The sequence below is a fragment of the Coregonus clupeaformis genome, chromosome 5 (genome assembly GCF_020615455.1).
Source record: "Coregonus clupeaformis isolate EN_2021a chromosome 5, ASM2061545v1, whole genome shotgun sequence".
NCBI lineage: Eukaryota > Metazoa > Chordata > Actinopteri > Salmoniformes > Salmonidae > Coregonus > Coregonus clupeaformis.
This window is the reverse complement of record NC_059196.1, coordinates 14,919,419-15,028,164: the sequence shown is the minus strand read 5'-3', so window position 1 is coordinate 15,028,164 and position 108,746 is coordinate 14,919,419. Positions and strand designations below refer to the sequence as shown.

Below are 108,746 nucleotides of genomic sequence, written 5' to 3'. Positions count from 1 at the left end.
AAAACTTGAAACTTAAAACTTGATAATGCTTTTTAGTCCATGATTAGGCTTAGTCTGTGTCCGGGAAACTGTCCCTAAAACCTTTAGGTAGAGATACCTGATAACTGTTTGGCCTTATTACTCCTATGCTGTAAACATGTCTTAGTGTAGGAGATGAGTTGACAGTCCCTGGGCACCTCAGAACCATCCTATATAATGGTATCTGTCTGGAATAGAGCATATCATGTGAATGCATAATCAAAATCTCATTTGGAGCATAACACTGGTGTGGTGAGAAGGTAAATGTGTATGCAAAATGGAGGTCTTGATTGATGTCTTTTAGCCTTCCTGTTCCGCTTCCCTTTCTCTTCACACAGGCTGTAGCCAGACGGGGTGTAGCCAAAATAGGCGGCGAGAGGAAGAGGGGTCAGACAAGTAATGATGTAGTGATGGCAGGTGTGTCTTTCATCTGTGTGTGTTCTTTACTCTTCCTAGCTCCTTGTTCCTCCTTCCCTCTCAATGCACTATTCCATGTTTCTCATTTCCCTCTCGCTCCCTCCTGTCCTGCCTCTGCTCCTTACCAACCAAAATGTCAAATGTTCTGATATCATCCACTCAAACAAGACGTTGCACAAAACATTGTATTTCGAAAAAACATGTTCAAGCTGACGAGATAGGATACTGTTCCTTTGTGCAAATCTACAGTGGTAAAATTAGTATACTCTATAACAACTACTGTATATGACAGTGTATGCTCTATTACATTGTAACCCTCTGGATATGAGTGGGCAGTGATGATCCAGAGTGCTGAACTCCTGGCCCTTGTCATAGTTTGCACGACAGTGTTACGGCATGTTGTAAAGCAGTATGGAAGGCAGTACGGGAGTTATCTTCGGGCATTCTTGTGAGACGTACATTAAAACAACATACCTAGAAAGTTACCCCACTGACTAGACATTCACTTTATATTACATGGTGTCAGAAGTGGGTGAAAAGCTCATATCCTACTAAGAAAGTAGACAATGGAAACGTTTGACCCACAAAACTTTAGCTTTGAGAAACTGACGGAATGGACGGATTGGAAACAACGTTTTATGAGATTCAGAACCACGACCAAATTGGGTCAGGAAGATGGCTATGTGCAGGTCAGTTCCCTCATATATGCCATGGGCAGCGAGCAGAGAACGTTTTCAAATCGTTCACTTTTGCATCAGAGGATGAGAAAGCGGACTTTGATATTGTCATGTAGAAATATATATATTTTTTTTTTCTCAAACGGAATGTTATTCACGAACGTGCCTGTTTTTATCAAAGTGTATTGGGATCCGTTAGCAATGCTGATAGGAGTGATGACGAGCAATTTCCCAATGGCACAACACCTGTGAAATTTAAAATGGACACTGCAGCAGACGCTAGTGTAATGTGTGAAGAGACAGAAAGAACATTGCAGCCATCTACCATTACTCTGTGCCATCCCTGGGGCCAGTTGAATTGTTTAGGGCAATTTCAAGCGAGCACCACATACAAAGAAAAGCACCCCTTCTTCCCAGTATATGTCGTTCAGGGACAGAGTGTGAACAACTTACTCAGCAGGTCAACAGCTGCTGAGATGGGCCTGGTGAAACGCAGCGAAGAGGTTCATGAAGCAGAGAGCATGGCTTGCTCAACACAGAACCAGTGAAAACACAACTGAAAGAGAACGCAGCCATATGCAGAGCACACAGCGTCTAGAGTCCCAACACGACTGATGCAGAAGGTGAAAGAGGATGGAGGAGAATGGCATCGTGGAGAAGGTGACGCAGACAAAAGATGTGCACCCATGGTGCCTGTCCTGAAGAAACATAGAAGAAAGTGTGTATATGAGCGGGTTTGAAAAAGCTGGTGAAAAGAGAACGGTTCATCCTACCCACCTTGGAAGAGATACTTGCAAAGCTGAGCAGAGCCAAAGTATTCTCATCATTGGATGCGGCAGATGGGTTCTGGCAAATACTCTACACAGTGACAGCAGAAAGTTGACAACCTTCATTACACCTTTGGCAGGTACTGTTTCTGCCGCCTGCCTTTTGGGATCTCGAGCGCTCCCAAAATCTTCAAGAGGAAAATGATGGAGACATTGCAAGGCCTAGAGGGAGTCGCCATTTTTATGGATGACATTTTGGTATATGCAAATACCATAGAGGAGCACGAGGAGCAACTAAAGAGAAGCCTGCAGAAGATAGAGCCAAACGGACTAAAGTTAAACAGAGAAAAGTGTGTCCTCAGGCAAACACAGCTACGCTTCCTGGGACACCTCATCGACCCATCAGGAGTCAGGCCTGATCCAGAGAAAGTGGAGACCATCAGGCAGCTTTCCCCACCGGAGGACGTACAAGAGCTGAAGAGAGTTCTTGGGATGGTTAACTACCTAGGGAAGTATATCCCCAACCTTTCCACAGTGGGCCAACCACTGCATGAGCTCCTGAAGTCAAAGACGGCGTGAACATGGGATCACAGACAGCAGGCGGCGTTCCAGCGCCTCAAAGAGCTTCTGACAACTTCCCCAGTCCTGAGATTCTACGACAGCAACAGACCCACCACAGTCTCAGCAGACGCAAGCAGCTATGGGCTTGGCGGTGTACTACTACATCTCCATGAAGAGGAGTTGAAGCCAGTGGCGTACTGCTCTAGGTGGCTCACAGAGGCAGAAACCAGATACGTTCCAATCGAAAAGTAGTGTCTGGCGAGTGTTTTGGCCTGTGAGAAGTTCAAGAAATACCTGTACGGCCTGGAGGACTTCAAGTTAATGACAGACCACAAGCCCTTGGTCCCACTAATGAACAGCAAAGACTTGGATAATGTGCCTTTACGGTGCCAGAAACGACTCATGCGGCTTATGAGGTTCAAACCCACAGCGGAGTTTGCACCAGGAAAAACCTTGGTCGTGGCGGACACTGTCAAGGAGTCCGTTGACACGCACAGAAAAGGACACACACACACACGTGGAGTGTCACATCGCAGCCGTCATCAACAACATACCTGCTACACAGACAGGAATGGAGAGCACCAGAGTTGCCACCGCAGCAGATGATCAAGTACATCAGGTCAAGCTGGCCTGAACATGTGAGTAAAACCCCAGTCACAGTCAGAGAGTTTTTCCCAGTGAAAAGGGAAGTGTCAGAGTACTATGTTAAAGTCACAAGGGGGAACCGCCACAGGAGGCTGCTGAACGGATTGCCGGAATGGAGCAAATGGAATGGCATCAAACACAATCCATATTTCTCAGGCAAAAAGTAAATCCACCTTCAAGAATAAAATTAAATAACATCTAATGCGATAGACCATATGACTGGACAGGAAATAGAAAGCATCAACTGAATGTTAAATGTGTTACCTGTCAGGTATTTTAATTGTCTGTATTGTCTACTTGTTAAATGTTTGTAAAGTCTTAATTTGTAATTGTTTGTAATGTCTTATTAATTGGTGTTGGACCCCAGGAAGATTAGCTAACATTACAGCGTTAGCTAATGGAGATCCTAATTTCTTTTAAATCACAAATTCACATGGAAACCATGTGTTTGCTGTATTTGATACCATTCCACAAATTCCGCTCCAGCCATTACCACGAGCCTGATCTCCACAATGAAGGTGCCACCAACCTCCTGTAGGAACCACAGACACAGAGGGCAAACATTGTTCATAGAATACACAATGGACATCAAGGTTTGACCAGTGGTGGAAAAATTACCCAATAGTCATACTTGAGTAAAAGTAAAGATACCTTAATAGAAAAGTGAAATGTGAAAGTCACCCAGTAAAATACTACTTGAGTAAAAGGCTAAATGAATTTGGTTTTCAATATACTTAAATATCAAAAGTAAAAGTAAAAGTATAAATAATTTCTAATTCCTTATATTAAGCAAACCAGAAGGCAAAATATTCATGTTTTTTTAATTTACGGATAGCCAGGGGCACACTCCAACACTCAGACATAATTTACAAATGAAGCATTTAGTGAGTCCGCCAGATCAGAGGCAGTAGGGATGACCAGGGACGTTCTCTTAATATGTGCGTAAATTGGATCATTCTCCTGTTCTGCTAAGCATTCAAGATGTAACGAGTACTTTTGGGTTTCAGGGAAAATGTATGGAGTAGAAAGTACATTATTTTCTTTAGGAATGTAGTGAAGTAAAAGTAAAAGTTGTCAAACATATAAATAGTAAAGTAAAGTACAGATACCACCAAAAACTACTTAAGTAGCCCTTTAAAGTATTTTTAATGAAGTACTTTACACCACTGGGTCTGACTAAATGCAGAGAGAGGGCCAACGCCTCAGTATGGTGGCCGGGGATCTCATCAGTGGTAAAGAAAAAGGTCCTGTCATGTCAATCTTGTTGTGAGCTTAGAAAGGCACAGGAAAAGGAGCCACTAATCTCTATGCCACTCCGTGACAGGCCATGGAAAGGAATTTCTCTGGATCTATGTGAGCATGACAAATAAAACTATCTGATCATATCAGACTACTACTCAAGGTTAATCGAGATACTACACATGCCTACAACCACAAGCACACAGAGCTGAAACGAACCTTCACAAGGTATGATATTGCAAATGAGGCGTTACTGACAATGGGCCCAAATTCTCGAATTCCGAGTTCCAAGAAATGGCAAAGCAGCTTGACTTTAAGCACATTACTTCCAGCCCGCACAACCCTCAGAGTAACGGCCATGCAGAAAGGGCAGTGCAGACCGTGAAGAGGATTTTAAAGCAGAAAGACCTGCTGGTTACTCTCCTGTGCTACAGGTCAATCCCATGCACAACAATAGAACGACACTCCCAACCTTGGAGAGGAACTGGCAACCTAAGAGGCCCAACAAAAAAACACATCAAGCTAAAGAGGAAACAAGCCTTCTACTACAACCAACGTCACGGGGCGAGACCTTTACAGTTGCTACTGCCGGGAGAAACCGTGGTAAAAAAATAAAAAAATATTGCGTTGCGTTATTGTTCTTTCAAAACTTTCACAGTAACATTGTTTTCTGTTAATCGCTATTGTGAAGTACGGTTGTTTTCATTATGGTTACACTCATTTGTAGGAAGTGTTCAAAGGAAATGTGTTAAAGTTAAAGGAGGAGATGTCATAGTTTGCACGACAGTGTTACGGCATGTTGTAATGCAGTATGTAAGGCAATACGGGAGTTATCTTCGGGCATTCCTGTGAGACGTAAAACAACATACCTAGAAAGGTATTCCTCTGACTGGACATTCACTTTATGTTACAGCCCTGACCACTCCGTGCCTTAGCCTGCTGAGCTAAAGGCCACTCCACACCATGGCAGTAATACAACAGGAACCAATGATGGGGTGTAGCTCCCTCTTCCTCATCCTCATCCTCCTCCTCTGACTTGGATACAGGGAAAAGACAACAGAGGCAACAATAGAGTTCCTGCCCTGGTGCCTGGTGTCACCCAAAGACAGGAGCACAGAGAGATGGCTGGAGTTTTCACCAGTGTTTAGCTGACTCACCCCCCCCAGCTATTGACCAAGAGGAAAGGGGAAGCAGAAAATAAACCCTCACTCACTGATGAGTTTTATTTATCATTTGCATTGAACTGAGACCTCCCTGAAAACCATTTCCCCAACCAGATCTCAACCACATTCTGAGGAAATGACTAGCGAGTGGTCTTTCTTTTGAAATCAAGCTGTTCTGTTGTGACTAAACATTTGAAATAACATTGAACAAATATAAACAATAAATAAACAGATGGCTAAAGACCACAGAGTGAAAGTGAAAGACCTTTTAGTATGTTGATAGGAATCACTGATTAACTTAGTACCTGCATGGACAACTTCTCCATTTCATTGATAGGAATGAGCATGAGTAGCCCATTGGCAACATTCGCCCCTGTCCCAAGATGAACAGTAGGGAATCACGCGCAGAGGGTTTTCTGAGGAGATTGCTTTTGACAAGTAGCGCCACAATCAGTTGGCACAGGGCACAATCAGCCACAGGAAACTAGGGAAGGCCACTTTTGAGGGGTGCAGGCAGGCCTCTCTGCAGCCTCTGCTCGGTGGGGTAAACAGGACGCAGAATTACTCTGTGACTCCTGCTGCGCGTCTCAGCCACTTCCAGACCTGTGTATACAACCACATCCTGTTTTGACCCAGCACTCTGGCCAATCCAGAGCAGCCATCTTGAGACGACCACCACTCATTCAAACCCTCACTCTTCCGCTCCAGGGGCAGGCAGTGTCAATGGGAAGGAGTGTAGCTCTGTCCCATGTAGCTCAGTTGGTAGAGCATGGCGCTTGCAACGCCAGGGTTGTGGGTTCGATTCCCATGGGGGACCAGTATGAAAAAATTTATGCACTCTGGATAAGAGCGTCTGCTAAATGACTAAAATGTAAAATGAGTTGGTTAGTCCTCCTCGCACTCCAGGTGACATGACAAATGTTCAAAGTTCAAACTTTTGTGCAAGTTTTTTTGAGACAAAGCTAGGTGAACAGCAGGTAGACCTGAGGTCTGAATTCTCTCCACTCCCCTGCTGTCTGCTAACAGGGTCTGAACACATGGCACTTGGAACTGATTAATTATAATGACGTTCGGGTGCCCCTGTTTGATATGCGGGAAAACCCTCAGATGGACAGGGAACAAGAGGAGTGTAACTCAGAGCCCCTTGACAGTTAGCTTTGTGCACGCTCGCAGCCTATCTGCTCTGTGCATGCATGTCCCCTTTCACTATAAATGAAAGTCATTTACAGTACTATGACATCTTGGGGGTGCTTTCTTCTCTACAGCAGTTTAGTGGCATGACTGAGACTCCCTATCTTTTTGATACACAGTCAGCTTGGTTTCTGTTTTGGTGCGATGAAAGGAGCCACACGCCCCTCTGCAATACCCCCTCACCCATGACACACACGCACACACACACACACACACACACACACACTTCAGATTGTAGTCAACAACACCATATCCAACGAGCTTAGCAGCTTGCTCATCTTAACCCCCACTTTTAGCACCAATGGACAAGAGGATTTGTTAAGATTTTACTCAGGCTGGACAGCTGCAGGAAGAGGGAGAAAAGGAGGGGAGGGGGGTTGTGATAAAAAGAGAGAGGAAGAGAGTATCAGGCTTGAGATAATAGTTAATTGGCCCATGTTTGTATTTATATTTCATTATTTCCCACTGGGCATACCACGCATTTCGACGTGGAAATTTGGGTAATATTTGGTTGAGACATTGATCAATGAGATTTCAACCTTTATTCACCCACTCAAAAAGACAGTCTGAAGTTTGTTGACTCAGTCCGGCTTCCTCTTACTCTTGAAAGTTGTAATAGTAGAATCCACACAGTGCAATTTCGAAATTGGGTGGTGCATCATCAGTGTTCCTCGTCATGTCAGTCATTGGATACCTTAGAGCACTATTTATAACTTGTCAGAAATGTCCAGATCAACTAGCCCATGTCAGCTAACGTTTTTTAGCTAGGTTAGTTAGCCCATAGAGTCACTCAAATATCACATGAATACACATTAGACATGACAAAATGTGTAGAATTGCAGGAAATAAGCTTTAGACCTGCTAAATGTTCTCTCCACCAACAAGAGGGGTGTGAACAGTTTGTGTCATGAATAGTGCTTGTGCCCATAGAGATAGACGTGGCGAGCGTGCATGTTCCCCAATGCCGGAAGAGGGGCCTGAGTGAAAAAGTTTGGGAACCAGTGTGCTAAATGACTAAAATGTAAGATTCTGCGCAGATTATTATAGCAATTGTGAAGATCTCCGCTGACCTGCAACCTTTGCATGCTATCTTGAACATGCAAGCTCTCTATGATTACATAAGAAGACATTTAAATAAAATCGAATTGTATTCGTAAACAACAGGTGTAGACTAACAGTGAAATGTTTACAGTCTGTCCCAACAATGCAGAGAGAGAAAGGAGAAATAATAGAAAAATAATAACACGAGGAATAAATACACAATGAGTAACGATAACTTGGATATATACACAGGGTACCAGTACCGAGTCGATGTGCAGGGGTACGAGGTAATTGAGGTAGATATGTACAGTACATATTGATAGGGATAAAGTGACTAGGCAACAGGGTAGATAATAAACAGTAACAGCAGCGTATGTGATGAGTCAAAAGAGTTAGTGCAAAAAGTGGTCAATGCAGATAATTAAATAGTCAACCAATAGCTACCTGGACTAACTATTTAGCAGTCTTTTGACTTGGGGGTAGAAGCTATTCAGGGTTCTGTTGGTTCCAGACTTGGTGCATCGGTACATATTGACCAAGATGGCGTAGCAGTGCGGTCGCTTTTATTCATTGTCCTTGTGTAAATATCCCGTTTCTTGTTTTTCTTTGTCTATTTTGTATATATTTCTCAATTTTTACTTTTCATTCTTTAACTAAATATACTTTCCTGCAACCCGCCTCACCCAACGTGGAAAGGATTCTATTATTTCTTTATAACTTTCATCAAGAACCTTAAGCTGAAACTAGTGTAGCTGCAACTGAATGGCTACTTGCTATTAGTCACCGTTAGCGTCTTCACCATTGTCCGTGGCCTACACTATCCACCAGCCAGCTGTAGCTCTAGCCTGGACAATTCGTCGGCCAGTCTGCACAGCGTGCTATCGACCCAGAGCTTATTGGACTTTCTGCCGGAATCACTGGACCCTAGCGCCGGATCATCGCAACCAGCTAGCTAGCTGCAACCTGTTGTTGGCTAATTACCATTGCCCTATAGCAAGCACCAGTTAGCCTTGAGCTAGCCTCAGGCCCATCTCCCGGCTATCTACCTCTCTGTCAACCGGACGGGACCTCCTAGTGTTGACACTGAGCCCCGCCGATCCAACACGACTGGTTTGCCGACGAAATCGTCTGACGTGGTTTCAACAGGCTTCCCGTTGCGACGACCACGAAGATCCATCTGCCAGCCCCGGCCCGCTAGCACACGCAAACTACAACTGTGCTCCCTGCTAGCTGTGCTGAAGCACCAATTTGAACTGCTCTCGGACTCACATATTGCTGTTCACTGGACCTTATGATCACTCAGCTGCACAGCTGATGCCTGCTGGACTGTTCCTTTACACGGTACCCTGTCCTGTTTATTCTGTTTAGCCTTAGCCCAAACGTTATCGCTATTACCAGTTGTTGTCTTAGCTCTCTCTAATAACACCTGTGACTGCTTTATGCCTCTCTCCCATGTCAATTATGCCTTGCCTATTGCTGTTTGAGTTAGTTCTTATTATACAATTTCACTGTAGAACCCCTAGTCCCTCTCAAACTGCCTCAAATAGTTCCTTTCTTCCACCCCCCATACACGCCGAGACCGGCTCAATCGGTGCCTCCAGTGATGCTATCTCTTTCATTGTTACCCAACGCTTAGGGTTACCTGAACTGTACTCATATCCTTCCATATCCTTTTCTGTACATAATGCCCTGAATCTTTTCTACAACGCCCGGAGAACTGCCCCCCTTTATTCTATGTACCCAACGCACTAGAAGACCAGTTCTTAAAGCCTTTAGTCGTATCCTTATTCTAGTCCTCCTCTGTTCCTCTGGTGATGTAGAGGCTAACCCAGGCCCTGCAGCCCCCAGTATCACTCCTACTCCCCAGGAGCTATCATTTGTTGACTTCTGTAACCGTAAAAGTCTTGGTTTTCTGCACGTAAATATCAGAAGCCTCCTTCCTAAATTTGAGTTATTCACTGCGTTAGCACACTCCGCCAACCCTGATGTTCTAGCAGTGTCTGAATCCTGGCTTAGGAAGGCCACCAAAAATTCTGAAATTTCCATCCCCAACTATAACATTTTCCGTCTAGATAGAACTGCCAAAGGGGGTGGAGTTGCAATCAACTGTAGAGATAGCCTGCAGAGCTCTATCACACTATCCAGGTCTGTGCCCAAACAGTTTGAGCTTCTATTTCTAAAAATCCACCTTTCCAGAAATAAATCTCTCACTGTTGCCGCTTGCTACAGACCCCCCTCAGCCCCCAGCTGTGCCCTGGACACCATATGTGAATTGATTGCCCCCCATCTATCCTCAGAGTTCGTACTGCTTGGTGACCTAAATTGTGATATGCTTAACACCCCGGCCATCCTACAATCTAAACTAGATGCCCTCAATCTCACACAAATTATCAACGAACCTACCAGGTACAACCCTAAATCCGTAAACATGGGTACCCTCATAGATATCATCCTGACTAACTTACCCTCTAAATACACCTCCGCTGTCTTCAACCAGGATCTCAGCGATCACTGCCTTATTGCCTGCGTCCGTAACGGGTCCGCGGTCAAACGACCACCCCTCATCACTGTCAAACGCTCCCAAAAACACTTCAGCGAGCAGGCTTTCTTAATTGACCTGGCCCAGGTATCCTGGATGGATATAGATCTCATTCCGTCAGTAGAGGATGCCTGGTTGTTCTTTAAAAGTAATTTCCTCTCAATCTTAAATAAACATGCCCCATTCAAAAAATACAGAACTAAGAACAGATATAGCCCCTGGTTCTCCTCAGACTTGACTGCCCTTGACCAGCACAAAAACATCCTGTGGCGTACTGCATTAGCATCAAATAGCCCCCGCGATATGCAACTTTTCAGGGAAGTTAGGAACCAATACACACAAGCAGTTAGGAAAGCAAAGGCTAACTTTTTCAAACAGAAATTTGCATCCTGTAGCACTAACTCCAAAAAGTTTTGGGACACTGTAAAGTCCATGGAAAATAAGAGCACTTCCTCCCAGCTGCCCACTGCACTGAGGCTAGGAAACACTATCACCACCGATAAATCTACAATAATCGAGAATTTCAACAAGCATTTTGCTACGGCTGGCCATGCTTTCCACCTGGCTACCACTACCCCGGCCACCAGCTCTGCACCCTCCGCTGCAACTTGCCCATGCCCCCCCGCTTCTCCTTCACACAAATCCAGACAGCTGATGTTCTGAAAGAGCTGCAAAATCTGGAACCCTACAAATCATCTGGGCTAGACAATCTGGACCCTTTCTTTCTAAAACTAGCCGCCGAAATTGTCGCAACCCCTATTACTAGCCTGTTCAACCTCTCTTTCGTAACGTCTGAGATCCCCAGAGATTGGAAAGCTGCCGCGGTCATCCCCCCTCTTCAAAGGGGGTGACACTCTAGATCCAAACTGTTACAGACCCATATCCATCCTGCCCTGCCTTTCAAAAGTTTTTGAAAGCCAAGTCAACAAACAGATCACCGACCATTTCGAATCCCACCGTACCTTCTCCGCTATGCAATCCGGTTTCCGAGCTGGTCATGGGTGCACTTCAGCCACGCTCAAGGTCCTAAACGATATTATAACCGCGATCGATAATAGACAGTACTGTGCAGCCGTTTTCATTGACCTGGCCAAGGCTTTCGACTCTGTCAACCACCGCATTCTTATTGGCAGACTAAATAGCCTTGGTTTCTCAAATGACTGCCTCGCCTGGTTCACCAACTACTTCTCAGATAGAGTTCAATGTGTCAAATCGGAGGGCCTGTTGTCTGGACCTATGGCAGTCTCTATGGGGTTCCACAGGGTTCAATTCTTGGGCCGACTCTTTTCTCTGTGTATATCAATGACGTCGCTCTTGCTGCTGGTGACTCTCAGATCCACCTCTACGCAGACGACACCATTTTGTATACATCTGGCCCTTCATTGGACACTGTGTTAACAAACCTCCAAACGAGCTTCAATGCCATACAACACTCCTTCAGTAGCCTCCAACTGCTCTTAAACACTAGTAAAACTAAATGCATGCTCTTCAACCGAACGCTGCTTGCACCCGCCCACCCGACTAGAATCAATACTCTGACGGGTCTGACCTAGAGTATGTGGACAACTACAAATATCTAGGTGTCTGGTTAGACTGTAAACTCTCCTTCCAGACTCACATTAAGAATCTCCAATCCAAAGTTAAATCTAGAATCGGTTTCCTATTTCGCAACAAAGCCTCCTTCACTCATGCTGCCAAACATGCCCTCGTAAAACGGACTATCCTACCGATCCTTGACTTGGCGATGTCATTTACAAAATAGCCTCCAACACTCTACTCAGCAAATTGGATGTAGTCTATCACAGTGCCATCCGTTTTGTCTCCAAAGCCCCATATACTACCCACCACTGTGACCTGTACGCTCTTGTTGGCTGGTCCTCACTACATATTCGTCGCCAAACCCACTGGCTCCAGGCCATCTATAAATCACTGCTAGGCAAATCCCCGCCTTATCTTAGCTCATTGGTCACCATAGCAACACCCACCCGTAGTCTGCGCTCCAGCAGGTATATCTCACTGGTCATCCCCAAAGCCAACACCTCCTTTGGCCGCCATTCCTTCCAGTTCTCTGCTGCTAATGACTGGAACAAATTGCAAAAATCTCTGAAGCTGGAGACACTTATCTCCCTCACTAACTTTAAGCATCAGTTGTCAGAGTACCTTACCGATCACTGCACCTGTACACAGCCCATCTGAAATTAGCCCGCCCAACTACCTCATCCCTATATTGTTATTTATTTTGCACATTTGTACCCCAGTATCTCTATTTGCACATCATCTCTTGCACATCTATCATTCCAGTGTTAATACTAATTGTAATTATTTTGCACTATAGCCTATTTATTGCCTTACCTCCATAACTTGCTACATTTGCACACACTGTACATATATTTATTTCTGTTGTATTTTTGACTTTGTTTTATTTTACCCCATATGTAACTCTGTGTTGTTGTTTTTATCACACTGCTTTGCTTTATCTTGGCCAGGTCGCAGTTGTAAATGAGAACTTGTTCTCAACTGGTTTACCTGGTTAAATAAAGGTGAAATAAAAAAATAAAAAATCGGTACCGCTTGCCGTGTGTTAGCAGAGAGAACAGTCTATGACTTGAGTGGCTGCAGTCTTTGGCAATTTGTAGGGCCTTCCTCTGACACCGCCTGGTATAAAGGTCCTGGATGGCAGGGAGCTCGGCCCCAGTGACGTAATGGGCCGTATGCACTACCCTCTGTAGCCCCTTGCGGTCGGATGCCAAGCAGTTGCCATACCAAGCGGTGATGCTCTCAATGGTGCAGGTTTAGAACCTTTTGAGGATCTGAGGGCCCATGCCGACTCTTTTCAGCCTCCTGAGGGGGAAGAGGCGTTGTCATGCCCTCTTCACAACTGTGTTGGGGTGTGTGAACCATGATAATTGCTTAGGATCATGTCACCTCAGCCCCCTCCTGTATACCATGTTCACCCATGACTGCATGGCCAAGCACGCCTCCAACTCAATCATCAAGTTTGCAGATGACACAACAGTAGTAGGCTTGATTACCAACAATGACGAGACCGCCTACAGGGAGGAGGTGAGGGCTCTGGGAGTGTGGTGCCAGGAAAATAACCTCTCACTCAACGTCAACGAAACAAAGGAGATGATCGTGGACTTCAAGAAACAGCAGAGGGTGCACCCCACTATCCACATCGACGGGACCGCAGTGGAGAAGGTGTAAAGCTTAAAAGTTCCTTGGCGTACACATCACTGACCGACTGAAATGGTCCACCCACGCAGACAGTGTGGTGAAGAAGGCGCAACAGAGCCTCTTCAACCTCAGGAGGCACCTAAAACCCTCACAAACTTTTACAGATGCACAATTGAGAGCATCCTGTCGTGCTGTATCACCGCCTGGTACGGCAACTGCACTGCCCGCAACCGCAGGGCTCTCCAGTGGGTGATACGGTCTGCCGAACGCATTACCGAGGGCAAACTACCCGCCCTCCAAGACACCTACAGCACCCGATGTCACAGGAAGGCCAAAAAGATAATCAAGGACAACCACCCGAGGCACTGCCTGTTCACCCCGCTATCATCCAGAAGGCGAGGTCAGTACAGGTGCATCAAAGCTGGGACCGAGAGAATGAAAAACAGCGTCTATCTCAAGGCCATCAGACTGTTAAATAGCCGTCACTAGCACATTAGAGGCTGCTGCTGCCTATTGAAATCACTGGACACTTTAAGAAATGAAACACTAGTCACTTTAATAATGTTTACATATCTTGCACTACTCATCTCATATGTATATACTGTATTCTATTCTGTGTGTATTGGGTATATGTTGTGAAATTATTAGATGTTACTTGTTGGATATTACTGCACTGTCGGAGTTAGAAGCACAAGCATTTCTCTACACCAGCAATAACATCTGCTAAACACGTGTATGTGACAAATAAAATTTGATTTGATTTGATGTGGACACCAAGGATCTTGAGGCTCTCGACCTGCTCCACTACAGCCCTTTTGATGTGAATGGGAGAGCGCTCGGCCCTCCGTTCCCTATAGCCCACGATCAGCTCCTTTGTCTTGTTGACGTTGAGGAAGAGGTTGTTGTCCTGGAAACACACTGCCAGGTCTCTGACCTTGTCTCATCGTCATCAGTGATCAGGCCTACCACCACCGTGTCGTCGGCAAACTTAATGATGGTGTTGGGAGTTGTGCATGGCCAAGCAGTCGTGGGTGAACAGGGAGTACAGGAAGGGACTAATCACACACCCCTGAGCGGCCCCCGTGTTGAGGGTCAACGTGGCGGATGTGTTGTTGCCTACCCTCAACTTCTGGGGGTGGCCCGTCAGGAAACCCAGGATACAGTTGAAGAGGGAGGTGTTTAATCCCAGGATCTTTAGCTAATCTAATCAAACTTTAACTGCACTTGAAATAAAGTCTGATTTGATTTAGTCCTAGGTGCTTCCCAGCCTATTGTTTTTCTCTGATAGTGGATATAACATTGAAGATCTGACATTGTTTCACAGGTACAAATTCAACATATTTTATACAAGGTTTGTCCATATTGAAAATTGGTTACACTGACATAATCCTGAGGTTGAAATTTCACCCTCAAAACAATCCACGTTGATTACCTTTTTCAAATTCAATGTATTTTCCAAGTAGATTCCACATCACAATAGGTTGACAAATTACGATGAAACAATGTTGATTCAACCAGTTTGTGCCCAGTGGGTTGAGATCATTCACATTTGATAAACAGCATGGACAATGGGGATGTATCCCCCAAGTATAAGGTTCAGTGCGGTGGACTAGCATGAACTACCGTAGCTCAGCATCCTGGTTTGTATGTTTGGGCTGGCACATGGAGGCTAGCAGAGCCAGGCAGAGTAGGGGTAGGATAGGGGCACACAGGGTCAGGTGCTGATAGGAGCCCTGCCCACATGTCCATGCTCCCCAGCTCTCAGCATGAGCGCTCCCCTCCCCCAATGTATATAGTTTCTTCTCCCTCCTCATCACTTTTTTTCTGAAAGAGGGGGGAGGGGGTCCTTGAGAGGCACGTTATTCTCAACGGAGGAACACTCAATTTCAGCTTCTCATGATGCTTATTGCTTGAGTAAAATACAGAAAATAATAGATTTCAGAACTGATGTTAGAAATCTGATTCCATGAGCGGTCAGCAGATGTGTGCACATGACGCTAGGAGCAGTGGATGCTGATTTGGTAACATACGCTTCTCCTTTAATCTATTTTGCACAATACAGGGTCTTGTCGAGGGGGGTGGAGAAAGTGATAGACAATTAGCATATATATACAGGCATCAGGGAGATGGATTAGAGCTGGTCTTTAGAGACAGATAATGTATGCTGTGGGAACTACGCCCCAGGCTTTAGAGAAATCGGCCTGTAGGATCTCTCTCTCTCCCTTTTCTAGCCTGGCACATTAATCCCTGGATGACGCATCTCCAAACAGCACCGCAGCCGCCTCCTAGGCAACAATCTGCTAGCTAGTGCCATCCACGTGATTCCCTTTCTGTGAGAGGCCAGCATCCCTGCTATCTAGGAGGGTTCAGGGGCCTCATCGACTTGAGCCCCATGTCCCATCTACTTACCATAAACATCAAGCGAGCAGCCCAAAGCCCCCAACCCCCAGTGGAAGACAACACATGAATGTTTTTTTCTGATTTATTATGAAAAAATATATATTTTTGACTTTGTGACAATAGGCACATAACATAGACATATATACAATTCTCTTCATAAATACAAATGATGTACAAAAAAATTAAATATAAAGAATATTTCATGGTTATGTACACATTGCATTGTTAAATTAAAGAGGACAATAATACAAATATTAAAAAATATATCTATTTGGTTTCAAATGAAAAAGAACATAAGGACAACCTATCTTTGGAGTCCTTCACTCTGTAAAAATGCTTTTTTTTTTCTCAAGATCCAGCACTGTCGGTTAAAAGAAATATGATATTTTGTCATCGGGAAGCAGTCTTTATGAACAATACACTTCATTCAAGTCAAGGGAATGTAATAAAAGCACTGTAACTCAGTTGGTAGAGCATGGCGCTTACAACGCCAGGGTTGTGGGTTCGATTCCCACGGGGGGCCAGTATGCTTTTTTTTTTTACAAAAATGTATGCACTCACTAACTGTAAGTCGCTCTGGATAAGAGCGTCTACTAAATGACTAAAATGTAAATGTAAAATGTGTTTGACAAGATGGAAGTTGTACATTGAAAGGCATTGAAAATGTCAAACTGTACAAATTACATGTACTATGACTTTCAACTGGTTCAAATAAGACTTTCTGGTGTGTTTGTAAAAAAATATACTCAGAAAGAGACTGTGAAAAAACGTGTACAGTATCAAACAAACACATTAAAAAACACATGAAAAAATGTCAATGTGTAAGATCAGTACCATTTTTCCTTAAGTCGTAGCATATTTTAAAGATTAGGCACTTGATAAGATTGAGTTTCCTAAGTATACATGTAGTCCTCCGAAAGATAGGGCACATTGGTGATTTATTTCCATAGGGAAAGGGAGGCCAGTTTAGGGTCCAGAAGGCCTAGATATGACATCCAGCTACTTCAAACTCAGATATCTATAGACAACTGTCCATCTAAGCTTTCAGTAAACCTTCATCTTGAGTTCTTTGATAGCGTCAACATTGTTTCCCGCTTCCGCTTTGATTAAAAAAAACAAAAAAAAACAAAGAGGCCACGAAAATGTCCTTACTGTTATTTTTGATTCTCAAGTGGATTGTAGTGACATCTTATTCATGGATGGTAAAAAGGCCCCTCTAGATTATTTGAGATATCGTTTTCTTTTCGATAAGGCATCAGGAGGAGAAAGTCCTGCTTCTCTATGATTGGTGAATCATTGGCCCTCTTCAGAGGAAAGTTGTATTTTTGTTCATTTTTTAACGCAAAGCAAATTATATTAGATTTTAAAATGTAGTGCAAATAAAGTCCCCACTTTTCGCATGTTGTATCCAAACATTGTCAATGTTGTCATTTTTAATGAGCAGCATGAATAAATATTAAATAATACCTGTTGATTTAATATATCCTCTTCAATTCTTTGAATTGTCTTTGAAAGACTGTAAACATGTTCAGGCAAAGCCCTTGTTGGTGAAGGTACTCCTGGTGACGGAATACTGTTGTTAAACCTAAGGTGGGAAAATGATAGAGAGGGAGAGTGTTACCAATCAAATCTTGAAAAAGTGATTTGACAATAACTTCCATAAACTCTTAATAATAACCTGTTTGAATGGGTGGAGCTGCTTACCTCAGTAGCAAAGACACACTGTTCAGTTTGCTGTTCGGTCTGGATGATGAAGACTGGGTGGTACAAGCCTTCTTTAGGGAAGCTCATTGGTGGAACGATTATGCTGCCTTCTGTTTTTTTCCTGTTGAAAAGAGATAGAGGGAGGGAAAGGAGGTCAGGTTTGGTTCCACAGGCGCAATGGAATCATACAACAACAACAAAAACAGTGGATCCCATGGTCTCCAACACAAAGTTGAGGGTTAAAAAAATCAGATAAAGCCTTGGCATTACATAGTGAGAGATCAAGTTGTAACATGTCTGCTAGAAGAAAGGCCTGGTGCTAGGTTCCACTGGGAAATACAAGCACTCCATCCAACTCTAAGGCAATGGTGATCACGCACTCTCTGATTCATTGGCACAATACCGTTTGAGTTTGGCGAGGCATTCTTACCAGTCAAATTTGTTTTTGGCATGATGGTCCTCCTCCTTGGCCAAGTTGTAGTCAACCATCTTCTGCTTGTAGGCCGCCTTGTCTCCGTGTTTGTCTGCGGGGGCCGAGGTCAGTGCTGCGTCCTTATTGGACACTTTGTAATGGCCGCCGGGGATGAGGAAGGCTTCCTTCTCTCTGAGGCTGGACGGGGGGTTGGAACCACCTATGGGCCGGTTTTTGACTGTCTCCAGGTTGTTACGAACAGAAGGCGCCATGGCCTTCCGCCCACGCCTCATCTGGCTTAGGACCACAATGGCAGCACACACCACCAGGGTGAGGGTGACCAGGCCCAGGGCGAAGGAGACAACCAGGGCTGCAGGCAAGCCGTCTGCCTTGGGCTTGGCGGTGGGTTTGAGGCTGAACTCGCATCGGGAGCCCATGAAGCCGGCCGGGCACTGGCACACGGGTCCGGTGAAGTGGGTGTAGCAGGTACCTCCATTCTGGCAGGGGAAGACGGAGCAGGCATCGGCACGGACGCTGCAGTCCTTGCTGGTGAAGCCCAGGGTGCAGGTGCAGGTAAAGTCTTTGATGCCATCCACGCAGGTACCGGCGTTGCGGCAGGGGTTTCGGGCGCAGTCATCGATGTTGATCTTGCAGCGCGGCCCAGTGAAGCCAGGGCGACAACGGCACATCAGGCTGTGGCCCAGATCCAGGCACTGGCCACCTATCAGAGAGATAGACAGACGAGGAGGGGTTCAAATCACTGCACACTCAACATGTTTATCAAAACTTGAAGCACAGGTATGAGTGTCAAAGCTTCTTATGGAAGGCAAATATACAGTGCCAGTCAAAAGTTTGGACACACTTACTAAGGGTTTTTCTTTATTTTTACTATTTTTTACATTGTAGAATAGCATCAAAATTATGAAATAAAACATATGGAATCATGTAGTAACCAAAAAAGTGTTAAACATTCCAGGTGACTACCTCATTAAGCTGGTTGAGAGAATGCAAAGAGTGTGCAAAGCTGTAATCAAGGCAAAGGGTGACTACTTTGAAGAATCTCAAATATAAATATATTTTGATTTGTTTAACACTTTTTTGGTTAATACATGAATCCATATGTGTTATTTCATAGTTTTTATATTTTCACTATTATTCTACAATGTAGGAAATTGTAAAAATAAAGAAAAACCCTTGAATTAACAGGTGCGTGCAAACTTTTGACTGGTACTGTATAATGTTTACATTTGCTTCCCACACCAACAGGAATTTAGCAGATGACAGATAAGCTAGTGCTCATTCCCACATGAAGTACATCTCCAGTGTAGCAAAACAGCCCACAACATTCTAAGACCAGTTTTTTTCCACCTCATAATGACAGCTTTATCTTACCCCTTACATCAGTTTGAGCCAAGCGTCTTTTGTACCGTGCCTGTGCTGCATTTTTTACATTTTAGGTGTGGACTGGATGCATGTCAAAACAAAACAGAGTTTATGGGCAAAGAGAAAAACGTTTACAAAAACCCATGATGGTAACTGCCAAAGAATGTGTCTGCAGCACAGTCGGTTGAGTTTTGTTGTCAGACGGAGAGATAAGAGTTGGAGAGCGGCTCCATCATAACAATCAGAAGACCTGGTAGGTTTCCCTCACTCAGACAGCGGTTGTGCTGTTGGGGGGGATGCTTACCGTTAGCACAGGGGTCGTTGCTGCAGCGGTCAATCTTCTTCTCACAGTTGGAACCCATGTAGCCGGCAGGACAGCGGCAGGAGTAACCACCGGTCACCTGCTCCATGCAGGTGCCACCGTTGAAGCAGGGCCCGTCGGCACAGGTCATCGCACTGATCTCACAGTTCTTCCCGTAGAAGCCTTGGGGACAGGTGCAGGTGTAGTCATTCTCCAGATCCTGGAAATATGAAATAGATAGGTTAGCGTTACATAGAGGACAATTAAAGACTTGGATTGTGAGTAGTAGCTTTTAATCCTGAGAGATAAATAGAACACAGCAGTTATATCAGAACTTACATTGCAGCTGCCTCCGTTTTTGCAGGGGTTGCTGTCACACTCGTTGGTTTCGATCTCACAATTGTTGCCACTGAAGCCCGGCCTGCAGGTACAGGTGTAGCTGCCCTGGCCTGTGTTGGTGCAGGGAGCTTCGTTCATGCAAGGCTTGTGGTTGGTGCAGTAGTTGAGGTCCTGGTTGCAGAACAGTCCTCCCCAGCCCTCTTTACAGTTGCACTGCCACGGCTGCCCGCAGGTGCCATGCAAGCAGCCAGGGTAGCGGACACACTCGTCACAGAGGGGCCCCTGCCACCCGAGGCGGCACTTGCACTCGCCAGGGGCCTCACAATAACCGTGCTTCTCACTACAGCCAGACGAGCAGATGGCTTTAGAGATAGGGGGAAAATTAGAATGAGTGTGCCCCTTTCGCATCACAAAACAACCCCCCTTCACTGGGCTCAGACACATAAAGTATTTGTTAAGTACTAAACTAAGCAGCTGGTACACACACAAAAGGAACACATGCCATATTTTTTTCACGCAAGGGAGCGCACATTAAGTTCCAACGCGTGTCCCTGTTAAATCATACACTCAGCTCCCATTGTTGGCCCAAACAAAAGATATAGACAAACTCTATATTTGAATCAACAGAAGCTTTTTTTTCACCAGAAGATGTGTTTGAAATGTCTTAAATAACCATTTCAAGAATTGAAATCAGGCGCGCTGTGCACATACACCAAAAATCAGTGGCGCAAAACAATTGTTTCTGAGATTAAAAAACAAGCATTTTGTGGCTATATTACTATATTATTTTGTGGCTATATTACTCTGAATAACAGGCTTTAAAAAAATATATAATAAGAATTGGCCTTATCATTCAAAAAATGTGTAGTCCTTCTGGACACTTACGTTCTGAGCAGTATTCTCCTTTCCAACCAGACAGGCACATTCTGGTGCCCGCGGCATCACAGGTATAGTGTCCGAATGGGTCGTCACGGGGACGGCAGTAGTCTGAGCAGCTGTCGCCATGGTAGTTTTCATCACAGACAACGTGGTAAGAATAACGAAGTTCACTTTGCTCTTCAAAGTGTACATCCTGCGACCAATCCTCGCCAATGTCTAGTCTTCTACGGGTGGCCAAGCGGCTGATCAAGTTATTCTGGTTTTCTATTAAAGAGAGAGACATTAAGCAGATTAAAAATCATATATTGTGAGGTAATAGCTTTGTATATAAACACTACCGTTCAAAGGTTTGGGGTCACTTAGAAATGTCCTTGTTTTCAAAAGAAAAGCAAATTTTTTGTCCATTAAAATAACATAAAATTGATCAGAAATACAGTGTAGACATTGTTAATGTTGTAAATGGCTATTGTAGCTGGAAACGGCTGATTTTTAATGGAATATCTACATAGGCGTACCGAGGCCCATTATCAGCAACCATCAGTCCTGTGTTCCAATGGCACGTTGTGTTTGCTAATCCAAGTTTATTATTTTAAAAGGCTAATTGATCATTAGAAAACCCTTTTGTAATTATGTTAGCACAGCTGAAAACTGTTGTGCTGATTAAAGAATCAATAAAACTGGCCTTCTTGAGACTAGTTGAGTATCTGGAGCATAAGCAATTGTGGGTTCGATTACAGGCTCAAAATGGCCAGAAACAAATAACTTTCTTCTGAAACTTGTCAGTCTACTCTAGTTCTGAGAAATGAAGGCTATTCCACGCGAGAAATTGTGAAGAAACTGAAGATCTCGTACAACGCTGTGTACTACTCCCTTCACAGAACAGCGCAAACTGGCTCTAACCAGAATAGAAAGAGGAGTGGGAGGCCCCGGTGCACAACTGAGCAAGAGGACAAATACATTAGTGTCTAGTTTGAGAAACAGACGGCTCACAGGTCCTCAACTGGCAGCTTCATGAAATAGTACCCACAAAACATCAGTCTCAACGTCAACAGTGAAGAGGCGACTCCGGGATGCTGACCTTCTAGGCAGAGTTGCGAAGAAAAAGCCATATCTCAGACTGGCCAATAAAAATAAAAGATTAAGATGGGCAAAAGAACACAGACACTGGATAGAGGAACATTTAAAAAAGTGTTACGGACAGACAAATCGAAGTTTGAGGTGTTCGGATCACAAAGAATAACATTTGTGAGACGCAGACCAAATGAAAAGATGCTGGAGGAGTGCTTGATGCCATCTGTCAAGCATGGTGGAGGCAATGTGATGGTCTGGGGGTGCTTTGGTGCTGGTAAAGTGGGAGATTTGTACAGGGTAAAAGGGATCTTGAAGAAGGAAGGCTATCACTCCATTTTGCAACGCCATGCCATACCCTGTGGACGGCACTTGATTGGAGCCAATTTCCTCCTACAACAGGACAATGACCCAAAGCACAGCTCCAAACTATGCAATAACTATTTAGGGAAGAAGCAGTCAGCTGGTATTCTGTCTATAATAGAGTGGCCAGCACAGTCACCGGATCTCAACCCTATTGAGCTGTTGTGGGAGCAGCTTGACCGTATGGTACGTAAGAAGTGCCCATCAAGCCAATCCAACTTGTGGGAGGTGCTTCAGGAAGCATGGGGTGAAATTTCTTCAGATAACCTCAACAAATTGACAACTAGAATGCCAAAGGTCTGCAAGGATGTAATTGCTGCAAATGGAGGATTCTTTGACGAAAGCAAAGTTTGAAGGACACAATTATTATTTCTATAAAAAATCATTATTTCTAACCTGGTCAATGACTACATTTCCTATGCATTTTGCTATATTTCCTATTCAAACTCATTTCATGTATGTTTTCATGAAAAAAAAAGAAATTTCTAAGTGACCCCAAACTTTTGAACGGTAGTATATATATATATATATGTGTGTGTAATCAAATATTACCGCATTTTTGCAAATACGTAAAACGACTTTTATACTCAAACGCTTGTGCTGGGAATGACTATTAGAGGAATATTAAAGCCACTTTCCGTCCCCTAGAGGGAGTGTGCACTGAAGTCTACCTACCTGTGGACTGGCCGTCGGACTCTGCGTTCCAGGCTTCAACAATGAGCGAGAATGTACCCTACAATCCACACAGGAAAAAAATATATTTTGTCAAAAAGCTGTAAGAGGCGAGATTATTTAAAGTGAAAACGCTTCATGAAAAGCTTCATGACATTACCCAATCTATGAAATGTACCACCAGTCATTAACCGTTAAAGGCCCATTTATTTGAAAACAATCACAGTAAGGAACTTAATTGTTACCAGGAAATGATTTGATATTGAGATAAAAACGGCTGCATTGGACCTTTGACTTACCATCAGCTCTATAGTATATTGAGTATGTGTACAGTAGGCTACTCACCGGCCACTTGAAATGGAAAGGCACTCTGATGGGTGCACTACTGGAGATGGAGCTCTGGTCGGCATTGAAGATTTCGGTCAGTCCCATGCCATAGGTGCAGGGGGGCTCAGGTGAGATGACATTTTGGGAATGTTTAAGGCAGACTCGGAAGAATATCTGGCAATCCCTAGACGGTTTACAGACACTACGGGTACTACTGAAGGAGTGCACTTTCAACTCAAACACACCGGACGACTCGACCTACAGGAAAGAATACGTACATATCAGTGTGTAAAAGGCGCAATTACACAGGTTACCAACACGTAACATAACTATGAATATTGCATGTGTACTCACCAGTTGCGTTGATATCAACGCCAAAAAACACGTTAATAACAAATGAGCCATTGTGGGAAGTGTTTCTTCGTCTGCTATGAAAGTATAGCAGACAGCGCCAGATATCCAATATAGAGGAAAAATGTACTGTATCCCAAAACAAGAAGAAAAAGATAACGTGCGAAATGTAAAAATAGAGCGCACTTCTTGTCAGATGTCTTTTGTCTTCAGGCAATAAGTAATAGAAATTGAGCTGACAACGAAAATAAAATCATTTCGCTCCGCGGAGAAGTTGCACTCTGGACTTATTTCTACCTTTAGTTACGTGTAGTGGAGCGTGCGACAGGGATTTTATACCCCAGCATCAGAGTGGGGAGGGTGTGGGCGCGCAGGAGGAGGGGTAGTGTGTCAAAGGCTGTGCAGACTTCGCTGCAATTTGGGGACTGTTTACGATGTGCTTTGATTCGATGTCACCAAATTGGATAGGGTAATATAACGAAATGGAAACCCATTTAAGTGTAAGGCTCTATGGATACTTTAGCCACATAGCTAAACGAAAATGTGAAGAAATAGGCTATAGGCCTATACATTTTGAAAGAACTGCGCACCTTGATTGCGAAGAGACCGAACCTAAACATATTTTGATCTATTACGATGATTAGTCATTAATTTCAATACGTAATAAATTAAAGGACTGGATACATGCAACGTTGAATACACTTTATCGATGGGGAAATGTAGGTTTGCTGTGTAAGCATGATAGGGTCATAACGTGATTGGCGATGAAAAATCCACCGTCACTTTACTTCTATTAAGCAGTGGTTAGTTTTCTCCTCTTTTTATTTTCTTCGGCGTGTTGCGTGCCACCCTATTCTTCAGGGTTGTTTTCATCCTTTTCTCCTGGGAGGGAGGACAACGGCCGTGTACGGTGGAGGGGATGAGTGGGCTTCGCGCACATCCCTTTAATTCAGCCTCAGAATTGTAATTGTTCTGACACGCGTAAGTTCTCAAACCGGCAGACTTTGGAGGGAGATCTTTTATTGTGCCATCGAAAGATTCGGAGGGGTAGCACTGAAAGGGGGGACTACAGCTGTATGATAATCAACAGCACCTGGCTATGCAACCCACCTTCTCCTTCCATAGGCTGGCTACACAACGTCCTCGCTGCGTAATAAGCACCCAATGTCAGAGAAGGGCAAAGTTAATCATTTCCATAGGTAGGCACTTTAACTGTCTAAATACCATTGTTCTTAACTGGACAGATTATGGGGTAGCCTATCCTACACCACAGCACAGCTAATGAAAGGACCCATGCAATTCAGCCATAACTCATGCTGTTCGGGTCCAGGCAGAGTAAGTAGCCTACAATCATGTATGGTGGACCAATCCATTCCACTTTTGTATAATTCAAAATGTAGGCCCATAAAAAATGCTACAATTAGGCCTACGCGCGTGCGTGCAGGCAGGAGATGAGCATGATATCAGCAAATATGAATGAACCCTGTCCCTCATTAGGTCAGTACAGGTGCATCAAAGCTGGACGGTCAGACGGTTAAATAGTCAACACTAGCCGGCCCCTTCCCAGTACCCTGTCCTGAAATGTAGTTACTGTCACTAGACGGCTACCACCTGGTTACTCTACCATGCACCTTAGAGGCTGCTGCCCTATGTACATAGTCATGGAACACTGGTCACTTTAATAATGGAACACTGGTCAGTTTAAATAATATTTACATACGGTTTTACCCACTTCATATGTATATACTGTATTCTAGTCAAGGACTATCATATTTAACTATTGCTGTACTTATGCTATTCTTCAGATATACTACATATTCTATCCATATAATGTACATATTGTCTATACATCCCATCCCACACACACACACACACACACATATATATATATATATACACACATACACATACATACATCACACATACACACACACTGAACAAAAATATAAACAGAACATGTAAAGTGTTGGTCCCATGTTTCATTAGCTGAAATAAAATATCCCAGAAATGTTCCATAGGTACAAAAAGCTTATTTCTCTCACATTTTGTGCACAAATTTGTTTACATCCCTGTTAGTGAGCATTTCTCCTTTACGTAGATAATCCATCACCTGACAGGTGTGGCATATCAAGAAGCTGATTAAAGAGCATGATCATTACACAGGTGCACCTTGTGCTGGGGACAATAAAAGGACACTCTAAAATATGCAGTTTTGTGACACAATACAATGCCACAGATGTCTCAAGTTTTGAGGGAGCGCGCAATTGGCATGCTGACTGCAGGAATGTCCACCAGAGCTGTTGCCAGAGAATTGAATGTTCGTTACTCTACCATAAGCCGCCTCCAACCTTTAGAGAATTTGGCAGTGCGTCCAAACCGGCCTCACAACCGCAGACCACGTGTATGGCGTTGTGTGGGTGAGCGGTTTGCTGATGAACAGAGTGCCCCATGGTGATGGTTGGGTTATGGTATGGGCAGGCATAAGCTACATACAACGAACACAATTGCATTTTATTGATGGCAATTTGAATGTACAGAGAAATCGTGACGAGATCCTGAGGCCCATTTTTTAAGGTATCTGTGACCAACAGATGCATATCTGTATTCCTAGTCATGTGAAATCCATAAATTAGGGCCTAATGAATTTTTTTCAATTGACTGATTTCCTTATATGAACTGCAACTCAGTCAAATCTTAAAAATTGTTGCGATTATATTTTTGTTCAGTGTATACACAGTATATGGATATATATATATATACATATATATATATACATATACATACATATACATATACACACACACACACACACACACACACACACACATATACATACATACATACATACATACAGTGCATTCGGAAAGTATTCAGACCCCTTGACTTTTTCCACATTTTGTTACGTTACAGCCTTATTCTAAAATTGACTTTAAAAAACTGTTCCCTCAATCTACACACAATACCCCACAGTGACAAAGCAAAAACAGGTTTGAGGAAATGTTAGCAAAAAAAAAACCCACTGAAATATAACAGTCATAATTATTCCGACCCTTTCCTCAGTACTTTGTTGAAGCACCTTTGGCAGCAATTACAGCCTCGAGTCTTCTTGGGTATGACGCTACAAGCTTGGCACACCTGTATTTGGGGAGTTTCTCCCATTCGTCTCTGCAGATCCTCTCAAGCTCTGTCAGGTTGGATGGGGAGCGTCGCTGCACAGCTATTTTCAGGTCTCTCCAGAGATGTTCGATCAGGTTCAAATCCAGGCTCTGGCTGGGCCACTCAAGAACATTGAGACTTGTCCCGAAGCCACTCCTGTGTTGTCTTGGCTGTGTGCTTAGGGTCATTGTCCTGTTGGAAGGTGAACCTTCACCCCAGTCTGAGGTCCTGAGCACTCTGGAGTAGGTTTTCATCAAGGATCTCTCTGTACTTTGCTCCATTCATCTTTCCCTCGATCTTGACTAGTCTTCCAGTCCCTGCCGCTGAAAAACATCCCCATAGAATGATGCTGCCACCACCATGCTTCACCGTAGGGATGGTGCCAGGTCTCCTCCAGACGTGACTCGTGGCATTCAGGCCAAATAGTTCAATCTTGGTTTCATCAAACCAGAGAATCTTGTTTCTCATGGTGTGAGAGTCCTTTAGGTGCCTTTTGGCAAACTCCAAGCGGGCTGTTATGTATATTTTACTGAGGAGTGGCTTCCGTCTGGCCACTACCATAAAGGCCTGATTGGTAGAGTGCTGCAGAGATGGTTGTCCTTCTGGAAGGTTCTCCCATCTCCACAGAGGAACTCTGGAGCTCTGTTAGAGTGACCATCGGGTTCTTGGTCGCCTCCCTGACCAAGGCCCTTCTCCCCCGATTACTCAGTTTGGCTGGGCGGCCAGTTCTAGGAAGAGTCTTGGTGGTTCTAAACTTCTTCCATTTAAGAATGATGGAGGCCACTGTTCTTGGGGACCTTCAATGCTGCAGAAATGGTTTGGTACCTTCTTCAGATCTGTGCCTCGACACAATCCTGTCTCTGAGCTCTACGGACAATTCTTTCGACCTCATGACTTGGTTTTTGCTCTGACATGCACTGTCAACTGCGGGACCTTATATAGACAGGTGTGTGCCTTTCCAAATCATGTCCAATCAATTTAATTTACCACAGGTGGACTCCAATCAAGTTGTAGAAACATCTCAAGGATGATCAATGGAAACAGGACGCACCTGAGCTCAATTTCGATTCTCATAGCAAAGGGTCTGAAAATGTATGTAAATAAGGTATTTCGTTTTTTATTTTTTATAAATGTGCCAATTTCTAAAAACCTGTTTTTGCTTTGTCATTATGGGGTAGTGTGTAGATTGATGAGGTAAAAAATTATATAATCAATTTTAGAATATGGCTATAACTTAACAAAATGTGGAAAAAGTAAAGGTGTCTGAATGCTTTCCGAATGCACTGTGTGTGTATATACAGTTGTAATCAAATCACATTTTATTGGTCGCATACAATAAATGATTTGATATATATATATATATATATATCAAATCATTTATTGTATGCGACCAATAAAATGTGATTTGATTACAACTGTTCGTGCTCCATTTCAACTCCACATAGCAGATAGGCCTATAGAATCTGTGTTATACCGTTTTTGGTAGACCTATCTGTTTAAGTCCCAGCGTCGTCCGGGTTTGGCCGGTGTAGGCCGTCATTGGAAATAAGAATTTGTTCTTAACTGACTTGCCTAGTTAAATAAAGGTAAAATAAAATAAATAAAAATGTATCTCTGTAATAGTGCCGATGGCCCTCGAGTGGCTTCCAGTCAAGTGGAGTGTGTCCGCCATATGCTCTCTGTGATAACATGAACAGTTGCCCAGTCGTTCGTTCTACCCAAACCTCTGAATGCATGCTATTGCAATGTAATAACTAACTAAATAATCAGATGAAGGGAGTGTAATCTAATGGCATTAGCCTTGAACATTTTCTTATTAATACAGTATTACAATGATCATTTAAATGCGTAATTAAAAACGTAAAAGGAATAACAAAATATCTAAATTCCATACAACAGCGACATTATCTGTAGCCTATAATCTAATGTTTTAATGGGGCGCGTGTCAGTAGACTGCGTGTGCTTGCTATTGCGGGGGTCTAGCGGGACAATGGGCAGCTTTGCAAACTGTTGCTCATCTTTGGCGCTCGTCTATTGTAATTCTAATGAGGGCAGCGCGTGCCTCAGCTGGCCCTGACTACCCCAGGCACGCTTTGGCTGAAGCGCGTTACAAAAAAAGAGGGTACAGATGAACCTCTATTGTCATTATTTTGTTGGATAATTATCCAAACCGGGTGCTTTCGCGGCTTGAGTTCCAAATCGGGACAAAAGACTGGATAAATAAATATGAACTGTTCTCTTTAAACAATAAAAGTTGCCATCATGCGTATCCACAACCCGACGGATCGCATCATTTGTATGAGATTGCTTTAACCAAAACAACAATGCAAGTTGTGCTTTTAATACGACAGCATGTTGTGTTATGACACGTTTGATAGTATATGAATGGCAACAATGCCCTTTTTACTAGGTCCATGGCACTAAGCCTTCTATCCAATACCACATTTAAGTCAGTCAAAGCAGATAATTGCCTGAAACAAGGACAAAATATCTAACATCCAATGCACTTTTTTTTGCGTATTTACGCTCTCATGGGACCTATAGCCAAATGCGTAAAAATAAAAATACATAACACTAAAATCGGAAAAATTGTTTTTGTTGCAGAGAATGCCATGTGTGCGTGGAAGCATGGTATTATGCAGTGCTTGACTTGGGCTGGAGCTGTCCGGAACAACGTACCGGCACTTCTAATTTGGGGGGAATTACGTACTGGCTCTTCTAGAAAAACAAAGTAGCCTATTGCTGACCCAGATTCACACATCGTGGCAAAAAGGTTGATCAAAGCGGAATGAAGGCGGGATCTTCATTGAATAGCAATGGAGGGTGGACATTAATTTCCTGATTCCGCAGATTGAACATGTGCCAGTCTGAATGGCATGATGCGTTGTTCCAAGTTGTTAAATTAATGGTTTGTTAGGTCGTGAAAAGTCATGGAAATTAGTTTCATAATTGTTGTTAAGGTAATTCATAAAACCACACTTAAATATGATCAATCAATTAAAAAACGACATATCAGCCATCATCGGAATGACCCTTCAGTGCATGTCTGTGGTGCTGCGTGTGTGCCAGTGCAAGTGGGCCTTTGCCCGAGGAGAGAGCGCGCAACATTTCAGCAGCAGGTATAAAATAATGACAGCCAGACTAACTAGATCACCAATTCAAAACATAACTGCTACAAGCTCTCGCTAGTTAACTATAGCTAATTAAGCATTGATTGTTGCCTTTCCACCAGCACTGTAGAGCCTAAATACATTTGCACCGTTGGAAAGCTGGGAATCCCCATGTTAAACAGTAGCCATGTAACTGCGACAACGTTAAACGTATAATAACACCCTAATTGACAAATAACTTGCTGTGCATAGATCTTCCCCGAAACATGAGTATTTGAGCCTTATATATAAACATGTCTAGTTAGATACCTTGCTTTGAAGTAGCCTACCTTCTCCATTTGATCCCTGATTTATTGAATGAGGGAATCATTTTATAAAGACAAAAGTTGGTTGTAATGTTGAAAAAGCCACGCCTGCACACCCAGGAGCTCTCCAGATGAGGGTTGACCACATATTGCCAACATGTGACTATAACAGTGCAGTTCTATGTGGGGGGGCTAAGTGCCTTGATCAAGGGCACAACGGCAGGTGGTGGTATGTCTACATGGGATCAGACACAGCAGCTTTCCAGTGTCAATAATGCTTACTTTCTCATGTAGGCTATAATAATAGCATTGGAAATTTGGTTAAAAGCCATGTTGAAGTCATGTGTATAAACCGTTAACAGTGAATAATCAGAGGTCTCTATAGCATAATGTCATTGGTGATGTTCGGTGAACAATTGGACCGACTTGGAAAAAGACAGATACTGCACTTTTCCCATCCCAAATCAAGCACATATTATGCAAATACTTATCAGATACAATCGTTAGGGATAGGCTTACACAGGTGTCGCGCGCGTGGCTTGTCATGAGAGGTATTCGACCGAGGGGAAAGAATGATAAAACAAGTCGATGTCCAGATGGCACGATCGAATATGTGCATAATTGTAATATGCCTGTGTTTACAGAGGCAGATATTCGACAGGACATGACACAGCACGCGTTTAACAAGTATTTAGCATGCGTAATGTCCATGGCATTAGCTTGTCAGAAATGTGAATATTTTGAAATGAAAGATATTTGGTCGATTTGCATCTAAAGGTTGTGCTATTTCTTCAACCATATTGGAACAGCTTTGGGCAAATGTTCTAGCACATGCCACTCATCTCCCCACACGTGCCCAATGTCCAAATGGTGTAGGACTCGTCGCTTTTGCCATGGTGTGGCGTGTGTCTGACCAGTGGTGCTAAAACTGGGAGGAGAAAAATAGGTAACAACCTGGAGGAGCGGAAAGACGCACTGCGAGAACATTTGGAGAGGTGTTGCTCAGTGGCAGAAGGCATAGGGCGCCTATAAATGTGAATTTGCGCCTTCTGTAGAGGTGTCAAGTGCAACACCACGAGCCTGAGACAGGCCGATTCCCAGGCTTTCTGCCGCGTGCATGTTCATTTATAGCAGTTTAAGGTGACACTTTATGACCGTAGAGTTTGGTCGCACCTTTCAACGAGCAGATTTTGTTTGGTCCAAATGAAATGGCACATTGCCCGTTGCAGGCCACATGGGTAGGCCTACTCATTTCTGACCCCAACTTGTCCAAGCCTACTCAAACGAAGTCAAACTACGTTGGTAATGAAAATTACCTCACCAAACAGACAGAAAAAAAGACTTTTGTCCAGATCTCTGTAAAATTACCAAGACCAGTGCATTACGGAATTGTCACATCAAATTAAAATTGTATTTGTCACATGCTTCGTAAACAACAGAAACGTATGTCACTATAGTCACTTGAGTGGTAGTTCTAGTTCGTTGTCTTCCAACCCAGTAGGCCTACTGCTGATAATTGCACTAATTATTAACATTTTATGCTATTAAAATACGCAGATTAAATCAATAATTCGTTAAATATCTAACTAAATAACTATGGTATTAAAAGAAATTAACTCCCACACTCATTTTCCCAAGAAAGCCTGTGGCCATTTGTATTTTGGCACGTGTGCGTCTGGGAGCGGCAGGTAGTTTAGTGGTAAAGAGCGTTGTGCCAGTAACCGAAAGGTCGCTGGTTCTAATCCCCGAGCCAACTAGGTGAAAAATCTGTCGGTGTGCCCTTGAGCAAGGCTCCTGTAAGTCGCTCTGTATAAGAGCGTCTGCTAAATAACAAAATGTAAATTAAAACCCAACATAAATATTCCTCAGAGAATGATACGCATTGATCGACCCTAATCTGGCATTGCAAATATGTGCCAAGATCAGCTGCGGTTAAACTGCAAATTCTCTAGTGCCAAGTACTGAAGAGGCTCATAGTGTTTGTCAGGAGTTAATCGTCACAATACTTAATTACGACCTTAATTGTCATTTACTAAAGTCATACTTGAGATGGTCTGGTATATGGCCATTGACTACCTCCAGCCCATTGTCTGACCCAAAACAGTAAATAGGAGTTGGTGGAGGCACACTCACTCAGTCAGGCCTATGGCTGAAAAACAGTCGATGTTGTGGATGAGTATCCTACCAATTTACCAGAGCCATATAGAAATGTGCTGTAAACATTTCCATTATGACCTCTTCCACAAACATGAGTCAGATTAGAAATGTCTTCTACCAGTTGTTAATGCATTAAATATCTCAGATTTTTATTTAAGATTACAGTGGGGGAAAAAAAGTATTTAGTCAGCCACCAATTGTGCATGTTCTCCCACTTAAAAAGATGAGAGGCCTGTAATTTTCATCATAGGTACACGTCAACTATGACAGACAAATTGAGAAAAAAAATCCAGAAAATCACATTGTAGGATTTTTTATGAATTTATTTGCAAATTATGGTGGAAAATAAGTATTTGGTCACCTACAAACAAGCAGGATTTCTGGCTCTCACAGACCTGTAACTTCTTCTTTAAGAGGCTCCTCTGTCCTCCACTCGTTACCTGTATTAATGGCACCTGTTTGAACTTGTTATCAGTATAAAAGACACCTGTCCACAACCTCAAACAGTCACACTCCAAACTCCACTATGGCCAAGACCAAAGAGCTGTCAAAGGACACCAGAAACAAAATTGTAGACCTGCACCAGGCTGGGAAGGCTGAATCTGCAATAGGTAAGCAGCTTGGTTTGAAGAAATCAACTGTGGGAGCAATTATTAGGAAATGGAAGACATACAAGACCACTGATAATCTCCCCTCGATCTGGGGCTCCACGCAAGATCTCACCCCGTGGGGTCAAAATGATCACAAGAACGGTGAGCAAAAATCCCAGAACCACACGGGGGGACCTAGTGAATGACCTGCAAAGAGCTGGGACCAAAGTAACAAAGCCTACCATCAGTAACACACTACGCCGCCAGGGACTCAAATCCTGCAGTGCCAGACGTGTCCCCCTGCTTAAGCCAGTACATGTTCAGGCCCGTCTGAAGTTTGCTAGAGTGCATTTGGATGATCCAGAAGAGGATTGGGAGAATGTCATATGGTCAGATGAAACCAAAATATAACTTTTTGGTAAAAACTCAACTTGTCGTGTTTGGAGGACAAAGAATGCTGAGTTGCATCCAAATAACACCATACCTACTGTGAAGCATGGGGGTGGAAACATCATGCTTTGGTGCTGTTTTTCTGCAAAGGGACCAGGACGACTGATCCGTGTAAAGGAAAGAATGAATGGGGCCATGTATCGTGAGATTTTGAGTGAAAACCTCCTTCCATCAGCAAGGGCATTGAAGATGAAACGTGGCTGGGTCTTTCAGCATGACAATGATCCCAAACACACCACCCGGGCAACGAAGGAGTGGCTTCGTAAGAAGCATTTCAAGGTCCTGGAGTGGCCTAGCCAGTCTCCAGATTTCAACCCCATAGAAAATCTTTGGAGGGAGTTGAAAGTCCGTGTTGCCCAGCGACAGCCCCAAAACATCATTGCTCTAGAGGAATGGGCCAAAATACCAGCAACAGTGTGTGAAAACCTTGTGAAGACTTACAGAAAACGTTTGACCTGTGTCATTGCCAACAAAGGGTATATAACAAAGTATTGAGAAACTTTTGTTATTGACCAAATACTTATTTTCCACCATAATTTGCAAATAAATTCATAAAAAATCCTACAATGTGATTTTCTGGATTTTTTCCCCTCATTTTGTCTGTCATAGTTGACGTGTACCTATGATGAAAATTACAGGCCTCTCTTATCTTTTTAAGTGGGAGAACTTGCACAATTGGTGGCTGACTAAATACTTTTTTCCCCCCACTGTATGTCTGCCAATGTAACAGGCATCATTGGCAGACATCTCCGCTGTCCAACTGCCCCATACTGGGCTCGAAACAGTGATCCTCTGGTTCGAAACACACATGCCTGCCCTCCTTGACATGTAAACCGACTAAGCCATTCAAAAAGGTACCTCTTGGATGGCTCCATCAGCGACCTTTTATTTCAGCCCATGAAACATGAGACCAACACTTTACATGTTGCGTTTATATTTCTGTTCAGTATAGATGCCAGGGTTTTTAGAGGATATTCAACATGTTGCCATGAAAACACCTGATTGATGCTAGTTCACATTACATGTTCGGTTGTGCCAAATCACACAAGATGCTAGATTAGTTTTTTTCTTTATTTGGGACTTTGTGAATGGTTCACATAAACTGAATCTCACAGAACATTCAACAAGCACATATTAAGACACGAGGATCCATTTTCACTTGGTATGCGTGGCTCCAGCCCAATTTCACATGGCTTGCCTTGGCTTGATTTGCTGAAAATGTCTCTCCCACTCATTCCTACAGCGCAAGCTCCAGCCTCTGTTGCACACAGTCCCGTTGGCATCAACAGCGCCTGTCCAAGCAATGACTTCTCATTGGTGGAGATAAGAAGCTTAGAGAGTCTCAGAGTGCAACAGGTTTAATAATAATATTCATATCCTAAACCCTGACCAGCTCAGTCTTAGATATACATTTTTAAAAATGGAAACTGTTGCACAAAGCTGATCGAACTCCATCATTCCGGAGCACCAGATCCAAGTGCATGGAGTTGCAGATAAGAGCACTGTTCTCTGGTCAGTTCCCCGTATGACCGGCCGGTGGGTAGAAGTGGATTAACTAATGTGGTGGACTGAAACGGTTCAATCAATAATGTCTGTAACCACTCAGCACCATTTTGTAAATGTCAGTGCCAACAGAGGACCAATGGAAGCAGATGGGGGCATGCGCCACCTACACCCGAGCATCTGAGATCCAGGAAGTGACTTCGCTGGCGACAGAGGTACCAGAATGTTATTTTGGATTCTTGCTCCTTTCCAGCTCATCCCCCCAAGACATGCCTGTGACAGTCAAAAGTCCAGCTGATTGGATGGTCTCTCCTTGTCTCCTCCCCCACGCTGCCAGTGACTGATTGGTGGGTGCGAGTGAGAGGCCCACTCACTGTTGTTTGGAGCGCCAGAACCGTCCGGCGATGGAGCCCAAGGAGATGCCCTGCTTCTTCTGCTGGGCCAGCTCTGCCAACCTCTGCTCCTCCTCCTGTCCACACACCCATCAATATCTACAGTTACATCAGGATCTAATGGACTATTGCTCTAAAGCTCTCACAAAACAGTTGGAGAAAGGGCAACAAGCTATCAACAGTGAAAAGGTTTTTCCTACTGAAAATGTAATGTTTGAGGATAAGGACACTTCTGTTGGTTGGTAACGTTAGTGTATTTGTTAGTTGTCATCCATTGCTCCTAAACATTGGGTTTGTTTGGACAGTACCTGTGCTAGCTGCGCTTGTCTGCGTTTGAAGGCCTCTATTGGGTCGTCTTCCAGTGCGTAGTTCTCCAGGACAGAACGCACGTCATCCACTCCACTGAGAGCAATGGCTGCCAGAGAGAAACACGAGTGAATAGTGTCTGGGAAGGAACAGATTAGTCGACACACATGCCATTGCGCACACACACACTTACTCTTGAGGAAATGAGCTAGGTCGTAGAGTGTTCGGTCCTCTGAGTTGCCGTCCCACTTCGTCAGTGCCATGCCGTTGAAAGGCTGCAGGCTGAAGGCTTCCCTCTTACAGTCCACCACGATCACCTTGGAGGTGTCCCGGTTCAGACACGACACGTCCTACAGGGGAGGGGAGGGTGGAAGAGAGAGCGTTGAGTTACAAGACACTCTCTGAAGAGTAATTTATCTTAAGAAAGTTGATGTAAAAATTAAATCTATCCCTTTCATTGTTTAATAGTAATTGTGACAATTGGAAGAAATACACAAATGGCTTGCAATCATCTTAGTTCATCAATAAATGTAATGTTTGCATATACACACACATTTATAGAGGGGAGAACACACACACACTTTCCCCTGGCCTGCCCTGTGCATTGAGTCTCAGTAGTGGGCCTGGGGAGCAGATGGAGAGGGACGCCGAGTTCTCCCTATCGCTGAGGTCATCTGGATCCCCCTGAGGTGCTGCTGACTAGCCTGTCAGAGCAGGGGGAGGGGCCTGCAGTGAGTGTGTGTGTGTGTGTGTGTGTGTGTGTGTATATATATAGGATAGAACAGGCACGCTCTCCTCACTCCCAATAAATAATCAGCGTCTGCCTTCCTTCTGAGACGGGGCCCAATCCCCAAGAGAACGTGGGAGTATGTATATTGACGAGTGTGCGTTTCTACATTAGCCTAGTGTGAGGTGCAGTAATGAGTTTATGAGTGATGTATTGATGTCTGTGCTTACAGAGTTGGTCAGCCTCCATGATAACTTATTATTTCAGTCAGATAAATACAGTATGTGTGTTTGGCACATGTGTAGTTGAGAGTTGGGCCATGTGATGCATACAGTGCTTCAGAAAGTATTCATACCCCTTGACTTATACCACATTGTGTTACACCCTAAATTCAAAATTGATTAAATTGATTTTTTTCTCTCACCCATCTAGACACAATACCCCATAATGACAAAGTGAAAAATATGTTTAGACATTTTTGCAAATTAAGTGAAAATCAAAATACAGAAATCTAATTTCCATAAGTATTCACACCCCTTTGCTATGACACTCCAAATTGAGCTCAGGTGCATCCAATTTCCTTTGTTCATCCTTGAGATGTCGTTAAAACTTGGAGTCCACCTGTGGCCAATTCAATTGTTTGGACATGATTTAGAATGAAACACACCTGTCTATATAAGATCCCACAGTTGACAGTGCATGTCAGAGAAGAAACTATACCATGAAGCCCAAGGAACTGTCTGGAGATCTCAGAGATATAATTATGATGAGGCATATATTTGTGGAAGGGTATAAAACAACTTCTAGAGTGTTGAACGTTTCCAAGAGCACAGTGTGCTCCATCATTGGGAAATAAAACAATGATGGAACTACCCAGACTCTGCCTAGAGCTGGCCTTCCGACCAAACGGCGCAACAGGGCAAGAAGGACCTTGGTCAGGGAGGTGACGAAGAACCCAATGACCACTCTGACAGAACTACAGAGTTAATTGGCTAAGATGGAGAGAAGTCTCTACAGCACTTCACCAATCTGGGAGAGTGACCAGACGGAAGCCACTCCTGAGAAAAAGGCACGACAACACACCTGAAGTTTGCAAAAAGGAACGTAAAAGACAGATCATAAGGCAAAAGATTGTGGTCTGATAAGACAAAAATGGCCTGAATGAAAAGCACTATGTCTGGCGAAAACCAGGGAGAGCTCATCACCCAACTAACACCATACCTACCGTGAAGCATGGTGGTGGCAGCATCATGCTATGGGGATGCTTTTCAGCGGCAGGTACTGGGAGACTGGTAAGGATAGAGGGAACAATGAATGGAGCCAAATACAGGCAAATCCCTGATGAGGACCTGCTTCAGTGCAAACGACAGACTGGGGCAAAGATTTGTTCCACCAGGACAATGACCCCAAGCATACAGCCAAAGTAACGCTGGAATGGCTTCAGAACAAGAATGTGAAAGTACTTGAGCGGCCTAGCCCCAAAGCCCAGACTTGAATCCCATTGAAAATCTGTGGAAAGACTTGAAGATTGATGTTCACCACCGCTCCACATTTAATTTAAGAGCTTGAGAAAATCCCCAAATCCAGATGTGCAAAACGGATAGACATACCCAAGACAACTGAAAGCTGAAATCGCCGTCAAACGTGCTTCTTCAAAGTATTGACTCAGGGGGTGTGAATACTTGGTAACACTTGACACCTAGCGTCATAACCGGTCCTAATATGGTCATAACACTGTCATGCCAGTTGTGAAATATTGCTTTACTTTATAGCTGGTTATGAAACCTACATAAGTGTCAAAACCCACATAACCTACCACACAAGGCAAAACATTCCATTACACCATAGCCTATTTGTCTACAGTATTTTTAGGTTATAACATTGTTTGAAATGCACACACATTGATGTCAGACTTGCACCTACACAAATGCTCTGTTGCTGATGACTGGGATGAATGCAGGAGCAGATTTCAGGAGCAGGACAAGACCCTCTTTTTGACTGATGACTGACATAACGGCATGTACATGATAGGCCTTTCTGTCTTATATGATTCTGATGGCCTTAATGCTTCTTGACAGTGTCAGTGTATTTACTAAGTTATTTGAAATGTGATGAAAAAGACGACTAAAGAAATCATTACAACAAAGGATTTAAGAAACAAACTTTCAAAACGAAAGGAAACTTCCTGGCAGGGAAAAAACACATTCAAATAAAATGTGGGTTTTGACACTTATGTAGGTGTCATAACCAGCCATTAATTAACGCAATATGTCACAACAGGTGTAAATATATGGGTCATGACAGTGTTATGACCATATTATGTCAGCTGTTAAGACATGGTTATGACATGTTATGATGCTAGGTGTCAAGTATTCATTAACACTTTACTTATGTAAATTAGATATTTCTGTATTACATTTTCAATAAATTTGCTAAAACTTCTATAAACATGTTTCACTTTGTCATTATTGGGTATTGTGTGTAGATTAGTGAGATTTTTTTTGTAATTTAATTAATTTTAAATTCAGGCTGTAAAACAACATTTGGTATAAGTCAAGGGGTATGAATACTTTCTAAAGGCACTGTAGGGATCCGGTTTCACAGGCAGCCGTGCTCTGTGATCCCCTAACAAAGAAACAGGCAGCAAGCCAGAGTAGGTATGTGTCCAACCCACACACACACACACCCTCTCATAGGGTTATATACACACACCTACCCACAAGTTTGGTGCGCAGGTAAACAAATACGCTGTACTAGTATGACTACTTAAATCTGACACTCCCATGGAGAATGAAATGACAATTTGAACTGAAAATAAACTAAATGAAAACTGATCTCTGAAACGCAAATTTGGTGGGGCAGTCGAGCACTCAACAGTGTTGTTCAACTCCATCCAGTCGGTCCACCTGTGACAGAAGGTTGTGCCCTCCACTAACTGCCCTCTGTCTTCAGGGGGGTTCTAAACTAGTCCACATCTCACCCCTCAAAGTTGGACTTGTCATCAACATCAATGGCTGATTCTACCACAGTTAATTAGACTGACCGGCTGATATTGTGAGTCGTCAGGCTCGCTGATTTTATTGGCACATCGCATCAACTGTGGCTCCACATCGTTTGAAAACTTTTTGGGGGAAAAACACCATCGAAATTCACCATTGGACAGACGCCTGAGGCCTCGGGGGACTCCACTCTCTATTCAGACCTCCCTTTCTCTCGCTCCCTTTCTGCCTCCCTGTTGCTTTTCAGAGGGCCAGATGGAAGGCGACGGAGGTGAGAGGGAGCTTGGGAAGGGGGAGGAGGAGAGAGGAGGTAGAGACAGAGAGATGGGCAGAAGGTCACCAAAGGAAGGGGAAGGGGACAGGAGACACGTGAATTCAGGCGAGTACACAGAAGGAGAGGAGAAGATCCTGTATGTAACGTTAGAGTCAGGATGACTAAGCACCAAATAAATACATCAAAGTGGTGCATAGCACGAGGTAGCAGGTTACCCTCATCAATTCTTAATGTTTCCCGATGAATATGAGTTTTAGTAGTGAGTGATTAACATGGAAAGAACTGACCTCTATGAATAATACATGGCCATGCATCTTCACATAGAAAAGGTATACCTATACACCTACACACCACTTCAGCCATACACGTCACAACAACTAGGCCATGTAGGGACCATAACCACACATTCACTACCAGGCCAACCTAGTTTTCCCATGCATTACAAAAGCACTCCATTGAAACATGGTGATGTAAGCTAGGCATGTCCGTTACAGTCTGCTCTGATACAACCATGTAATAGATTGCAGACGACATGAGTAAAGCAACAGTATCCATCTTATACAGTATTGTCTTAGAGGTTCTCTCTGATGACAAGTTAGGTTAACTTAGTTTAACAAAGTTAATACTACTGTACTTCAGCCATGCATGGAGACTGACTCAGGCTGTTGGAGAGTGGGGGAGAGGGAGGCATAAGGTTAATGAGGCCCAGAAAGGGGAGGCGGAGGGAGGGGAAGAAACCCCTATTGTCAGGGGCCGAGGAGGAGAGAAAGAGGGATGGAGTCGGAGCATAGGAAAATCAATGCTGGAGCAGAAGGTGGCTATGCAGCGGAGACACGGGGGGTATGGCACCATTGTGCCGACCGGGTCACAGTCGAGAGGGGCGCCGGGGGTTCTGGGCTGGGGGCTTGGCCCAGGAGGAGCAGGGTTGAAAAGGAGCACAGCAACATCTCAGAGTCTTAAACTCAACTCATGTCTTAGAAAATAACAGAGAGAGAGAGCGAGAGAAACGAAAGAGCATCCAAACTAAAGCAAACCAGGGCATTTGTCTGAACAATTTGTTGGCTTTTATAGACTAACATGACCTGTCTTTGTTTTAAATTCAGAAACATGGAAGACATTCAATTCACGGAATGCTGTGTTATTGGAAACAACAGTACACACACATGGTGGCCGTGGTGGAAGGTCAGCCTGATGATTTGTTTACCTTGACGTGATGTCCCTCCATGTAACGTGTGGCGTCCCTGAAGAGGCGGTACATGACAAAGCCCTGGGGGTCGATGCTGTCAATCAGAGGGTACGCCGTCTGGGAGAGAGAACACTCATTACATCACAACCTCACACAGCATTGACATGCTAGATGCTTCTGCATATGCATGATGGCCATTGGTTACATAGCTAGATTTGGGCTGAGGATTGGGATAGACTTATGATTGTGTCGTCAGGGTCTAGTTTCCTGGTTACTACTCATAAAATCCAACTTAAAATCTATTTTCTGCATTAGAAAATCTAAAGTAACAGCTCCTCATAGAACTACATGGTTTAGTCAGCACTACTGCAGTGGGCAGGTGAAGAATACATGTGACAATATGAAGCACAGAAAACTTTGATGGGTTAATGATCCATCCCCCGTAGGGCTGCAGCTAGCGGAGTTAGACAGGCTTCAGTTTGACTTGGCACAGTCACTGCTGCAGGTCACCATAACACTGAGGCTGACCTTCACCGAGAGAAAACAACAGTCCCTAAACAAGGGGCCAATTAGACCCTGAGCTGCGCATGGCTCATTTGCATATAAATGTTGCCATAAATAAAGGGGTCTTCACAGCCCAAAAGGCAGCCCGTTCTGAGCCCGCCTGTTGGCCAAGACGTAGGTAATTAGGACAAACAATCGGGGTGAGGCATATTGGTGCCAAAACAACAAAACAGTCAAACGCAACATTAGGGATGTTGTTTGATATCAAGAATCGTCAACAGTGTTAGTTTGGAATAACAACCTCTCCCTCAACGTGACCAAGACAAAGGAGATGATTGTGGACTACAGGAAAAAAATGAGGACTGAGCACGCCCCCATTCTCATCGACGGGCTGTAGTGGAACAGGTTGAGAGCTTCAAGTTCCTTGGTGTCCACATCACCAATTAACTATCATGGTCCAAACACACCAAGACAGTCGTGAAGAGGGCAAAAACAAAGCCTATTCCCCCTCAGGAGACTGAAAAGATTTGGCATGGGTCCTCAGATACTCAAAAGGTTATACAGCTGCACCATCGAGAGCATCCTGACTGGTTGCATCACCGCCTGGTATGGCAATTGCTCGGCCTCCGACCGCAATGCACTACAGAGGGTAGTGCGTACGGCCCAGTACATCACTGGGGCCAAGCTTCCTGCCATCCAGGACCTCTATACCAGGCGGTGTCAGAGGAAGGTCCTCAAAATTGTCACAAGACTCCAGCCACCCTAGTCATAGACTGTTCTCTCTGCTACCGCACGGCAAGCAGTACCGGAGCGCCAAGTCTAGGTCCAAAAGGCTTCTCAACAGCTTCTACCCCCGAGCCATAAGACTCCTGAACAGCTAATCATGGCTACCCGGACTATTTTCACTGCCCCTCCACCCCCACCCCATCTTTTTACGCTGCTGCTACTCTGTTAATTATTTATGCATAGTCACTTTAACTCTACCCACATGTACATATTACCTCAACTAGTCGGTGCCCTGCACATTGACTCTGCACCGGTACCCCTTGTATATAGCCTCCCTACTGTTCTTTTATTTTACTTCTGCTCTTTTTTTCTCAACACTTCATTGATTTTGTTTTATTTTACTTTTTTTATTTAAAAATAAATGCATTGTTGGTTAAGGGCTGTAAGTAAGCATTTCACGGTAATGTCTACACCTGTTGTATTCGGCGCATGTGGCAAATAAAATTTGATTTGGAGTGACATAACACATTCAAAAGTGATGGATTTGTTTCAGGGTGACCATTAGAACAAAGGTCTACAGGGAAATCAAGGAGGTGACAGGTGCAGTGTGGTCACAACAAACGAGCTAAGCTACACCCAGCGGTAAGAACGGCCCTGATTGGCTGTGGCGGAGGGAGGCTGTGGCAGGTGTCTGTTAGGTAAGTGAGGCAGGCAAGTCTACGCCTTTACCAATACAAAATGCTTCTTTACTAAAACGTGACATATGGTAGCAGTTCATTTACATATTACATTTTAGTCATTTAGCAGACGCTCTTATCCAGAGCGACTTACAGTTAGTGAGTGCATACATTTTCATACTGGCCCCCCGTGGGAATCGAAGCCACAACCCTGGCGTTGCAAGCGCCATGCTCTACCAACTGAGCTACACGGGGGTTCTTGTGTTGTCTGTTGCAACACCTATAGAATTGCAGTGTTGATTGCCACAAGACAAGTTCAAAAGGGACAAAAGGGTGGGTGGGGGATTTAAGGGAAATTCTGGCTCAAGAGGATTCATCAACATAGGACAGCAAAGTTGTACTTGAACCAATCATGGTACAATAATGGTTTGACCAGATCTTGTAAGTCCTCATTGGCCCATGCCAGAACAGCGTTCAAGCCCTTGTGTTGTGTAGTGGTCACTCACCATGCCTGTTTCTGCGGTGAAGATTACTATCTCGTAGAGAGGGGCTAGCTGCTGGAACAGGTAGTCGATGCCTGGCCTCTTCTTGAAGCGCCAGCCTGTAGCCAGCTGTGGGGAGGACCAGAGAACAGACCAGTCCCTTCACATGCTTAAAGACATACTAACTACTGCCCAACTTCAATGGGATACATTCATTATGGCTAGAACACTCACTGAAAGCTATCCACACAAATAGTCAGTGAATAATTGGATTTCAAATAATCCGTTTATCACGTTATAGTGTGTTATATTTAGGGTACAATTTCTTTTTCGACAGCCACTAAATCCACATAAATGCACACAAATAACCAGTGAATGACTGATTCATTAGTTTGTTGTTATGTTATAAAGTGCTATATTTACAAGCATACATTTAGCTTTTTCAACAGCCTAAACAGAGCAGCTTAAGGCAGTTGAAGCCTTTGGATGACCTCCTGGGTGTAGGCCTATGTTGTTAACACTTGTCTTTTCTTCAGAAATCAAAGTCTGCTGAGGGCAGGTGTCAGGTTACAGCCCCACCTGTCTACTGCACTCGCCACTCATAGGAGGAGTAATAGGGGGGAGGGGGCATGGAGACTACTCAGGGAAGGGGGAGTAGCCTCCCTACTCAGGTAGAGGGGCAGTTGGAGGGTGGTGTTAGAGTAGCGGTTGGGATGGGCTCTGAGGGGGCCAGGTGGAAGCCACAGGTAATGGGTGAGAGGAGGGGGGGTCTTTACAGATAGTGGAAGTAGACAGGTGGTGTGCCCCCAGCGACCCGCAGGCCAGATGGCCACACACACACAGAAACGGGGGGAGGAGGCTGAGGTAAAAGCATAAGTAAACAAATAAAAACGAGTCTACTTATGAATTATAAATGTACCATCCAATCTATTCAAGGCTATACTCCTATATGTAACTCTGCGTTGTTGTTTTTAATCGCACTGCTTTTCTTTATCTTGGCCAGGTCGCAGTTGTAAATGAGAACTTGTTCTCAACTGGCTTACCTGGTTAAATAAAAAGGTGGAAAAAAAATTAATAAAAAAATACTGAGAGAAGGCCTCCAGGACACCCAGCCAGCCCCTGGTGCCAGGAGGCCAGAGTAAGGTGGTGGGTGAGGTGTGATAGGGAGGAAGGGGGTGGTACGTACCGACCACTCGGGGTGCAGCAGGACGTCTGTGAGCTCCAGGACCAGGGTGTAGGGGGGCTGGTAGTAGGGCTCCCTCAGGGGGTCAGGAAGCAGCTTCGGGCTCGTGGGCTCAATGATCATCTGGGGGCGCACAGATATGACATCACACTATACAATAACACAATGCTGCGGTGGGAGGAGCAAGTGGCACATCATCAGAACTACGTGGGTCAATTGACAACAAGCCAAGCTCCATTAAAAATGTATGCAATTTGTGGTGAACGAGGCCTTATCCCTTTAACACTTGACATCATTCATAAGATGTTTCTCCTCTCCCGGCTCGCCGTAGTAAAATTGGAGGAGAGTATTTGGCTGCTTATGTGGGAATGCAGGAGCGTTAAAGATGGTGGTCCACTTCCTTATTCCGTTGGTTTGCTTTTAGCTGGCCTCATCACCGCAAACACCCTAAAGCCATAATCCTGTAAGAACCAGCTGCAAGACGGAGATGGGACGAGTGGAAGAGAGAACTGACATGTTCAGGAGACCACAGGCCAGGGAGGAGGAGAGGGGGTGTGTGTTGTCGATATGCAGGGTGGAAAAGGGGGGAGCGCGTGTATACACACACACGAAGGACACGGGGGGCTGTTCACGCTCCATTGAAGAGATCAAAGAGCTATGAGGGAGATGGATTTTGGTGTGTATGTGTGGAGGGGGTCTAACTGAACAGCAGCTGCAGGCCCATGCAGAGGCCTTCCTGCTCTAAGCGGTCTGGCTGCACCTGCCTCTGCTTCAGTAAAGACAGACAGGAGGCCTAACATGGCTCCCAGTCTCACCCAGTGTACATTTCCCAATCCAGCGGTTAACCCAGGGGTTTAGCGGACAATGACCTTTTATTCTAACTCCCTGAACAAAATCCTCCAGCCTCAGAGGAAAAGGCTGGCTAGATCAGCCACATAGCAAATGCTACCAACTGTAGAGCGGAGCCATCCATTGATCAGGCTACATTGAACAGTGGGAGTGGCAGAGACCGTTTCTTCTGTTTTGTGTTTATTTCTTATCACCCACCTGTCTGTAGTCTTGGAAATACTTGAACGTCCTTCTCAACTGCTGGATAACTGGGGCGTCTGCAAGAGAGATAAAATGAGAACAGTGTGGAGCAAGCATCATTTCTCTACACACCATACTCAAGACTGAACACTTAGCCTAAGGGGAGTTGTGGCCCATGTATGTATTGGCCATAGGAGTTATTGAGCATCTCAAGCCCACTCCGGTGGTGGTAGAATGTAGACATCTGCAGTCCTAATGAATGGCATTTAAAGGGGTAATCAGCAGTTGCTACATACACTGAACAAAAATATAAACTCAACATGTAAAGTGTTGGTCCCATATTCCATGAGCTGAAATAAAAGATCCCAGAAATGTTCCATATGCACAAAAAGCTTATTTCTCAAAAATGTCGTGCACACATTTGTTTACATTCCTTTTAGTGAGCATTTCTCCTTTGCCAAGATAATCCATCCAGCTGGCAGGTGTGGCATATCAAGATTCTGCTTAAACAGCATGAAAATTACACAGGTGCACCTTGTGCTGGGGACAATGAAAGGCCACTAAAATGTTAATTTGTGTCACACAACACAATGTCACAAGTTGAAGGAGCATGCAGTTGGCATGCTGATTGCAGGAATGTCCACCAGAGCTGTTGCCAGAGAATTGAATGTTCATTTCTCTACCATAAGCCACCTCCAACGTCGTTTTAGAGAATTTGGCAGTATGTCCAACCGGCCTCACAATCGCAGACTATGGTTGTTATTTTATCGATGGCAATTTGAATGCACAAAAATACTGTGACAAGATCCTGAGGCTCATTGTGACACCCATTTTTTTTTTTTAAAGGTATCTGTATTCCCAGTCATGTGAAATCCATAGATTAGGGCCTAATGAATTTATTTCAATTGACTGATTTCCTCATATCAACTGTAACTCAGTAAAAAATCTATGAAATTGTTACATGTTGCATATTTTTGTTCAGTATACATTTTTAGACTTAAATTAATGATATGTAACCATTGATTCTTGAAGAATATAACTTATAAATACGTCATAAGCTTAGTATAACAGTCGTACGCCATTAGAACCCAAAATAAAAGCTTGTCTTACTCCAATGTTTGTAAACAAAGAAAATGTAAACAAACACTAAATAGCCTCAAAACATGGTTAAAACTATAATTTTAATATCATGGATGGTTAGTCCTTGCATCCATAGCTGAATTTGAGCGTGGTAAAATGTATCCAGCCCTCAGCTTTTTAACAAACCAGGATGACCGCTTTATTGTTTCTACCTGCAGCCCCTGGCCACAGTGTGTTTAACCAGGCAGGCCCCTCTGGGTCCCCCAGCCCAGTAACAGCAGGCCTGGGAGTGGGTGAGATGGTTAAACACCCCCTACCCCTCCGGCCTGCCTGCGTATTCGTGTTTTATCAGGCCTGCATGTTTTATTAGTCCTGGGAGGAACATACTCTTCCAGAGAGTGTTGGACTGTGACTGGCCCTGTTGACAAACCTCTCCCATGGGATCGCAGAACCAAGCCAGGCTGGGGGTGGGTGGTGATCGCTACACACCCCTGCAGAGGGACGGGGGTTGCAGTGGCGTGTGTATGTGTTTGGTTTGTGTAATAGGTTTGTGCCCCTGTGTGAGGAACTGTGGACAGGATGGATCAAGGCACGCTTTTATCATGGTAATAAAGGGGCAGGGGGTTAGTAGTGGTGGGATGAGTGTGAAAGGAGGATGACAGGAAAAGGATGGTGAGGAGATGAATATTTGTCAGCCAGGCCACAGTGGGTCCTTCCATGATGATGAGCGAGAGGAGGGGAAGTTACCTCCATTTCTGGCCATATATTCAGGGACATAGGCATACCATTTTCTCCATTGGTAACAGTTGGCTGTCACTATTACTGTGATCAAATTCAGTCTTATCAAAAGCAGAACCCCCATTATGGCAAAAACAAAGCAGTCCTTTTCCACAGTTGGGACTGACATTGACTCTGAAAGGAAGGCCGCTACAAAAAACAAAAACAAAAAAGACCCCCAGAAAAGCAGGCTTTGACAAGCAGCAGCACTCTGGTCAGGCAGCCTCGTCTTAACCTTGTTTGCCAGTGTAATAGAGGCAGGCCATTGTGGCCAGTGGAAAGGCTATGTTGCTCTCGGGAGGGATGTCTATTTAAACAGGGGAGAAGTAGGGAGGGAACGAGGGAGGAAAGGCGAGAAAGATCGATGGCCGGGCCTCCGGACACAACAAAGGCCTCCTTTAATCCCGGACCGGGGTGGCATATGCTCCACTAGTTTGCCTAAGGCCATTATTACTCTAATGCCTTTCTCCTCCTCCCTCTTCTTTTTTTTTTGTTGGGGGGGGGTGGCTCTTGCTTTTCTTTTCCATTTTGGCCCACGCTGTACCCGGCTTAGGGACACAGGCTGTTGGTTGGGCCGGTAGGTACAGGAGGCAGGCTGGGTTGGTTAGTTTGTTTGTTTGGAGCCCTGGTGGTCTTTATTCTCCTAGGGGCTGTACGTCTCTGTCAGAGCGAGCAAACATGGAGGTCGTACAGAACGGCCACTTGTCAAGTCACAGCCAAATACGGGCTCTGAGGATCCTAGCTGTGGGATACTGACTGGGACACATGGAGGGTGAATGATCTAACAAAATGGACCGGAAGAGATGAGGTCTTCCAAGTCATGAAACGCCTCCAAAAAGGACAAGTCAGTTATTTAAGCCTAATAATAGTGCTTGAAGATTAATGCAATACATATGGTGTTTGTACTGACTGATTGCATACTGCATCAATACCATTTATTAGATCCACAGTACACACTAGGAGAAAGCAACAACTTCCAACCTCAGTGAGTATTTTGAAAGCAGTCCAGTGTGTCCTCAATAGGGTGGTCTTTGGGGAGCTCATCACCTTCACAGCGTCCAACGCTCCTCCTCAGCATAATGCCCCTGCTCTGAATACCATCACTTTGCATGGCGACACGGGTCTGGCGAGCATGCCTGTTTGCAGGCCAGACCTCAACGCCCCGGGTCCCTGAGGACCCATCCAGCGGAGGCGTCCAGGCTGCCTTCCCCCCCCCCATCCCCAATCCCCTTCTGCCACTTGGGATGGAGGGCGCGTGGGCAGGAATGCTTCCTCTACACTCCCCCGGGGGCCCCTCAGGCCATCATTGGCCTTCATTAGGGGTATTGAACGCTGTGGGTGCATCAGGACTGGCCAATAACAGCAGCAGCCGTAGCAGCACTCTGGGCACTAAGGTAATAAGGAGAGCCACAGCAGCGGTGCCAGATAGAGACAGCGATAGGGGACTTTGGGGAGCGTGAGGAATTCATTAAGTAATTATTGGTATAACAGGGTGATTGTTACGCGTTTAAGAGGAGACTTCCCCCCCCCGTTCTATCGGATATAAAATCAACACTTCTGGAAAGGGCCGCAGCTGTCCCCGGCATTAGCATAGCTTTGAAGCAGGGAGGGAGGCACCTCGCGACTCAGTCCCCCTGCTCTGCCCTCTGTCATTTCAATAGCATAGCCAGTCATAGGAGAACTCTACACATTCCCTCTCAGCTCCACACTGGCCAAACGTGCACTCAGTGGAGGGAGAGAGGATAACAATCAAAATACCAATGAAACAGACAGATAGGATTACAAATCTATTGTGGAAACCAATGGGTTGTAATACTATGAAATGGAGAGAAAGACTATCTAATTTCCAATTTCCTGTGTGTCGGTCTTGTCATGAGGCCCTTTTCACCAGGTTGTCAGCCTGGCTGTTTATAGGGATGACTGATGGCTGAGGGGCATTTGGGGGGGTTGGTTACCAGCTGGTGGGTACAGGGTGGTAGTCACACACAGAATGGAGGGGGCGGTTGGCATTGCCTGTGCTTTGGGTGTGGGATGCATGCAAGGTGGCATTTCTCAGTGGGTTGATCGATCATACACCCCCCCTTCCTGCCCGCCATCCTAGGCTGACAGCAGAACAGGCAAGCTAGAGGGGGGCTAATCTGGAACACTGTCAATTAATGGGTGGACCATGGTATGGATATGTTGGTAATTAGATTGGTAGAGGTCTGCCTGAGGGTGCAAGCAAACATAGCCTGCAACATCGCTTATTTTTAATTGACAAATCTAAGGGAACTGTAAACAACAGGGCTAAGCCTTCACAAGTAAATGACCAACAGCTGTCTGAACGTAGCCTATAAAACATAACTGATGTAATGTGAATCGAGATCCATTTACAAACCAGGAGCAGATGTTTGGGAACACAGGTGTGCCAAAAGCCTCAGAGACCTAGGGGGCAAAAATAAACTGATCTCTAAGCTAACTCAACTTTGAGAAAAGAAAACCTCTCCAAAATACCTTATGGATTAGGCTAAATACACAGGTATTGTCAGTCATCAGGGAAACAAACGAGAAAACAACTCACCATTGTCAAACTCATCTGGAATCTGTAAGAGAAGACAGAATAAGGAAATTGAGAAACGGTTCACTTCACATGTTTGTGTGATTGCCAGGTCAGCGTTAATCAAATGCTACGGTTGACAGAAAACTCACACTGTATGGCCTAAGGCATAACGTAAATAACATGACATTGTGTGGTTGTGTTTATGTTCAAACGTCAGTGTCAGCCAATTCAGCGGTGTTTGTGTTTAGGCCCAAACAGCCACGACACCTCTCAAATACTACTGAATATTCCTTTATTGAAGTTGATAGCTATCCAGGCTAGTTAGCATTTAATCTCTTTCTATGCATCTAAACCAGGGGTAGGCAACTAGATTCAGATGCGGGTCGATTTATGTCAGCGCAAATGGTCGGGGGGCCAGAAAATTATAATTTGTACACTGCAAATTGACCACAACTAAGCCCCAAAAGAGATTGTATTTTCAAATACAATCATTTCATACCTTGATTACATTGAGACACGATCACCTTTTTTGTTGTTGTGGGGATACTTGGGAACAGATTTCCTAAAATAAACTAGTTTTTAGCTGAATTCCTGCTGATTTTACAGTCTTGTGGCAAAAAATTGGAATCCCCCCCCAAAATAATCACTTGCGGACTGGTTTTGGCCTAGGGGCCGCCTATTGCCTGTTGCTGATCTAAACCGAATAGCAATACTGTACCAATGTTTGACATACTCTCTTATAAACAGTTCTTAAGCAGGGACTAAGGTACAAAAGTTAAAAGAGACAGTCGTTTTCTCCTTGAGAGCACAGACACCAAGACCGTCCAAACCACTCACGTTCTACTCTCCGCCTGGACAGCCCAGCATCTGTGTGTAGTGCACTGTGTAGTAGAGTCCAGTATATTGAACCGTGGAGCGGCTGCTAGTCTCTGTGCGTCATGCCTACGTGTGGCCCTCCCAATCCCTCGCGGTGACACTTTCAGCAGCGCGCCACACCAGCCCACCAATTAACAGACAAATTAAATCTCCCAGCTGATCTGAATATTCAGCTGCATCTGCCAGCAGGTTGCCGGCCTGGGCCAACCTGGGGGTCTACCTTGCCTGCCCAACGGGGGGGAGAAAGAAAGAGAAAAAGAGAGAGAGAACCAGCCGGGGGCCAAGGTAGACACCACATGCTGCACGCTGGGGCAACTACATGGGAACAGAGGGGGTGGGCTGGAGCTGTTTCATCCCCCTCCTCAACACCCCTCCCTCCCTATCAAGGCTGTCCTGAGGGGGTTGCAGTGGTCGAAGAGACAGACTGCACAACTACGCCCCCTGCTGTCTGTGCATGGTTATGAGTTGCCCTTATATAAACGCAGATCACTTGATCACTGACACTGTTCATGATATAGATAACTGCTTACAAAGCACACTGCCCATCTATAGTGACTTATTCCTCAATTATATATTACACCCGATTAATTTCATAATGACAGGTAAACCTGTATATTATGGCAAAGGTAAGGGGATGGGCCAGTAGGGAAAAGGTCAACAGTCATGAGTCGGCCAGGTGTGCCCTCTAGTGGCTGTGTAAGGAGAATGAGATCGGTCTAGTTGTTTTCCCCTTTACCCTAAAGTCTATGCAAACGGCGCCAACGGAGGTCCATTTGCGCCACGTTCCAAAAATGCATAAATGTACGTATAACTACGTAGAGAGCGACGCAAAGGAACATCCGTCAGCTCTGTTTGCGTAGACTGTGTAGAGCCCTTAAGAGGTTTTCTTTGCTGGCAGCCAACCTTGGAATCGGGTGCGATCCTCTTAAAGCACTCAGACTAGACATCTCATTCAGAGATAAGCTTACGCTTAGGAAAGGGAGGCAAATGACAGTCGTATCAACCCCTATGTCGGTAGTGTCTAGTATATAGTGTCCAGCATCTCCGCCTTCCTATCCTAAACCAATAGCGTCACGTAGGCTAAAGCTAGTCAGGGTTGGAGTCAGTTAAGGAAATTAGTTGAAATTCATGAACAAATCATTATCAATTAATTGATCTTATTTCCATGCCCTGTCTCCAATTATATAATTAGCAGAATGTTGAGGAACAAATATTCCTTGCCTCTGCTCTGACAAAATATTGTTTTCCCATTAAAGCATCTCTCAAGAACCACTTCTTATCACAGAGCAGTGAATTAACTCAGAAAAGACTTGGGTCTGCCAAATTGGACCTTCAGAGGAGGTTGACATTGTCCGAGGTGTGCGATTGCTCATTTAGGGATCATTCACACCTGGTCACAACACTGGGGCAGAGGCCCGGGAGACCAGGGGCAGGCCATGTTCCCGAACCAGCTACAGGATGGCCATGGGAACTCTCACCAAACATCAGAGGTGGCCACTTATTGCTCTGAGAGATGAAAATAGTTAAAATCAAATGTTATTCGTCACATGCGCCGAATACAACAGGTTAAGACCTTTCCATGAAATGCTTACTTACAAGCCCTTAAGCAACAATGCAGTTTTAAGAAAAATCTGAGTTAAGACAGCCGTGTACAATATGGATGTATGAGACCATCGATCCTCACAGCAACACACTGGTAAGGGGCAAATCCCATTATAAGAGATGGTGCCTGAGCTAGTGAAAGGAATGAGAATTGGTTGTCACCAATGTTCCCTCTAAGCTGCTTGGAGGTCCCCGGGACTGCCAGGCAGAAGAACTATCAGCCTGCGCAGAGAAGCACGAGATTGAACTTCACTCAACTTTCTAGAGTTTTCCCCCTTACTGTGGGAATTGTGATCTAATCAATGCAATATTAGCCACTTTCAATGCAACATACCGAAACAAAACTAACTACGCAAGACGTAGTACGCAAGAGATTTTGTTGTAGGCAGAACACATCGGAGTAGGATTCTATTGCTTTGAGTCACCTCCTTGTCTGAAGGACAAGTGGATAAACAGGTTAATGTCAAGCCCTGCATGTTTTTTTTCAAAAGTCTCATGGAATGTAGGCCTGCATTGAACACCACACATTGGCTGCTACTTTAGGCTGAACGATAGAACAGCTATTTCCATGTTAAGATATTATGGGATGCATTTTCCCCATTGTTTTTGATGGTAGGCCACTCCGGTAGGCCTACATTATGATCAAATAGCCACAGTAGCCTACTTGACCACTGTCTGAAACTAACTTAAAGCGGGTACAGCCTCAATGTTCACAGTAAACACGCGCTGGAAGTTGCACAGAATTTTCACAACGTTCAAGTTTGCGCTCAGCAAACCTGAAAATTGCTCAGTGCCTAATTTTTTGAGGGAACATTGGTTGTCACTCCCAAGTTCCAAAATGCACTCATCCGTTTTGGAAATTCATCAGATACTTGTCCAACCCATTGAGCAGTGGTCACCAACCTTTTGAGTCAAGATCACTTTCGCAGTCAAAAAGCAAAATATGATTTAAAAAAACATTACCCTATTAAAAACAGTTCTGTAGGAATGAGGTTTGTGCAGTAGGCCTAATATATTATCACAGCATATTGGCTATATGCCTGGCGTACCAATATTGTTCTTCTCAGACCATATTATATTTCAAAACTCGAGCTTGATAACAAAATAGATCAGTTGGTGTAGCACTTGCGAGGCACAGCTGAGTATAAATTGAAATAATTCGCTATTTCGATTTTACTGGACTGATGGTATCTACATCTGATGATCATGGTGCTTTCAAGACAATTGGGAACTCCGGAAAAAAAACTAGGTCAAATCATGACGTCAGTGATCTTCAGGTCGGACTCTCACGGTCCCTGCTCCCCTCTTCCTTTCCTCCGGTGAGACTGACCAGAGAGAGGGGACACAGTCTTCCACCTGATGGCCAAACTCCAGTTGCACTGCATCTGCCTCATGCACAAATTCATGTTGTTCCTATGACCTGAGAAAGTGAAATATTCCTCGATATTAAAATAGACACGACGAGCTGCTAATAATAATAATAACACAGGGCTATCGATACACTTGGCTACTCACTCACTGTAGCTGCAGCGCAAATGGAAGTAGGGAGAAACGCTTTTATGCTCTGTAATAGTGCTGAACAAAAACTGTGTTTACAGCGCTGAATAAAAACGTAGACATTAACTCACTCTTTGCTGTATTTGGCAGTGTCTCTCTGGTCATGGTTTAGAAAAGTTATGAAATCTCACTTATGCTACTATCAAACTTTGCTGTGGCCGGGGTCATGGAAGCTGTAGGAACGGTGATTTGAGCTATCCGATTGGTTGGTTCAAAATAGGAACACTTTGCCTACTCAGTGCCCAGGGATTCTGAATCAAGTGCACCTACCGCCAACAGCGCAACACAAATATATATATCTTTTTTTAATGAGCGCAAGCCTTTCTCAGGAGATTTTCTACAGAAATGTTTGGTGATCGACTAGGAATTCCTTGATGATCCACCGGTTGGTGACCACTACCCCAGAGTGACAAAATTAGTTATCATATTCCAAGATAATACTTTATTCTAATTCGAACAGGGGAAAATGGGAGCCAAACAGAACCCAATCCGGGGCGGCAGGTAGCTTAGTGGGTAAGAGCGTTGTGCCAGTAACCGAAAGGTCGCTGGTTCTAATCCCCGAGCCGACTAGGTGAAAAATCTGTCGATGTGCCCTTGAGCAAGGCACTTAACCCTAATTGCTCCTGTAAGTCGCTCTGGATAAGAGCGTCTGCTAAATGACTAAAAATAAATAAATAAATAAATAAAGGCTACTTGACATACGATAAGGCTGTAGAGTTACTGATGTCACTCAGCACAAAAAGGTGTGTCTCCTTATTTTATTCCCCCAGACACTCAGTGTCGATGACTAGTCATGCTTTCACTAGCATGTTCAGCCTTAGAACCTTGAGGCAACTGCATTAATGCAAAGCCCAAAATATGCTGCTGTACAAGTTTGGCCTTGAAATGTAACTGCATTAATCTACCCTTGCACTCTTCCATCGGAAAGGTGTTCCAAACGTTAGGCTCCTGTGGTTCCTGAGAGGAAGCCATAGAGATGAGAACAGGATCCAGCTCCTTTTCTCACAGTGACACCCAAAGACCTCTAATGAACACAGCTCCTCCAGTCTGAGGGGACACGTGTGGGCTCCAGCACCCAGAGGCCTGGCACACTCCACTCACAGCAGCCTGACAAGTGTGCCCACAAGAGCCCTTTGAAGTGGGTGATAGGTGAGAAAGGCATACTATTTTAAGTGCCCACCTACCCAAAGTTCCAAACCCAGACCTCTAACTCCTGGCAGAGGGCCACAACTCACAGCAGCCTAAGAAGTGTGCCTTTTGAAGTGTGAACAAGCTTAAACTGTAAAGTGAACAACAGGACATGATAAGTGAAAGAAATGTGCTCTTTGAAGTGCCCCAAACCCACACCTTTGACCACTGACACAGGTCACAATCTCCTGAGAAGTGTGCCCTTTGGTAGCTTGGTCTCACTTAAGGCAGGACATGATGGGTAACACTTTATGAGGAAGTGTGCAAGAGGTGTAGAACCCAGAGACCAGGATATCATCTGACCAAACATTTGTGCCAAACAGGACCAAATCCAAAGCGACCACTGAACCTAAGACTTTGCTGTAGAGCTACTGATGTCACTCAGTACAAGAATGAACACCTCATTTCCTCCCCACAGAAACTCATAACTGTAGTTGACTCGTCATGTTTTCACTAGCATGTTCAGCCTTAGAACCTCGGGCTACTGATGAATGCGAAGCCCAAATATGCTGCCGTACAAGATTGGCCTTGGGCTGTAACTGCATTAATCTACCTTAGGACTCTTCCATTGGACATGTGGGCCAGACCTTCACGTTAGGCTCTTCTGGTTCCTGAGAGGAATCCATAGAGATGAGAACACGATCCAGCTCCTTCTCTCACAGTGACACCCAAAGACCTCCAATTGACACAGCTCATCCAGTCTAAGGGGACAAGTGTGGGATCCAGCACCCAGAGGCCTGGCACACTCCACTCACAGTCTGACAAGTGTTCCCTCTGAAGTAAGATAAGTGTGCTCTTTCAAGTGGCCACCTCCCAAATCCCACACCTCTAACCCGTGGCAGAAGGCCACACATCACGTAAGGCCTACATCCCTCAAATCACAGCAGCCTGAGAAATGTGCCCTTTGAAGTGGCCACAGGTTTTAACTATGAAACACCAAACTAGGGTCTTTGGTGACGAAGTGAGCCCTAAGAAATGTCAATGTTCCCAAACCCACAGCTCTAACCCCTGGCACCTGCCACATATCAAAGTTACCTGAGACATGTACCCTGTGGAGGATGTTGCCCCCCATCCTGTTCTCATTCCACACATCCTGCCCAAACTAATGCCACTGAAAAATAGACATTACTGACCACAAGAGTAATCTCAGCCAACTACAGTATGTTCACCTTGAGGCAAGCTCCTTCAGTGGCTTTTGGATTATATTTTACCCACTTATTATGGGTGTAACTTAATAGTAAAATTGTGATACATTGCTGTAAGCACAAGGAACCTTAATATTAGGTAAGTAGCTGGTCATCTCATGTACTACAATAAGGTTTTCATTCAAAAAGTGTTGAGTAAATGGACGTCAATTCACTCAGGGGTCGACAATTCACATCATGAAGGCTGAGCCTTGGAAAGGTGTTCCAGACGTTAGGCTCCTGTGGTTCCTGAGAGGAAGCCATAGAGATGAGAACAGGATCCAGCTCCTTTTCTCACAGTGACACCCAAAGACCCCTAATGAACACAGCTCCTCCAGTCTGAGGGGACACGTGTGGGCTCCAGCACCCAGAGGCCTGGCACACTCCACAAACAGCAGCCTGACATGTGTGCCCTTTGAAATGAAAGAAGTGTGCTTTTTCAAATGCCCACCTTCCCAACCCCATACCTTTAACCCCTGGCAGTTAACAGACTATTTACAGTAAGCTGACAAGTGTGCCCTTTGAAGTGGACAACAGGACCACACCTAAAAGGTGAAAGAAGAGTGATCTTTGAAGTAGTCACCTTCCCAGACTCACAACTCTAGTCCCTGGTGTGCCTTGTGGGAAACCATACACACCGCAAGCACTAGCATGAATCAATTAACGAACTACATGGAATCTACCTGAGAAGTGTGATAAGTGTGTCACCACCTTCCATTATGCACACTTTAAAACCCACTGGCACAAGCCACAGTCTGCTTAGAAGTTCTACAGAACTTTGTCTGGCAATCTTATACCTATACTTGTCAATAATTGGTCCTAAAAGTCGATAAACCACATGTTCTGCATCAAAACATGTTTTAATAAAAACATACCGTGTTTCCTTGTTCATCCACTGAATTGCTACCTGTATACAGGGAGAAAAACATTACTTATGATAGAAATATAATATCATAGATGTATAATATTATTTGCTTTGAAACAACATGAGCATATGTTGCATTACATGCATCAGATGCCATGTGTCCACAAATCAAATTACTTCTGAAAAGCATATGGCACCGCACAATGTGTCATGTGTTTCAGAAAAGTGACATAACAGACTTTGTGAAACATTCAACCATTCCTTTTGACAAGTATGGTCATGTCTTTTACAATTCAACCATTCATCTAGGCTGACGGGAATGACAGAAAGTACAATAACACTGGAATATAATATCTATTTTTTATCTTTGATTCACATACAATAGCTATTGAACTGTAAATTGATCAGAAAAGGCAGACATGCTTTGAGAAAACACATTTGAGAAAGCCATAAGATGAGTGCAAAGAAACGGCTGATCAAAATTCTACATCATTGAGATGAGAGGAGAGTAATATACAGTTGAAGTCGGAAGTTTACATACACCTTAGCCAAATACATTTAAACTCAGTTTTTCACAATTCCTGACATTTAATCCTAGTACAAATTCCCTGTCTTAGGTCATTTAGGATCACCACTTTATTTTAAGAATGTGAAATGTCAGAATAATAGTAGAGTGGGTCAGAAGTTTACATACACTCAATTAGTATTTGGTAGCATTGCCTTTAAATTGTTTAACTTGTGAAAGGCTACCCGAAACGTTTGACCCAAGCTTCCCACAATAAGTTGGGTGAATTTTGGACCATTCCTCCTGACAGAGCTGGTGTAACTGAGTCAGGTTTGTAGGCCTCCTTGCTCGCACACGCCTTTTCAGTTCTGTCCACAAATGTTCTATAGGATTGCGGTCAGGGCTTTGTGATGGCCAATCCAATACCTTGACTTTGTTGTCCTTAAGCCATTTTCCATAACTTTCCATAACCCATTTGTGACCAAGCTTTAACTTCCTGACTGATGTCTTGAGATGTTGCTTCAATATATCCACATAATTTTCCTTCCTCATGATGCCATCTATTTTGTGAAGTGCACCAGTCCCTCCTGCAGCAAAGCACCCCCACAACATGATGCTGCCACCCCTGTGCTTAACGGTTGGGATAGTGTTCGTCGGCTTGCAAGCCACCCTTTTTCCTTTAAGATGGTCATTATGGCCAAACAGTTCTATTTTTGTTTCATCAGACCAGAGGACATTTCTCCAAGAAGTACAATCTTTGTCCCCATGTGCAGTTGCAAACCGTAGTCTGGCATTTTTATGGCGGTTTTGGAGCAGTGGCTTCTTCCTCGCTGAGCGGCCTTTCCGGTTATGTCGATATAGGACTCGTTTTACTGTGGCTATAGATACTTTTGTACCCGTTTCCTCCAGCATCTTCACAAGGTCCTTTGCTGTTGTTCTGGGATTGATTTGCACTTTTCGCACCAAAGTACGTTCATCTCTAGGAGACAGAACGCGCCTCCTTCCTGAGCGGTATGACGGCTGCGTGGTCCCATGGTGTTAATACTTGCGTACTATTGTTTGTACAGATGAACATGGTACCTTTAGGCGTTTGGAAATTGCTCCCAAGGATGAACCAGACTTGTGGAGGTCTACCATTTTTTTCTGAAGTCTTGGCTGATTTCTTTTGATTTTCCCATGATGTCAAGCAAAGAGGCACTGAGTTTGAAGGTAAGCCTTGAAATACATCCACAGGCACACCTCCAATTGACTCAAATTATGTCAATTAGCCAATCAGAAGCTTCTAAAGCCATGACATCATTTTCTGGAATTTTCCAAGCTGTTTAAAGGCACAGTAAACTTAGTGTATGTAAACTTCTGACCCACTGGAATTGTGATACAGTAAATAAGTGAAATAATCGGTCTGTAAACAATTGTTGGAAAAATTACTTGTGTCATGCACAAAGTAGATGTCCTAACCGACTTGCCAAAACTATAGTTGGTTAACAAGAAATTTGTGGAGTGGTTGAAAAAAAACTACCTTTAATGACTCCAACCTGAGTGTATGTAAACTTCCGACTTCAACTGTACAAATCTGCCCATTCACCTAAAGCTCAGAAGAAGTTATCAAGAATGCCCTCCTAAAATTAAATATTCCACAGAGCAAGGAGAGGGTGTCCAAAATCACTCCACTATCCAATATGACCTTCACTCGTGCTGCTGGTTCAGTGTCAGCCCTTGACATGCTGCTGCTCTGAGAGTGGAGGAGGCCAAAGAGAGGGAACAGGCACACTCACCGAATATGTAAACCATGCCGACCGCACCCCCTATCCCCATCAGGCCTGCTAACCGCATCACCATCTTCTTGGCATAGGCTGTGTTCTCCTTCTGTTTCTTGTCCTCTCCCTGGTCCTGCTTCTGCTCCGAGTCCCCATCCCCCTCTGGAGGAGGCTGGTCCTGTCAGTGTAAACAGCCAGGTCAGATTCTGTTTTACTTCCTCACACAAGACAGCTAGACATTATATTGGGAATACGTAGCTATAATACAGAATAGTTTGGAAAAGGAATTTAAATCATTTAAAGGGAAATTAGATTATGCATCTAGTATATATACCAGTAGGTAGTGCCAAATCAATACAAACGATCTCAGTGATGTAAGACAGTGGTTATAGATTCGAAAGATTTACAAATGACATTTAAAGTAAAATATCCTGCACTGTTATTTAACTGTGACAATAAGATTAATCAGTGTGCGTGCAGGAAATGCATTGGGGGCGTGGAGTGTATAGCTGACCTTCAAAAATCGAGAAAAACCTTGACAGATACCATAGATCTAATGTAATGGTAGCCTTGTACAGAAGCCTTGATGTGTGGAAAAATAAATAATAGACGGTGGCTGAACATGGGTGTATAAGTGCTAGCTAGCTGGATATCTAGGTAAAGTTAGTTAGCTAATTGGCTAGGGCTAGCTGGCTAGTATCATAAGGCTAGTTTATCTCCTGGAATATGCCTGGGTGTGTGACATGTGAAAGTAAGCAATGAGCTAACGTTAGCTAACTAGTTAGGTAACTAACGCACTGGCAATTGAAAACAAAGATATGTAGCTAGCTATCTAACTAATTATTACAGCTAGTAGCAAAGGCACTGTTTGTTGGTAAGCTAGCTGACTGGATGCAGCCAGTTGGATGACAGGGTCCGTGCTATCCGGGATCCTCGGGACGTCACTACCCCATTGAAGGTGAAATTTAAAATGGTTTGGATAGGGTTTATCGTGAAGGATCCCGGATTACATTGAACTGGATGACAGGCTAGCCTAGCTCAACATGCTAATCCGGAGACTTCATTAATCCAGCCAAATAATGGCGTGTAAATGGAAAATAATTATATTATTAATAGTGTCGTGAGAGACCCTGAGGTTCAACAAACGACAAATGACAACTCATGAAAACCAAACCAACGGATTTATTTAATGTCTCTTTGGTTTTTCTGTAACCTTGCTTGTTAAAATTATGGCTATCTAGCTAACGTTACCCAACCAGGCAGGGGGGAATGTCAGTTAGCTTGACTAACCTGACTCTTCTGTTGCTGCTGAAGCCTCTCTTGCAAGATTGCTTGAGCAAGTCCACCAGTAGCACTGCCCTCTCCTGTTGGCGGCTTATCCGTGGAAAGTGCCCGAATCAAGTCCACCACTGTGGGGGTTGAACCGCCTCTGCCCCGGTTCCTGAGCCTGAGGAGGCCCCTGCTCGCCCGGACACACATGGGGAACATAGACGTCGCCGACATCTTGAATGGGAGAGAGCCGGTGAACATAGCGCGAGTGAAAAGGACAAACGCGCCTGATTGGCTTATGTTACTCTGAGCGAGAGCCATAAAGTGCAATAAAAATCGTTAAAGGTCACGTGGAACAAAATAGGGCGGTACTTACAGCGTTTTCTCCAATCGAAACAAAGATTTCGTTGACCTTCGAATGCCACCCAAAATGTCCATCATTACTGATGGCAATGCCCAAAGTCTGTTAAAAATACATCCCTGCCCTGTAGGTTTTTACAGAACTGTAGCTTAATACACACAACAAAGTGTATTTTATATTACTGTACCACTCTTATTCCCTTCGACCAGTCTAAGTTGTATTAAATTAATTTTGTATTTTATAAGACATGACAAACTTAGTTTGCACTGATTTGTCTTTCAAATGTTAAACTTTTAGGCCCCTATGTTATAAATTATGATTTTCGTAGAGCATAGCGACAATCATTATCATAATGTATTCCTTTCATGTTACTTCTATTTTGCTTTTATATATTTATATTTATAATATACATGACCACTAGAGGGCAGCCATAACAACACAGTAGCATCTGCTTCAGATTATGGGTGTTGCACCCACAGAACTAGAACGATTCTATTTCTACGGTTGCACCGACCGTACCAGAGATGATTTGCCACAGTTGTACCTGTGCACCACTCTATGTATGGACATTACACATTACTCATAATATTATTTTAAGAGTTCAGTTGATCAAATTGTTCATATACATCAACAAGTTTCAAGTTTCATGCAACAACAATGCATTCATTATGCAACAACATTGCATTATGCATAAAAACAATCAAGAAAACAAATTAAGACACAAATATATAATTTATTGTCTTCATTAAACAACAAACATTAATCAAAAAGTGTTTAACACAAGAAAAAATAACTTGTTGACCACCCATGGTAACCAAAACAATCAGTTCTTCACAAATGTTACAGATAAAATGACACCCTAAATTCACCTTACAAGTTCAAAGCATCAAGCAAACATTCACCTATCCTGGATCCCCACATGGGTAAATCAAGTGTTGTTTTTTGTCACTTGTTCAATACCCAGGCCATTCAAAGGTAGCATGGTTGCTGTCCCTGTTCAGCTATTACATTCCACTCCTTGTACTCCATGTCATTTGCCAAAGACTCTTTGGAATATAACACAAGGAGTGGAGTGTTACATAGAATTTTACCCAGACTAATTCAAAGGGTGCCTTTCAGCTGGCCCCATTCTCTGCACTGTTGGAACAGGCTACCGCATAACTATTGCATAGCTGTTCTCACAAGGATAAATTACCATCTCTGAACAAAACAAAAGAAAATGAAGATAATGTTCAAACTCATTGATTCTCTTATACTGTAATTTGTGTATGGCATTAGCAACAAGAATTCCCCTCCTCTGCAGCAGCCTCATCTTTCCCCCCGGGCCAAAGGGGTGCACTGTTTATCTTGTTGCCCACTTTAGCAGCCTCACTCTGAACACCATCACTTCCAACACGCTTCTGTATTTCTGAGGCCATGGTTAAAAATGATTTCTCTACATTATCAGCATTCTTCGCACTGGTTTCCAGGAATGGAATCTTTAGGGACGAAGCAAATTCCTGAAGCAATCGTACCAAGAAAAAGAGAGAGCAGAATCCTATGACATTTATCACAACACAATGGAACAAAAGCACAATAACGTGTGATTAACATGTCTATGATTGACAGTAATTTGTAGTTAAGGAGGAATCTATTGTGCAATGGTGACACAAGCAATTTATGAGTGAGAACAGACACTTACTTGACCAGTGGCAGAGTCCACTACCTTTTTAGAGACCAAGTCACACTTGTTTCCCACAAGCAACTTGGAGACATTTTCACACGCATAGCGGTCAATCTCATCCAACCACTGCTTCACGTTGTTAAAGGACTCCTGGCAAAATAGTTGAAATCTTGTACATATAGTTTTATCTCTAACTCTGGTACATTGCGATGCAATAGATGGTCAATCCAGCCCATAGAGAGGAAGTGTTCCAATACACTATATTACCTGATCAGTGACATCATACACAATGATGATCCCATGTGCTCCTCTGTAGTAGCTGGATGTGATGGTCCGGAACCTCTCTTGTCCAGCTGTGTCCCACTAGGAGAGAGATATCAAACAGTTAGAACTTACAAACAAGCCTTACCACAACCCCATCACCAAAATATACAACTGGAGCTGTACAGAGTTTGTCTTATAAACATGTACTTACAATTTGTAGTTTGACAGTCTTCCCATCCATTTCAATGGTTCTGATCTTAAAGTCGACCCCGATTGTGCTGATGTAGCTCTCTGTGTAAGTGTCATCCTGAGGAGTAGAGACAACTGATCAGTGTTATTATTAGTTACAATGGGAGAATGGCTGCACAAACCTTCAAACAGTGGTTCATTACTGGGTTGGATGACGTTTTGCAGTGTCCTTTCCACAAAGGAAATGGCCTTCGCTTTCAGTTTACTCTTTGCCATATGGGACAACACTAAAGATTGTGTGTATTCTATTTTAACACAATGCCTACCGCAAACCGCAAGAGCAGGCAAGACTTGCCGACACCAGAGTCTCCTATAAGAAGCAGCTTGAACAGGTAGTCGCTGAGGAAGACATTACAACATTATTATTTAGGTTGATTATATCATCAAGTAGGATAAAGAAACACACCATTGAAAGACAGAAGATGCACTATTGTTATTGCATACAAGCTCTGCAGAAACACACACACACAGCTGTCAGCCTCCCATCTCTTTAATATTAGTTGGTTCGACCAAGTTATCTTGAGGGCTGAAGAGTTTCTTTGTGCTTTTCCGAACCAACAAAAGAAAACCCAAACAAACAAAAGTTGACTCCCATTGCACAACAGCCATTGACCTAAAAGTGGGAAAATGTATCCCAAATTAAGAGAGCATTTTATTCTCCCACAAACCTAAAGGGGCCTTTAACTGTAGCTACAATGTTATCCAAGACAATAGCCTACCTAAACATGAGACCACATCCTGCTTCGACAACCGTACAAATAATGCTACAATACCATTGTCACTCACAGCTCATCACTACTTACTATTCAGGATTCATGGCCAGATAGCTGGATCCAGAGAGCAGTAGGTGAAAGAAAAGGAATAGAACTGTGAACAGAATGTCTGTGTTGCCTTTGGCTTTTCACAAATGTGTTGTGTTTCCGTCCTTCAAAGGGCAAACAGCACCAGCACCTTGTATGATGAGCCGGGAGTCCTATAATTTATTAAAGCCTAAGATCATGTTTCAACATTGTCAGTACCTGGGTCTTAAAGCTGTAGCTTGGTTTAGCTTGGGAACTGACTGATCACAGATCACATACATTCATTCACTGCCTCCAGGATCAAATAAGTTCAAAACAGGTTGTTTTATTCTCAGGATTTGGTTGAAGGAGTCACACATTACAGTACAGTAGACTAGAGTATGTTTTAAAAATCATTCCTTCTGGGAAAACAAAAAAGTTAATTGAAATTCAGTGAAAAGGTTACTTTTTCATAAAAACACATTTCTTCAGCATTGACAAAATATAACTCAAAACTTCTCAAAACGTTCCTAAAAAGCTGGACACTCATAATTTAAACTCAATACAAAATGAAAATACATTAAATTGAAGTGCAAATGCTACAAATATGGCCAGTTTCTATTTAGTCGTCTTGTAGTTGTAGTGGGATTTATTGCCCGTTTTGAAAACCAAACCACCTAACCTTTGAATAGTAATATGACAGAGGTTGGCAGATCAAAACTCATTCATACTTTCCACATGTATGTGCTGCTCTTTTTCTTAGTCATCTAATTGATTTGACCCAAATTAAATCTATAAATGTGGCTGGTTATGCTTGGAATGTGTGTGGATGACCAGTCATTGCATACTTGTTAGAGGAAGCCTGCAAATGAGGCCATGTAAAACAAAACAGGAGCAGATCAACAGTTCGCTTCCACTCGAAAAGCATTTTTAGAGTATTGCACAAGTTCTTCTCTGACAAACATACTTGCAATGTCCAATCTTGTTTCATTCAGTAAAAAAACAACCTCATATGATTCTGGAACAATGACACGTGGATGCATTGCTCTTCATCATCAAACGTTACACAATAAACCAGCCACTGGTTAGAAAGCTCATCTCCAGTATATAATGATATTCATAATTTTATTTTGGCTTCCTGCTATTCAGTACTCTCTATACTAGCGGCAGCATACTCATTCTCAAGGTGAATCAGCAAACAGTATTAATGACATGATCTCTGTCCACGGGCAAGCACTTCACAGGTAGGGTCTGTGTGTTGTGTTGGGTTCTGTAGGTGAACTGGGAGTTAAGGCGGCGGGTGGCCGTTGACCTTGTCCCGCAGGAGAGCAAGGGCATTGGTGGAGAAGTCTCGCAGGACGCTCACAGTCTCTCGCTGCATCTGCAAGGAGTCGCGTACAAACTCCTGCTGCGACTCCACCAGCTGCTGCACGGACTGGGCCAGGGCCCCCAGAGACCCTGACACGGCCCCTAGCAGGGCAGTAGTGGCCTGCTGCTCCTTGAGACTGAGGGAGGCACTGTGGGCTAGCTGCTTCCGGATTGCCCCCTGCCCCATGACTGACCCTGGAGAGGTGGAAGAGGAGGGAGGAGCAGGGAGAAAGGAAGAGGAGGGAGCTGGGAGGGAGGAAGAGGAGGGAGCCATGGAGGAAGAGACAGCGGTGGAAGAGGCGGCGAATCTGGAGTAGGTGCGACGAGGTTCAGCAGGGGGGCGGAAGGAGCCCATGTGCCGCGGCTCCTCTTCTAGGTCCTCAAATCCCAGACTGTCGTCTATGGGCAATACACAAACACAACGTGATTACACACAATTCATAGATGCATAATTACACTGAAACATAGGTGTAAACACATATACAAACAACAAAGTGAGAGAGAGTTTTACCTTCATCGACTGGTGTCATGAATGAAAAATCATGAGATGAGTGAGAAGGATCCCCTAAAAGGACAATAATAAACAAATATGACAAAGAAGATAATAATAATAATAATAATAATAATAATCAATACAACATGTGAATAGAGTGTGTTGAGTGCATAAGTGTTGGTGAGAAAGAGCTCATGAGAAATGTTCTGAATACAGGAAAGACTCACGGCCAAATGGCATCTGAGAGAACATGCCAATATCTTTATCCAGAGTTGAGAAAGAAGAAATAGACGAGCCCATGCCGTGGGGGCTGGTGCCAGGCATAGCCATGTGATGAAGGCCAGCCATACCATTAGAGGTGCCTGAGGAGCGAGTCGACATCTCTGACATGTCACCAAAGTCATTCTCCTCAGGTTCATCATTCATACTGCCCATGGTGGCCTTGTTCGGAGGGGACATGGTTAGTATTTCGTGCACCATTTTCTCCACCGGTGACAGGTTCTGGGAGATACGGACACCATTAGGCCCTCGCATGGCCACAATCCTGCGCTTGGCATCGCACTTTAGGTCCGCCCACTTCTTGACAATCTCCATGACCTCCCGTTGGCACTCGCTGATTTTGTTGACGCGAATCGCGATTTCCGCCCATGTTCGCTTCCTCAGGTCTGATGAGGCACCTTGGTTAAACTTGCCTGTGGTGGGTGACAAAGGCAGACAATAGCACTCCAAGGAATAAAAGGCAAGCAGAGAATATGAGACAAACAAATGCAAAGTGAACATATGTCTATTTTGAGTGCTTCATGCTGATCATGACCAAAGGCCTCAGACATTACCATGCATAAACTTCGTAAATTCTTGTAATTTGTGCCCACAGTACACACTGAGTGGAGGTACTTACTTACGAGGATGTGCCTGTTTCTTTTGACTTCAGTCAGCAGCAGATGGACTTCATCGAAGGTGAAGCGTGACTTCCTTTTCTTCATGGGCAAGTTGCCCCCAAGTTCCTCTATTTCGCTATAGGTGAATTTGAAATTCATGTTGCACCCCTAACGGCCCTTGGCCTGTCCTGTTTACACGCCCAAGAGATAGCCACCTATACCTGAGAGGGCAACACCCCTGGCACTGCCAGCCTGCAGGAGAGAACTAAATGTAAAGCACACCACTGATAGGAATCCCTGTGTAAAACAAATATGTTCATGTTATAAGAGACTGTGTAACTCAGTTTGTAGAGCATGGTGCTTGCAACGCCAGGGTAGTGGGTTTAATTACCGGTAACACGCCTACATAAACATTTATGCACACATGACTAAGTTGCTATTGATAAAAGCGTCTGCTAAATGGCATACATTATTTATTATTATGCATATATTTTAGAATAAAGAAAATAGTGCATTGAATTTATAAAATGTTTTGGGGGAAGATCTTGTTCTGTGGGAAAATAATATCCCGTAATCAATGGGTGGACAAGGGATCCATCCCTGAGTGTGCCTAAAACATTACTTCTGTAATGCATCAACCTCTTTTTTTTTTTTTATTGTACGCTAGACATACATTCCAGCAGTCAGGACACCATTAACATTGCCGTGAATACCTGACATAATAGTAAATTGTAAAAAATAAAAATACAACTCTGCATGGGAATTAAATATGGGTACGTCTTTAAATTAACCATTTGTATAATTAGCAGCTTCAATCTTACGCTCTCTTGCTAGGCCAATGAGCATTATGCTTCCTGGTTCTTTGTTGAGCCCCCTTGTGTACTCTACGCTGAATCTAGCAAGCTACACTATTTTGCGGTACAACGAAGGCCAGTGTTTTCAACAACGGTAAACGTTCATCCTGCCATGCAACGAAGGGGACAAAATACCAATTTGAAAACGAACACAGATCTTTACCAATTTGTTGTGGATAAACTGATAAGGCAATAGCGAGCTTTTCCTATGCATTCTACCTAGCTAGCTACCATTTTGAAGGAACGTCGTCTAATTTCGGTCGCTAGCTAGCTGGCTAGCGAGCTAGCTAGGTCGTCCGCGTTTGATTGCAGATTGTTTATACATATCGAAACTTTAACTAGTTTAGTAATTAATCACCTTGGCAAAAGAGTTAGCAATAACAAATGTGAAGTTGTGATTCATTGGATATAGCAGGAATTACCAATAGTGACGAATGTTTTTTTTTCTCCTCTTGCAGTGCAGCTTCATAAACTTCGCACAGACGACGAGAAGAACGCTGAGTTGCGCAGACTCTGATCGCGCTTTTTCCATGACCTACAGGCGGCCACGAGCGCAACATTACGAAATCTTACCAGAATACGAATTTGGTATGATGCTAGGAATGGCCACGTTACAGTTCAACGTGCATCAATCATTTACATTTTAGTAATTTGGCAGACGCTCGAGCGACTTATAGTTAGTGCATACGTTATTTATTTTCATACTGGCCACCCGTGGGAATCGAACCCACAACCCTGGCGTTGCAAGCGCCATGCTCGACCAACTGAGCTACACGGGGCCCAATCAGTGCTACTATTGTTACAGAATAACGTACTGTCATTGATTGAACGAGGACACACCCTGTGGTGACATTTCTCAACTCATGTTGCTACTAAAACACATAAATACTAGGCTACTTAATTATAAGAATATAGCATACACGAGCGGAAATCGGTCGCTAATCAATCTAAAACTAAGTAGGCGCTATGTCAATGATCCCACCTTTTCTTGGTTACAAGATACATGACTTGTTACTTAAATAATGACATTGGGAACATGTCTAAATAAGTAAGGTCAGTGAAATTAAACGACCACGAAGGGACTCGAACCCTCAATCTTCTGATTCGAAGTCAGACGCCTTATCCATTAGGCCACGCGGTCTGTATAGACTATCATCGTCACTGTTATGTTAAGGCTAGCTATGGAACAAAACCTACATATATTAACATAAAGAATCATGCATATTTTAAATGTGACATTCATTTAATGATTTATATACAGAATTACAATATCAGCCCATATTTATCTTGCATACAAAATGATATGAATTATTCAGTTTGAAGTTTGCAAATGAACACCACAACATCAGAGGGATGTAATAGGGGGAGGATGTGGATCTAGTCTACTTGATGTTATGACAATTAGGAAATTGTGTAATGGAAACCGAGTTTGACATCAGCTATATTGAAGTACTAATATAGTCTTAACCAAAACTCAAACATATCAATTGGTAAATACATTTAGATGTAAGTCCAGTTCATAATATCAACACAGCCTACATGGGCGAATGTCGTCTACCATTAAGAAACTGTTGAGTTAGATAAATAAAAACGGAAACTGAGCTATAAAGTGCATTTAAAAAAACGATTGTCATCATTGACAGGCAAACCTCATTAAAGTCTTCAAAGCAAAGCAGACACAGAATGTTGATTCCTTCCCATTTACTTTAGTCTGCCTGGTGAAAACAAGCATAGCAACCCAATTCCACTGGTGCTTCGTTCTGCATCGAAAAAGGACTATGGAGCCAGATACCTGCCAAAAGGTTGAAAGTACGTATCATTAGGATCGTAAGAAAATCTATACCTAAATTGTTAGGATAAAAAGAAAAGCAATGCTTGAAACATGAAACGTAAACTTTAAAATAGATCTGTAAATGTAAACGCCTATGAATTAACATTTACACGTTCAATTCTTACTTTATGTCTCCCTTTACTCGGTTACAGATCTTTTTTATGTGTACACAGTTTTGTCAGTAATGTGGCATCTGCAAAGGACATGAACCGAATGTAGCTAGAATGTAGCTAGTCGAAGTTAGCTAGTCAATCAAGGAACTATAGCCCAGACATTAGAGTTGCTTTGCAGCTTCCAGTTTCATTTCCAGAATAAAAGTCTAGAGCTTGTTTTAGAACTGCATTCAATAACAACGTTATACTAGTAGATGACGTAGTATAGGCTTGGGCTTTCAGGAAATTACTTGTGTGAGAATGATAAAGACACAGAAGAGCCTTTTCTAGAATAACTGCCTGAGCTACAAAATAGAAAGTACATCTGATTTAGGCTAGGCCTATTCCGCTATCTAAATATGCCATGTTGTTGTGTGTTATTTAATGGCCATATAATTGCATAATTTATTTTTATAGCCATGTGGGTCTATTGTGGTGATCATGTAACCTATGGTATCACACTTTTTCCAGTATTTGGGAGCACGGACTGTAGGCCTTACATTAGGCATTTTTACTGTTTTATTCGTGAATTCCACTCTGTATGTAGGCTTGTTATAGCCATTTGCGTTTCACAACCCCATCACGCAGAGGCTATATCCATATCAATAAATGAGACAAAACTAAATATTGATTAAGTCTTGGCTATAACCTGTCCTGAGCGAAATAGCCAAGGGGTCCCAAATGTTCAAGACTATCTATAACCTATTCTTATTGCCAGATCTGCTTTCCCTATCAGCCACTGCACGTGCTTCTTCAACTATTTTAACATTTATTTAGAGGCTATATTTAGAGGCCTGTGAGCTAGGGTTTATTTTTAAGGGGAGCCCTATACTAAAAACAGTTATAAAACACAAATAGAGTTCTAAAATTATTCCGCAAGACACCAGTACCCAAAATGATAACCTAAATTGCAATGCCTACAAGTTGAAGGCCTATTTTATATTTGGATAGGCCTACATTAAACATTGAATTATTAAAGTGATAGACTAAAGAACTCTGGAGATTTTAGATAATTTTGAATACAGATGGATTTAAATAAACAAATGGATAAGACTGTTCTATTCTCTTTGATTTAGTTCCTATTGCAGCTCAGACAAATGACTGAATGGATGACATACTGACTGACTGAACTGAATGAAGGATGAATTAAATGTTTAAATGACAAATTGCACGCATCATGCAGGCTCTGCACTTTATTTGGCTAGTAGGCAAATAGGCCTACATTAGGGTATAATGACTCTATGCCTCCAGAAGAGCATCTTCTGAGGCTGAGGGGTGCTTTTCCAAAGTCACATGGTGCTGCATGGAGATCACACGTTCTTCAACTGGGCAGCAGTGTCGCAATGGAGGGAATAGCCTATACGGAGACTACTTAAGACCACTGCAACAGAGTTATTGTAAAGTGTGGGAATAAGCTTATTTTACATTACATTTTAGTCATTTAGCAGACGCTCTTATCCAGAGCGACTTTCAGTTAGTGAGTGCATACATTTTCATACTGGCCCCCCGTGGGAAACAAACCCACAACCCTGGCGTTGCAAGCGCCATGCTCTACCAACTGAGCCAGACTTAGCCTACACTTAACCTCGCTCTTGTTCATTTCAAAGTCCATATGTTCATGACCCGAATCATATAAATCATGCCAAATTATTTTAAATTCATATTAACCCCTCCTACAGAATATGCTTTGGCAAGATTTTGAGTGATTAAATAAATATTATTCTATGTTTCATTATTCCTGGTAGATACTACTGGTTATGATTGCAGACAGAGCCCAGAGAATGAGATGGTGCAATATTGAATTAGTCATATTTTGATAAGGTGCATGCATGGGGATGTCCACGTCACCCAGAGATATGCCCATGCTGTAGAGATACACCTAGCGGACTGAAACTTCACTGTTGTAGGCATAATACAGCTGGTGCTATCTAGACTTGCGCTGGCAAACAAATCCATTACATTAGCTACCTAATTGTGAAGTAAACTCAACTGAGGAGTAATAGAGAATGGAGACTTTTAACTTGAAAACGTGCAGGATACCTCTTTTTTTATATATACTGTGTTACGCTTGTTCGGGTAGCGCTCCTCACAGGCCGTTTGGTGTACGTTTTTTTTGTTGGTGAGATGGAACTGCCAAAACTCTGAAAGGTATTATTTTACGTCAGATTTGCAATCAATCAATCAATCAATTTTATTTTATATAGCCCTTCTTACATCAGCTAATATCTCGAAGTGCTGTACAGAAACCCAGCCTAAAACCCCAAACAGCTAGTAATGCAGGTGTAGAAGCACGGTGGCTAGGAAAAACTCCCTAGAAAGGCAAAACCTAGGAAGAAACCTAGAGAGGAACCAGGCTATGAGGGGTGGCCAGTCCTCTTCTGGCTGTGCCGGGTGGAGATTATAACAGAACCATGCCAAGATGTTCAAAAATGTTCATAAGTGACAAGCATGGTCAAATAATAATCAGGAATAAATCTCAGTTGGCTTTTCATAGCCGATCATTAGAGTTTAAAACAGCAGGTCTGGGACAGGTAGGGGTTCCATAACCGCAGGCAGAACAGTTGAAACTGGAATAGCAGCAAGGCCAGGCGGACTGGGGACAGCAAGGAGTCACCACGGCCGGTAGTCCCGACGTATGGTCCTAGGGCTCAGGTCTCTCAGTTGGCTTTTCATAGCCGATCATTTAGAGTTGAAAACAGCAGGTCTGGGACAGGTAGGGGTTTCGTAGCCGCAGGCAGAACAGTTGAAACTGGAATAGCAGCAAGGCCAGGCGGACTGGGGACAGCAAGGTGTCATCATGCCCGGTAGTCCTGACGTATGGTCCTAGGGCTCAGGTTCTCAGAGAGAAAGAGAGAACGAGAGAATTAGAGAGAGCATACTTAAATTCACACAGGACACTGGATAAGACAGGAGAAGTACTCCAGGTATAACCAACTAACCCCAGCCCCCCGACACATAAACTACTGCAGCATAAATACTGGAGGCTGAGACAGGAGCGGTCCGGAGACACTGTGGCCCCATCCGAAGAAACCCCGGACAGGGCCAAACAGGAAGGATATAACCCCACCCACTCCGCCAAAGCACAGCCCCCGCACCACTAGAGGGATATCCCCAACCACCAACTTACAATCCTGAGACAAGGCCGAGTATAGCCCACAGAGGTCTCCACCACAGCACAAACCAAGGGGGGCGCCAACCCAGACAGGAAGATCACGTCAGTAACTCAACCCACTCAAGTGACGCACCCCTCCCAGGGACGGCATGAAAGAGCACCAGCAAGCCAGTGACTCAGCCCCTGCAACAGGGTTAGAGGCAGAGAACCCCAGTGGAGAGGGGAACCGGCCCGGCAGAGACAGCAAGGGCTGTTCGTTGCTCCAGCCTTTCCGTTCACCTTCACACTCCTGGGCCAGACTACACTCAATCATATGACCCACTGAAGAGATAAGTCTTCAGTAAAGACTTAAAGGTTGAGACCGAGTCTGCGTCTCTCACATGGGTAGGCAGACTGTTCCATAAAAATGGAGATCTATAGGAGAAAGCCCTGCCTCCCGCTGTTTGCTTAGAAATTCTAGGGACAATTAGGAGGCCTGCGTCTTGTGACCGTAGCGTACGTATTGGTATGTACGGCAGGACCAACTCGGAAAGATAGGTAGGAGCAAGCCCATGTAACGCTTTATAGGTTAACAGTAAAACCTTGAAATCAGCCCTTGCCTTAACAGGAAGCCAGTGTAGGGAAGCTAGCACTGGAGTAATATGATCAAATTTCTTGGTTCTAGTCAGGATTCTAGCAGCCGTATTTAGCACTAACTGAAGTTTATTTAGTGCTTTATCCGGGTAGCCGGAAAATAGAGCATTGCAGTAGTCTAATCTAGAAGTAACAAATGCATGGATTAATTTTTCTGCATCATTTTTGGACAGAAAATTTCTGATTTTTGCAATGTTACGTAGATGGAAAAAAGCTGTCCTTGAAACAGTCTTGATATGTTCGTCAAAAGAGAGATCAGGGTCAAGAGTAACGCCTAGGTCCTTCACAGTTTTATTTGAGACAGATAGAAGACAGGATTGGTTCAAGCTTAAAACTTTAGTCCGTAATCGTAACATGGTGTTTGTATGTTCACAGATGAAATTTCACGATTATGTTCATGTTTCACGCATGGCTTTTCTTACGATCCTAACAATTTACGTATGGATTTTCTTACGATTCTAACGATACGTACGTTTAATCTTTTGGCAGGTATCTGGCTCCATAGAGGACCAGAGGGAGGATAGTGGAGGATGGTGAAAGAGTGGAGGGGATATGTATCTCGTTTTTAGAAAACAATCTAGCCAACAGATGGCAGCAGTGTGCTCTCCAGGCTATCTGGCTACCAGTCTAGGTAGCCTTCCACTCTTTGTACTCTTCTTTGTCATGTGGCATGGAGTACAAAGAGTGGAATGTAATAGCTGAACAGAGACTGGCAAATAGGCTAGGGTTAATGTAGAGCCAGGTATGAATAATGATGTGTACCCTGCTGGTCAGGCTTTATGATAAGGCATATAAGATCATTTGGCAGATTTTCTATGTGGGTGGATGGTCACTGGACGCATATTGGCACAGAAAGACAGGGAGTAGATAAGATCACACAGCGGAGAAGGACAATCTTCCTCTTTATCTCTTCATTAGATTGTTCGCTTTCTGATTGGCAGCATCGATGCGGGATACATTGAGAATGGCCTGTAAAAACAACACATTAGATGAATGTTCAATACAGAATTGGTCATCTATTTTTATTGAATAAATAGCTGTATGGCAGGTACTATAGGACTGACCTTGCCCTGAATGCGGTCAATCTGGACATTCTGCGTGTCGATCTCATTGCCCATGTCCAGTGCCATGCTCTTCAGGTTGCCTATGATGCTGCCTACATGTCCCAGATTCTCCTCCATCTCATCTTCGCGTGCATCATTTGTTACCCTGACAGAAAGTCAGACAGAAACACAGATAAAGAGAAAACACAATTTGTAGTCAATTTGTACATTTAGCAAAAGTTTCATTAAATTGTTGTTTTTGGAAGGCGTGCTCTCCCTGCATCCAGGGAGGGGCATAGGTTTTTACAAATGACCTCTGTTTGGTCAGGTGCTCCTACCGCACATGACAGGTGACTGGTTCTACATGTCAATGTGTTATAGACGAGAGTAAATATCCCCCGGCTGCCACACACAGCCTCTGTTATGTATACAATCCTAGGAGCTATAAATGAGCAAGTAGTAGTTGTAGGGATTCAAACCTGTTTTGAGCAGAGCTGGATTATCTCAAAGCAATGCAATGGCCAAATTCATCAGAAAATATTTGTAAACCAACAAATATGTGCAGGATGCATCAGAGTTCAGGGTTTTTTCTCGATCAAAAAGAGGCTTAGGTGGTTGGTGTGGCAGGTCGTGGCAATGGGCGCGGTCAGCCTATAGTTCAAAGCCCTGGAAATAATTTTTATTAGGCCATCTTGGCGGCAGAAAGGATTTAGGTGTTTTAAAGCCAATTTCCAGCAATTCTACACATTTATCCATGGAGCTGAGAGACATTTTGCAGTTTCAAAGCACATTTTTGTGTTCTTATGCTCAAACATTACAACGAAATCTAAATTCCTGAATTCATCATTTTTGTCTATCTTTTATTTAAGCGATTGATAGTTATCAAATATTGAAAAATATATAGGTCTATTATCTGTTCTACATACTTTATATCTGGTTTCAGTCGTTTAAGTTAACACTGAAAGCGTTTTTCCATCCCGAAAATGTATTAAAATAAATTAAATAAAAATTACATTTTTGTATATACAGTTGAAGTCGGAAGTTTACATACACCTTAGCCAAATACATTTAAACTCACTGTTTCACAATTCCTGACATTTAATCCTAGTAAAAATTCCCTGTCTTAGGTCAGTTAGGATCACCACTTTATTTAAAAATGTGAAATGTCCGAATAATAGTAGAGAGAATGATTTATTTCACCTTTTATTTATTTCATCACATTCCCAGTGGGTCAGAAGTTTACATACACTCAATTAGTATTTGGTAAAATTCCCTTTAAATTGTTTAACTTATGTCAAACATTTTGAGTAGCCTTCCATAAGCTTCCCACAATAAGTTGGGTGAATTTTGGTCAGGTTTGTAGGCCTCCTGGCTCACACATGCTTTTATGGCGGTTTTGGAGCAGTGGCTTCTTCCTTGCTGAGCGGCCTTTCAGGTAATGTCGATATAGGACTCGTTTTACTGTGGATATAGATACTTTTGTACCTGTTTCCGCCAGCATCTTCAGAAAGTCCTTTGCTGTTGTTCTGGGATTGATTGGCACTTTTCGTACCAAAGTAAGTTCATCTCTATGAGACAGAACGCGTCTCCTTCCTGAGAGGTATGACGGCTGCGTGGTCCCATTGTCACGCCCTGACATTGAGATCTCTAGTTGGGTTGGTCAGGGTGTGAAATCTAATTTATATATTTCTATGTTGGCCGGGTGTGGTTCCCAATCAGAGGCAGCTGTCGGTCGTTGTCTCTGATTGGGGAACATACTTAGGCAGCTATGTTGCCTACCTTAGTTGTGGGATCTGTTTCTGTTTGGCTTGTTTGATGTTTAGCCTCTTGAACTTCATGTTATGTTGGATTTTTGTTATTTTGTCGGTGTTTATTAAAATAAAAGACTATGTACGCATACCACGCTGCACCTTGTTCCGATCCTTTACACAACGAACGTGACAGAAGATCCCACCACCAACGCACCAAGCAGCGTGAACAGGAGGAGCAGACATCATGGACATGGGAGGAGATATTAGACGGAAAAGGATCATGGACGTGGGAAGAGATCCAGGCAGGTATGGATTGCCTTCCTTGGGAGCAGACGGAGGCAGCGAGGGAGAAAAAAGGGCGACTCAAAAGGTCCCGATCACGAAGGAAGCCCGAGAGGTAGCCCCAAGAAAAAAAAATTGGGGGGGCACACGGGGTGGTTGGCGACGCAGCAGGAGGCCCTGAAAGGGCTGACTGTGAAAGAGGAGAGAGCTATAGAGGAGGCCACTCTGAAGATGGAGGCCCTCCAAGCAGCTAAAGACCTGCAGCTCAGCACTCTGAGAGAGGAGGCCACCACCTTACAGGAGCTGTAAGTTAAGAGGGAGCAGGAGCTCTCCCTTCAGAAGGAGGCGCTGCAGGAGGCCCACAGGGAGAAGGAGTCAGTGGATGCACGGAGAGAGGAGCTGGCCAGGCAACAGGAGGAGCTGAGAGAGGAGTTAACCCTCCAGCAGCAGAGAGCTCGGTCCTTAGAGCAGAAGCTGGCGGAGCCAGGTTTAGCAGAGCCAACTCCTCACACTCGCTTTGAGGAGCGGGTGACCGTGCAGGCACCAGGCTATGCGCCGGCTTTATGCACTGTGCCGCCAGTGCGCCTTCACAGACCGGTACGGCCCGTGACTGATCCTCGCACCAAACCAGTGGTGCGTGTCTCCAGTCCGGTGCGCCCCGTACCTGCGCCTCGCACCAAACCAGTGGTGCGTGTCCACAGCCCGGTACGGCCCATACCTGCTCCTCGCACCAAACCAGTGGTGCGTGTCTCCAGTCCGGTACGGCCCGTACCTGCTCCTCTCACCAAACCAGTGGTGTGTGTCCACAGCCCAGTGTGTCATGTGCCAGCGCCCCGCACTTGCCGGGCTCCAGTGATGATCCATGGCACGAAGCCTCCAGTGATGATCCATGGCCCGAAGCCTCCAGTGATGATCCATGGCACAAAGCCTCCAGTGATGATCCATGGCACGAAGCCTCCAGTGATGAGCCATGGCACGAAGCCTCCAGTGATGATCCATGGCACAAAGCCTCCAGTGATGATCCATGGCATGAAGCCTCCAGTGATGATCCATGGCACGAAGCCTCCTGTGATGATCCATGGCACGAAGACTCCAGTGATGGTCCATGGCCCGGAGCCTCCTGCGACGGTCTGCAGTCCAGAGCCTCCAGCGACGGTCTGCAGTCCAGAGTCTCCAGCTCCGGTCAGCTGCTTTACTCCAGTGCCAGAGCAGTCCGCTCCACCGGTGCCTAGTCCAGCTCCGGTCAGCTGCTCCACTCCAGTGCCAGAGCAGTCCGCTCCACCGGTGCATAGTCCAACTCCGGTCAGCTGCTTCACTCCAGTGCCAGAGCAGTCCGCTCCACCGGTGCCTAGTCCAGCTCCGGTCAGCTGCTCCACTCCAGTGCCAGAGCAGTCCGCTCCACCGGTGCCAACTCCAGCTCCGGGGGATTACTGTCATGCCCTGACATTGAGATCTCTAGTTGGGTTGGTCAGGGTGTGAAATCTAATTTATATATTTCTATGTTGGCCGGGTGTGGTTACCAATCAGAGGCAGCTGTCGGTCGTTGTCTCTGATTGGGGATCATACTTAGGCAGCTATGTTGCCTACCTTAGTTGTGGGATCTTGTTTCTGTTTGGCTCGTTTGATGTTTAGCCTCTTGAACTTCACGTTCTGTTGGATTTTTTTTATTTTGTCGGTGTTTATTAAAATAAACGACTATGTACGCATACCATGCTGCACCTTGGTCCGACCCTTTACACAACGAACGTGACACCATTGTTTTTTTTAATTTCACCTTTATTTAACCAGGTAAGCCAGTTGAGAACAGGTTCTCATTTACAACTGCGACCTGGCCAAGATAAAGCAAAGTAGTGCAATAAAAACAACACAGAGTTACATATGGGGTAAGAAACATAAAGTCAGAAATACAACAGAAAATATATATACAGTGTGTGCAAATGTAGCAAGTTATGGAGGTAAGGCAATAAATAGGCTATAGTACAGATCAACGTGGTACCTTCAGGAGTTTGGAACTTGCTCCCAAGGATGAACCAGACTTGTGGAGATCTACAATTGTTTTTCTGAGGTCTTGGCTGATTTATTTTGATTTTCCCATGATGTCAAGCAAAGAGGCACTTAGTTTGAAGGTAGGTGTCACGATCGTCGACTGAAGACACGGACCAAGGCGCAGCGTGATAAGCGTACATTTTATTTGTTCTCAACACACGATCAAAACAACAAACCAAACGATACGTGAAGTCCTAGGTTAACACCAAAACAAACCTTACGGAACAAGATCCCACAAATACTAGTGCAACACAGGCTGCCTAAGTATGGTCCCCAATCAGAGACAACGAGCTACAGCTGCCTCTGATTGGGAACCACCCTGGCAAACATAGATCTAAACGATCTAGAACGAAAACATAGAAAAACTAAACATAGAAAAATCCACACCCTGGCTCAACCTTTAAGAGTCCCCAGGATATTGGAAATTTGCGAGGATATTGGAAATTTAATCAAAGCCTATTGGATGATAATTTATTTATAATTAGAACAAAGGAATTTATAACTGATTTTTTCCAACATAACATAGGTACAGCGAATCCCCTTATTGTATGGGACACCTTTAAATGTGCCTTTAGAGGCCATGCAATTCAGTACTCATCTCGAAAACAAAAGCAATTTAGGTCAAAAGAGTTTATACTAAGAAAGGAAATAGAAAGTCTAACAGAACAGATAGATGGCAATAAAAACTGTAACATAGAGGCTCAGAATAAATTAGAGGAAAAACAAAAAGAAATGGAGAAATTTATTCAAGAAAGATCAAGTGTAACATATTATAAAAATAAAGCAAACTGGATGGAATATGGGGAAAAATGCACAAAATTCTTTTTAATCTTCAACATAGGAATGCTACCAAAAAGAACTTAATGAAACTGGTTACAATTGACGGAGTCACCCATGATTCACCAAATGACATTTTGAAGGAAGAAACAAAGTACTTTAAGCATATGTTTTCTTTTCAGTCGCCTCCATCTCCTCTAACTGAAGCTAATTGTAGAGATTTTTTTTCTATTGATAATGTCAAATTAACAGCCACACAGAAAGACTCATGTGAAGGTGAAATTACAGAGGAGGAACTTCTGGATGCAATTAAAGACTTTAAGTCTGGGAAAACTCCAGGGTTGGATGGCATACCAGTCGAGGTATACCAAACCTTTTTTGATATACTAAGAGGACCGTTATTAGCATGTTTTAACCACTCCTATGTAAATGGTAGATTATCTGACACTCAAGAAGAAGGACTGATCTCATTATTACTGAAACAGGATACAAGTGGAAAATATAAAGATCCAGTCCATTTACAAAATTGGAGGCCCCTTACACTTCAGTGTTGTGATGCAAAAATCCTAGCAAAATGTATAGCGCATAGAATTAAAAAGGTATTGCCGGATATTATTCATTCTAATCAGACAGGTTTTTTACATGGAAGATACATTGGAGATAATATAAGGCAAGTATTGGAAACATTAGAACACTATGGAAAATATGGGAAACCAGGCCTGCTATTCATAGCAGACTTCGAAAAGGCATTTGATAAAGTTCGACTGGGGTTTATATATAAATGCCTGGAGCATTTCAATTTTGGAGAATCTCTTATAAAATGGGTCAAAATCATGTATAGTAACCCTAGGTGTAAAATAGTAAATAATGGCTATTTCTCAGAAAGTTTTAAACTGTCAAGAGGAGTGAAACAAGGTTGTCCACTATCGGCATATCTATTTATTGTGGCCATCGAGATGTTAGCGATTAAAATCAGATCTAATAATAATATCAGAGGATTAGAAATAAAGACCTTAAAAACAAAGGTGGCATTGTACGCTGATGATTCATGTTTTTTTTTAAATCCACAACTAGAATCCCTCCACAGCCTCATAGAGGATCTAGATACATTTTCTAACCTCTCTGGATTACAACCAAATTATGACAAATGTACTATATTACGTATTGGATCACTAAAAAATACAATTTTTACATTACCATGTAGTTTACCAATAAAATGGTCTGATGGTGATGTGGATATACTCGGAATACATATCCCAAAGGAAATAAATGATCTCACTTCAATAAATTTTAATAGAAAATTAGCAAAAATAGATAAGATCTTACTACCATGGAAAGGAAAATACCTGTCAATTTGTGGAAAAATCACCCTGATTAACTCATTAGTATTATCACAGTTTACCTATTTGCTTATGGTCTTGCCTACGCCTAGCGAACAGTTTTTTAAATTATATGAGAAAAAAATATTCAATTTTATTTGGAACGGCAAGCCAGACAAAATTAAAAGAGCATATTTATATAATGAATATGAATTCGGAGGACAGAAATTATTAAATATTAAAGCATTAGACCTATCACTAAAAGCTTCAGTCTTACAAAAGTTATACTTAAATCCGAACTGGTTCTCAAGCAAATTAGTAAGATTGTCTCACCCAATGTTCAAGAAAGGCCTTTTTCCCTTTATTCAGATTACAACCTCACACTTTCAGTTATTTGAAAAGGAAATAATCTCCCAAATGTCACTATTTCTAAAACAAGCCATAGAAAGTTGGTTGCAATTTCAATTTAATCCTCCAGAAACGACAGAACAAATAATGCAACAAATATTGTGGTTAAATTCAAATATACTAATTGACAAAAAACCTTTATTTTTTGACAGAATGTTTAAAAAAGGTATAATCTTTGTAAATGATATCATCGGTAGGACTGGTGGAGTTATGACGCACATGCAGCTAACAAAAACATATGGAAATGTCTGCTCTACCCAAAATTACAACCAAATAATGGCAGCATTACCGCAAAAATGGAAGAGGAAAGTGGAGGGGGAGAAAGTAAGGAACTTGTCTGTCGGCCTTGCATTAAAGAACATAATTGGTTAAGGAAAACTGTGATAAATAAAAAAATATATCAGTTTCACTTAAGGACCAAAGGATTGACAGCCGTCCCATATAGATTGCAAAATAGTTGGGAAGAGATCTTTGATGTACCGATCCCATGGCATAGTGTTTATGAACTGACACGCAAAACGACACCGGATTCAAAAATTAGAATCTTTCAATTTAAATTATTATATAAAATCCTTGCTACCAATAGAATGTTATTTATATGGGGGATACAATCCTCCCAGCTCTGCAGATTTTGCTGTGAAGAGACGGAATCATTGGACCATTTGTTTTGGTTCTGTCCATTTGTAGCTTGTTTTTGGACACTGGTCCAGGAATGGCTAAAGGATTGCAATATTTACCTGGAACTAACCTTGCAGATAGCATTACTGGGTGATCTGAAAAGTCATAGTCAATCAATCAATAATATAATAATACTTTTAGCAAAGCTGTTTATTTTTAACTCTCAATCTGTAGAAGCAATGAGAATAGAAAGGTTCAGAATTATTGTAAAACATCACAGTACGGTTGAAATATATATGGCAAATAGAAATCCGATATGGATGGTGTTAAGAGATAGATGGGAGGTATTGAATAGAGCTGAAGGATGGGACTAATAACAAATAACAACAAATAATAACAAAGATAGCTAATAATGTAAAGCATACTGTGTCCATAATAAGTATATAGGCTGTATGTTGGGAGCTTTTGTGAAAGAGCACAGTTAGAAAGATATGGCATATAGAAGCAAACCGGATGGACATCATGAAAACGATCGGAGAGGTTGAGAGTAGAAGTAGTTCAGGAGCAAAAAATAAATAAATAATAATAATAATAATAATGATATATATGTATGTATGTATGTATATGTATATATATATGTATATATATAATAGAATTATTGTAAAATTAACTGTGTCCATAAGGTGTAGATAGTAAGTATAGACCGGAAGTAGAGACCTGGGCATTGTTGTTCACTAATTTACTCCAAGTAGGGAAAGGATGGTGGGGTTGAAAAGTAATAAAGGGGAGTATATATATAAAAAAAAAAAAAAAAAAAAAATGGGGGATTGGAAGTGATGCAGACAATTACATTGATAGAAGATACAATCTATCTGCAATATTAAGCTGATCCATTCCCCCAAAAAATAAAAAAAATAAAAAAAAATAAAAAAAAAAAAAGAGTCCACCGAGCCAGGGCGTGACAGTACCCCCCCAAAGGCACGGACTGCGACCGCGCCACACAAACACAAGAGAGTAGGGGCCGGGTGGGCATTCCGCCTCGGAGGCGGATCCGGGCGTGACCACCACTCTCTCTCCACCCCCCCCGTTGCGCCCCTGATCTGGTCTGGCCCCGCTGGCCGGAGCTGGACTGGACACCGGTGGAGCGGATTGCTCTGGCTCCGGAGTGGAGCAGCTGACCGGTGCCGGACCAGGCACCGGTGGAACAGGCACGGGCTGTGCCGGACTGGACACACGCACCACTGGCTTGGTGCGGGGAGCAGGAACAGGCCGGACCGGGCTGACGACGCGCACCACTGTCTTGGTGCGGGGAGCAGGAACGGGCCGGACCGGGCTGACGACGCGCACCACTGGCTTGGTGCGGGGAGCAGGAACGGGCCGGACCGGGCTGACGACGCGCACCACTGGCCTGGTGCGGGGAGCAGGGACGGGCCGGACCGGGCTGACGACACGCACCACTGGCTTGGTGCGGGGAGCAGGAACGGGCCGGACCGGGCTGACGACGCACACCACTGGTTTGGTGCGAGGGGCAGGAACAGGCTGGACCGGGCTGGCGACGTGCACCACTGGTTTGGTGCGAGGGGCAGGAACAGGCCGGACCGGGCTGGCGACGCGCACCACAGGCTTGGTGCGAGGGACAGGAACAGGCCGGACCGGGCTGGCGACGCGCACCACTGGCTTGGTGCGAGGGGCAGGAACAGGCTGGACCGGGCTGGCGACGCGCACCACAGGCTTAGTGCGGGGAGCAGGAACGGGCCGGACCGTACTGGGAACACACACCACTGGCCTTGTGCGGGAATCAGGAACGGGCCGGACCGGTGACACACACCACTTGCTTGGTGCGAGGAGCGGGACTGGGTTTCCTTCTAAACCTCCGCTCCCTCTGCTGCCTAACCAGTTCCTCTCGCCGTGCCTCTACACTCTCCCTCTCCCTCATGACCAATAGCCCCCGTAACCTGGTGGCCTCCTCTCCTAGTCCGCAGATTCGCCCTGTAGCTGCCTCCTGCTGCCCCGTCATCCACGCCGTGTGCCCCCCCAAAAATGTTTATTGGGGTTGCCTCTCGCGTGTCCGTCGTCGGTGCGGTTGGCGCCGTTTCTCCTCTCCTGCCTGGGCATTTACCTTTGCCCATGGCCCTCTGCCCGCGAAGATCTCCTCCCAAGACCACCATTTGCCCACCTGCGACATCGCCATCTTCTCCTCCTGGGCACGCTGCTTGGTCCTCTTATGGTGGGATCTTCTGTCACGATCGTCGACTGAAGACACGGACCAAGGCGCAGCGTGATAAGCGTACATTTTATTTGTTCTCAACACACGATCAAAACAACAAACCAAACGATACGTGAAGTCCTAGGTTAACACCAAAACAAACCTTACGGAACAAGATCCCACAAATACTAGTGCAACACAGGCTGCCTAAGTATGGTCCCCAATCAGAGACAACGAGCTACAGCTGCCTCTGATTGGGAACCACCCTGGCCAACATAGATCTAAACGATCTAGAACGAAAACATAGAAAAACTAAACATAGAAAAATCCACACCCTGGCTCAACCTTTAAGAGTCCCCAGAGCCAGGGTGTGACAGTAGGCCTTGAAATACATCTACAGGTACACCTCAAATTGCCTCAGATGATGTCAATTAGCCTATCAGAAGCTTCTAAAGCCATGACAGCATTTTCTGGAATTTTCCAAGCTGTTTAAAGGCACAGTCAACTTAGTGTATGTAAACTTCTGACCCACTGGAATTGTGATACAGTGAATTATAAGTGAAATAATTTGTCTGTAAACAATTGTTGGAAAAATTACTTGTGTCATGCACAAAACTATGTCTTGTCAAAACTATAGTTTGTTAAGAAGAAATTTGTGGAGTGGTTGAAAAACTAGTTTTAATGACTCCAACCTAAGTGTATGTAAACTTCCGACTTCAACTGTATATATTTTTTTACGCTGTTTGGAATTAGCGGCCCCCAAAAAACGCTTAGGCGGCCCGCCCAAAACTGTTCTGTGCAAAAAAATAGTGGAATTATTAGACCATATCCATAATGGTGTGATATAGGCCTACTGTATGTGTGTGCAATAGTTAGAGCATGTGCACGTCTTTGAGTGTATTCCATTGGTTGGGATTTGTTGCCTTGCTATTGGGTTTGTCATGCCTTTGACCATTATTACTTGCATATGTAGCCTCCGCTCATGATCATCTGCTCTCTCTCATCCACTACGCGTGAAGATGGCTGGCCGGACACCACCCCATCCTGGTTGTTCCCCCACACCTTCTTATAGGCCCCACTCTCCTCAAAGTCCTTCAGCCTATGCAGAGGCAACAGTCACAGACAGGACAGAGCACATCACACAGCCATACACACAAAGCTTCATATCACAGTACATTGTGTTAACTCAGAGTACAACAAAGGGTCACCTGCATGAAATAAACAAAATTTCTGATCTAAGCCCTGACATGTTGAAGAAGGAATGAAGAGACAAGCCAAGCAAGCAGGAGTCATAGGCGCGGCAACTGGCAAACAAAGTGTAAAGACTGGCACACAGACATGCACATTAATACTTGAGGAAGGAACCATGTATGTAACCACGGGGGCCCCTCAGGGGTGCGTGCTCAGTCCCCTCCTGTACTCCCTGTTCACCCATGACTGCATGGCCAGGCACGACTCCAACACCATCATTAAGTTTGCCGACGACACAACAGTGGTAGGCCTGATCACCGACAACGATGAGACAGCCTATAGGGAGGAGGTCAGAGAACTGGCTGTGTTGTGCCAGGATAACAACCTCTCCCTCAACGTGATCAAGACAAAGGAGATGATTCTGGACTACAGGGGAAAAAAAGAGGACTGAGCACGCCCCCATTCTCATCGACGGGGCTGTAGTGGAACAGGTTGAGAGCTTCAAGTTCCTTGGTGTCCACATCACCAAAACACTATCTTGGTCCAAACACACCAAGACAGTCGTGAAGAGGGCACGGCAAAGCCTATTCCCCCTCAGGAGGGAGTTATACAGCTGCACCATCGACAGCATCCTGACTGGTTGCATCACTGCCTGGTATGGCAACTGCTCGGCCTCCGACCGCAAGGCACTACAGAGGGTAGTGCGTACAGCCCAGTGCATCACTGGGGCCAAGCTTCCTGCCATCCAGGACCTCTATACCAGGCGGTGTCAGAGGAAGACCCTAAAAATTGTCAAAGACTCCAGCCACCCTAGTCATAGACTGTTCTCTCTGCTACCACACGGCAAGCGGTACCGGAGCGCCAAGTCTAGGTCCAAAATGCTTCTTAACAGCTTCTACCCCCAAGCCATAATACTCCTGAACAGCTAATCAAATGGCTACCCGGACTATTTGCATTGTCCCCCCACCTCAATTACCTCAACTAACCTGTGCCCCCGCACATTGTCTCTGTACCGGTACCCCCTGTATATAGCCTCGCTACTGTTATTTTACTGCTTCTCTTTAATTATTTCTTTTTTACTTATCTATTTTTTACTTAACCATTTTTTCTTAAAACTGCATTGTTGGTTAAGGGCTTGTAAGTAAGCATTTCACCTGTTGTAGTCAACGCATGTGACAAATAACATTTTATTTTATGTATTCCCCATCTGCTCCTGACACTCATGACCCCTCCCAACAGCCAACACCTACTTATCACAGGAGCACAGACTGCAGCATTTGCCCAGGTCTGTTAGGTTCTTCTCAGCCTCCTTCATATCTGAGTTGATCTGGTCCAGGCCCTCCTCAATCCGCTCCAGTTGCTCTGGACAACGCAAAACGTGAGGGAAGGGTAGGAATGGGAGAGGTGGAGGAAAGTGGGGAGAATGGGGGAGAACGTAATATTACACAAAACTGTTCTATCACCAAAGCCCCCAACTGACAAATGAAAGCCAGCGGTCAAACATAATGCAATTGTGCAGATATGGTATGTGCAAACCCAAAAACTGAGAACAGGACACAAATTATTTAATAATGGTACACACAAGTCCATAAAATGCCTGGTATTGTGTGAGTAGAAGATGTACTGTTTGTAAAATAGAAATGTTTTGGGACATGACCATCATTTTCTTGTGGTTAACTTTGCTGCAGACTTCTAGTCACCCAATCTCATGATGGAACAAAACAAAAACACACACACAATTTGAATCATGGCCTGGAGCAGAGGCCGGATGGATGGACACACAGACTGTCTGGTTGCCGGTTGGCCTGACGGGCACTCAGGTGACACACAGATGACAGGTGTCCTCAGAGCAGGGCACACCTACTTGATGCGGGGCCAGACACACAGGCCACAACATTTGGCCATGTCAGTCAAGTTTTTCTCAGCCTCTTTCATATCCTTGTTGATTTGATCCATCCCCACATCGATGCGGTCCAGTTGCTCTGCCCATATGTGGCAGGTCGGTAGCATGAGGATGGGTAGATGGGAGAGACACAGGAGGGAACACACACATCCAGTATATACACACACAAGCAGACACACACATAGCCTACACACATCTAGTATACTGACAAAAACATGAGCACCCACTTATGGATATACATACAAGGACCATCTGAGGTTGCTGTTGTACGATTGACATTGATGTTGTGTCCACATCTTCCAAAGAGAGAAAATGATTATATTACGTCCATTTCATTACCTCCTTGTTCGTCCAGCATGACCAGGGCCCGGATTCCTGAATCTTTGCTCTGTTGAGATCAGAAATGGCATTAGATTAGATTCACCATTATGTTGCTAATGTTCATGATTTTGCATTTCAACTGAATCAAATGAAGACTCTTCAGTTAAAAGACTGAATGAAGTTCATTATCAATAGGCTGCCAAAAAAATCAACTAGAGGTAATGTGATTATAATAACAATGATGTGTCATTATTAGGGCTTGGTTAACAGAGGCACAGAGTGGTAGGTAAAGAGACTCCCATACTTCCTCTACTAGCTGCATCATACGACGGGTACTCTCCAGGGACTGGATGAGGAGGGATAGAGAGACAGGACACCATTAGAGGATTAAGTTACCTTAGATACAGTACTAAAAACATTTCAAATCCTGAGGGTGAGGCTGAAAAACTGTCCACTTCCACAGATGAAAGGCACTAATCAAGATCACTCAGTGTGAATCATCTTTAATATTATACATGTTGCACTGTCTTAGGGCTCTATCTTTATAGCTACAACAGTGTTTGTATTGGCCAAATATGGAACAGTAAACAAATCACAACACTATTCTTTCTGTGAAAGTATTTCCATTGGTGATCAATCTTTTCATAGAACTGCTATGGAGATCGAAACATCCCGTACTGATCTAATGGCCTGTTATATTTCCACACAACAAGGGTCAGGCTTTGGCGATAAACAAACAGACTCATTTCAGTGGTCTGTGTGCCAATAATGTGTTTGTACAGAAAGCTGGGGCCTTTCTCCAGGGTATTTCCTGATGCTGAGGTAATTGGACTGGGAAATTGCTGTGATGTGCAGTAAGTAACCTTTACCCAAGGGGAAACCCACTGGGAGAGAGGCTTAGGGTGATGTCACTGTGTAATCTCTCTGAATGTTGCAACTCTGAAAACAATGCCCGGGTATGGCAGGTAACCTTTTCTATAGCTCCTGGCATGATTTACCCTTTATCAGGGGGGGACATTGTGTATTGATCTTAAAAAGTGCAACTGAACCTTCTGCTGTTGATATTTCAAAGTTAAAGAAGTTAGTGCTCTTTAGACGATATGTGACATTACCTCATCTGTCACCTGGTTGGCCCTCCTCTGCAGCTCCTCCTGCTCTGTCCTCACGGGCGTGTCGGCAGCCATCTTGCCTGACATCTGCAGCAGCCGCGGGAGGACAGCACAGTCTGTCTGTTTTGCTCAGTAGCCTCTTTTCCAAGAGGCAAGGCTAGTGCATTAGGTGGCTTTGACACCAGTCCTGGTAAAGACAATAAAAACAGTGCAACAGCACAGAGCTCTTTATTGACCGTTTTTGTAGAGAGTACAGGAATTAGAAAATCTAGGCAGTATCATCCATAAACTCTGACATGGTAACCCTAAACCCAGTAATGTGGTTTATCATTGACTCAGGAAGGGCATGCCAAGAGCTGAATGAAATTTCCTCTCTAATTATCCATTGCTCTTTGAGTGAGCTTGAGGACATGGAACAATACTATTAAGGAAACATGGGATCAATCATGATTTCAACTTTATCTGTTGGTTCAACTCTGTGGCTACACAGCCTTTCTCTTGAGCGCCATTGGAGCCCCATAGTTCTGAAAAGATGAACATTTGCACCTGGCATGTCAGTTTGATTACTGAATGTTCTACCCGGCTTGTTTACTTCTCACCCCTCCCCATCCCCACTCGACTCTGTCCCTCTACTGCCTATCCTTTCAGATCATATTCCATTCACTGCTTAAACACAATTAGTGTCTATTTCACAAAACCTCTCTTGTTCCTCAGACTCTCACACCTACTCTCCTTCCATTCCGTTGTGAGGGAGTCGAGGTGACAGTGCACCATGCAGCAGCATCCTTATAATTACCATTAATCACCACCTGCCCTCACCCAGGCAACACGCTGAGAGACAAGAGGAGAGGGAGAGAAAGAAATGGAGTGAGAAAAAGAGGGAGAGAGGTGGGGGAGGAAGAAAGACCGAAGGAAAGAAAAGCGACGACCGGAACTAATAACAGTATGTTTTGTCTGGGAATGAACGGCTGCAAAGATTGTGACACGTATTGTATATATGACTTGTTGTGTAAGGAGGCCCAAAGGAAAAGCTGGTTTTCTGGGGAGTCACACCTGGAATTAAACTTTGGGAACTTAATTGCCGAAGAAAAACCAGAGCTGTTTTATCTCAATGCAGATTCCCTGTCTGCTGCCCTTGATTCAATGAGCACTGTATCTGCTATACCAGATAGACAGATGAGTGAGACATATCTTAACCAAAGGCTTCCTGTTGCACTCCTACTGCCCCACCTATGCATCACATCGTTGTTGGTCATGACAGCCATTTCCACAACTCATGAAGGAGACATATAACAGGGTTGCTTATCTTTCAGACACAGAACTTACTCTATTTAAAAAGCTGTTAACTATTGTGTGCAACATGTGCCTGTTTTTGTATGCTGAAATAGAAGAACATAATGAATATAAAAGAAAGGTCACAGTCGTAAACAATACAGTTATATGACAATCAGAGGTAGTTAGTTAGGGTGTTCTCATAACACGTTTGAGGAATGAATAAAACTGAAGGATTTAAATGAGACAAGCATGCTGATTCATAGCTTAGCCATGGGGAAAATTGGTACCTTGGGGAGGGCACGTTTTCGATGCCTTTTAAAAGGCTGATTAAGTGGTGGTGTAGGTTGTATTATTATCTTCCATGAGTGCACAGTTGCTTGATGAAGTGCAAGTTATCATACCACCCACCAACCCCCCTGTAACCTACACCAAAGGAGACACATGGCCATGCTCTATAAACTGAGTGACTACTATGGATGCATAGCCCATGTACATTACCTAACCAATGCCTGATCTATCTGAAGGGACATATCTGAATATCTGATTTCCCTCAAATTCAACAGATGACAAACTTGTGAAAGTATCATACAGTATCTGATTCTGATCACAAAGTGTATCGTGTGTAGTTTGTTTGACAACGTGTGTTTGCCAACACGCTCAGAGAGATATATTAATCTAACGTTAACCTGCTGTAAATGTCAACCTGCATGGCCCCTGAAAAGGGCAGAGATGATTGTTCACAGCAGGACTTGTTTTCTGACATCATGGGTCATGGTTACCCACTGAAGAGGACTGCCATGTGGAGGGAGCATTGAGAATGCTATGCCACAGTAATTACCACTGATGAGTACACACCATTCATTGTACACCCCCACTAGAATAATAATCTACCCCCTACACTAAAACACTAAAAATAGAATATTATGTTATCAAAACATGTTTTCAAGAAGAGCATTGATAGCCTTATGAAGGACTGGGGCCACTAAAAGGCATGGGAGGATTCAGCAACATTGTGTTTTGGCCAGACCTATTATTGCAATGTTTACATAGTATCAAGTAACATGCATGTTCGTTTACATCAAGACTAGATACAAATATTTTTGATTTTCTATATAACTTTCACAAACTTATCAAACATGGATTTAGCCATACTTTGTCGTAACTATTTTAGGCTATAAATAAATAGATAAACATTGTCGATGCGATAGGTCAAGCTTAGCCTCCACATAGCCGATATTATAATATAAAAAGCACCCAAAACTTAAGCCTACGTCTATAACGTGATAAACACAGTTAAAACACTTCTAAACTTACCTTTAACTTAAATGAGTGGTCGTGTTTGCCTCGACTTTCCCATCAATCCACTTGAACATCCGTCAGCTGTTTGTTCATTGATCTACACGGTCCCTCAGCATCATCTCGGAGGTTTTGTTCCTTTCTTCCAGGTCCGCTCTGCCCCCAGGTAAGTCCGATGACACGCCCCGATTACCATCCGCTCACCCAATTGGTGGCTCTGTCTTCGACGTTACACCCCGGCGAGGGGTCTCTCATTTTATTGGCTCTACTCCAAGTCCTTCCTCCTGAATCACGCCCCTTTGAACAGCCGCTCTCTCGTTGCTCTGGAAACAGCCCGGTACCTGTGCACGTCATCAGCGCTGTTCTTCTGTGTGTTTCTCCTTTTCCCCATGCAGTGTGTAAATAAAGTTAATAGGCAGCCAAGATTAGGCTATTAGTCGACAGAGGTGGAAGTTAAGAGTGGTGCTGATGAGTAACTGAATAACAATCAACTTTATTATTGACTTGGTTTGTAAAAGTCAGTTAAATAACTACAATAAAACAAAAATATTAAAGTTATTTACAAACATATGAGAGAACATTTCTTTAATTAGCAAAAGCAGAACATTTAGAAATTGTAATAAATGAGACAGCTGCGTGTATTAGCAAATATTGCCCCTTTATTGAGCATTAGAATGTATATATTACATTACATTACATAGCAGTATGGAATGTTTGACCAAAAGTGTGTTGCCGGAAAAAACGAAAACACAAAACTTTACTTTCCAATATTTTGAATATAGAAAGGTAAGTGAGTTTGGCCTATTGGACAGAGAGTGGATTTGTGCTTTCCTGGTGTTGCTGCAATGCTGCCATCTAATGATACATTGAATGAACATTGATGACATTGACGTATGAACGTTTGTATACAATAATAACAATGGTAATATGAAATACAAATCTTAAATGAGAGAGAGAGATTCATGAAGAGATTCATGTAGGCTTTTTGTAGGCTTTCCTTTATGTTTTATGAGTACATGGTCAACTGAAGCCACTGCGGAGAAAGCAAAAGACAATAAGAGGTGTGGTTATTTAGGTCTAATTTCAGTGCCTATATCCAGTCATTCATCTTAAAAATAGTCCCTAACCCTAAACACACCATTTATATTCAAAGAGCAAATAGTGAAAACTAATTTACCTCCTTGATGTTGACTTTGATACTTCCATTATCATCTTTGTCCAGAGTCTTGAAAGCTCCTGAAAATGCACAAAACACTATTACTGAAGGGTAATGAAAAGAAAATAGTCTGAAATCAAGAACATAATCGGACTGAGCAGGAGAATATTGAGGATGAGTCACTTACGACACATGGCGTCCAGTCTCACCAGGCACCCAATGAAGTTGTCAAAGTCCATGTTGCCCTGTTCGTCACTGTACCTGCGGCCGATCAACTGGAATAGTTGGTCGTTGAGAGGGAAGCCTGCACACGGACATAACAGAGGAGAGACACCAATGTGACCAAACACACACAGTGGGGAGAACAAGTATTTGATACACTGCCGATTTTGCAGGTTTTCCTACTTACAAAGCATGTAGAGGTCTGTAATTTTTATCATAGGTACACTTCAACTGTGAGAGACGGAATCTAAAACAAAAATCCAGAAAATCACATTGTATGATTTTTAAGTAATTAATTGGCATTTTATTGCATGACATAAGTATTTGATCACCTACCAACCAGTAAGAATTCCGGCTCTCACAGACCTGTTAGTTTTTCTTTAAGAAGCCCTCCTGTTCTCCACTCATTACCTGTATTAACTGCACCTGTTTGAACTCGTTACCTGTATAATAGACACCTGTCCACACACTCACTCAAACAGACACCAACCTCTCCACAATGGCCAAGACCAGAGAGCTGTGTAAGGACATCAGGGATAAAATTGTAGACCTGCACAAGGCTGGGATGGGCTACAGGACAATAGGTAAGCAGCTTGGTGAGAAGGCAACAACTGTTGGCGCAATTATTAGAAAATGGAAGAAGTCCAAGATGACGGTCAATCACCCTCGTTCTGGGGCTCCATGCAAGATCTCATCTCGTGGGGCATCAATGATCATGAGGAAGGTGAGGGATCAGCCCAGAACTACACAGCAGGACCTGGTCAATGACCTGAAGAGAGCTGGGACCACAGTCTCAAAGAAAACCATTAGTAACACACTACGCCGTCATGGATTAAAATCCTGCAGCGAACGCAAGGTCCCCCTGCTCAAGCCAGCGCATGTCCAGGCCCGTCTGAAGTTTGCCAATGACCATCTGGATGATCCAGAGGAGGAATGGGAGAAGTAATGTGGTCTGATGAGACAAAAATAGAGCTTTTTGGTCTAAACTCCACTCGCCTTGTTTGGAGGAAGAAGAAGGATGAGTACAACCCCAAGAACACCATCCCAACCGTGAAGCATGGAGATGGAAACATCATTCTTTGGGGATGCTTTTCTGCAAAGGGGACAGGACGACTGCACCGTATTGAGGGGAGGATGGATGGGGCAATGTATCTCGAGATCTTGGCCAACAACCTCCTTCCCTCAGTAAGAGCATTGAAGATGGGTCGTGGTTGGGTCTTCCAGCATGACAACGACCCGAAACACACAGCCAGGGCAACTAAGGAGTGGCTCCGTAAGAAGCATCTCAAGGTCCTGGAGTGGCCTAGCCAGTCTCCAGACCTGAACCCAATAGAAAATCTTCGGAGGGAGCTGAAAGTCCGTATTGCCCAGCGACAGCCCCGAAACCTGAAGGATCTGGAGAAGGTCTGTATGGAGGAGTGGGCCAAAATCCCTGCTGCAGTGTGTGCAAACCTGGTCAAGACCTACAGAAAACGTATGATCTCTGTAATTGCAAACAAAGGTTTCTGTACCAAATATTAAGTTCTGCTTTTCTGCTGTATCAAATACTTATGTCATGCAATAAAATGCAAATTAATTACTTAAAAATCATACAATGTGATTTTCTGGATTTTGTTTTAGATTCCGTCTCTCACAGTTGAAGTGTACCTATGATAAAAATTACAGACCTCTACATGCTTTGTAAGTAGGAAAACCTGCAAAATCGGCAGTGTATCAAATACTTGTTCTCCCCACTGTATATGCAGGAACAAGCTAGCTTTCATCAGCTGTCATGGCTGTTTGTTGTCAATATTATGACACTGTTATAAGGGCCTTATGATGACAAAGAAATATGCAATTCCATGTTCCGGTTCTCATGATCTCTGAGCTCACCTGCAGCTCTGAAGGCAGCGGGAAGCTCTTGTGAGGAGATGATCCCTGAGCGGTCTGCGTCATTTGATATGTAGATGCCCTGAATCAGAGCGGAAATAAGGTTACACCGAGAGGTCAAAGTTCATAGCACCTTTTATTAAGAATGTATTAACATGACATTTATAAACAACATTCTTACAGTAGTGGAGTAAGAGGACTATTGGAAGTTGTAGGTGGTGTTTATGAATGCCTTGCAAATACATGTAAATCATTTCTAGTTCAAGGCAAACGTTTCACAGAAATGTCCATGATGTAACCCAATTGTTGATATACAGTGCTGATTGTCAAAAATGTAACAAGAGGACTGAACTCACCTGCCATTTCTTGATGTTGTTCCATAAATACTTGAACTCATGGAAACCTAGCTTTCCTGAGCTGTCGCTCTGTGTGCTCGGGGTTAAGGTAAAACTTAATATCAACTACTCTGATAGTAGTGTCAGCTTAGTATAGTATAGTGTAGTGTAGTGTAGTATAGTCCTCCATCCTAATACAGACTCTGATGTGGAAGGATACGTCCATGACAGCCACCATGCTCCTGCATGACTCGATGCTAAAGCCGTCAGTCTTCAGGTCAGTACCTGAAATGAACACAGACAGACCACTCCTTCACTACAACACAGTAAACCATTCCATGGAACCAGTCTTGTGCTTAGACAGACTCCATTATGCGTGCAGCAGATGTCTAGATATGAGTAAAGTGTGTGTGTGTGTGTTTGAACAGAGAGTACATAGATACAAAAAGGCATGCATAGACATGCTCTTGAACATAAGGTTTATGCACACAGAGGTATAAATACTATAAGAATGCAATGACAAAGACAAGTATAGACACAAGCATGGTGTTTGTGTAAGAATAGGACTCACGTTTGCCAATGATCCTGTTAAGGATGTTCATCAGTTCAGTGGGGCTGACCTCCATGTCCTATAATACACAGATAGTAAATCTTCATACACTGCATATGCCTACATGTATTTGGGTCACAACTCAGCTCACAAAAGGATAAGGACACTGAGACTACTTTATCATTAAGTAATACATGATAAGTCATTTGCACAGATGGACCAAATACATTGTTTTCTCTGTATTTGTGTGTTTACGTGACATACTAGATCAACCAAAGTGATGCAAACAACTTCAAAACTCTCAGCTCACAAAGGGATAAGGACACTGAGACTACTTTAATGAACATATGTTTTAGGAGTACAATCATGGACCAAATGCATCGTTTTCTCTGTATTTGTGTGTGACATATTAGAACCAAAATTATGGTAACAACTTCAAAACTTCAAGCAGATATATTTGCAGCAGGTATAGCTTTAGGTTTCATTCCATATGCATCTTGTGTTCCCTCCCCTTATGAGTAAGGCCTTAATGAGGTCGGCTAGTCATCAGTTGAAAGTGAACCACTGCCAGACGAGTGCCCAGAAGAACATGCAATACATGTATCCAAACCCAACTACATGACTCACACAGCCTCCACCCCCACCCACACAAAACTAACCAGGCAGGAGTCAGACAATGGTAGGTATGCAGAGAGAGGAGGAACCAGTCTCTCTTCCTGCTGCCTGTGGAATAAACCAGTTTTTGGGTTGTCAACAACCACACCATCAGCTTCTTACTCCACCACTGCCTGATCCACCACTGCGTGATCCAATAGCATACAGTAGCTGTAGAGAAGGGGAACATCTGTGGAGCCTGGGCTAGTACACATGACCAGAACCAAAGGGGGCGGAATCAATGATTTAAGCCAACAGGAAGTCTTTACTGTACTCTACTAAAGGGCTTCTATTGGTTGGCAGCAGCGAATGACAGACAGTACATTAGAAGCATAATTTCCAACATCTTTGGGTGGCTGGATGAACCACATTCTGAAGACTGGCTCCAGATGAAAGAGGGTGAATGGGTGGAGGGAGGGGTTTGGAATGCAAACCAGACTTAACTGGGATACAACAGGCGACAACAGGGTTTCACTGATTGTACCAGTGTACCATCAGCCAATAAATGAAATATCATCCATGCCATGGATAGTTGGCTGCACCTACTTCAAAAGATAATATGCCACAAACAAATCTGTAACTTAATTAACACTGGTCGTTGGTCTGCTCTCTATTACAATAAACCACTAACGGTTGGTTAATGTAAATTATTTTACCAACTGTGTGTTGTCCTTGTGGAAATCCACATAATGAAACAGCCTCTTTAAAACATTCAACAAGAGGCCTGATTATACAATGACACACTTATAGCACTGTATTTGATGGCCGAAAGCCTAAGATGAACATCTCTCAATGACTCATAGCTAGAACTGACTTGACTTATCTGAGTTCTTTACTTTAAACAAATCAAATATGATTTGTCACATGCTTCGTAAACAGCAGGTGTAGACTAACAGTGGCATGCTTACTTACGGGTCCTTTTCCAACAATGCAGAGTTAAAGATAAAGATGAAAAAACATATATAATACACAGTGAATAACAAATAACAATATTGAGTACAAAATAATGGCTATATACAGGGAATAACATGATAGGAAAGAGGATAGGAAAGGACAGTAGGTTTGGAGGTGAATAGGATAAGATATGAGAGTAGTAGAAGTGCATAAGTTGAATAACAATAAGTCCTTACATCCCCAGCGAGTTGCTGGAACACCTTGCGGAACTGTGCCTCCTCGTCATTCTCCTTCGGCTTAGCGTAGGCCAGAGGTCTGCGTGGTGGGGGCTAGGACACAAACACAGACCAGGTTCTGTTAACACTAACACTCACAGCCCTCTTCACTGCAGTCTGACATGCAGGCCAACAACAGTTGTGGCTCATTTGCTCAAAAGAGTAGTGTTTACTTCTAAAACTTTCCAATCCGCAGAGATCATAAGACTATGACGGTATTCTGAGATGTTATAAAGGGTGTTAAAGGGTTAACTCACAGGCTCTGAGGGCACAAATTGACTGGGGTCAACATTGCTGTTGGAGAAAACCAGATGGACCATTGTCTATTAGTATTTAATAACTACTGAGAGTGCAACGTCATTAATTAAGTCAGTAACCTGACAGTGTGTGTGTGTGTGTGTGTCAAAAGGAGCCGGGACTACCTCACAACATCCAGGATGCCACCAATTAGTTTTTTGGCTAGAAACATCTTGATGAGGAACTTCAGGTGAAAATCTACAAAAGGAGCCTAGAAAGAAAAAATAATTATAAGAGTTTGATCATTAAACATCTGATGAAGATCAATTTGTCCACTTTAAACAAAAAGGGGACAACAGAGAGAGAAAGCAAGATATATACATTTTGTCCACCTGTAATAAATGTGTTATTAGTGTTGGGGCTCCCTCTGAAAACTTTGCTCCCTGGCCTGTATTGGTAAGCAGCACAAACAGCAGATGTCAAAAGTGACGAAGAAGACAAAACAAATCAACGTGAAACAGAGAGATAAACTTGTGAAGGCAATCTGATTGCCTTAAATTGAGAATAATACTTACAGCGACCAATGTGTTGCTGAAGTCGGCAGAGACTGATGTGATGGCACTCATACAGGGTACAAAAACCAGCTTTGCAAGTTATATTCAGAGCCCTTCGTATTCTACCTCAGTAATTGCGCTCCACACCCATGCCTAGGGAGCACCTTAGGGAAATACAGGTCTGGAATGACTCTGGGTCCTATAATCCGTAGAATTACGATAAGAATGACTGGCATTTGCCTAATAATTATATTACCGACACTGAAACCTATTCTAAAGGACACTTTTAAGGACACTTTTAAGGACACTTTTACTAAACTTTTATTATGTATGATTCACATTGATTTAACATAATGAGGTAATGAGGGTACACCGGCCTTGTTAATGTTGAGCAGTGACGTAGAGGGCAAGGTGGTCACGGGGTGAAGTCGGAAGCCTATATGGATGTTATAGCAAGCGTGTGTGTTTAATAAACGCCTTTTATAACTTTATATTAAACAGTATAAACGCACAGAAGTAGTCCGTGTCTTCATAAAGTAACCTACACGACAGGTTCATTGATTTACTGATGCAGTTTTACAAATTATTTCATGTAATTTCTATGCCCTAATAAATTTTAGTTAGAATGGCATTTTTCCATTCGGACTAAGATTTATTTGCCTAACCTACAAATTGAATGGAATATTGATGTCTGAAACGAAGGGAAACGTTCGAAAAAGAAGAAGCTACACTGCATGAACTTGTCCAATAAGAACGTTCAATGTCGTTCCCCTGTTAAAAACGTTTTCTACCGTTTGGTGTCCACTGAAGACCGCCTACATGGTGACGTCAGCCCAAAGTTACCACATCCACAAAGTCATAATTATGGCTAAACCCCGCCTATTTCTACAATTTATCTTCTTAAAATCTGATTTGAAACTCAACCTTCATCTTAACCACACTGCTAACATTATGCCTAACCCGAATCTTACATTAAGACAAAACATACATTTGTATTTTCATACGTTTTTACGATATAGCCAATTGTGACTTTGTGTCTGTATTAACTAGTGACAACCAGGCAGGAGTGCTTGGTACAAATGGCGAGCGCCATGAAACATGGTTACTGACGGGGGACTTGACAGAAGTGCTATTTGTATACATTTGTATTCACTTTACATGCCTGTTACATGAAGTGTCAGAGCCGGGTAAATGGATCTTAAACGTCAACAGTGTAAGTTGCCTTGTCTTCTTGTGCGTAGCACTAGTATCATGTCCTACCAAAACATAATCGGTAGATACTTGGAGCTTGTTTAGGACATTCTCTATTTAGCCAGATTAATCTATTTCAATAGTTGATATACTATCGCAATCTACAGAAGGAGGCATTGAGAAAACACTTGCCTTGCTTTAGTTTTACTTTCTGGAAAGGTTGCATTGCATGGCTTGCTACAATGTAACAACAACAATGTACCATTGTAACAGCACTCCATCACTCTCCTTGGTAAAATAGCCCTTACACAGCCTGGAGGTGTGTTGGGTCATTGTCCTGTTGAAAAACAAATGAAAGTCCTACTAAGCCCAAACCAGATGGGATGGCGTATCGCTGCAGAATGCTGTGGTAGCCATGCTGGTTAATTGTGCCTTTAATTCTAAATGAATCACAAACAGTGTCACCAGCAAAGCACCTGCACACCATAACACCTCCTCCTCCATGCTGTACGGTGGGAAATACACATGCAGAAATCATCTGTTCACCCACAGCGCATCTCACAAAGACATGGCGGTTGGAACCAAAAATCTCCAATTTGGATTCCAGACCAAAAAACACATTTCCACCTGTCTAATGTCCATTGCTCATGTTTCTTGGCCCAAGCAAGTCTCTTCTTCTTATTGGTGTCCTTTAGAAGTGAAGGCCTGATTCACACAGTCTCCTCTGAACAGTTGAGTTGATGTTGAGATGTGTCTGTTACCAGTGGCGGCTCCTGAAAAAATTCTCAGGGGGGGCAATTTTTCTGATGATTTAGGTGACCTACACACATTTAAAAAAAGATATGTCCAGCAACAACATGAAGACAGGGGCAGCATATAAGTCAATGCCAGAAGCATTTATTGACTGATCTCAAAAGTGTTGGCTTACAAAAGCAAAATAAGTTATCACAGTAAAAATAATCAAGGTGTCACGCCCTGGCTCTGGGGACACTGTTATGTTGAGCCAGGGTGTGTAGATCTATGTTCCCTATTTCTATGTTGGCCTGAGTGACTCCCAATCAGAGGCAACGAGTGTCAGCTGTTTGCTGGTTGTCTCTGATTGGGAGCCATATTTAAACTGTCGGGTTTTCCTTTGGTTTTGTGGGTTCTTGTTTCAAGTTGGTTTAGTTTGACCGTGAACTGTCACGTTACCGTCTTTGTTGTTTTGATCGTGTTTTTCGCTCAATAAAGAGTATGTTTGCCTGCAACGCTGCGCCTTGGTCCTCATCTGTTCCTGACGATCGTGACAGAAGAACCCACCAAAACTGGACCAAGCAGCGTGAAGAGGAGAGAGGAAGGACCTGGGATCAGTGGAGTAGGAGTTTCGACTGGGCCCCGCTAAGTGAAGAGAAGAGAGGCTGGTCTATGGAGCAATGGATTAAGAGTCTCGACTGGGCCAAGCCAAGTGAAGAGCAGAAAGGTTGGACTTTGAAGCAGTGGGGTGAGAGTCTGGCGAGAACTAGGGAGGCCTGGTCCACGGGGAGGAGAGAACCCCAGAAAATGTTTAGGGGGGGGGGCTCACGACGTGGACGACGGGGCAGCAGGAGGCCGCGATGGAGCGGTCCAGCGGGTGTGCAGAGGAGGCCGCCAGGTTAAGGGGGCCACTGGTCACAGAGGAGAGGGAAAGTGTGGAGGCACGGCGAGAGGTACTGGGGTGTGTTACCAGTCCGGTCCGGCCCGTTCCTGATCCCTGCGTAGGGCCAGTGGTGTGTGTCCCCAGTACGGTCCGGCCTGTTCCTGTTCCTCGCATCGAGCCTGTGGTGCGTGTCGTCAGCCCGGCCCGGCCTGTTCCGGCTCCCCGCACCAAACCTATGGTGCGTGTCGCCAGCCCGGCCCGGCCTGTTCCTGCTCCCCGCACCAAGCCAATGGTGCGCGTCGCCAGCCCGGTCCGGCCGGTTCCTGCTCCCCGCACCAAGTCTATGGTGCGTTTCGTCAGCCCTGTCCGGCCCGTTCCTGCTCTCCGCACCAAGTCTGTGGTGCGCGTCGCCAGCCCGGTCCGGCCTGTTCCTGCTCCCCGCACTAAGCCAATGGTGCGCGTCGCCAGCCCGGTCCGGCCTGTTCCTGCTCCCCGCACCAAACCTGTGGTGCGCATCGCCAGCCCGGTCCGGCCTGTTCCTGCTCCCCGCACCAAGTCTGTGGTGCGTTTCGTCAGCCCTGTCCGGCCCGTTCCTGCTCTCCGCACCAAGTCTGTGGTGCGCGTCGCCAGCCCGGTCCGGCCTGTTCCTGCTCCCCGCACCAAGCCTATGGTGCGCGTCGCCAGCCCGGTCCGGCCTGTTCCTGCTCCCGCGCACCAAACCTGTGGTGCGCGTCGCCAGCCCGGTCCGGCCTGTTCCTGCTCCCCGCACCAAGTCTGTGGTGCGTTTCGTCAGCCCTGTCCGGCCCGTTCCTGCTCTACGCATCAAGTCTGTGGTGCGCGTTGCCAGCCCAGTCCGGCCCATTCCTGCTCCACGCACCAAGCCAGGGGTGCGTATCGTCAGCCCGGTCCGGCCAGTTGCTACTCCACGCACCAAGCCAGGGGTGCGCATCGTCAGCCCGGTCCGGTCCATTCCTGCTCCACGCACCAAGCCAGGGGTGTGTATCGTCAGCCCGGTCCGGCCAGTTGCTACTCACGCACCAAGCCAGGGGGTGCGCATCGTCAGCCCGGTCCGGTCCGTTCCTGTTCCACGCACCAAGCCAGGGGTGCGTGTCGTCAGTCCGGCTCCGGCCAGCGGGGGCCAGACCGGACCAGGGGTACTTTGGGGGGTTGGAGAGGAAGTGGGGATCGGGCCCAGAGCCGGATCCGCCGCCAAGGCGGAGTGCCCACCCGGTCCCTCCCCTGTGGTATGTAGTTGGCTCGGTCGGAGTCCGCGCCTTTAGGGGGGGGTACTGTCACGCCCTGGCTCTGGGGACACTGTTATGTTGAGCCAGGGTGTGTAGATCTATGTTCCCTATTTCTATGTTGGCCTGAGTGACTCCCAATCAGAGGCAACGAGTGTCAGCTGTTTGCTGGTTGTCTCTGATTGGGAGCCATATTTAAACTGTCGGGTTTTCCTTTGGTTTTGTGGGTTCTTGTTTCAAGTTGGTTTAGTTTGACCGTGAACTGTCACGTTACCGTCTTTGTTGTTTTGATTCGTGTTTTCGCTCAATAAAGAGTATGTTTGCCTGCAACGCTGCGCCTTGGTCCTCATCTGTTCCTGACGATCGTGACACAAGGGTGTTCTTTCACATTCCTCAACACTGCATAAACAATATGCATTTCCATAAACAAATGAAATATCAGCTGAAAATACAGCATCTTGTTATTTGTTCAGATTGCAGGATCAACAAGAGCTTTTACCACATTTTTTGCCTCATGGTTGAATTGGAAATATGTGCACCTGAGCATAATTCACAACAAGCAAGCAGGAGCTTTTGATAGAGGCTACTGAAAACATTGATGCAAGTTATTGGTAATAAGAAATTTTTATAGACTTCCATATTCTGCCCTCTTGTATAGATTTGTGAAAATGAACAGTGATAGACATTTTGCCTGAAAACAGAATTTGAAAATAATTTATAGAAAAGGTAAACACAGCTATCTGTATGGCTTTGTAAAAATGAACAACCATATTCTGGCCAATTGTATAGATTTGTAAATATGAACAACCATATTCTGGCCAATTGTATAGATTTGTAAAAATGAACATGAACAGATTATTATTATTTTTTTACTTTAAAAAAAATGAAAAATAACTATTTTAAACAACATCAACTGTGAACTGATTTGGGCGTGTGTGTGTTAAAGAGACAGACAGGGAGGGACAAAGAGAGAGAGAGGCTACATTACTTGTACTGAAACTGTTCTCTTCTCTCTTTCAATGCAGCAAAGCGGTCAATGACTTTCTCATTGAAATCAGGCATGCTGAGGACTAGTTCCCTCTCCATGGAAAGCATGGCCAGTGCATTCAGACGTTCCTGGCCCATTGAATTTAGCAGGAATGTCTTAACTCGTGTCAAAGTTGAGAAACATCTCTCAGCTTCAGCTGTTGTCATGGGAGTAGTTATGAGGATGTTCAACAGAGTCACAGTCTCAGAGAACGTCTCCTGGAGGTTGTAGCTCATGAGAACCTGGTACAGTGCCAGTGCACCACAGTTTGACTTTCTCGTCGTCGGCAAAAAGACTGTTCAGTCTCTCCAAAAGCACACTGGCGATTGAGACTGAGGTTGATTCCGAGATGGGAAGGAACTCAAAAAAGCGCTCCTGCACTTTGTGGTTGCTATCTATGTACCTCAGCACAAGCACCAGCTGTGTCTGTGTAGAAACGTCCGTGGTCACGTCAGCTTGGATAGCTACGAAGTTCGCCGACTTCACCTCCTCCACAATATGTTCCCTCATGACCGCTAGCATACACTCCAGTAGCTCGTTTTGAATGGTCTTTGATGTGAACTTCTTTCAAAGAGACAATCGAGTTGCACTGAACGCTAGCCATCTTGATAGTAGTACGTGAATTGATTGACGCTGCTACCCGCTCTTTTCTTAGTTACGTTCATGGTTATGTTACGTATGACGAAAGCGCGTAAGTGCAAGCCCTCAGAAACCCATAGAGATTGTATTGAAAGCTCTGATATTTGAAAAAAAAAGATTTTACATGAGAGTCTATGAGATACTTCTGGGGCGATTTTCAACCTGACTGAAATCGCCCCAAAAGGGGCGGGGCCATTTGAAGCACGACTTTAGCCTGATTGGACAGTTAGTGGCAGATCAGACGTCTAGATTAGAACACTGATAACTACTGTTGCCGTGATATAATTGATTAGAAAAAAAATCCCTTCCTTTTCCCGTTTGGCAGTGTGTCGCCCATATCGCCCTAATGAACACACCGCCCCTGTCTGTTACTTGAACTCTGTGAAGCATTTATTTGTGCTGCAATTTCTGAGGCTGGTAACTCTAATTAACTTATCCTCTGCAGGCGAGGTAACTCTGGGTCTTCCATTCCTGTGGTCGGTCCTCATGAGAGCCAGTTTCATCATAGCGCTTGATGGTTTCTGCGACTGCACTTGAAGAAACTTTCAAAGTTTTCCGTATTGACTGACCTTCATGTCTTAAAGTAATGATGGACTGTGGTTTCTCTTTGCTTATTTGAGCTGTTCTTGCCATAATATGGAATTGGTCTTTTACCAAATAGGGCTATCTTCTGTGTTATTTCATAGTTTTGATGTCTTCACTATTATTCTACAATGTAGAAAATAGTTAAAATAAAGATAAAACCCTTGAATGAGTAGGTGTGTCCAAACTTTTGACTGGTACTGTATATATATATATATATATATATATATATATATTTCCTGAGCTTTGTTATATCTCCTAGATATAGGACAGACACTTCATAATCTTGTTTCTTCTTATTTATTTTTTGACTGTCCTTTTTGACATTGATGATTGTGTTATTCAATGCGTTTCTATGGGCTTTAGTAGTAAAAAAAAATTCTAATCATTTTTTGAAATGTTTTTTTATACCTAAAGGGGTCCAAAATTCAAAATCAACTAGCTAAATCCATGGTATGAACATCTTAAAACAATTCCATGTCAGCTTACTTATTTAGCCATACTTTGTAACTATTTTAGGCTATAAATAAATAGATAAACAGTGTCATTGCGATGGGTCAAGCAAGGGCTGTGGCGGTCACGAAATTTCGTCATCCAGTGATTATCAAGCAAATAACTGTCAGTCTGACGGTAATTGACTGTTAATTAACATAAACACATTTAGCATCTCCTGGCATCCACACATAGCCTACAAGCCATTTTAAAAGTTCTAATAAATCCATGTAATATAGCCTACACCTTCACAATAAATCCATTATTTATTTTAGACAGGTCTAAAGAAGCATGATATGAAGAAAATGTAGTCTATTTCAGAAGAAAATAATAGCATACTCTGAATTGTCCTTATGTTAGGTCCTGATGTGGCTATGCCAAATGGCTGTGGGCTACACTAGTTCATTTAGCAGACAAGATTTGCTTATAATTCCGTGGCATTATTTTATATTATTTTATAGTATGAAGAATACAATTGAACAAAGCTTAATAAAATAGAAAGGATATTTTCTCCAAACGATTTGAGGGAGTGAGCACATGTTATGCACTATTCTGTGTTGAGCGGTTAACAAAGAAATAGCTACTCCTATATACTTAATTTAGAGTTATTAACTTTAGTTGTTCTACCAACGTTGGGCTATATGTTTTGATTTTTAATACATTGTAAGGCTGCATGATGAGATTCTAATGATGATTTTAAAAAAGTCACTTGAATTTGACAAGCACTTGATAATGCCTCGAATTTCGCAGCGGCATCCCCTTTGTCGCCGTAATGCACCCTAAAAAAATTCCTGCCTTTTGCGGCCCGGAGTGCTACGTCCTCTTTAAGGAATACCTGGGATAGGATAAAGTAATCCTTCTACCCCCAGTTAACCCCCAACAAAAAAAAAAACATATATATATATATAAAATATTGTAAAGTGGTTGTCCCACTGGCATAAGGTGAATGCACCAATTTGTAAGTCGCTCTGAATAAGAGCGTCTGCTAAATGACGAAAATGTAAATGTAAATGTTGTGCCCTTCTCCATGAGTGTGCTGCGCAATAGGAAGCCTTGTCACTCGCATGGCTCTCCGTCACGTGATCGGGTCTTTCTCACAGGCTACAAATTCATACAGACACTTCCGCGACGCAACTGCGCGCGTCCTTATCCGATTCCGAGGTGCATATTGAAGATATTGGAATAACTTCTCCACATTTACTATTCGTCAGCCAACAAGATGAATAGACCTAACGAACAGCAAAAGCACGAACCTATTTCAATCTACTATCCCCCATAGTACAAAAGTCAACCTATTCTATTCGATAAATAAATATTCCAAACATAGTCTTGGACAGTTGTGGGATGCGATAGATCCCAAATGAATGCAACCACTAACATAAAAAAAACGTATTTATGCAATGTGGCAGACGCAACAGATCATAACGTTTAGCTTAAAATGTTTAAACTATTTCTTCACATAATAAGCGCGAATGTTCCATTAAAGGAAAACACTATTATCAAAAGTGACCGCAAATGCAATTGTGCATGTAATGCTTTTATATAAAGGTGCCTTTTTATGGTGAAAATGATCTTCCCCAAATGTGAAACTCATGCGCTGCTTATATATGCCAATTAGGCTCTACACCCCTTGTAAAGCGGATTAATGTGCTTCATTTTAAGAAGTTTTTTGGCCACTTTAGTTGTGATACAAACCTTATTAAAACATATAGGTCTATGGGCTAGGCTACATGAGGAGTGCGACTATGATTCGAAAAAGTCGCAAAAACAAAGGCATTGTTTCTTATGCTGGGCATCATTCACAAGTGATAGGCTAATATTGTCACCCATCAGACTTTTCTTGATTTAATCTTGTCTTTACATATACTAAATAATATATGTGTGACATTTGTTTTGATTTAGAATGGTCCATTATCATGCACCTGCATCGAAACAGGGCCAGCTGGAAAAAAAATACATGTAATCTATGCACTTAAATAGGAAATAGAGGATGCTTTTCCCCATGGTTTATTTTCATGGCAGCCAGGTAGGCTATACTCGTGTTGTAAATATAAACAATGTGCTTAATATTAGGAAAGTTGAGAAATAAATATAGTAGGCCTAGCCTATAGAAAGCTGATGGGATCCTCCTCTTTCTATTAGCGGCCATCACTCTGTTTTCTCCTGCAATTGCATAGTCTATAGCAGGGGTGTCAAACGTCTGGCCCGCGGGCCGGATCAGGCCCGCAAACGGGTTTAATCCGGCCCGCGAGATGATTTTGTAAAGTATAAAAATGCGCTGCCATTTTTCAATAAAATAAACTGCTGTTCCAATTGCGTCCACTGGATGGCGCAATAGCAATTGTGTTAAGCAAGCAAACTGTTTATACCGGGGCAGAGCAAGTAGGTCAAGTCTGTGTTTACTCACAGCCGAGACATCAGTGACGCTGCAGTGAAAGCTAGCTACCTCATTGCTAATGAAATCGCAGTGGCTTCAAAACCATTTAGTGAGGGTGAATTTGTAAAAACATGCATGATGAAGGCATCGGAGATTGTGTGCCCTGAAAAGCGTCAGGCTTTTGTAAATATCAGCCTGACAAGAAACACAGTTGCAGACAGGATTTCCGATCTTTCAGTGGATTTGGACAGCCAGTTGAAGCAAAAAGTAAAGTCATTTATTGCGTTTTCCGGTTGCAATTGATGAAAGCACGGACATTACAGATGTTGCACAACTGGCCATTTTCATCCGCGGAGTTGATGACACATTGACCGTCACCGAGGAGTTCGTGGAGTTGGTGCCGATGACAGATACAACGACAGCAGCTGATATTTTTACCGAACTCGTCGGCGCGCTGGACAGGGTCGGAGTGGACTGGTCCCGCGCTGTCAGCCTGGCTACAGATGGTGCGCCCTCAATGATCGGGAAAAAAACAGGCGTTGTGACAAAGTTCAGAGAGAAAGTGCAATCTGCAAATGGAGGACGTGATTTTTTGACTTTTCACTGTATTTTGCACCAGGAGGCTTTGTGTTGCAAGTCATTAAAGATGGATAACGTCATGAAGGTGGTCATCTAAACTGTTAATTTCATCCGATCCAGAAGCCTGAATCACCGTCAGTTTGACAGCCTTCTCAGAGAGAAAGACCACATCTATGGCCTGCCATACCACACTGAGGTAAGATGGTTAAGCCGAGGTGCTGAGGCGTTTCTTTGATTTACGAGAAGAAATTGAACAGTTCATGGAAGAAAAGGGCAAACCAGTGTTAGAATTCCATTCCGCAGAATGGATGCAGGACCTTGCATTTATGGTGGAGGTTACAGAGCACCTGAATAACTTGAACAAACAGCTGCAAGGGCGCAACAAAGTTGTCACGCAGTATTATGACAGCATACGTTCTTTCAAGTTGAAGCTGTCATTGTGGGAGATGCAACTTGCCGGTGGTGATGCAGCTCACTTCCCCTGTCTGAAAAATGTGTGCGCGACCCAACATGTGGCAGACATGAAGCGGTTCAAAGATAAAATAACGGGACTGTTACGGGAGTTTGAGCAACGCTTTCAGATTTTTGGTGAACTGGAGAAAGACTTCAACGTTTTTTGCTCGCCATTCACCGTGAATCCCTTTGATCTGCCCGTCAGCATCCAACTTGAAATAATAGACTTGCAGTGTGACTCGGATTTGAAGGGCAAATTTGCCGCAGCTGGCTTGGACACATTTAATCAGAATCTCTTGCCAGGTTACCCCAACTTGACAGCCCTCGCTGCAAAACTGTTGTGCATGTTTGGAACCACATATCTTTGTGAGCAAGTTTTCTCTGTAATGAGCATAAATAAAACAAAGCTGCGCTCAAGGCTCACGCACAAGCACTTGAATCACATCCTGAAGTTGGCTGCCACTCAGGATGTGACGCCTGATATTGATGCGCTGGTGAAAGCTAAAAGATGCCAGGTATCAGGAGTCAAATAAACTATGCAACCCCACTTAAAGTGCTACATGAGACACCCTGATATAGTTCTGTGATCTGTGATATACTTCTGTGAATCACTGAGGCATTGTGTGTTTGTGTGTTCTTTGTCCTCAGAACTTTCAAATAACTTGAGGTGTTTTATGATTAATAGTGATGTTGTGCTTTTGGACACACTGTCCTCAGGCTCCAGCTTTATGTTTATATGTTTTTATGTTGATGTGCTATTGTTTTTAATTGATTTTATTTTATTTGTATATTTAACCTATTCTTGACTCTGTGGTTCTTGCACTTGTTTGGGGAACAGGATTTCATTCTTTTTATCTACATTTCTGCCTGAGAAATGACCCCCTGATATAGTTCTGTGATCTGTGAAACAGTTCTGTTAATCACTGAGGCATTGTGTGTTTGTGTTCTTTTTCTTTAGAATTTTCAAATAAACTTGACGTGTTTTATGATTAATAGTGATGTTGTGCTTGTACTATTTTGGACACACTGTCCT

At 43.7% G+C, this 108,746-nt stretch overlaps 6 protein-coding genes and 1 non-coding gene across 7 annotated transcripts; all 7 read right to left on the bottom strand.

Moving 5' to 3' along the window:
• Positions 1 to 16,387: 16,387 nt before the first annotated feature.
• LOC121562821 (delta-like protein C) lies at positions 16,388 to 24,410 on the bottom strand. Its single transcript, XM_041874987.2, has 9 exons — positions 23,638 to 24,410; positions 23,302 to 23,541; positions 22,960 to 23,017; positions 20,860 to 21,117; positions 19,975 to 20,336; positions 19,639 to 19,855; positions 17,970 to 18,672; positions 17,540 to 17,660; positions 16,388 to 17,420 (listed from the first exon to the last, which is right to left on the bottom strand). The coding sequence occupies exons 1-9, from the start codon at positions 23,686 to 23,688 to the stop codon at positions 17,415 to 17,417; spliced, it is 2,016 nt and encodes a 671-aa protein (XP_041730921.2). The 5' UTR covers positions 23,689 to 24,410; the 3' UTR covers positions 16,388 to 17,414.
• Positions 24,411 to 34,455: 10,045 nt separating this feature from the next.
• LOC121562811 (mitochondrial import inner membrane translocase subunit TIM50) lies at positions 34,456 to 60,866 on the bottom strand. The gene is made up of 11 exons (XM_041874979.2): positions 60,611 to 60,866; positions 59,339 to 59,498; positions 57,069 to 57,100; positions 49,808 to 49,829; positions 45,409 to 45,467; positions 44,365 to 44,484; positions 43,203 to 43,307; positions 40,808 to 40,906; positions 35,797 to 35,953; positions 35,606 to 35,712; positions 34,456 to 35,374 (listed from the first exon to the last, which is right to left on the bottom strand). The coding sequence occupies exons 1-11, from the start codon at positions 60,848 to 60,850 to the stop codon at positions 35,276 to 35,278; spliced, it is 1,200 nt and encodes a 399-aa protein (XP_041730913.2). The 5' UTR covers positions 60,851 to 60,866; the 3' UTR covers positions 34,456 to 35,275.
• An 894-nt stretch (positions 60,867 to 61,760) lies between these two features.
• zgc:171927 (uncharacterized protein LOC100124616 homolog) lies at positions 61,761 to 64,152 on the bottom strand. Its single transcript, XM_041874976.1, has 6 exons — positions 63,930 to 64,152; positions 63,393 to 63,465; positions 63,089 to 63,184; positions 62,881 to 62,976; positions 62,632 to 62,763; positions 61,761 to 62,449 (listed from the first exon to the last, which is right to left on the bottom strand). Exons 1-6 carry the CDS (start codon positions 63,941 to 63,943, stop codon positions 62,225 to 62,227), a joined length of 636 nt encoding a protein of 211 aa, XP_041730910.1. The 5' UTR covers positions 63,944 to 64,152; the 3' UTR covers positions 61,761 to 62,224.
• Positions 64,153 to 64,231: 79 nt separating this feature from the next.
• LOC121562781 lies at positions 64,232 to 68,021 on the bottom strand. The gene is made up of 5 exons (XM_041874974.1): positions 67,921 to 68,021; positions 66,665 to 66,896; positions 65,994 to 66,458; positions 65,785 to 65,838; positions 64,232 to 65,672 (listed from the first exon to the last, which is right to left on the bottom strand). The coding sequence occupies exons 2-5, from the start codon at positions 66,801 to 66,803 to the stop codon at positions 65,194 to 65,196; spliced, it is 1,137 nt and encodes a 378-aa protein (XP_041730908.1). The 5' UTR covers positions 66,804 to 66,896; positions 67,921 to 68,021; the 3' UTR covers positions 64,232 to 65,193.
• Positions 68,022 to 68,566: 545 nt separating this feature from the next.
• Positions 68,567 to 68,639, bottom strand: trnar-ucg. Its single transcript has one exon. It is a non-coding gene; the product is annotated as a tRNA-Arg (tRNA).
• Positions 68,640 to 73,540: 4,901 nt separating this feature from the next.
• Positions 73,541 to 90,965, bottom strand: LOC121567092 (synaptosomal-associated protein 25-like). The gene is made up of 8 exons (XM_041877034.1): positions 90,790 to 90,965; positions 88,204 to 88,387; positions 87,396 to 87,437; positions 87,110 to 87,158; positions 86,118 to 86,229; positions 84,638 to 84,775; positions 74,291 to 74,435; positions 73,541 to 74,195 (listed from the first exon to the last, which is right to left on the bottom strand). Exons 2-8 carry the CDS (start codon positions 88,285 to 88,287, stop codon positions 74,130 to 74,132), a joined length of 636 nt encoding a protein of 211 aa, XP_041732968.1. The 5' UTR covers positions 88,288 to 88,387; positions 90,790 to 90,965; the 3' UTR covers positions 73,541 to 74,129.
• Positions 90,966 to 91,412: 447 nt separating this feature from the next.
• LOC121567091 (calpain small subunit 1) lies at positions 91,413 to 97,649 on the bottom strand. Its single transcript, XM_041877033.1, has 11 exons — positions 97,539 to 97,649; positions 97,149 to 97,234; positions 96,984 to 97,020; positions 96,688 to 96,780; positions 94,925 to 94,982; positions 94,574 to 94,638; positions 94,375 to 94,443; positions 94,022 to 94,100; positions 92,115 to 92,231; positions 91,949 to 92,007; positions 91,413 to 91,804 (listed from the first exon to the last, which is right to left on the bottom strand). The coding sequence occupies exons 1-11, from the start codon at positions 97,587 to 97,589 to the stop codon at positions 91,778 to 91,780; spliced, it is 741 nt and encodes a 246-aa protein (XP_041732967.1). The 5' UTR covers positions 97,590 to 97,649; the 3' UTR covers positions 91,413 to 91,777.
• Between the last annotated feature and the right edge of the window lie 11,097 nt (positions 97,650 to 108,746).

Coding starts and splice junctions, on each gene's coding strand:
- LOC121562821 (XM_041874987.2), bottom strand. CDS start 23,688: ATGGCTCATTTGTTATTAACGTGTTTTTTGGCGTTGATATCAACGCAA. Junction 23,542..23,637: donor CGTTGATATCAACGCAACTG/GTGAGTACACAT, acceptor TCTTTCCTGTAG/GTCGAGTCGTCCGGTGTGTT. Junction 19,856..19,974: donor AAAACGGAGGCAGCTGCAAT/GTAAGTTCTGAT, acceptor TCATATTTCCAG/GATCTGGAGAATGACTACAC.
- LOC121562811 (XM_041874979.2), bottom strand. CDS start 60,850: ATGTTCACCGGCTCTCTCCCATTCAAGATGTCGGCGACGTCTATGTTC. Junction 57,101..59,338: donor CGGCATGGTTTACATATTCG/GTGAGTGTGCCT, acceptor CCCTGTATACAG/GTAGCAATTCAGTGGATGAA. Junction 35,954..40,807: donor TGGAGGGACATCACGTCAAG/GTAAACAAATCA, acceptor CCTCCCCTGTAG/GACGTGTCGTGTCTGAACCG.
- zgc:171927 (XM_041874976.1), bottom strand. Junction 63,185..63,392: donor GCCTGCTCTTGCGGTTTGCG/GTAGGCATTGTG, acceptor TCTACTCCTCAG/GATGACACTTACACAGAGAG. Junction 62,450..62,631: donor TGGACTCTGCCACTGGTCAA/GTAAGTGTCTGT, acceptor CGATTGCTTCAG/GAATTTGCTTCGTCCCTAAA.
- LOC121562781 (XM_041874974.1), bottom strand. CDS start 66,803: ATGAATTTCAAATTCACCTATAGCGAAATAGAGGAACTTGGGGGCAAC. Junction 66,459..66,664: donor AAACAGGCACATCCTCGTAA/GTAAGTACCTCC, acceptor CACCCACCACAG/GCAAGTTTAACCAAGGTGCC. Junction 65,839..65,993: donor CTCTCAGATGCCATTTGGCC/GTGAGTCTTTCC, acceptor TTGTCCTTTTAG/GGGATCCTTCTCACTCATCT.
- LOC121567092 (XM_041877034.1), bottom strand. CDS start 88,287: ATGTCAGGCAAGATGGCTGCCGACACGCCCGTGAGGACAGAGCAGGAG. Junction 87,438..88,203: donor CCAACCAGGTGACAGATGAG/GTAATGTCACAT, acceptor CTCCTCATCCAG/TCCCTGGAGAGTACCCGTCG. Junction 87,159..87,395: donor TGATGCAGCTAGTAGAGGAA/GTATGGGAGTCT, acceptor TGATCTCAACAG/AGCAAAGATTCAGGAATCCG.
- LOC121567091 (XM_041877033.1), bottom strand. CDS start 97,589: ATGAGTGCCATCACATCAGTCTCTGCCGACTTCAGCAACACATTGGTC. Junction 94,444..94,573: donor GCATGGTGGCTGTCATGGAC/GTATCCTTCCAC, acceptor CCGAGCACACAG/AGCGACAGCTCAGGAAAGCT. Junction 91,805..91,948: donor TCAAAGTCAACATCAAGGAG/GTAAATTAGTTT, acceptor CTTTCTCCGCAG/TGGCTTCAGTTGACCATGTA.